The sequence below is a fragment of the Haemaphysalis longicornis genome, unplaced genomic scaffold, assembly GCF_048455015.1.
Source record: "Haemaphysalis longicornis isolate Haplotype H1 unplaced genomic scaffold, Haemaphysalis longicornis Haplotype H1 scaffold_6, whole genome shotgun sequence".
NCBI classification, from domain to species: domain Eukaryota; kingdom Metazoa; phylum Arthropoda; class Arachnida; order Ixodida; family Ixodidae; genus Haemaphysalis; species Haemaphysalis longicornis.
This window is the reverse complement of record NW_027526407.1, coordinates 62032321-62139689: the sequence shown is the minus strand read 5'-3', so window position 1 is coordinate 62139689 and position 107369 is coordinate 62032321. Positions and strand designations below refer to the sequence as shown.

Here is a 107369-nt window from a genome sequence, read left to right as displayed (position 1 = left end):
CACATGACTAGAACAGGCGCTCACATTGGAGAGCACTCATTTTCTTGAACCTGCCACGTGAATACCTTCCAGCCAGCCTTTCGGGGGGATTCTCGTTGAAAGACGACGGAATGAAAGGGAACAAAAAGATTAAAGCACGATGCCGTAATGGAGAAGTGTTTTATAGAAGTTAGCTTTCGCCTACACGTCACGTAAGTCGACTTAAGTGCCCCAGGAAAGTTTCCAGCCGAACGTTTTACCCGTGCCATTTCTTTCACCGTCTTAAGACTCCGTGAGTCGAAGCCGACTTTATCAACTTGTCTTCGTTGGACGAGGCTTCCCATAGAGGCTTTTATTAGGTATATGTTCAAAATAACATTATTGCAGGGAACCAGCATTTTTATGACAAGAGATCTTTTGCCAACGAATGGGATGTGTGCCAACTTATTCGCTTCGATCTAAGTAAAACTGTTCGCCTTGCACACGGTATCTGAGATGCCGAAAACAATCGCACTGCTTGTCCTCTGACCTCGAGGCACGCCGTTGTTTCTCTGTACTAAGTTGCCAAGCCTTTTAGATGTTGAGGGTGCTTGCCTACTTTCTTATAGATGGCTTGTAAGCGGAACTGTCCCGGGCGAACACATGACGGAAAGCTTAAAAAATCCTCATTTTGAATTTCCCTGGATTTGAACTCCTGGACCAGGGGAATAGAAAATTTCAACGCGCGCGACTTTACACTGCATGGCAAAGTGCTCCTGAAAGATTCTCCTCGCTGGACGAATTCCTCTGCTCCCCTCTCCAACCCAATTCCAGACCATATACACAAATTGACTTACAAAAAAAAATTTCTTTTTGCAACACCATTTCCTTCAAGCGTTTGTACTTCTGTTAATACTCCCTGTTACCTCAATTGCTGGACATCCACCTTCACAGGGTAGAACGGGACATGGTCACATCGTTCCTCTATAATTGTTTGCGTCACTTCTTGCTTGCTTTCAACGATGACAAAACACGATACCAATGCAGTTCTTGGCCGATAACGGTCCCATTTTTTAATACAGTTGTCAATTTTATAGTTCACCTGCTGCGGTGACTGGTTGCCCGAGGTGTTGTGCGGATGGACCTAAGAGCTTAACTTTGGTCCTGCCCACGGCGACCATATTTGTTTTAGAGGTCAAAAGCGAAAACGCAAGTGCGTCAACATTTCGGCAGAATTAACAATCTCAAGGCTGTTAAAGTAATCCGGAGCCTTTCTTTACTGCGCACCTTATAGCCTAGGTGTAGCTTCAACGCGATAAACCCCTAAATCTCTTTTTTTTTCAATATGAGAGCCTCCGATATCTCTCCTGTGAACCGCGTAAGGTACAAAACATTTTCAAGAAAAGAGCGCGAAACAAGAGACAAAGTAACAAAAAGACGGACACAATTGCTGACTAACAACTGTTTATTCGACTATAAGCAACGGAAGATATCGCCAAAATGTTCTCGAAGAGTGGTAGCGCGCATGAGCAGGGAACAACTTCAGTTATATAATAGAAACTCAACTGTTCCAAGGATGGAAAGTTGGGCTAGTTAGTTTGATGATACCGGGTGCGTAGTACTGGCGCAATGGCGGAACACAAGAGGAGGAAAACAATAGGACGAACAGGACAGGAGTTAAAGTCTAACTCGTCCTATGGTTTTCCTCCTCTTGTGTTCCGTCCTTGTTCTACTGCAGTGCACCCAGTTCTATCATTTCGTGCAGCAAAAAAAAAATATTTCAGGGAAGCGTCCACTCACGCGCAAAATTTGAATGGCGAAGCGGTTCTAGGTGATCATTGACGGACACAAAGTTAGGTTTTAGTATGGTTGTAGTGTCGTGGTTGGATTCTGCGGCATGGCATTTTAATGAGCTTATGTTCAGCAAAGCCAGAGTAAGCTGGTCGTTTGGGTCAATGGTTTTTTGTGCGTTACTCTGCAAGCGCGACATATCGTCCCCAGCGGATGCTTTGCACGCTGAGCCTCTCGAAGCGCGGCCTCTTCCTCGGCCATGCAAACTATCCTATCCGCTGCCGGGCAATGTGGGATTAACTATAACCTACAGCGGCTTCGACATTACAGACCGCATGCGCACGATGACAGGAGAACGAACGAGCGAGGGCTGTACGTTATGCTGCGTCTTGTTCCGAGAAAGTGTTACCGCGGTACAGCGAACGCTGGCGTGTTTTTGTGGCCAATACTAGCTAATCCCCCTAATTTGGTATGCTTAGCTTGACGAACGCGCGTTCGAGTCACGCGCGCACAAGCACTGGGCTTTTTCTTGGTATTCTTAACTGCGGGAACCACACTCAGACGATTTACTCTACAGTTTCGGGGTTAATATAGCTGGGATCTTGCCACACCGCCTCCAGAGAAGCTTGTCTCTCATTCAAATGTTCAGTTTAACTCACCGAAGCTGCACCTTCGCTAGGAGATGCGCCGGAGTGATGGTCTCCACGTTAATTTTGACCTTCGCTTGCTCGGGCTGAGCAGCACAAATCCTTTAGTCACTGAGTCGCCCCCGCGGATCAGATAAGCTTGTCTCGTCGTCGCCACTGTTCGTTCCTAAAACACTTCACTTCTTCCCCCATTTTATCAATAAACGGAAGCGAATAGGCGCCTCTCCTGGCCTTCCTGTTCATACATATTGGGAGCCCTGCTCAAGGAACATCGCTTTCCGACTCCAAAGCACACAGGTACTGAATCCGCCTTACAGCGCTTAGTACTCACGTAGGATCTCCTCAAGTTTCGTATTGCGGATATCCTTTTGCTACCCTTCCGAGATGTTTTTTTTTCATATTCAGGTGGCCTAATACTCCTTAGGCCTCTGGGGGCTCAGTAACCCTCCTATTCTCTATTAAAGTGGAGCTCTCCGCTGTGTGGACAGGGTCACGCTTGCAGCGTGTAATAAATGTGTACACGCTGCCAGTCTTCCTACACTTTTCACAGCAGGGACGTTATAGGCTAAGTCGTGACCAGAAATTTTGCGTCGACAGGAGTGACATCAACAAATTTTACACCAACCCCCTTTTTCTGGTAAATGCTCTGTAGCTCTCAATCCAATCTACTAATCATCAATAGACATACACTGAGATCACCCCTTGGACGCGTGCATCTAAACCGAGGTTCACTTGGTTTTCTGAATCGAATAGTTTACGTTGAAGTTGTAAGCGTAACGGAACTCCCGGGTGCTAGCAATGCATGACCATCAACGGAGACAGTTTGTTTGCAGGAAACAGCTGTAACGCTTGTTTCATGGACACTATCCCGAAACAATCTATACAATTAACCGCTAGGACGACTATAACGTTACACCAAGTTTTATTGACTTTTCCCAATTAGGTATCCCACGAAATTGTAAATATTGTGAAATTTCGGTTCATTGTTAATACAGGGGGTTCTATAAGAGAGAAAATGACAGTCCCGTGTTTGTGTGTTCAAATAAAACTTTTATTTTGGCAAGTTTTCAGTTCGCCCAATAAATAAAAAGTATGCTCAATATCAAATAACACACAAGCACGTTTCGTTTCGTGTACTCCTTTGACTGAGCGCGGGTCAACAGAGACACATATTGCTCCTCTGGTTATTTACCTTCACCGAGTAGAATGTAACTACTTTGTATCACCTTTTTTGCAACTAATTATTGCCCGGTCCCAAATGCATAGTAGGTCTTTCCTACCTTTTTGGTTTCAACAGTTTGCAGATCCTGTGCACTTGCTGAACTAGACAGCAGTGTCGAATATTTCATTTTGTGCAGAAGTGGGCCTTCTGTATTAGTGAACGAATGTACGTTATTTCACACAAAAATAATTGCAAGACGTATGATGACCTAATTAGGTAGGTAAGATTCGTGATGGTATCATTCTAAGGGCGGTCAGTGTAGTGTACTTGCAGATGAAGTTATGATAAGTGAGCTATTGGAAGGTGAGTTATTGTAAAGTATTTCGTGCAATTGTGAAGTGAGTCTCCGGATTTTGTACCTGGTTACTTCCTCAGTACATTTTTGTTATACTTTTCAACAAATACCTTTCCACCCGCCCTGCAGTTATAATTTGATTAATGCTGCCACTGTCCCAGATGCGGTCACATCGGCATCTACGGGCAAATGAAGGTGCAAAGTATATTCATTTCCATACCTAGTAAAGTTATTCCTTGTCTTTTGTGTGCAAACGATAAATTAGCAGTCCTGGCGCGAAGGTAACATTTGGAACCGTCAGTGTTTGCGGCACGTAACATCAATGAATCCCTGCTTTGTTAAAAATTCTCCGTTTCATTGGCCCTATAAACGCGAGCAGTTTTTTTCTGCTTGCGTATTACGGGAAGAATTCATGAGAGAAAAAAGAATTCCACATCAATAAAAAAAATTTACGGCAGTTGAGAGCGGGAATCGCAAGCCTGTGTTGTGTAAAAGAAACGGGAGAACTTCAGGCAAGTCCGGCACATGACTGTAACGTGTTCAGAGGGAGGACTAGGGTTTGTTTTGAACGTTATTAGTCCGTGGGCAATGACATCATCAGGAATAATACTGCATGCAGTACTGCGTTTTGTTGGTTTTCCACAGGTTGCAGTGCTGGTGCGACAGCAAAAAATGCTAAAATCTTGAGCTCTAGCTGCTCTATCGCAGCGAGGGTTCTCGCCATTAGCTGCTCTGTCTCCTCAGGTGACAGTACCCCCGCCACTGTGACAGCTTTCCGCTAACCCCATTCAGCAATAACTACCCTGAATCACGTGCACAGCAACTCCCACTTAATACACTCGGGTAGCAGTGGTACAGCAAACATGAAAGGCAAAGGGGACTGACTTTGCTGCCGCAGTGCGCACGCTGTTCGGAGACAATGCCGCTGCCCCGCTCTCGACGCTTGGTTTGGAGCCGTGCTTCCGGAGCCTCGCACCAAGCTGCCGCTCCGTGCGAGGATGCGCTCGCAGGCGGTCCTCGTTGTCGCCTCGCCAACGACTCCCGTTCACTCGGGCGCCCGAACGCCCGTCGCCGCTGGATCCCGGTACTGCCTCAGATACTGCAGCTCTCTCCAGGTCCCGACGTCGTCTCTCTGGTGTGGAGCGTCAGCTCCCTGGGGCATCGCACCAAGATGTCACCCCAGCCTCCGAAAATGGCTCGGACTCTCGAACGTCTGACTTCACTGACGCCGGGTGCTGCCGTCGAAAATGCAGCTCTCTCCCGTTGTCGGGTTGTCCTCACCGCTGCAGCCTGGAGCGTCTGCTTCCTGCAGCCTCTCACCAAGATGTCGCCCCAGCCTTAGAATTGCCTCCCCGCCGTCCGCCGAAAGCCATGTTGAGCGATCCTCGTCACTGCACCAGTTACTTTCGAAGATGGATCGGTCGCCAACGACGATGATTGAAGCGATGATCCTATAAAACGATGAAACGACGACTCGCTGGCTCCTTGGCCGACGGCACATAGCCGACGATGGTCTACTCCAAGCAAACTCAAAATGTACAATATGTACACTTTATTTACACTACGTATTGACAACTTTCAAGTCTCATGATTGCATACAAGAGGCCAAGCAACGCCCGCAGCGATCGGGGCTCGCTGCTCCTCTCCTGTCTGTTCTCCTCTGTTCTCCCCAAAACACCAAACTCCTCGGTTTCACCACTAAAAGGGACGTCCCCATTTGAGAGTGAGAATGGCTCACTGATTAGACCACACTTGGCCACTGATTGGCCGCAGTGGCAGACAAAGCTAGGTGGGTTCAAAGTAGTCCCGCGATCAACCTCTCTCTCTCATCCGAATCCCGGAGGTATTCCGCAACACACAAATATGAAACACTTGAAAAGTGCCCAACTAAAAGGAAACCTAGCGCCGGCCATCAGTTATCGGGCTGCCTGCCTTAAAGTATTGTCCATACCATGCTGCCTATGATTGCGTCGCGCGCCGCCAAAATTCCTTTCCTTCGTTAACACGTGGAGCGCCTAACAAAGCCTGGTCGCCCACTCATTGACGCATCCCAGCCACCAAGTCGCGAGGTTCAGACGTGTGACGAACTGAAACTCCGCCCAGTAAATTTGAGTAGAGAAACTGTCACACACTTCTCTGCTCAAAGTTATTTCCTATGTTTGACCCAAGGTTGGACCCCTTGACTGACCTTCAGCTCCCGTCCGCTTCGGGCCTTTTCATGGCGGCAATCGCAGTGGTTCAAATGTCAACCGCCCCCGCTCCGCCGGCTTCCCAAACGAACGCAAGGAAATCTCCTTTCGAAAGCTGACAACGCTTTCAACTATTATAGGGTGACCGACGCGTTTGTATGCGTGGTCTCCGGGCCCGCTCGTCGGGTGGACACAAAAGCGCGGCGAACAACAAAGAAACCTCCGCAGTTTCTCCTTACGCCCGTCGCGCCCAAGTCAGCTCAGCCGGCGTGAAAACAAACACCATACAGGTAAACAAGCTAACCCCTGCGAAAGATATCTAGTTGCTGGGCGGTTTTTAAATAATAAGTGAGGATACACGGCTCCAAATGTCAATCGTACTGTGGAAAAGTGGTATCGGAATGACCAAAGGCACTTTGTCGCATAATGTATTGTGCGCCCGACTAGCGAGCCTTACTGGCTCTGTCCTGACGGGCACGACATTCTATGATATTAAAAAGGTTAGCTGTTCACTATCTCTGCTTCGCTGCTTTCGAGATGCTCCTTATTGCGAATGTTGGCCGTGAGCTTCATGTACCCAGTCTATGTGCCCTGGATTCAACACGCTGTTCCGTAGAGAAATCATTTGATCAAGGTACACCGGAATACTTTCCACAGAAAACAGCCGCCAGAAGTTCTGTAACAAGCTAATAGGCACGTTCGCTACTGCAACTGGGGCGAGGCGGTGATATAAACCGTCCTTTCATTCAAATTTTAGGCAGCTTGGGGTAATTCTATTTCGTCGTTCAAGGGAATAAGCTAATGATGATGACAGCTATCATGCATAGCTAACGGCAATCCACCACTTCCCATTTGGCTGAGACATCCATTGATAACCTGTGCTTCTCTTTGATGAGTTCAGCTGTAAGTGGGTGATAGCCGATACAACAAGTACTATTGCCAGCGACGTCGGCGTGCGCACCCTCACATTTGGTTTCACCATTCAACAAGAAATGCTGTTCCGCATTAGCACAATGTTAGCGAAAGGCCAGGCGCCCTTCTAAATTTTTACTTGTGAGAATGGTGTTTCTTACAACGGTCCCTAACTCTAAAGGAGATGTGGCCACGGCTTATTTCCATCTTCCTCTCTGAGGCGAGACAGCCGAGGCAGTTTTCATTCGCCAAGTTGGAAACACGTAAAAAAGCCAATTACACCTCACCAAAATAACTTACTCAGTATACCGACCTTCAGTGTGGCAGGGGAACAATCCATGAAGTTCATGAAAACGCGCCCGATGCTTCACAGTACCATTACAGGAACCGCTGGCCACGGTGGCCTTGCAGGCACTGAAGCTGCACACGCTTCACCCACCGATATTCACATCTGGGAATTCTATAAGCACGGCCAGAATCGCTACCAGGTCCCGGTTCCTCCCGTCCAACCCTCTCCTCGGTTAAAGCAGAGTCCTTCAATGCTTTACTGGTCACGAAACTTCTCCGTAACTCAATGGGAGAGTTTCATATGCTGCGTTTGGCCACCGGGCGGTGGCGCCACCATTTCACTGAGGTCACACCTCGGGCGGCGTTACCCTGGCTCGAACGACGGAGACGCGGCGAGTGGTGTTGGTTTTGTGCGGGAAAAAAATGTAACATGCATCTCGCGCTGTTGTTTTGCGACTGCAGTAGTGCAACGACGATGCCGGACACGTGTTGTGTCTCGGGATGTCGTTCTTTGTACCACGATACAACAGAAAATGCTTCCTTGTTGTTTACCGAGCGACGGGGAGATGCGTGCGAAATGGAGGCGCGCCATTCCAAGGTAAAAAACGGAAGATTTCAGCTGCGATTATAAGTGTGTGACAGTGTGTGGGAATGCACTGTGTGTGAGAATGAAAAAGCAATGTGCCCTTTTGAGAGCATCCTGGACCTATAATTGTGCAATCAGTCAGGTAGTAGCGGTGCTGCATTACCTGTTAGCAAACTTCTATTACCTTGCGCTCACCTAGGCCCGCATGTAAAAAAAAGCTTTGGGGCGTCCTTGTGCTTTTACTCTTCATATTTCCGCGAATTATCCCTTAGGGTTCATTTTGTTTCTTTCGTAACAGTTCGTGGCCGCTTCCGGTTTTCTTATCTGGCGTTTCAACCGGAGCGCCCGTTTGCTCTTTTTGTCGTACGTCCCGTCGGGGAATATTGTTTGATATGGAAAGGGTTTCACCTAGTCGCTAAATTGATTTATTGTTTATTAGGCAATGTTCGCCATCCTATTTCCATGGATGTGAAATTAATAACGTTCCGAGAGTACTGCATGCATATTTTTAGCAAACATAGCGCAACTCACTTTATCGACGTTCATCTGTGCACGTCACACTGCGGACTGCTTATTCGACGTTTCTGTTTCATTCTCGTCTTTTGTAGAACAGAAGGTCGCTTTAATAAACTTCGTTCAGAAAAGCTTTGCGTCGTTCTTGGCTTCGTGGCTGTATTCTATATCCTCCGTGTGCTGTGCACATCACAGCGCAAAAAAAAAAAAACTTTTGTTCTCTGGATCACGCTCTTTTGTCTCCCTTCGTAATATTGAGCATGTTTTGTTGCGTGTGATAAAATAAGTTTTATTGCTCTTTTTTCGCTTCCTTTTTTGCAAGGATTGCAAAGCGTGGAAGCGGGAAGACGCACGGTGCAACATACATTTCTTCTTGTTTTGATCCTTCGCGTTTCTGCAGCGTTTTTAGATGTTCTCAAGTATGTACCAACTCACCGAAACGACAATACTATTGGGCTATCTCTTTTAGCGTTCTGCGCATTCCAGAGCAATCAACGGATTAATTTTTAGCGTAGTCTTAACGGCGCTTACTTGGTTTCTTTCAGTTTCTTTTTATTGTATTGTCCACAGGCCCGTAGCAGTCCGTGACTATGGACCTACCGTATGTGTGGTATTTACAACTTTTGCTTTAAGAAAAGATGCAATAGACATTTAACAATCCGTGAACACGACTGCGCAGCGCTTGTGCCAGAGGACGCAGAAGCAGTTGCTGTTCGCGGTAATTTATTTGGAAAAATAAATCTCTATTGAAGGCAGGTGATATACACAATGACTGGACGATTCATCGCTTACTACGAAAAAAAAACACACTTAGCACGCAGACACCAAAAGCAGCGAGCGTTTTCACGCTAAGAGCTGACAAATTGCCGCACGTACGCGCGGCGGCTGGATGCCCTTCGTGCAGCGGTGGCGCCAGTAGTGGTGCCTGCGGTCCCTGTATGAAACAAGCGCCGAAGTTTCGTGACCAGTAAAGCATTGAAGGACTCGGGTTAAACTCCCGTACAGGCTATTTATGCCGACGACCTGCTTACCAGAGGACGATGTCCTGCCATTAGCCCCTCACTCTCCCCCTAGGAGGCGTACATCTGGCGCAGACTGAACCAGCATCCACTAAAACCACAACCACCCTCCCCTACATGTATCCCTCCCTCTGCAAACCCCTGTGGTAGCACTGGAGCCATACTCTTACCATTGGCAATCTTAGTATACCTTTGCTTACAAAGTCAACACCCTATACCAAACTCCCGACTTGAGCTGTGGCAGACCACTCTGACCAGGTCATGGATGAAGCAACAAGCGTTAGTTGCTATAGACAGAAGCAGCACGCAATTGCGGCCTCCAGGACTGAAGCTGGCCACATTGCCCTACCGCAACCTTACGCTCAATAAATGTTCCCCCTCCCTCCCCCTCTGTCTCTATTTCTCTCTCTCTGTCTCTTTCTTGACAACTTTGATACACTATATAACTCCTTCACAACACAGTAAGGTAGGGGGCGTAAATTCTTCGAGGCTGATGGCCCTGCCCATCTCCGCGTTTAATTCTAATCCACGTCAGTCTTGAAAATGTCTCTTCTTCAAGGTAAAAGTAAATGTGTGGCCAAGCGCACCACAGATGTTTCTCGCCGTGCTTACAATTCGCATAAACCTTACCAAAACTAGTGGTGACTCCACCTTTTTACTGCGCAACATTTTTTTTTTCGTGTATCCCCACAGCCCCAGCGTTGTAACACCCTGCATTAGCGCAAAAATGCTTTATTTCCGCAGTTAATCATTTATTAGTTATATCAGTAAATAGAGGTAATTCGTCGGGCAGACTAAAAATCATAGACTAGAGAAGTATACACACGCGAAGGAAACTTACTAAATAAAACAAATGATCTTATCCATCTCTCCCGGATTACCAAGGTGAAGCAAAAGCTGAGGAAAAAACGATGGAAATGAAACGGGTTTTGAAAACGGATCAACCGTGTAACTTTCTGCATTTCCACAAAAGAATTTAATTGGAAGAGTTATGTATATAAATTTTAGAAGACAATATACTGAAAATTGTTCAACTGAAAAAGCACAAACGGAGATGTTGAACAACAAAAATAAACAAAATAGTTATAAATGTTACGAATGAGAAAGCAAGCGTTCTGTGTTTCATACCGGTATAACAAAAATAAGTATAATTAAGCCAGGTAAAGAACATTAGAAAAGCGAACAATATTCGGAAAACGGAAGAAGCGTTTAAGGCCCTTGAAGGAGTTAATGCACTTCATTGCTAAATTAGTGTAAATGTACAAAATCGGCGAAATGAAACGAGCAAATACCCTCGGTACCTAAAATAACCCTACGCAATGGGCTATGCATGGCGAAATATGGCTCCGAAAAATTCAAAATGAAGAAAAGCGGCGCAGGAATGTTGCGCATTACTAGACAATTATCCGAATTTCTGCGCATTTTTGCCACTTTTTTTGCGTCGCCGGAGCGTGTGCTGGCGTGCAATTTGCGCGAAAAGGGGCGGCGTAAAAAGAACTTATTATGCATCGCCAGCCCGCGACAAAATGGCTGAAAAGGAGGTGAGTATTGAGCGCAGTGACGATAGCGCCCTTCCGAAGAACCTCAGAATCGCATGCCGCTCGAGAAGCGGAACAAACGCCGCTGGGAACGAAATAAAAAAAGCACACATCCATTATCGCGTTATGCGCACGGCGCGCTGGCAAACACTCCCCTGCTGAAATGAGATAAGCGCACAGTTTCCCCGTAGGCCCTGCAAGATGGGTGACGAGAAGCAAGCAATGGTCCCTGGGTTCGTTCTTTTCATTTATTCGCTATGCTTCGCTTTCTACTGCCCCGGAGTAGTCAGTGGGTTTATAGTTCAAATAACTATGTGATTATTAGAGAGCTTTCGCGGCTTGGAACAGCGCGAAGTGATTGCAACATGCTTGTACTTTACATGGAGAGTGAGATACATAAACTGCATGTTTTCTTCGGTAAAACGCATTTGAATGTCGCAGCAGCAACTTTTTCATGGCATATGCTCCTGTGCAAAGTACGTCGAGCTCAAAGAGCACTGACGCATTATCAATGCTGACCTTGCGTTAATTCCTACTTTGGTTTGAAGACGAAGCTTTGTAATCACCTATGAGAAAATTTTGTTTTATAAGGAAGGGACCTAGTTTAGGCAAAAAGAAGCACCCAGGTTTCCCTTTCGCACGCAGATTTCCACGAGTGTTGGCATACTGGTGTTACTCTGAGCAGTATTGATGTGACGACCGCTTTGGGGCTTATGCAGGCGGTCTGGTTGCTAACAACTTTCCCTCGCTAAGTTGCATTTTTTTTTTTTTGCAATGAGCTACAGGAAGGAGCGACACTAGGCTTACGAGACTAGTTTGACTTACGGCAAAGGGTAAAGCATCAGCAGCCACATGAGACCGACAGATGTTGCCTGCTATATATATTATCTCGGAGTCAGTAATTGGGTGTGGGAGTCGTTTTGAGTGGTCGGTGATTTTGATAAACTGTTGAGTTGAAGAATGTCGCTTTTAGCGCGGCTATTTCGGCTACTTTAGGTGTGTAAACCACTTCAAAAGCGTAAAGTATCAACATCGGAAGGTTTTTGTTGCTGAACTCTGACGTGACAAATTCCAGTGTGACTGCAGCGAAGAAAAACATACACTGATTGTAGCGTATGCGATCCGTGCTCATTTATGCATTCAGTGTGAAAACCCACGATTCGCAAGCGAATGGTCTGAGAGCTCAAAATTCGGCCAATGCCCAACTGTGGTTACCACGGCGACCACACTGACGCGAGAGGTGATTGTAACTTCTTTCGGCGTAACCCCAGTTGGGTGGGCAGTGACGCTTCCGGTGGCACGTAAATTAGAGGCCTCATTTTGCGGTACCTGGCTTTATAAGGGAGACAGACTCCTGCACAACACTCAACTTGGCCCATTTTGCTCACTGCCTAGTTAGGAAGTCCCTGTGTTTAGTGAAACACACGGACTTCCTAACTAGGCAGTGAGCAAAATTTGGGTAGCTATCATCTTCATTTACGTTGTGTTGTAGATCACCTCGTATACAACAGTGATGTACTATATCTAAAGTCCTTACTTTACCCGTAATGCACCAAGAGAGAGGGAATACTATTAGCCCATTGCGGCGGTTTACTGTCACGTCCCACTGGTGTCCTCTATTTCTGCATAGCTATGCCTTTATTTGAAAAAGAAGGAGGAGGAAAAAACGTTTATTGGAGGCGATAATAAAGAAAAGAAAAGGAAGGAAATCTGCGTGCCATGTTTTCATTTCAGAAAGCCGCAGGCTACCGCCTGGGCTCGGTCCCGACCGCTAGCTGGTCAGTCCCAATTCTCGGGGGAAAGGGAAAGTACGGGATACGGATTGTGGTGTCATTTCCTTACGGGGTGGTATGTAGATCGCAGTACGTCGAATGCAGGGCAGTTTTAGGGGTATGTTGAGGGTATATGTGCCGGAGGACAGTTTTATTGGAATGCTGTAGGTTTGAAGACGTCCCCACTTGCGCGTTTCTGAGAGCCTGACCAGCATGTGGGCAGGGGGAACTTACGGTAATGGTAGGGAATTTAAGTGTATTGCAGTGGGAGTGGAGGGTACATCCGGAGTGGTGGAGAGCCCTCCTAGTATTCTAGTCTTAAAAGGAGACTAAGATTGGCTGGGCCGGTAATTTTGAAGATTTGCAACGAGTGGACCATCAGGGAAACAGGAAGGTCGCCGAGAGACGGCACTGGATGCAAGGGCAGACAGCAAGTCAATTGATAAGTGCAATAAACAATTGTGAGCCGGAATACATTCGCATACCCCAAAACGTCCGCGGTTCAAAGATTGGGGATGGGCCATTGTTTGATGAGGATTATGACGATTGTTTTTTTCAGTTCCCTCTTGCAATTCCGCCTTCCAACGGGGGGCATCACGACCCGGTTTTACCATCCAAACCCAGCCAGATTAGCAAAGTGTGTGAGCTGCGGTGTTTTCCCGGAGTCATTGCTCAAGCTTCAATGTTCTCACCATCTCTGCGAAGTCTGTGTCATGTCTACCAGGTCGTACACCTGTGACATCGACAGCACAACGACCGAAATACAACGGGTATTGTGTATTCTCTTCTTTGTAAACTACAGCAAAGACGTTGGATTTTGTTCAAAAAGGGCCTTCAATTTAAAATGAATATCCGCTTTTGTAGCAGCACGTATTGTCGGTCTGTCGAAGAGCGAAAACGCCCGTGCGTTCGAGATTTCGGCGCACGTTAAAGATGCCCAGGTGGTCAAAATGATTCCCGAGCCCTCCAGTACCCCGCGCCTCATCGCCTGTGCAGCGTCATCGCGTTAGAGGCCAACTGCGCTCAAATTTCACCTCGACCAAATTTACTGTGACCGTCCAGTACGTACCGCCAAAGCAACTGGGACATGACCGGAAGCCCCATGAAATGCATTCTAATTATTTAAAAGCGTTTAAAATAGCTCCATCTCAGGCGACGCAGCTCCTCCTTGCAGCTCCGCAGCTCCGACGCAGCTCCTCGCAAACAGCCATGAAGCGGAAGTCAAATTGGGGCCGGCCCAGTGCTTTTAACTAGAGTTCTATTCTAGAGTTCTATTCTAGTTCACTCTATTTTTACTACGACCAGTCAGGAGAACCGGTCAAGCTCCGCTGGGTGCGGTTCTACTAGGGCTGCGGCGAGGGAAAAGCGTTCCGCGTGCGGCCGCGCGGGCCGAGTGGAACGTCACTTCAGTTTTGGCGTCATGGCCGCGCTCTCCGCAATTTCGGTTTTGTTTTCGATGGTCGTTTGCGCCGCAGATTCGCATATTTCAATGGTCGTAATTTGTATCTTGCAGTCTTTGTAGGCAGAAATTACGGAAATGACATTTTCAAGAGGTTGAAATTTTGAGTGCAGTTGGCCTATTTGTTCACAATCAATCAATCAATCAATCAATCAATCAATCAATCAATCAATCAATCAATCAATCAATCAATCAATCAATCAATCAATCAATCAATCAATCAATCATTTTCGGTCTGTAAAGTAAATTACAACTGATATTTAGGGGCCAATGGTACACTGCATGTTGGTGTTCTCTGCCGAACAGCCTGAAAATTCTGAAATCCATGGTTTTATACCACTTTTATGTGAAGTGTAAGGCGTTGCTGTTAAAGGAGCCATGAAGAGAAAACACAAGTTTGGTTCATTCGAAAGATTGCCTCGTTAGAACCATAACGACACCACTTATAACGCAAACTTCGCTCAAATAAGCTACATAATTAGGAAAAAAGGAAATGACCATGCGACCCACCAGCTCATTTTCCGCAACAGAACCTGTGATGTCACTTGGGAATGCTCTGCGATTGGCGGAGGCCGGCAAAAGCAAACGCATGTTAGGCAGGGCTTACAGCTTGCATAGTGAGCTAAATGCCCGTGAAACACACTGCACATTCTTTTTATGACAAAGAACGGTGGAGTAAACGGTTGAAGTTCCGAACGAACACGCAAGCGTGTGCGCCAATGCGTACCAAAATACTGCCTGGCCGAGCTCGACATCTCGCCGTCGCGCAGACGAATTTTCGGGTTCGAGGCGCTCTGACCTTGGGGGAAAAAATGCCGTAAACACCGCGCATTGACGCTCGTATCTTTCTGGTCGAAGCAGCCCTAGCAAAAATTCTGATACAAATTCTAATACACGTATATGCTTATTGCCACTAATAGACCTATCAGTCTGTATTAGTCTATTAGGTCTATCAGTTTGTATCAGCCTATTAGTCCTATCAGTCTGTATTAGTCTATTAGGTCTATTAGTCTGTATTAGTCTATTAGGTCTATCAGTGTGTATTAGTCTGATAGGTCTGTCAGACTGTATTAGTCTGATAGGTCTACCAGAGTGTACTAGTTCTATGAGAACCAGTGCAAGTTCGAACAAAGCAATGGAACATGGCAACACATTTTATTATCAGGGTACACAGGCAAATTCCTCTGGCTGACAGAAATCTGGCTGAATAATTTAATGTTACATAAGTTCGTGACCTGATTAAGAACGAATGAATAAATTGCAATGCGAATCCACAAAATAGCTGCAGCATTCAATCAGAAAAGCTCGTCAAACCTGTACGGTCCAGCCTAGGTACATATCGAGCGCATTAATGGCCGATTGAACACCATTCCCATTTCGATTCAACTTCAAAACGGCATTCACCTTTCCGCAAAACGCGATTCGAATGGAGTCTCTTCTTCGTGAGGCATTCCGTTGAGAATGAACAAAGGAGTCCGAAGCGGCGAGGTGACGGGTCAAAGATGGGTCGGGCGGCGGCCCGGATCACATTTGTCAATGTTCGGCGGGCCCTAGACACATCGCCAACACTTCTGGATGACGTGATGCACACGCTTTCTTCGATGTCAGGCGTTCGTTAAACAGCATAGCAGACAGAGCAAAGATGTCCGGAGCCGCGAGGTGACGGGTCCATGATGGATCGCGCTGCGGCCTGGTTCATACTTGCCAAAGTTATACGGGCGTTAGACACATCTCCAACACTTCTAGATGACGCGATGCACACGCGTCTGATGTGAAATAACGCTAGAAGCCGCTTCCTTCTAGCCGTCTTCTTCCCGAACGTACACACACGCTAGCCGCAATTTGATACCGTCGCCATCTTGGCTACCTAACGAAGACCATTGGCTTGGCTTGGCTTGACTTCGTTGCAGTTTTCTCGGCTTCGTTAGATTTCTTGCTGCTCTTCTTGCAGCCTCGCAGGTACGGTCAGGTTAAAGTCCTATCATCTGCTTTAAACGCCGATCAAGGGCCTTTAGGTCAGGTTAGCGTCACTAAATAAAGGCGTAGCTTATTTAGTGACGCTAGGTTAGGTAAGGTGGCTTATTGCTGGCGCAGCACTCCCAGCTCCCATCAGCGCTCTTCATGTAGCGCATTTTTTAGGAGCGAAAATGAAAAAAAAAGTTGACCTATTTTGCATAAGAATTTGGTCAGAGATTTACGGAGATTTGTTAGTGAACAAAACGCTTTATAATAATATACCAAATAAACATTATTGCTCAAGGGCGATCATTTCAACCTTTTTTGGCTTGTGATTTTCCAGAAAAAATAAAAATTCAGGAAATCGCACTTTGCGGGTCCATTTGTATTAGTTTTTATTAAAACCAATACGTCTCTATTAGTATTTGTAAACTAATACAAACTAATAGGTGTATTTGTATTATACTAATACAACTTGTATATGAAACTTATAAAACTGATACAAGTTTGTATAAGACTAATACATGTCTTATACACCTAATACAAAAATGTATAAGACTAATACAAGTTTCTATCAGAATTTTTGCTAGGGAGAGAGCTCGCTCGAACGGCTTTCCATACACGACACCGGCCAACTGGCATAAGCGATACTGCTACTGAAGTTGAACTATTATTAACCGTAATACAAATACGGCACATACGTACCAGTCTGTATTCGTCCGTCGCGACGGGGCTGACGAGGCAGCGGTGCCGACGGCAGGGCGTTCGTCTGTTGTGGCTATCGCGAAATGGTCGCTTTCCCGTCCACCGCGTATCCCACAACTCTTGCCGCTCGTGCACTTAGAAGCATTGAGCGTTCAAGTGGTGTGAGGTTGTTAAATGCAAGCCCGAGCTCCTCGGCGAGAGTTTTGTTCTCCGGATCAGGCGATTCCATGACTAGGGCTGCGGGTGCACTAGGTTTTACTAGTATTTTTAAAATGGCCGCCGTCTCGGTCGACTCCCGCGTATGGGTGCTATATGGAGTCGGCATACTAAGTATCTGTTTCATGGACCGGCCCGTGTGACGCCATTGCTCACGTCACCAAATGTGCAATTTTAGCGGGAGATTTAAAATTTTGGCTTAAATTGCCTTATTTCTCAGTGAATAAAGCATCATTTGCTTCCGGGAAAGCGCTTGGGGTACTATGAAACACCTAATCTTTCGAATAAAACAAACTTTTGTTTTCTCTTCATGGCTCCTTTAAGTATTGTGGCAGTAAGTTTTTGATCTTTTTTTGTAATCGAGCTATACGTCATCCTTTTCTGTAAGCTTGTGGAACTATACGAGCTGCAAATCACTGCGATAATAGTTCTACAACTTAGTGATATGGAGGCTTTTAACCTCGCATCTATCGACGATGCTCGCCCACTGTGGTTCGCGCTGTAGGGATGAAGCCGTTCTTTGCCGACATTTTCCGGTTGTGTCAGGAAGTGAATTTTTTTGTAATAAATCGAAAAGTGACGGTAGAAATGTGTGTGGTGTAATTACGGGGTGTGGATATTTTTACTTAATGTGGGTGTGGTCGGAATACTGTGCTCACTGGGGATGCTGAGATAAGTAAGTGGTGTGCGTATTTGGTGGTGACGCTGATTTAATGCATATTTTGCGCCTGGTGGCTCATTCGCTCGCCGGTTTTTGTTTTCTTTTGTTTTTTAGCCACTGACTGTCCCCTTGACTCACAATGCTGCTATAAAGGATGCTGCTGTTCTTTGCCCAGGATGCAGTGCATTCATCCACTTCGGAAAAATTAAGGTGAAAATTTTCCACAGTGCATACTACCTATTTTTCCTTTCCTGTTGGCAATCCTTGGATAACCATTTTTTTTAGTAAAGGTGATGGTTAGGGAAGGTTTTTGTCTGCGTCAAATAACATCAACTCATCCCATATGTTTAAAATTCGTACTCTTCAAGGCGCAAAGCGAAATCTAAACTTTTTGTCGTCTTGTCACTATACCCAGCGGAATAAAAAAATAAATTCTTAACGAACAAAAATATTTTTAACCAGGGCTGAATATGAGAGGATTTTTAAAAAAGTGCAGAGGTGAGCATGCCATCATTTTTACGGGAAATTACACCCTCCACCACTACGATGGAAAACAGCGGTCTGATCGGCCGGCAAATCTCGCCGCAAACCGCTGTACGCCCCTGGACATAAAAATGGCTCAGGGTTAACCATTGTAATACAATTTATTAATCCCGAACGTGAACACCATGCGCACAGTGTGTCGGGAAAGCTTAGCCCATCCTCAGAATTAGCAGCCTGCTGCCTACCATATCTACGACATTATTAGACTCATCCTGTAGCTTGCCTACCATATCTACTACATTATTGGACTCACCTTGTAGCTTGCACTGAACGCCACGCACAGACAGGCCGGCCAACACGCCAGCAATTGCGAGACTGAGTTACCAAGCGCAGGCAAAGCAGCCGGCAACTCAGCCATGTCGTGCGCGTGCGCGCTGCGTTTTTTAGTCTTCGATCCTGTAACACCAGTCAGCGCAGTGTTCTCGTACATCAGTCTTTAACCTTCGCCTATTCACATGGTTTGTTTGCGCTGAACCGTAAGCACAGACAACGCAGCCGCTGCTGGGCCCTAAGGCGCTGTTGATGCAGCCGTTTCACCTGCGTAAGGTCACGTGGTAGCGTTTAAGGTCCAAACAAGCGAAGCGATAAGAAAGGCACATCTTGCGGGCCGGCGGCTGAAGGTCATTGCGACGCGATGAATGAACTTGAAAGTTGTAGCCTACTGGAGCTGTCGCTCTAAATACAATAGAGAGTTTCAGCTGACCGTTCCTGGCGCTCCGCTCTGCTCCGATAACTAGCGGGAGCGCCATTGCGCATGCGTGACGCGCAAAGGCGCTTGCGGCGATACCGGAGCGGGGCCCTGGTCCGCTAACCTGGGCCTCTTAGCGGACCGTCGCGGCAGCGTAAGTTACCGTGTGGAATATAAACAAGGTTGCCCCGCTATGCGAGCGCGCTCTCGCGAACTCTGTTTCTTTATTAGAATCGTGAGCGACGAAATCGCGAAAGCTCTTCCGAATATAGGCAAAGGTGCCACACTCCAACATGCTTTAGTACGTAAGCGAAAAACGCCGACCTTAGCGGGGCTGCTTCCATGCAGCGCCGAGGAAGACAGCCTTGTCTTGGCTATTCCAAAGTTTAGCGGCTTCTTTAAAATAATTTAGAATCATTATACCGTGTGAGCGACTGTGTTGCATATATTTTATAAGCCAACCTTCCCACACAATACTGAAATGTTATTTACACTTCTCAAAAATTACATAAGGACTCATCCTGTCTTTCCATCAAAGTTCAAAAGAAACTGAGTTTTCGTTGCCATGGTCTTGTGTTCTTCAATTTCTTTTTTTCTTCCTTGATACAAACGCGGTTGTCGGCGCGCGGTTTCACTTTGGCACGTGCATGCAGGTAATAGGCTCTATTTCTGACGGTTAGTGATCTCAGGATGCAAATGTCCGCCTAGAAACGCGAACTCCGCAGATAGTTTCCGGCTGAGAACAAGCACAATTACGAATTAACCGAATTTACACAATAGCGAAATCGAAATCAATAGCTTTAAAATGCATTGAAAACATAGCTGGTCAACTGAAGTTGTAAAACTTCTTTGAATTAATCGAAAGTATCTTTAACGTATCATTGTTTTTGTAGTTTGATTATATGTGGCGCGGTGTCTTGGCCGAATTTTAACAGCGGGCTTTGCGTTTTGCATATGGTGAAGACCAAAGTTGTGAAAATCTCCATATTGAATTTTTCGCGTGGATATACACACGCTCAAAAAATTGATTTTAAAAATAGGAACCCTGGCGAAATATTGAATACATCCATGACAATACCAGCTTACCTATTAAACGAAATAAACACACCTTTAAAACAGCCTACAAATTTTTTTATCGCAATACTACATATTGAGACAAAATCTTTTCTACTATTTGCTGAAAAACTGTTCTGTCGGATGACTGAATACCGCGGAATTCAAAACAATATTTTTCTCCCGGTAAACTGATGCCTACTACTAAAGTTTCGCTTAAGCCACAAAATGGCCAGCATAAAATGAAGGTCCATCGATTGGTGTCCGCAACAGACAATGTAGGTATTAGTTCCCTTTAGCAATTTTGGACCACTGCGCTAAGAAATTCCGCATTTTGGGAAGAATTTTAAATTTATATAGATTTTATTCCTAGGGGCACATCTACAAGGATCACCCCAAGCTGCTGCTACAAGCAAGTCCTCGTCCATTGGTTGATAACCAGGTGAGTAATATACCACGGTATCTCTATGTAACGGTTTACTAGAAGGCCTCGTTCCCTGAACATACCATAGGTATTTTCACCTTGTTGATATGGGATAGAAATGTTGCTATTAATGGTGTTGCTGACGCAAGAGTTACTTCTGCCGGATGCGGCGCCGAGTGACGAACAAAGTCGTTTCACCACAAAGAAGTATGTGAGTATTGCTTCTCCGGTGTATATAAGGTTGTTCATTGTTTTTTTAGGCTTTTACTTTTAGCAAGTTCTTGTTGCTGTTTTCGTAAACTAGATTGATAGTTGTGGTTACAATATGATGCACGCAAGCGTCGTAAATGCTTGTCAATAACGGCAAGGAGTTGCTTTGGCAATTAAGCATTCATTACGTAGTATTTAATTGCATTTTAAGAAAACATACCAACCCATGAATTTTTAATTTATGACTATGGTATGAGGAGGAGAAACTACTCCATCCAACTTCCCCTCAAGGAGCACCTTGAGTAATCTTGGTGACGGTATTGCCGACACCGTGGTCCCCGAGCCCCCACACTCGCGCTGTATCCTACCGTGGCCAGAAGTTTTAAGGTGAAGGGTAGAAACACAGACGGATGCCGTCGGAGCCGTGTTCAAGCTGCGGCTGATCGGTTCCCTGTCTTTTTACCAAGCAGGAAGGTCCGGAACCTCTCCGGCATCAGGGTAAACCGAGCGAAGGAAGTACCCTTGTTCCCTACTTTTTCCATGCTGCATGGTTCTTTCCAAATTTTCGAAACACACTGATCGGCCCCCCAAAGGGGCCGCACCGAGGCGAACTTTCCCCCATTGCCTGGCCTATCGTTCCAAATACCTGACAACTTCCCCCGTGTATTGATCATTGCATTCGAAGACAACCCAGCCGGAAAAAACCATTGGCCGACCTATTGGCGTTCCATTTGGTCGACCAATTGATCGGCCAATTGGTCGGCCAATAATGTTTTAGGCACCCATTGGCGTACCCATTGGCCCGCCAATTGGGCGACCCATTGGCCGTCCAATTAGGCGACCTATTGGCCGACCCATTGGAACACCAATAGGTCTTCCCATTGGCCGCCAACTTGTTGCACTTTTAGTTGGTTCATCCCACTGCCGCAGCCACTCCATCTGAGCTGCCGCTGCAGTGCGCTGGTTACCTGTATCACAAATACAAGAACTCTTGGAATGAATGAATATCTTTATTGCTCTGTTTGTATACACAGCATGCAGACAGTTCGTCGTTTAAGCAATTTTTCACAGGCCATTGTCCATGCCGCGCTCCGCTCGCCGCAGGCTGGCTGGACCTTCACAAAGTGAGTGACAAAAGCGAACAATGGGTTAACTTTATAATAAACCGCAGTTTCGCGCATTAAAACAAGGCACTGAAATGTTGCGTGGCGTGAGCTCACCTCTTCAACAACGTCCCGTGCATGGCGAACTGCATTGCGCGGCGACGCCGTGAACCCGTCAATCGTAACACGAACAGCCCTGAAATATATTTAGGCAGACAAATTAATTCTTAATAACACCGCTCACGCTATGAGGAGTGAAAATGGCAAGGAAAACTCGCATATAAACAGTATACTCACATAAACAGACACGCTTCCTTCGGTGCGAGGCTTAGCGGCGTTCAGCGTAAAGATGCATCTTGAAACACTGCTATGGGTGTGCGACATCATCATCGCCACTTCTCACACTCTTGCAGACCACCTTACATTTCCAATGCAGTCAGAGAAGACTGCGTGTGCAACCGACCAACACGCCTACGACCTACACCGCCAACACCACGTGCGTTGAATACAACTTGTCCACTGTCCGTCTATGGATTGGATTCGATTGGATTGGATCGGGGTTTTATTTCAAAACAATTTTGCTACTCGTGTCGGAAAGTTTTCATTAGTGTTTGTTTGTTATGTTTTTAAGGACTTTATCTTGAATTGCTGATTGTAATATCAAAGATAATTGCCTCATAAATATACATTTGTAAAGGTTGAAGTTCTGAACATTTCTGAAGGTTTCAAATTAAGAGTAAGAGAGAGAATTAAATTTCAGCCAATTGATGTCGTAATTGAATACTATCCAAATACTATCCAAAATGGCTCCCCGATTGGGTCATCATGTTGGAGCAGTCAGTAGTATTAACTTTATAGTTGGAGCCAATGGGTCCAATTGGGCCAACTGGCCATCCTAATCGAGCCAATGGGCCCAATTCGGATCGCTCCAATAGGGCCATTTGGACCAATTGGGTTTCCATTTGGACCAATTGGGATTCCATTTGGACCCATTGGGTGGCAAATTGAACCAATTGGTCGGCCAATGGTTTTTTTCAGCTGGGAATACAAAGCCAATGACATCTACATCCGTTTTCATAGGTAACTGCATTGAACGTGTTGTAGAGAAACACTAGAAAGCCTAGGAACTCACCTCTGGAGAAATCCTTGTAGAAGTAAGCAACCCGGCACAATCAAAAAATGTCCTGGAACAAACCCTGATTGGCGAACTGAAAATCAGTCACTCCTCACCGAGCGCTAAATACATCACAAGGTGTCATATCTGAATCTGATCTTTGCAATGAAACTGACTCTGACATCCTCGAGGGCCTGCGCGACCAGGGCGACATTGCAGTAAAGAAAATCACTATGCGTCAAGAACATCAGGAAATCAAAACCAAACATTTAGTCCTCATCTTTAATCGCAGTACCTTACCTGACTTTGCACCCGCCGCGGTGGCTCAGTGGCTAAGGCGTTGCGCTGCTGAGCACGAGGTCGCGGGTTCGATTCCCGGCCGCGGCGGCCGCTTTTCTGATGGAGGCGAAAAGCAAAAACGCCCGTGTGTACGAGATTTCGGCGCACGTTAAAGATCCCCAGGTGGTCAAAATTAATCCGGAGCCCTCCACTACGGCGCGCCTCATCGCCTGCGTTGCGTCGGCGCGTTAAACCCTACAATCAATCAAATTACCTGACTTTGTGAATGCAGGCTTTCTTTGATGTACCTTCCGACCATATGTTCCCAACCCACGTCGGTTCTTTAAGTGCCAACGTTATGGGCCCAGTAATAACAGCTGCCCTGGGCGTTTACCGTGTGCAAAGTGCCCAGAGCACGACCACACCACAGAGAATTACAACAGGAGTTTGATTAAATGTCCGAACTGCAGTGGCCCGCACCCAGCCTACTCAAGGACGTGGGAAACATTCGATCTTGAGAAGAAACTAATCAATCTTAAAGTCAACGAGAACATCTCTTACCCAGAGACGCGTAAAAGGCTCAGCGCCTTTGCTTCTGCGAAGTATGCCGACGCCGCTCGCGGGGGGCGGAGCGGCGTCTTGTCACTGCGTCCACCCAGTACTGCGAAGCAGACTTGGTGCCTCACAGCCCCCCACCCCCCCCCCCCCCCCCGTACGTCTAAGGTAGCCCAACCAGCTGACACTACACCTGTGGCACCCGCAAGTGTTGCGTCGGCCACGAACGCCATGAGTGGCGGCTCTGCCGTTGGTCCCCTTCTTCTGGCTGACAGACCTCAGGTGGCCATGGATGTAGATGTGGCGGGTCCTTCAACCGCCTCTGCGTCCAACACCCAACAAACAATGGTGGGAGCGATTCTTTCCTCCAATTCAAACATATTCCGTCTTCACTGTCACAGCACTCAGATGATCACATGGACATGACACCGTCTCGGCCCGAAAGAACTGCACTCCATGGCGGGGCGGGGAAAAAGCCAGCAGTCCCCCATGTCACTGGCCCAAATCATACCTGAGGGTGGTAGGTGATACATCCATCCATAGTTTTCCCCAGCCAAAATCTTCTATAAACACAGTCGAACTGGGGATTAATTTTAAAACCTAAATGTTATATATGAAATACTACAGGAAATTCAAACAACCGTCATGTGTTTACAAGAGCCTCACTTGAACTCTAAGCACACCAACTTCCTTGACCAATACTCAGTATTTGGAAGAGACAGAGATAGCTGCATGCACGGCTGTGGTGGCATGGCAATAGTTATGCAAAAAACCGTCCCTTGTCAATCTATTCATTTGCGCACTGGCCTAGAAGCGGTTGCTTTTTGGACACGTTAAAGGGACCCAAAAAAGCTTTGTGAAGGTGGCAATCAAATGCATTCAGGTGGTAGAACACATAACGGGGGATTTTTGAGCCAAGTGTGAGCCCCATACGTTGTGCGGATAATTTGTAAACAATTTTTGAACATCGCCTTTCTCAGCCGATGAGCGCGACGCCGCAGCGAGCCGACCGCGGCTGACGCAGCGGCGATCGCCGCTGACGCAACAGCGAGCCGCCCCCCCTGATTCGCCCAATCGCCGGTGAGGTCGGCCGCCAGCAACGCCACTACCAGTGGCTTCCGGCTGCTCTTCTTCCTTCCTGCGCGATCCCGAGGTATGGTGTCAGGCAAAGGCGGGTTCGAAGCGATTGACGCGTGCCTAGGCGCAGGAATGTAGCAAGCGCAGAACGGAAGTCGAGCGTCGCGATGTCACATGGATATTCCCAGTGTTTCCAGCTGCTTTTAAAGAAGCAGAGAGGGAGGAGGCATCAATCGGCATGGGGGAGAGGTGCACTTAATTGCTTCTCGCGCAGATAATACTGAACGTAGATCAATAATTCCAACGGCATTGCATCACAATATTGGTGCTACGCGACAATACAGGCCTTTTGTAACTTTTACAAAAGGCTTTTCAGGGTCCCTTTAACAACACTTTGCTCAATGTACATTCCCCCTGAATATCGTTTGTCCAGTTCCAAGTTTGAATCTCTTATAGATGAGCTGCAAGAAACGTTTTTCCTAGTTGGTGACGTTAATCCGCACAGTCCACAATGGGGATCGGAATGCACAGATAGATAGAAAAATTTCTCTTGTCATCGGGAGCTTGTCTCTTTAAGAAAATGCATTCCACGTACTACAATACAGCACACCACACATATTCACACATTGATCTGGCTATCGGCTCGCCCGTTCTTTTTCTATCCATCGAATGGGAAACGGATATGAATCCCTACGGAAGCGACCACTTCCCAGTCCCCCTCAGATATTTAGAAAAATGCCTTTACAGTTACACTTCACACAGAAAGTTCAAAGAAGCTGGTGCCGACTGGGCAACGTTTAAAAAGAAGTCTAAGCTTACACACCAATAACACAATTAGGTATTGATGAAGCGTGCTTCTTCATCACAGCACATATACTTGATGCTGCTAGCGTTTCTATTCCCCAGACCTCCGGTACCACACCTAATCTTCAGAGGCCCTGGTCGAATGACCATGGCAAGAAGGCCAGAAATGCTTATAATAAGGCCTGGGGGGTCCTCCGAATGTATCCTACTAAAGATACCTAATTTTCTTCAAGCGCGCGAAAGCCAAGGGACGGCGAATCCAACGTCAGGCAAACAATTACATCATCTTCCCGTAGGGGAACCCTGAGTAGTATTCGAAGCAGCTATGGGGTCGACTGAAGTTACCATTAGATTTCAGTTAGTCGTTTCCGTTGACGTTCAGCTCCGCGTGCTTGCGTTGTATCAGTAGCTTCTTGACGTAGTTTGAATGAGTGAAGGACATGTGGCGCGTTCGTAGCACATGCTCCCGTCTTGGTTTGTAGCGCAGTGGGAAGAGCGCCACGTACCTCTCGTTGCGGCCCGAGAGTCATGGGATCGAAACCGGGCGCCGCCTAAGTATTTCTTTTTATAGTGGGCTGCGCTGACGTCAGCCAAACGCTGACGAAGCTGAATAGACGCGCATGCGCAGTATAGTGCGTATGGCGGACAACAACGACAACGAGGGAGGGAGGAACACAGCCCCGAGCATGAGATGCTTCGCATCTAAAATAGATAGTTGTAGGTCTTTTTAATCATCAATAAATTTCTATACAGATGCACGCAAAGTTTGGACCAGGATACGTAAAGTGCAGGGGGAAAAAACCTATGACACCCCTCTTGTCAGCACCACTGGCTATACACTTGAAGACCAAGCAAACACCCTGGACCAACACTTTGAACATATTTACAGCTCCTCCCACTACACCTAGACATTCCTGCAATACAAAGAGTCTGTTCAAAAAAGCCTATCCGTGACAACAAGAAATCTAATGACGGGTATAACTCCTTTTTGGCTAAAGTAACTTATGGTAGCTCTCAGCACATGCCGTGCTTCAGCGCCAGGGGCCGATAAAATAACATACACAATCATTCTGCATGTCCACTTAGATACCCTCAATACTCTTCCCTTCTTGTGCAACACGATATGGCGTGCTGGGTACTTTCCTCACGCTTGGAAAGAGGCAATTGTGTTAGCTATATTGAAAGAGGGAAAAGATGCCTCTTCTGCGACAAGCTATCACGCTATAGCTTTCACAAGCTGCTTGAGCAAGCTCTTTGAAAAGATGATCAATACATGGCTTATCTATTTCTTTTAATATCATGGTGTCCTTGATAGCTGCCAGGCAGGCTTTAGTTTGGCAGATCAACATCTGACAATCTTATAGCTGCTGAATCTTATCTTAAAGATTCTTTTGCTCCTAAACAACACTGTATATCTGCATATTTTGACAGAAAAAGGCCTATGACACGCTTGGCAGTATGCCATCCTGCATGACCTCAAGACTTTGGGAATTTGGGGAAACATGTTAAACACACTGGAAAGCTACAGGTCAGTTAGAACATTAAGGGTACGAGTTGGTGCAGCGTTATTTAGGACGTATACACAAAATGGCATTTTCCAAGGTGGAGTGCTTAGCTGCACACTTTTCATTGTAAAAATGAATACATTAAGGAGAGCACTGCCACCAACCATTTCTTATTCAATCTACGTAGACGACGTTCACATCAGTTTCAGGTCATGCACCTCCAATATCTGTGAATGGCAGATCGAAGTTGCTGTGAGCCGACTAGCCAAATGGTCAGACAAGAATGATTTTAAACTAAATCTGCTGTTCTCTTTTCCCGGAAGCGCGGGATCCCTCTGCAAACGACCATACAACTTAAGGGAGTTAATATACCCGTAAAAAGAGAAAAAACTTTTTTTGGAGTTGTTTTAGATAACCATTCATTCATCTCACATATTAAACAACTTAAAATGAAATGCGTGAAGACTATGAACATCTTAAAAGTCCTTTCCCGCCAATTTTATGGTGCAGATACGACATGCCTTTTACGTGTTTTTAACGGTCTTCTGAGGTCCCATATCCGCCGATTTCATGGTGCAGATACGACATGCCTTTTACGTGTTTTTAACAGTCTTCTGAGGTCCCATATGGACTACGGCAGTGTAGTTTATGGGTCTGCCTTAAAAAACAGCTCTAAAATTGCTGGACGCAGTGCTGCACTTGGGGCTCCGCCTGGCGTCCGGGGCTTTCCGGACGAGTCCTATTGAAAGCCTCTATGTCGAAACTGATCGATGATGCTTGGAGCACCAGCGTACATACATGGCACTTTTGTACTGCGTAAGGGTGACATCCTTAAAAAGTCATCCGCCCAATGCTATTATTGAAAACACATCCTCCGAAAGGCTGTTTTTGAGCCGTCCATCGCTTCCTGTGCCTTTCTCTATCCGAGTGAAAGTGGAGGCAGAGGAATTTGGGGTGATCTTATCTGAATGTTATAAAATTGACTTCCCCGAGTTTTTCATGCCGCCTTGGCAACTGTGCGCTGTCACCTGTGAAATGTACTTCCAGAAAATTTACAAGAACATTCACCCACAGAATTCATCCGACAACACTTCCTGTACTTGCAAAACAAATTCCTATACACTGCTTTTTACAAAGATGCCTCCCAAACTGCCACTGCTGTGGCATGTGCTGCACATGGTCCCAACTTTGGCAGCACTAGGACACTAAATAGAAACACAATTATATTTATATTTACGTCTAAGGCACATGCTATATGAATTATGCTAGAACACATAATACGAAGAAAGACACAACAATCCATTATATACAGAGACTCATTGAGTGTTGTGACAGCATTGCATTACGGAAACCAAGTAGGAACATTGTGCAGAACAGGTTAATTAAACAGATAATGGCAGCCTACGCTTTAAAACAGGTTATAGTTGTGTGTTGGGTGCCTCGACACAGTGGCATTCCTGGTAATGAACTCGCAGACCAGAGCGCCGCTGTGACAGCACTTTGCTGTGGCGTCGACGTTCAGCAGCTTCCCTATCTTGACTGGAAACCATTCATCCGAAATACAATTCGACAACGCTTGCAGCAACACTGGGACACTCATACAGATAACAAACTCCACACTATAAAACCCTATTAGTCAGCTATTACACAGAAAAACACAACAGAACAACGGAAGTATACTTGTGCAGACTACGAATACGCCATACACATGCTACTGAGTCGCCCCTTCTGCAGGGAAAACCGCCGCCACAATTTGACAGGTATGGACATCGCCTATTAGCCACACATGTCTTAGTTGAGTGTGGGTACTTCCACAAGGCAAGGAAAAAGCACTTGCAGGAACTCTACACTCACACGATTCCTCTTCATCCCTCGATATTTTAGGTGATCAACCCTTCCGTTCAAGTAAACCCCTCTTTGCTTACCTTAGAGACATTGGCTCTGTAAACCGCATACTATACCAGTGTAACCTCAGGCCCCTCAGAGTGGGAGGAAGCTATGAGTGTATATTTATTCCTTACATTCTTACCCTGTCATCCCCATTTCCGCAATTGTATTGTTGTTTTAAATGAGCGGCTGTATACACCCCCACACTAACCTCACTTAATTTCATCACATTTACAGCCCCATTTTAATAAAACATCATTCAAAATGATCAACCATTCCATTGGCGCTGTTTGGCCATCGTTGCCTTTGCACCAAAAAAGAAACAGATACACATACTCCATCAAACTTTAGCACACTCAGAAATGTAAGCGTTCGGATGCGGGGATGACCGGCTGCAATTTTGCCATTTAAAATTTTAGATGCGACGCTGAGAGCATCTCTTCTCGGCGGCCCTGTCCTTCCTGCGTGCGTCCGTCGTCGTCGTCGGCGTCCGCACTCTCCTCCGCTCACCCCCTCTCCTCTCCGATAGCGAACACTCTCTCGCGAGGGGCATTGGATTGGATTCGATTGGGTTGGCTTGGCTTGTATTGGATTGGATTTGGATTAGATTGGATTGAAGTGGATTGGGTTGCGTCATAGCCGCGGCAGACGCACTGGCGCCGGCGCGTGCCCAGGTGAGAGCGAACACTCTCTCTCAACATCTGCGGGTGTGCGGCCCAGCGCACTCTCACTCCGCCGGTGGGCGGCGCTGCGTGCGGTGCTCGCATGTGCAGTACTCTCTCTTTCCGCGGTCTCCTCTCCTTCCGGCGCGCTGCGCATGTAACCGGTGTGCTGCTCTACGGCGGTCTTACGGGCGACGGTTGCTCTCCGCTTGCGCTTGAACCCCCCACAGCATCGCATCACACCAGGGTTCCCGCGAGGGGAGGTGGGCGTATTTTTTTTGTTCTGACGCAGCTTGAAAAGGCGATCTGTGGATCCCCTTTGTTTGTGAATTTTTTAACCCGGTACCTCCATGGTTTCCTTGGTAACGCATTGTGGCTGTGGATTTTTAAGAGTCTTTTAGCAACAAATGCCGTTGCCTATACGAGCAATTTCAGCATGTTTATGCAGCAGAAACTATTCCAAGCAGCAAAGTAGGTTCCCGATAACCTGTGCTGTGTTCGACAATGGCAACGATAATGTGTGCTGACTCGTCGCCATGGAGGGGCAGAATGGCACAAAGGGATACGATGAAGATGGCGATGAAGATACCATGTTGTGGACTCTGGCCTAAAAGAGTCTGTTGGAGACATATACTGATGTGGGGTATACATTTTTAATATGAACAAATGAGAGTGGGACTAATATTGATGATAAATAAATATAATGTAATGTTGAATGACCATACCGAAGGGGCCCTATTAAACAGATGTAACGGAACGGTAGAACAAGCAGACGATTAAAACAACCTCGGTCAGCTCATCTGTTTTTATCCCGAGCACGAGAAAGAAATCCGGCGCACAAATGGTATTAGTTGCTTGCGTTCGCAAACACTCCCAGATTAGGAAAAGTAAGATAGCTCTGTCATTCAAAAGTAGAATTTACAACCAATGCGCCCAGCCGGGTATGACATATCGAGCCGGAACTTGCCGCCTTAAAAACAATTTGAAAGCAAAGTTGGAGCGGCTCAACAGGAAACGGAACGGATAATGATCGGAGTAGCACTTGGAGACAGAAAACGTGCTACGTGAATTAGAGAACAAAGTAGAGTAGAAGACATCATAGCTCAAATAAAGAAGAAAATGGACTTAGGCTGGCCTCGTAGTTAGACCAAATTTCAAGGGATAGACTACAAGGGCGACAGAGTGGACACCGAGAGACCAGTCTAGAAAAAGAGCGAGAACCGTTACTGGACAGGGGGACGAGACAAGGGATTTCGGAAGCAAAGAATGGACTCGAGCGGCGCGGGAAGGGAGCGATTCAATGACGGTGGCATAAGCCTTCGTATTGCAGGGGACCTATTTCGTATTTGTATATGGTGGTGATTAGCGATAGATGTATCAATTAGGCGAGTCGCAAAGTACGTTCCCTCCAAACGTCCTCTTCGTTTGCTGATGTGAACGAAAGTATGTGCACCGTCAAAGTAACTGAAACACTACACACCAGAGGTAAAGGATGGTCATACTTATTAAGGAAGACGTTGAACCATCACACATGCTTTCCTAACCTGGGCATAACAAAGACTTAGGTGTCCCCGTTTTTTTTCAGCTTCATTATTTGGTTATGGTTATGAGCTATCATTACAAATGTAGGTCTCTAAAAGCGTTCTTTCGCCTATAAGTGTTTGACTCAATGAGAATTTTGTGTGCATCGATTGGTTGTTGGGCCACAATGCCAGATTTTTGCCCGCCGTGTTACCTGTTTTAGAGTTAATACCCTTCACCACAGCAAACAATGGTGGTAACACACGGGTCTTTTGGATCCGAAGGACCTCGGCACATGTACTGTGTGTGATTTCATGATTTCATTATTTATTTTGTAGGCAGCCGTCCCTCCGGGAGGACCATATGGAACCCCCTTAGGTGGTTCGCGGCAAGCTGCCGCGCTGCGACACCAAGGGAATGAAAGCCGTGGTGGTGCATCTGTGTGGGGGGTATGTATATTTTTTGTCCTGCTTGCTTAATGGTTCTCCAATGGAAAAGGAAGTGAAATTTCCTACATAGTGAATTTGTTAAGAAAGAAGGCCTAACAACGCGATCACTGTCCGAGAGCGGCAAATGTAATATTAGGGATCAAAGGTTTTCGAAAACTTCAGAACATCAACGCACTGCGTACGACGTACTGAATGAGAAACCGTCAGTGCGCAACCGTGGAACGGGTAGTGTGGTAATGTGTGTGCCACCATGTGTCAGAGCTGCATAAAACCGACAGGTTAGAGTCCATAGAAATGACGGTGTGCTCAAGGGGACGCTTTTCAAGTGGTAGGCATGTGTCCACTCACTATCATCGTCTTTTCCTTTTTCATCATTTACTTCCTCTTTCGCTTACTATGACGGGAACGCTTGTCCAAACTCTTTTGCTACATCTTGATACACTGTTAGCGGGAACATGCTTTGCCACTCCACAAAATGGTGCTTGTGTCAGTACCACGCTCGCATTTCTCCCGTTCTACTTAGTACCCATCAGACATACGCAATTCCACTTCGAAGGCGGCAACAATTCTTCAATTATTATCCACTTTTGTACTCAATAATTTGGTATGCTTATAGAAGCGTCCTACAGAAATCTGGCATGCCAGCATTCGTTGGCTCATTTTCAGCTTTTGCGCAGTTCCCATTTCGTGTGTAGTTATTCTGTCGGCAATATGTGCCGGATTTTCGCACAATGTAGTTAAAAATAGTTTACAAACGAAAATGCTGATGCTGATGCTTCGAAATATAATGCCAGCCCTCGCACTTGTCGGAACTTGTTTGCGCCCTGTCATTGTGCTTTTATTCGGTGATATGTTCCAAGAGTACCAACTGGCCCATGTTGAAAATGTTGCGGGTAAATAACTAGAAGAAGGAATGACAGAAATACTACACAACTGGATACCAAAGCCGTACCCTCCTTCTTCGAAAGAATATCGTTTACTGCACCATCTTTTTTTGTTATCGGTGGAGCAGACTGGATCTTCTTAATGCATGGCCTGAATGTGAAACAACGGTGTAAGAGGCAATTTAGAAAGGCATAGAAACATATTTTTGCTTTATACAACGAAGAAATGCCCGTTTGCAGAAGGGTATACCTGTTTTTGTTTCTGATTATGGCGGTTAGTAGTCAGCAAGCTAGGCCATACTAGGATTTGCCTTCTTGTTCTTCAAATTAAAGGAGCAAAAAGGGGACTTAACTTAAGGATAATGAAGCTTAAAGCAGTTCCACGCATTACGTTCCCCAAAGATTGAAAGAATATGCTTATGATAATTGTCGGTGTTGCGCCAGAGTGTTTATCCTTGCTCCTGCCATTAGTGTTTGCTGTCCTTATAGCGATGTATTGACACGACAAGTGACGATGGCCAATAGCACTGATTTCCAGCACACTTGGCTGTTGTAAGCATTCGTGAGCAACACCAGGAGCCAGAGGTCCTGGTAAAAGAAGATAACTGTAGTAACCCTGGATTATTTCGTAAATAAGAAAACCTTTCTAATGCCAGGCTTGTCTTCCAAAAAGAAGGTTATGAACTGAAGCCGCATCTAACAAATGTGGCAATATATAATGAAACCACCAATGCTGAAGCATTAAATACTGGCTCGAAAAAGGATGGGGTCGGTGTATTTACTATTTGTAGTTGAGTAAGAACTGACATGATCTACGCGACGTGGCATTTCTTTTTAAAAAGTATAACTACTACATGTACTGGCCCCTGTATAAAAATTATCATATTTGACCAAAGTATAAGTTGAGCAAGTAGTAAAGTAGGTACCGGATAATATCCTATTTACTTGCTGATGCCAATACGGATATACCCTGAGCAATAGCAACGAGGGTTGGAAAAATACACAGAGGGAACAAGATAATAGTTGACACAATACATACATTGCAGCTGTTTACATAAAAAAAATTTTATAGATATGTACTGAAGTGAGTTCTACATATTGTCAGCATAGTAATTATATCATTGGCAGAATATACTTATGTACCAAAGCACGGCCACTCCAAAGGCCCTCTTTGCTTGCCGATGCGACGGCGAGTATGGGCCGCATCAAAGTAACTGAAACAAAACAAACACATGACAGGTAAAGGAAGGTCATAATATTTAAGGCACACATTGCACCATCGAATACATGCTTTCATATCTGGACGTAAAAACGGCTTAGGTGTCCTGCATTTTTTTAGCGCCTATATTTTGGTACGTTTATGAGCTTTCATCACCAATTTGGTTGCTAGAAGTGTTCTTTCAATTGATAATATTTGAACCACAAGGAAATGTGTGTGCATCGATTCGCTGTTTGGCCACAATACCACATTTTGCAGCCGAGTTACTTGTTTTCGACTTGATACCCTTCCCAGCAGTAAACACTGATGGTAAAACATTGGTGACCTCTACAAAAAGGGGCTCGGCACATGTACTGTGTGTGATTTTATGATTTTATTTATTATGTTGCAGGCAGCCGTCTCTCCCGGAGGGCCATATGGAAACACAATGGATGGTTCGGGGCAAGCTCTAGCGCTGGAACACCAAGGGCACGAAAGCAATGGTGGTACATCTGCGTGGGGGGTATGTATATTTTTGTTCGACCTCAGTTGCCTAATGGTTCTCGTATCAAAAATGAATTAAAACCTGCTACATACTGATGGATACTTCAGCGAGTTACTTTATCAAACCTTAGCACACTCAGGTAAGGTCACCGCTCGCATGTGTGGATGCGCGCGTGCAGTTTTACCATTTAAAAGATTTGTTCTGACACAGGGTAAAAGACGATTTGTGAATCGACTTTGTTTGTGAATTTTTAAACCCGGTAGCTGCATAGTTGTCTTGGTGAAGGCATTGGGGCATTCAATTTTCAAGAGTTTTTTAGAGACAAATGCCGTTGACTGCATGAGAAATTTCAGCATGCTTATTCAAAAGGAACTATTCCAAGCAGCAAAGTAGATTCCCGATAACGTCTGCTGTGTTTGGCAATGGCAAGGATAATGTGGTCTGACTCGTCGCCCGAAGGAGCAGAATGGCACAAAGTGATACGATGAAGAAGGAAACATACACCATGCTGTGGACTCTGGCCTAAAATAGTGTGTTAGATACTTATACTGATGTGGTGTCTACATTATTATTATGGTCAAATGAGAGTGAGACTAATAATAATGATAAATAAATCTAATCTAATGTTGAATGACCATACCGAAGGTGCCCTATTAACCAGATGTAACGAAATGGTAGAACAAGTGAAGATCATAACCTCGGTCAGGTCGTCTGTTTTTATCTCAACCACGAGAAAGAAATCCGGCGCACGAATGGTACTGGCTGGTTGCCTTCGGCAAACACTCCCATATTAGGAAAGGTAATCCAGCTCTGTCATTCAAAAGGAGAATATACAACCAATGCACCCAGCCGGGGATGACATATGGAGCCAGAACTTGGCGCCTTAAAAACAATTTGAAAGCAAAGTTACAGCGGCTCAACAGGAATTGGAACAAATAATGATCGGAGCAGCACCGGGAGATAGGAAACGTGCTACCTGGATTAGAGAACAAAGAGTAGAAGACATCATAGTTCAACTAAAGAAAAAATGGACTTGGGCTGGCTACGTAGTTAGACGAAATGACAACGGATCGACTACCAAAGTTACAGAGTTGACACCGAGAGACCAGTCTAGAAAAAGAGGAAGAAGAATTACTGGACGGGGGGTCGAGATGAGGAATTCCGGAGGCAAAGAATGGACCCGAGCGGCGCGGGACAGGGGCGATTCAATGACGGTGGCATAGGCCTTCGTATTGCAGGGGACCTATTTCGCTTTTGTATATGGTGGTGATTAGCGATAGATGTATCAATTAGGCGAGTCGCAAAGTACGTTCCCTTTAAACGTCCTCTTTGTTTGCTGATGCGAACGCAAGTTGCGCAACGCGAAAGTAACTGAAACAAAATACATTCGAGGTAAAGCATGGTCATAATAATTAGGGACACGTTGAACCATCAAACACATGCTTTCCTAATCTGGGCATAACAACGACTTCGGTGTCCCAGTTTTTTTTCAACTTAATTATTTTGTTGTGGTTATGACCTATCATCACAAATGTAGGTCTCTAAAAGCGTTTTTTCGCCTGTAAATATTTGACTCAATGAGAATTTTGTGTGCATCGATTGATTGTTGGGCCACAATGCCAGATTTTTGCCCGCCGTGTTACCTGTTTTAGAGTTAATACCCTTCACCACATTAACCAAGGGTGGTAAAACACTGGTCTTTTGGATCCAAAGAACCTCGGCACATGTACTGTGTGTGATGTCATGATTTCAATATTTCTTTTGTAGGCACCCGTCCCTCCGGGAGGACCATATGGAACCCCCTTAGATCGTTCACGGCAAGCTGCCGCGCTGCGACACCAAGGGAACGAAAGCCGTGGTGATGCATCTGCGTGGGGGGTATGTATATCTTTTCACTGCTTGCTTAATGGTTATCGAATGGAAAACGAAGTGAAACTTGCTACATAGCAAATTTGTTAAGAAAGAAGGCCTACCAACGCAATCACTGTCCGAAAGCGGCGAACGTAATATTAGGTATCAAAGGTTTTCGAAAACTTCAGGACATCAACGCACTGCGTACAACGTACTGAATGAGAAAGCGTCAGTTCACAACCGTGGAACGGGTAGTGTGGTAATGTGTGCGCCGCCATGTGTCAGAGCTGCATAAAACCGACAGGTTAGAGTCCATCGCAATGACGGTGTGCTCAAGGGGACGCTTGTCAAGTGGTATGCATGTGTCCCCTCACTATCATCGTCTTTTCCTTTTTCATCATTAACTTCATCTTTCGCTTACTATGACGCGAACGCTTGTCCAATCGCTCTTGTTACATCTTGATACACTGTCAGCGGGAACATGCTTTGCCACTCCACAAAATGGTGCTTGTGTCAGTACCACGCTCGCATTTCTCCCGTTCTACTTAGTACCCATCAGAAATACACAATTCCACGTCAAAGGCGGCACGAATTATTCTATTATTATCCACTTTTGACTCAATAATTTGGTGTGCTTATAGAAGCGTCCTACAGAAATTTGGCATGCCAGCATTCGTTGGCTCATTTTCAGTATTTGCGCAGTTCCCATTTAGTGTGTAGTTATTCTGTTAGCAATATGTGCCGGATTTTCGCACAATGTAGTTAAACAGATAGTTTAAAAACGAAAATGCTGATCCTATTGCTTCGAAATATAATGCCAGCTCTCGCACTTGTCGGAACTTGTTTGCACCCTGTCATTGTGCTTTTATTTGGTGATATGTTCCAAGAGTACCAACTGGGCCGTGTTGAAAATGTTGCGGTTAAATAACTAGAAGAAGGAATGAAAGAAATATTACACAACTAGATACCAAATCGGTACCCTTCCTTTTTTGAAAGAATATCGTGTACTGCATCATCTTTGTAGTTATCGGTGGAGCAGACTCGATCTTCTTAGCGCATGGTCTGTAATGTGAAACAACGGTGTAAGCGGCAATATATAAAGGCACGGAAACCTATTTTAAGTGCTATGCACTTCTTAAGCGACCCTGAACCTGCGTCCACCGGCGATGTTCGCATAACATACCCACGTGGGGGATTGGCCAGTTAAGTGCGAATGCACTTCTTAAGCGACCCTGAACCTGCGTCCACCGGCGAGGTCCGCATAGCATACCCACGTGGGGGAATGGCCAGGAATCTCCTCGTCTTCCTTGGCAACGGGGGGAGATGGGCGCGCGCTGCCTGGCCGCTGACATGGCATATACCCACGTGGGGGATTGGCCAGGAATCGGGCGTGAGAAGGGCTAATGCACCCGCTTAAAGGAGTACTGACACGAAATTTCAAAGCTGAGATCCGCTCTAGCAATCAAGTACAACGACAACACAAATAGGTGTCTGTGAATAAATGCATCTTTCTTTCTTTGTAGTGGTGTGTGTGTGTGTGATCTCTCTTTCGCGAACATTACCGAACCGCGCAAATTCAACTCGTGCATTCGCACTTTCACATTCTTCCCCTCGGGGAAATGCGGGGAATCTTTTTGCTTTATATAACAAAGAAATGCACGTTTGCTCAAGGGTATAAATGCGTTTGTTTCTTATTATGGCGGTTAGGAGTCAGCAAGCTACGCCATACTAGAATTTGCCTTCTTCTTCTTCAAATTCAAGGAGCAAAAAGGGGACTTAACTTAATGATAATGAAGCGTGAAACCGTTCCACGCATTACGTTCCCCAAAGATTGAAAGAATATGCTTATGATAATTGTCGGTGTTGCGCCAGAGTGTTTATCCTTGCTCCCGCCATTAGTGTTTGCTGTCCTTATAGCGATGTATTGACACGACAAGTGACGATGGCCAATAGCACTGATTTCCAGCACACTTGGCTGTTGTAAGCATTCATGAGCAACACCAGGAGCCAGAGGTCCTGTTAAAATAAAGATCACTGAAGTAACCCTGAATTATTTCGTAAATAAGAAAACCTTTCTAATGCCAGGCTTGTCTTCCAAAAAGAAGGTTATGAACAGGTGCCGCATCTAACAATTGTGGCAATACAGTCTAGGCCACTTATAACAATATCCAAGTGCCAAGGAAATCACATCGTTATAACCGATAATTGTTATAAGCGGGTTGCGAAATAAAAAGACGGAACAGAGCTCAAAAGATTTTATTCGCATGCCAGCAAGGTCGTACTACTACTAATTTGCGGAAAAGAAGCCACTGTCGGTCACCTTAGTTTGCCGCGTGTGAAGCTAGCGCAAACGTTTTCCAAGAGCATCTATCTGTGCTTCACCTAGCTGAGGTAAATGTCCTTGGCGCAAACAAAGTCCCCGTGGGACTTTGTCACGCATTGGACCTCCTACGAAGACACTACCTGAGTAGGCTGCGCAACCGCGTCGTTAGCGTCGTCACTGCTGCACTTTTGGTGCACAATATAACCGGATTCAATCGTTATATTCGATATCGTGGAACTGGAGTATTGTAATAAGCGGTTTATTTTACCATAGAAAGAATAGAAAAGTGTACGGTGCCATACCTGTTCATCGGTATATCCGATATATTGTTATAAACGGTATCGTTATAATTGGACTCGACTGTATATAATGAAACCACCAATGCTGAAGCATTAAATACTGGCTCGAAAAAACGATGGGGTCGGTGTATTTACTATTTGTAGTTGAGTAAGAACTGACATGGTCAACGCGTCGTGGCATTTCTTTTTAAAAAGTATAACTATTACATGTACTGGCCCCTGTATAAAAATTATCATATTTGACCAAAGTACAAGTTGAGCAAGTAGTAAAGTAGGTACGGGATAATATCCTATTTACTTGCTGATGCCAATACGGATATACCCTGAGCAATAGCAACGGGGGTTGGAAAAATACACAGAGGGAACCAGATAATAATTGACGCAATAAATACGTTGCAGCTGTTTACATAAAAACTTTTTTGTAGATATGTACTGAAGGGAGTTCTACATATTGTCAGCATAGTAATTATATCATTGGCAGAATATACTTATGTACCAAAGCACGGCCACTCCAAAGGCCCCTCTTTGCTTGCCGATGCGACGGCGAGTATGGGCCGCATCAAAGTAACTGAAACAAAACAAACACATGACAGGTAAAGGATGGTCATAATATTTAAGGCACACATTGCCCCATCGGATACATGCTTTCATATCTGGACGTAAAAACGGCTTAGGTGTCCTGCATTTTTTTAGTTCCTATATTTTGGTACGTTTATGAGCTTTCATCACCAATTTGGTTGCTAGAAGTGTTCTTTCAATTGTAAATATTTGAACCACAAGGAAATGTGTGTGCATCGATTCGCTGTTTGGCCACAATACCACATTTTGCAGCCGAGTTACTTGTTTTCGAGTTGATACCCTTCCCAGCAGTAAACACTGATGGTAAAACATTGGTGACCTCTACGAAAAGGGGCTCGGCACATGTACTGTGTGTGATTTTATGATTTTATTTATTATGTTGCAGGCAGCCGTCTCTCCCAGAGAGCCATATGGAAACACAATAGATGGTTCGGGGCAAGCTCCAGCGCTGCAACACAAAGGGCACGAAAGCAATGGTGGCACATCTGCGTGGGGGGTATGTATATTTTTGTTCGCCCTCAGTTGCCTAGTGGTTCTCGTATCAAAAATGAATTAAAACCTGCTACATACTGACGGATCCTTCAGCGAGTTACTTGAAAAAACAAGCCTAACAACGCTATCGCTGTCCAACCATGCAAACATATTAGGCACGAAAGCTTTTAAAAACTCTAGGACCCCAAAGCTCTTCGTATGGGGTAGTGAATGAGAAAGCGACAGTGTGCAATGGTGGAACAGATACAGCGATAATGTGCGCGCCGCCATGTATCAGAGCTGCATAAGACAGACGGTACAGGTCCCGCCGGCATGACGTGCTGCTTCAGGATACGTGTTCCGAGTGGTACGCACGTGTCTTTTAACTGCAATCACTTTTGCCTTCTTTATTATTATGTTCCTCTTTCGGTTACTATGGCGGGGATGCTTATCTAATCACTGTTGATAGCATTACATATGCGTTGTCAGCAGGAAAATGATTTGTGACTCGCAAATGTGGTGCTTGTGTAAGTACCATCCACGCATTTCTCCAGTTCAAAACTGGTACCTATCATAAACACACAATTCTACGTCGAAGGCAACAATTCTTTCATTAGGTCCGCTTATAGTTAGGTATAACAATCAAGCTTGATTTTTCGTGGCTGGCACACTTCTTTTTTTTCTGCAACAATTATTTATACGGTTTTTGTATTCCGGAATTAGATATGTTTATAGAAGCGTCCTCCAGAAATGTGGCATACCAGCATTCATTGGCTCGTTTTCAGCTTTTGGGCAGTTACCCTTTGCATGTGCAATGCTTCGGCATTTTGTGGGTAATATGTGCCGGACTTTCGGACAACGTAGTTAAAAATTCATTCATTGATTGTGGGGTTTAACGCGCCGACGCAACGCAGGCGATGAGGCGCGCCGTAGTGGAGGGCTCCGGGTTAATTTTGACCACCTGGGGATCTTTATCGTGCGCCGAAATCTCGTACACACGGGCGTTTTTGCTTTTCGCCTCCAACGTAGTTAAAAAAGATGGTTTGCAAATGAAAATGAAAATACTGACCCACTGCTTCAAAAAATAATGCCAGCACTCATTTGCTGGGGCTTCCTTGCGCCCCAACATCATGCGTTTATTCCTTGATATGTTCCGAGAGTACCAACTCACCCGATTTGAAATTTTATTGCGGGTAAATAAATATACAAAGGGATGAAATAAATATTCCACATCTGGACACCAAATCGGCACCCTTCCTTCTTTGAAAGCTTATAGGGTAAGGCGTGTATCTTCGTTAATATAGGTGGAACCAACTGAGTCTTCTTTACGTATAGTATGTAATGTGAAATAACTGTTGCAGAGACAATTTAGAAAGCCATCAGAACTTTTTTTTTTGGTTTATAGAACCAATAAATGTGTGTTTTCTCAAGCGTACGCTGTATTTTTGTTTACTATTATCGCGGTTGGGAGGTCACAAGCGAGGCCGTATTAGAATTTGTATTCTTTTTCTTCAAATTCAAGGCGGAAATAGAAGAATTAGCTTTCAGGATAAACTAGCGTGAAGCCGTTCCGCACAGTACGTTCCCCAAAGATGAAAAGAATATGCTGAAGATTATTGTCACCGCAGCGCCAGAGTGCCTCTTCTTGCTTCCGCCAGTAGTATTTGCTGTCTTTATAGCGATGTATTGCCACAAAAAGTTACTTTCACGATGGACATTATCATTGTATTCCGGCACCCTTGGCTTGTGAAGCACCCATGAACCGAACCAGGAGCCAAATTTCCTGTTAAAAACAGATAACGCCTCAAGTTACCCAGAATTTCATTCCCTAAATAAGAAAATCTTTCTAACCCTAGGCCTGTCTGCCGAAAAGAAGGTCATCGATATCTATCCAAAAGAAAAATTATTGCCCGTTATAACACAACCACGAACGCTGAAGCGTTAAATACTAGCTCCAAAAACGGCAAGACCACCGCAGTTCGGTGTATTTAGGGAATATAGCTGAGTAAAAATAAACTTGGTTAACGTGCTGATGCATTCCTTTTCGGAAAGTGTAACTATTACATGTACTGGTCCTGCATAAAAATTGTTTTCATATTACCCTAAACTAGAAGTTGAGAAAGTAGTAAGGTAGGTACCAGATAATGTCCTATTGGCTTCCTGATGCCAACGCGGATATGCCCTGAGCAATAGCAACGGGGGTTAAAACAACATACAAAGGGAACAAGATAATGGTTGACAAAATAAATACATTGCAGCTGTTTACTTAAAGAAATTCTTTATAGATATGTGCTGAAGTGAGTTCTACATCTTCGGAGCATATTACTGATAATATTGACAGAAAACATATGTACCAAAACACAACCGCTCCAAACATCCTCTTTGCTTGTCGGAGCCAACGAAAGTATTCGCCATGGAAAAATAACTGAAACAGAACAAACTTGCCACAGGTAAAGAGCCCTCATTATTATTAAAGGACTCATTCCACCATCGGGCGCATGCTTTCCTAGTTTGGGCATAAGAATGGCATAGATTTCCAGGTTTATTTTTCAAATCAATTACTTTTGTTACGTTTATGAGCTTTCATCACAAATTTAGGTCTGTAAAAGCGTTCTTTCACCTGTTAATCTTTCACTCTTAGGGAATTTTGTGTGCATCCATTGGCTAGGGGCCACAATGCCTGATGCTTGCCCGTTGACATACCTGTTTTCCAGCAAATACCCTTCATAGCAGTAAACACTGGTAGTTTTACGCTGGATAAGACTGGATAAGAAGGTCCTCGGCATGTATACTGGGTGTGATGTCCTGATTTTATCAATTATGTTGCAGGCAGCTGTCCCTCCCGCAGGGCCATATGGAAAAACAATAGATGGTTCGCGGCAAGCTCCAGCGCTGAAACACCGAGGGCACGAAAGCCACGGTGGTACGTCTGCGTGGGGGGTATGTATATTTTTGTTCGCCCTGAATTGCTTATCGGTTCTCGTATCAGAAATGAATTAAAACCTGCTACATACTGACGGATCCTTCAGCGAGCTACTTAACAAAAAAAGCCTAACAACGCTATCGCTGTCCAACCATGCAAACATATTAGGCACGAAAGCTTTTAAAAACTCTAGGACACCAAAGCTCTTCGTATGGGGTAGTGAATGAGAAAGCGACAGTGTGCAATGGTGGAACAGATACAGCGATAATGTGCGCGCCGCCATGTATCAGAGCTGCATAAGACAGACGGTACAGGTCCCGCCGGCATGACGTGCTGCTTCAGGATACGTGTTCCGAGTGGTACGCACGTGTCTTTTAACTGCAATCACTTTTGCCTTCTTTATTATTATGTTCCTCTTTCGGTTACTATGGCGGGGATGCTTATCTAATCACTGTTGATAGCATTACATATGCGTTGTCAGCAGGAAAATGATTTGTGACTCGCAAATGTGGTGCTTGTGTAAGTACCATCCACGCATTTCTCCAGTTCAAAACTGGTACCTATCATAAACACACAATTCTACGTCGAAGGCAACAATTCTTTCATTAGGTCCGCTTATAGTTAGGTATAACAATCAAGCTTGATTTTTCGTGTCTGGCACACTTCTTTTTTTTCTGCAACAATTATTTATACGGTTTTTGTATTCCGGAATTAGATATGTTTATAGAAGCGTCCTCCAGAAATGTGGCATACCAGCATTCATTGGCTCGTTTTCAGCTTTTGGGCAGTTGCCCTTTGCATGTGCAATGCTTCGGCATTTTGTGGGTAATGTGTGCCGGACTTTCGGACAACATAGTTAAAAATTGATTGATTGATTGTGGGGTTTAACGCGCCGACGCAACGCAGGCGATGAGGCGCGCCGTAGTGGAGGGCTCCGGGTTAATTTTGACCACCTGGGGATCTTTATCGTGCGCCGAAATCTCGTACACACGGGCGTTTTTGCTTTTCGCCTCCAACGTAGTTAAAAAAGATGGTTTGCAAATGAAAATGAAAATACTGACCCACTGCTTCAAAAAATAATGCCAGCACTCATTTGCTGGGGCTTCCTTGCGCCCCAACATCATGCGTTTATTCCTTGATATGTTCCAAGAGTACCAACTCACCCGATTTGAAATTTTATTGTGGGTAAATAAATATACAAAGGGATGAAATAAATATTCCACATCTGGACACCAAATCGGCACCCTTCCTTCTTTGAAAGCTTATAGGGTAAGGCGCGTATCTTCGTTAATATAGGTGGAACCAACTGAGTCTTCTTTACGTATAGTATGTAATGTGAAATAACTGTTGCAGAGACAATTTAGAAAGCCATCAGAACTTTTTTTTTGGTTTATAGAACCAATAAATGTGTGTTTTCTCAAGCGTACGCTGTATTTTTGTTTACTATTATCGCGGTTGGGAGGTCACAAGCGAGGCCGTATTAGAATTTGTATTCTTTTTCTTCAAATTCAAGGCGGAAATAGAAGAATTAGCTTTCAGGATAAACTAGCGTGAAGCCGTTCCGCACAGTACGTTCCCCAAAGATGAAAAGAATATGCTGAAGATTATTGTCACCGCAGCGCCAGAGTGCCTCTTCTTGCTTCCGCCAGTAGTATTTGCTGTCTTTATAGCGATGTATTGCCACAAAAAGTTACTTTCACGATGGACATTATCATTGTATTCCGGCACCCTTGGCTTGTGAAGCACCCATGAACCGAACCAGGAGCCAAATTTCCTGTTAAAAACAGATAACGCCTCAAGTTACCCAGAATTTCATTCCCTAAATAAGAAAATCTTTCTAACCCTAGGCCTGTCTGCCGAAAAGAAGGTCATCGATATCTATCCAAAAGAAAAATTATTGCCCGTTATAACACAACCACGAACGCTGAAGCGTTAAATACTAGCTCCAAAAAACGGCAAGACCACCGCAGTTCGGTGTATTTAGGGAATATAGCTGAGTAAAAATAAACTTGGTTAACGTGCTGATGCATTCCTTTTCGGAAAGTGTGACTATTACACGTACTGGTCCTGCATAAAAATTGTTTTCATATTAACCTAAACTAGAAGTTAAGAAAGTAGTAAGGTCGGTACCAGATAATATCCTATTGGTTTGCTGATGCCAACACGGATATGCCCTGAGCAATAGCAACGGGGGTTAAAACAAGATACAAAGGGAACAAGATAATGGTTCACACAATAACTACATTGCAGCTGTTTACCAAAACAAATTCTTTATAAATATGTACTGAAGTCAGTTCTAAATCTTCTCAGCATATTAATGATAATATAGACAGAAAACATTTGTACCAAACCACAACCGCTCCAAACGTCCTCTTTGATTGTCGGAGCCAACGAAAGTATTCACCATGGCAAAATAAATGAAACAGAACAAACTTGCCACAGGTAAAGAGCCGTCATAATTATTAAAGGACTCGTTCCACCATCGGGCGCATGCTTACTTAGTCTGGGCATAAGAATGGCATATATTTCGAGGTTTATTTTTCAAATCAATTACTTTTGTTACGTTTATGAGCTTTCATCACAAATTTAGGTCTGTAAAAGTGTTCTTTCACCTGTTAATCTTTCACTCATAGGGAATTTTGTGTCCATCTATTGGCTGGGGGCCACAACGCCTGATGCTTGCCCGTCGAGATACTTGTTTTCCAGCAATTACCCTTCATAGCTGTAAACACTGGTAGTTTTACGCTGGATAAGACTGGATAAGAAGGTCCTCGGCATGTATACTGGGTGTGATGTCCTGATTTTATTAATTATGTTGCAGGCAGCCGTCCCTCCCGCAGGGCAATATGGAACCACCTCAGATGGTTCGCGGCTAGCTGCCGCGCTGCAACACCAAGGGCACGAAAGCCACGGTGGTACGTCTGCGTGGGGGGTATGTATATTTTTGTTCGCCCTGAATTCTTATCGGTTCTCGTATCAGAAATGAATTAAAACCTGCTACATACTGACGGATACTTCAGCGAGTTACTTAACAAAAAAAGCCTAACAACGCTATCGCTGTCCAACCATGCAAACATATTAGGCACGAAAGGTTTTAAAAACTCTAGGACACCAAAGCACTTCGTCTGGCGTAGTGAATGAGAAAGCGACAGTGTGCAATGGTGGAACAGATACAGCGATTATGTGTGTGCCGCCAGGTATCACAGCTGCATAAGACAGATGGGTTAGGTCCCGTCGGCATGACGTGCTGCTTCAGGATATGTGTTCCGAATGGTACGCACGTGTCTTCTAACTGATATCACGTTTGCCTTCTTTATACTATGTTCCTCTTTCGGTTACTATGGCAAGGATGCTTGTCAAATCACTGTTGATAGCATTACATATACGTTGTCAGCAGGAGCATGATTTGCCACAAACCAAAACGGTGCTTGTATATGTACATTGCACGCACTTCTCGCGTTGAAACTTACTGCTGTTGGAACCATGTCATCCCAGCGCTGACACCAATTGTTGCGACCGGGAGAGCCGAGCCGAGCCGAGCCGAGCTCTGTCACCTCCGTCATACGAGTGGTAGCGTGGTGTGACGAGCGGCCAGCCACTGTTGCAGCCGTGAAGAAGTCCAGAAGCCGTAGGCTAACGTAACTGTTTACTTCATAGCGAGAGGTGAGCCGAAGCCAAAGAACAATGCCCCGACGGGCGAGGTTACAATACAGGACTCGAGCAGAGTGACAGCATGGATTCGCTGCTCTAACAAGAATGGGTTACAGCGCTTGGGCAGCTCTATTTATACCCAAAAGCGGTAACGGTCAAAACGCCAACAAGCGGCAACACGCCACGAACGTCACACACACACAACGCTCTTTCCAGAGTTCGTGAGCACTCGATAGCATCGGCGCACGTTGAGTCCGAGAGCGGCAAGAGAGGAGGACTCCGCTGCGATCGCGGGGGCTCTGTGTCCTTGAAGAGCGTTGAGACGAGCCTCGCCGGCAGCCGCCGAAGTTTTGAAACGCGCCGAAAGCGAAGCGTCTGGCCCGGGCTTGTCGAGGCATGAAAACATGAATCACTGAAAAAAGGGGACCTGTTTTCAAAGGCGCACGTAGTGGCTTCGCCGCACAGCCGAGGAGTGATATGGGAAATTACGGCGGCGGGCAGATTCGTAACAGCTTCTCCGCCGGGGGTCCGAGATCCCGGTGGATAGGGGTCTTTAACCATTGTCCGGGGGTTGCTTTCGAAGTGAAGTGCTCGGCAGACGATCGACTCCAGGCCTGGGCTGTACGACACCGTGCTGGAGCTTCACCGAGCCGATCACTGGACGAGTAGTGGCTCCCCAAGAACGTCTCTGGCTTGGTCACGCAAGCAACAGAACAACACAGGAAGACACAACCGCATCGCCGGCAAGTGCGAAGACAAATCCACACTCAAGCTCTACCAGGCTTTTATTTGCGATACAATACGCGAATAACTAACTATTCTAGTTATATTTTAGCCCAGCAGTACTTTAGACAAGTGCACAAACTTGAAAGGTGACATTTAGCGTGATTGGAAATGTCCCACACAAAAAGAAACGTAATCGTAAAGGGCGAAACCTGCGTCAGGAAAAACAATGCAATTGAGAAAGTCAGGCGTGTACAGGCCACTTCTCGCGCTGAGAGCTGCAATTTGAGCTATCAACATTGCCCTGGGCTTTCCCCTTTTTGTACCGTACTTTAGGTGTCCACGCTCTCTGAAAGCGACCGCGACCGGTCTTGAGGACATCGGCCTTCTTCCGAGACGTGTCTCGAGCGCGCGGAGAAAACTGCCCTACTTTCCACCGCTCGAGCAAGGCGTACGCTTTCGTTCTCGGCCGCTCCGAGGTCCGCTGAGACCCGGCGCAAAGCGAGCATGTGGCTCGGGCACTTTGCAGGCGCGTATGAGAGCTCTGGCCGCATTTGTTTGCGACACTGTCGGCAAGCGAACACCGCAGGGTGTTTTCGCTCTCCTTCTTTCTGGCTGTCAACGCCAATTTAGGCACGGGTGGCCCGGTCTCAGAAGACGGCTCAACCCCAGGCGACACCGGAATGGCTACGTGTTCCGCTGGCCGTTGCCTGATATCGAGTATCTGAGTTTCAGGTGGAACGCTAGCGACTCGCTCCGTTGCGGCGCCGTCACTACGCTTAGCTGCACCGTGAACATCGTTCAGTGACTCGACTTCCGGCTCTGCCCCAGCGTTGCTAGGTTCTGAACTCGCGTCCGGAGAAACACCCTTTGTTTCAACGGACTCGTGTTGCCTCCTTCCGCTAACGTCCCGGTTTATGCTTTCCCGCGGAACGCCGTTAGCCCGCGAACTGCGCGTTCAGGTCGACAGCCGTTTTTAAGGCCTCCCGTTAACCTGCGCACTTCGAACATGGCGACTAAACATCTCCGCTCACCATGCCGCTCACAGTAGGGGCCTTACACACAGTGTGCTTACGCTGCCCTCTGTCATGAGCCTCCGGAAATGCCCCATGCTTGCTCTCTGTATGAGTCTTGCCATTCCTCACAGAGGTGGCGATATTATCGTTACATGAGCGCTTCGCAGCGAGCCCAGCTGGTTCTTTCCTCGGCAGTTTCTCGAAATTGTACCCCTTGTCGCGTAACAGCTGATCCGAACTGTTCGAGAATAGGTACCTGTACTCCGGAAGAAGTTGTGGGGACACTGCCGCCTGCGTGACAAGTTCACCAAACGGACCTCCGATGCTGACCTTAGCAATCGGCAGGAGCACGTTTCGTGCTGCCACCGCCGACTTCACCCAAACACACTGCCCCGTCAGCTGATCCGGTTCAATGTACGAAGGGTGGATCATGTCTACCGTCACCGCGGAGTCGCGAAGAACTCGGCACGGTTTACCGTTGACCACGAACTCACGTACGTACGGCTCTAGAAACTACCTTCTGTCGTCACTCTGATCTAGCACGTGAAAGACGAGTTTTCCCCTCTTGCAACTCGCAGCGAAATGTCCTGTCTCGCCACAGTTGTAACACGCAGCCTGCCTGTGTACTTCAAAAGCTTTCTTTCTGCGCTGCTCCTCAGCGTCTTCTGCTCTCTTTCCGTTATTGCGGCCAGTTTCCCTATCCACGACAACCACTTCCCTTGCTCCACCGTCTTACTGGGGCGCAATGCCTTTCGGCCCTGACTTATCAGGACTCGGCCTGAACTCTTTTTGGCCGTCTTTCGGACCCTGCGCTCCTCGACGTGCGACGAACTCGTCGGCTAGCTGAGCTGCCTGATCCACAGTATTTACCCCTGGCCTATCTTGCACCCAGAGTCTCGGGTTTTCTGGTAGACGGTGGTAAAACTGCTCAAGCCGGAAGCACTCAACTACCTTGTCGTGCTCTCCGAAAGCCTTTGCCTCTTTGAGCCACTCTTCCATGTTTGCCCTCAGCTTGTAGGTGAACTCTGAGTACGACTCGCCCTTAGCTTTCTCGGCTTCACAGAACTTATGACGAAACGCCTCTGCTGACAGCCTGTACTTACGCAGGAGGCTCGACTTGACTTTCTCGTAGTCCTCCGCCTCCTCCTTTGGCAAGCGGGCCATCACTTCGGATGCCTCACCTGGCAAAAGCGTAAGCAGCTTTTGCGGCCTTGAGTCTCGGCTAAACTGAGCCCTCTCAAACGTACGCTCGAAGTTGACCAAAAAACACCCATGTCTTCTTCTACCTTGTAGGGTCGCATTATGTCGCACATTCGTAGCGTAGGCCACTCAGTCGCCGCCGACTGCACGCTGCTACCACTCTGACGTCTAGGTCGAGACGCCTCGACGTCTCGACGCTTCATTTCCAGCTCATGCTGTCGCCCCCGTTCTCGTTCCGGTTTCTTCTCCTCGCGCGCTTTTTTTCGCTTTCTTTCTTCGCGTTCCTCACGCTGGCGCTCAGCCTCTGCCTCTGCGGCCTGACGTTTCGCGGTTTCCCTGCCATTGATCAGCTCAATGCATTTCAACAGCTCCTCATAGTCAGCCCCGACAGCGAGAGAGAGAGAGATGAAACTTTATTAGGCAGCTCAAGTCCGAGCCGCGGAGTTATCAGTCCACGGAGGAAGGGGGTGTTCCACGGTCCTCCGACGGTGGTGGGCTTGGCGGAGGTGCACAAAGAGTTTCAATGTGGGCAGCCAAGAGGGACCACAGGGCTGCCCGTAGGTTTTCAGGGGGAGCGGCCCAGCTAGACCACGAGTAGGGAATATCAGGGGGGAAGGGGTTGGTCGAAATAAATGTGGAAGACGAGGTCGCCCGTACACAGCGCCAATATGTATGTTCATTGTCCGGATAGCCACCGCATACCTGACAGTGCGGACGGCCTGGTGACTTTTGTATGTAGTGGAGGAACAGATCACAGGGGAGGGACAATGTCTGCGCCTGTCTAATATATGTAGCGTGTCTCCGTGACATGAATTTAGATGGGGAGGGAAGTACCATTCTTGCTTTGCGGAGGTTGCCGAGATGTTCGCGGCGCCTTTTATGGTGCATTGCTCTATCCTCTTTTGGATTGTATTCCTCAGGCCACGGCTGAGGGCTGCCCGGGAAATGAGCGTCGCGGGCCAGAGCGTGAGCTCGTTCATTACCCTCTATGCCTTGGTGGCCAGGGATCCATTCGAGGAAAACGTGTAGGTGGGGATGAGCGTGCATGTATGTTGTCAGGCTAGTGTGGACAGGGGATGGAATGTCATTCGAGGCGAAGCTTCGAAGTGCTCCCTGACTGTCCGTGCGGACTGTGATGTGGGCGGTCCGATGCTGGTGAAGTGTAATGGCTTCTGCGATGGCTTGAGTCTCTGCAGCTGTGGGCGAGGGGACGTTGACGTGATGCCGTACGTGAGCTGTGCAGGGGCCAACCGATGCCGTAGTCGCTGCATGGTCCACAAAACGGGCGTCCGTGTAGTAGGTGTCGACAGTGTAGCCTGTATCACCTCTGGCTTTCTCAGCGCGTCCGCAACATCCAAGCGCAACTCTTTTGCAAGCTCTAACAACTCCGGTATTTTCAACGCCTTCAAATTAATGGCCGGTCTACACTACTGCTTTCCCACTGCTCCAAAAATGTTTTGCGCGAAGAACCCACGCGACAAAAACACACGTCCTACAGCTATCCTCAGAAGCCTTGTAAAACTCAGTGAAGAAAAGTCCCGCACTTACCATTGACCGCCGTGAATTCTGCGAAATCCGAAGTCGCCTTGACGTTCGTGGTGTTGGATATCGCACCGCTGCCTCCAGGTGTTACGAAGTTGCCATCCGATCGCTGCCGACCAGTTGTTGCGACCGTGTCATCCCAGCGCTGACACCAGTTGTTGCGACCGGGAGGGCCGAGCCGAGCCGAGCTCTGTCCCCTCCGACATACGAATGGTAGCGTGCAGTGACGAGCGGCCAGTCGCCGTTGCAGCCGTGAAGATGTCCAGAAGCCGTAGGCCAACGTAACTGTTTACTTCATAGCGAGAGGTGAGCCGAAGCAAAAGAACAATGCCCCGACGGGCGAGGTTACAATACAGGACTCGAGCAGAGTGACAGCATGGATTCGCTGCTCTAACAAGAATGGATTACAGCGCTTGGGCAGCTCTATTTATACACAAAAGCGGTAACGGTCAAAACGCCAACAAGCGGCAACACGCCACGAACGTCACAGGCACACACAACGCTCTTTCCAGAGTTCGTGAGCACTCGATCACTCGATAGCATCGGCTGACGTTTAGTCCGAGAGAGGGTTGAGAGGAGGACTCCGCTGCGATCGCGGGGGCTCTGTGTCCTTGAAGAGCGTTGAGACGAGCCTCGCCGGCAGCCGCCGAAGTTTTGAAACGCGCCGAAAGCGAAGCGTCTGGCCCGGGCTTGTCGAGGCATGAAAACATGAATCACTGAAAAAAGGGGACCTGTTTTCAAAGGCGCACGTAGTGGCTTCGCCGCACAGCCGAGGAGTGATATGGGAAATTACGGCGGCGGGCAGATTCGTAACAGCTTCTCCGCCGGGGGTCCGAGATCCCGGTGGATAAGGGTCTTTAACCATTGTCCGGAGGGAGGCTTTCGAAGTGAAGTGCTCGGCAGATGATCGACTCCAGGCCTGGGCTGTACGACACCGTGCTGGAGCTTCACCGAGCCGATCACTGGACGAGTAGTGGCTCCCCAAGAACGTCTCTGGCTTGGTCACGCAAGCAACAGAACAACACAGGAAGACACAACCGCATCGCCGGCAAGTGCGAAGACAAATCCACACTCAAGCTCTACCAGGCTTTTATTTGCGATACAATACGCGAATAACTAACTATTCTAGTTATATTTTAGCCCAGCAGTACTTTAGACAAGTGCACAAACTTGAAAGGTGACATTTAGCGTGATTGGAAATGTCCCACACAAAAAGAAACGTAATCGTAAAGGGCGAAACCTGCGTCAGGAAAAACAATGCAATTGAGAAAGTCAGGCGTGTACAGGCCACTTCTCGCGCTGAGAGCTGCAATTTGAGCTATCAACATTGCCCTGGGCTTTCCCCTTTTTGTACCGTACTTTAGGTGTCCACGCTCTCTGAAAGCGACCGCGACCGGTCTTGAGGACATCGGCCTTCTTCCGAGACGTGTCTCGAGCGCGCGGAGAAAACTGCCCTACTTTCCACCGCTCGAGCAAGGCGTACGCTTTCGTTCTCGGCCGCTCCGAGGTCCGCTGAGACCCGGCGCAAAGCGAGCATGTGGCTCGGGCACTTTGCAGGCGCGTATGAGAGCTCTGGCCGCATTTGTTTGCGACACTGTCGGCAAGCGAACACCACAGGGTGTTTTCGCTCTCCTTCTTTCTGGCTGTCAACGCCAATTTAGGCACGGGTGGCCCGGTCTCAGAAGACGGCTCAACCCCAGGCGACACCGGAATGGCTACGTGTTCCGCTGGCCGTTGCCTGATATCGAGTATCTGAGTTTCAGGTGGAACGCTAGCGACTCGCTCCGTTGCGGCGCCGTCACTACGCTTAGCTGCACCGTGAACATCGTTCAGTGACTCGACTTCCGGCTCTGCCCCAGCGTTGCTAGGTTCTGAACTCGCGTCCGGAGAAACACCCTTTGTTTCAACGGACTCGTGTTGCCTCCTTCCGCTAACGTCCCGGTTTATGCTTTCCCGCGGAACGCCGTTAGCCCGCGAACTGCGCGTTCAGGTCGACAGCCGTTTTTAAGGCCTCCCGTTAACCTGCGCACTTCGAACATGGCGACTAAACATCTCCGCTCACCATGCCGCTCACAGTAGGGGCCTTACACACAGTGTGCTTACGCTGCCCTCTGTCATGAGCCTCCGGAAATGCCCCATGCTTGCTCTCTGTATGAGTCTTGCCATTCCTCACAGAGGTGGCGATATTATCGTTACATGAGCGCTTCGCAGCGAGCCCAGCTGGTTCTTTCCTCGGCAGTTTCTCGAAATTGTACCCCTTGTCGCGTAACAGCTGATCCGAACTGTTCGAGAATAGGTACCTGTACTCCGGAAGAAGTTGTGGGGACACTGCCGCCTGCGTGACAAGTTCACCAAACGGACCTCCGATGCTGACCTTAGCAATCGGCAGGAGCACGTTTCGTGCTGCCACCGCCGACTTCACCCAAACACACTGCCCCGTCAGCTGATCCGGTTCAATGTACGAAGGGTGGATCATGTCTACCGTCACCGCGGAGTCGCGAAGAACTCGGCACGGTTTACCGTTGACCACGAACTCACGTACGTACGGCTCTAGAAACTACCTTCTGTCGTCACTCTGATCTAGCACGTGAAAGACGAGTTTTCCCCTCTTGCAACTCGCAGCGAAATGTCCTGTCTCGCCACAGTTGTAACACGCAGCCTGCCTGTGTACTTCAAAAGCTTTCTTTCTGCGCTGCTCCTCAGCGTCTTCTGCTCTCTTTCCGTTATTGCGGCCAGTTTCCCTATCCACGACAACCACTTCCCTTGCTCCACCGTCTTACTGGGGCGCAATGCCTTTCGGCCCTGACTTATCAGGACTCGGCCTGAACTCTTTTTGGCCGTCTTTCGGACCCTGCGCTCCTCGACGTGCGACGAACTCGTCGGCTAGCTGAGCTGCCTGATCCACAGTATTTACCCCTGGCCTATCTTGCACCCAGAGTCTCGGGTTTTCTGGTAGACGGTGGTAAAACTGCTCAAGCCGGAAGCACTCAACTACCTTGTCGTGCTCTCCGAAAGCCTTTGCCTCTTTGAGCCACTCTTCCATGTTTGCCCTCAGCTTGTAGGTGAACTCTGAGTACGACTCGCCCTTAGCTTTCTCGGCTTCACAGAACTTATGACGAAACGCCTCTGCTGACAGCCTGTACTTACGCAGGAGGCTCGACTTGACTTTCTCGTAGTCCTCCGCCTCCTCCTTTGGCAAGCGGGCCATCACTTCGGATGCCTCACCTGGCAAAAGCGTAAGCAGCTTTTGCGGCCTTGAGTCTCGGCTAAACTGAGCCCTCTCAAACGTACGCTCGAAGTTGACCAAAAAACACCCATGTCTTCTTCTACCTTGTAGGGTCGCATTATGTCGCACATTCGTAGCGTAGGCCACTCAGTCGCCGCCGACTGCACGCTGCTACCACTCTGACGTCTAGGTCGAGACGCCTCGACGTCTCGACGCTTCATTTCCAGCTCATGCTGTCGCCCCCGTTCTCGTTCCGGTTTCTTCTCCTCGCGCGCTTTTTTTCGCTTTCTTTCTTCGCGTTCCTCACGCTGGCGCTCAGCCTCTGCCTCTGCGGCCTGACGTTTCGCGGTTTCCCTGCCATTGATCAGCTCAATGCATTTCAACAGCTCCTCATAGTCAGCCCCGACAGCGAGAGAGAGAGAGATGAAACTTTATTAGGCAGCTCAAGTCCGAGCCGCGGAGTTATCAGTCCAAGGAGGAAGGGGGTGTTCCACGGTCCTCCGACGGTGGTGGGCTTGGCGGAGGTGCACAAAGAGTTTCAATGTGGGCAGCCAAGAGGGACCACAGGGCTGCCCGTAGGTTTTCAGGGGGAGCGGCCCAGCTAGACCACGAGTAGGGAATATCAGGGGGGAAGGGGTTGGTCGAAATAAATGTGGAAGACGAGGTCGCCCGTACACAGCGCCAATATGTATGTTCATTGTCCGGATAGCCACCGCATACCTGACAGTGCGGACGGCCTGGTGACTTTTGTATGTAGTGGAGGAACAGATCACAGGGGAGGGACAATGTCTGCGCCTGTCTAATATATGTAGCGTGTCTCCGTGACATGAATTTAGATGGGGAGGGAAGTACCATTCTTGCTTTGCGGAGGTTGCCGAGATGTTCGCGGCGCCTTTTATGGTGCATTGCTCTATCCTCTTTTGGATTGTATTCCTCAGGCCACGGCTGAGGGCTGCCCGGGAAATGAGCGTCGCGGGCCAGAGCGTGAGCTCGTTCATTACCCTCTATGCCTTGGTGGCCAGGGATCCATTCGAGGAAAACGTGTAGGTGGGGATGAGCGTGCATGTATGTTGTCAGGCTAGTGTGGACAGGGGATGGAATGTCATTCGAGGCGAAGCTTCAAAGTGCTCCCTGACTGTCCGTGCGGACTGTGATGTGGGCGGTCCGATGCTGGTGAAGTGTAATGGCTTCTGCGATGGCTTGAGTCTCTGCAGCTGTGGGCGAGGGGACGTTGACGTGATGCCGTACGTGAGCTGTGCAGGGGCCAACCGATGCCGTAGTCGCTGCATGGTCCACAAAACGGGCGTCCGTGTAGTAGGTGTCGACAGTGTAGCCTGTATCACCTCTGGCTTTCTCAGCGCGTCCGCAACATCCAAGCGCAACTCTTTTGCAAGCTCTAACAACTCCGGTATTTTCAACGCCTTCAAATTAATGGCCGGTCTACACTACTGCTTTCCCACTGCTCCAAAAATGTTTTGCGCGAAGAACCCACGCGACAAAAACACACGTCCTACAGCTATCCTCAGAAGCCTTGTAAAACTCAGTGAAGAAAAGTCCCGCACTTACCATTGACCGCCGTGAATTCTGCGAAATCCGAAGTCGCCTTGACGTTCGTGGTGTTGGATATCGCACCGCTGCCTCCAGGTGTTACGAAGTTGCCATCCGATCGCTGCCGACCAGTTGTTGCGACCGTGTCATCCCAGCGCTGACACCAGTTGTTGCGACCGGGAGGGCCGAGCCGAGCCGAGCTCTGTCCCCTCCGACATACGAATGGTAGCGTGCAGTGAAGAGCGGCCAGTCGCCGTTGCAGCCGTGAAGATGTCCAGAAGCCGTAGGCCAACGTAACTGTTTACTTCATAGCGAGAGGTGAGCCGAAGCAAAAGAACAATGCCCCGACGGGCGAGGTTACAATACAGGACTCGAGCAGAGTGACAGCATGGATTCGCTGCTCTAACAAGAATGGATTACAGCGCTTGGGCAGCTCTATTTATACACAAAAGCGGTAACGGTCAAAACGCCAACAAGCGGCAACACGCCACGAACGTCACAGGCACACACAACGCTCTTTCCAGAGTTCGTGAGCACTCGATCACTCGATAGCATCGGCTGACGTTTAGTCCGAGAGAGGCAAGAGAGGAGGACTCCGCTGCAATCGCGGGGCCTCTGTGTCCTTGAAGAGCGCTGAGACGAGCCTCGCCGGCAGCCGCCGAAGTTTTGAAACGCGCCGAAAGCGAAGCGTCTGGCCCGGGCTTGTCGGGGCATGAAAACATGAATCACTGACAACAGGGGACCTTTTTTCAAAGGCGCACGTAGTGGCTTCGCCGCACAGCCGATGAGTGATGCGGGAAAGTACGGCGGCGGGCCGATTTGTAACACTACCAATCAGAAACACGCTATTCCATGTCGAAGGCAACAATTCGTTTATTCGGCCCCCATACAGTTAGCGATAATTATCAACCCAGGTTTTTATTTCGCGGGCTCGCTTCTTTGTACGAAACAATAATTTATCCGATTTTGCCTCCATATTTTGCCTTGTTTATAGAAGTTCCACAGAAATGTGGCATTGCAGCATTCATTGGCTCATTTTTATCTTTTCAGCTGTTGCCCGTTACGTACACATTACTTTGGAAATTTTGTTAACAACATTTGCCGCATTTTCGAACAGTTTTGTTAAAAAATTGGTTTACAAATGAAAACGCTGATACCATTGCTTCAAAAAATAATGCCAGACACGCGTTTGTCGGCGCATTCTTGCACCCTGTCATGCTGCTTTTATTCGTTGATATGTTTCACGAGTACCAACTCGCACTGGTTGAAAATGTAGTGTTGGTAAATAAACGGACGAGGGGAACAAATACTACACAACTAATCACCAGTTCGGTACTCTTCCTTCTTTGAAAGATTATCGTGTACTGCACCATCTTTGTTGTTTTCGGTGAAGCAGACTGGGTCTTCTCAACGCATGGTCTGTAATGTGAAACAGCAGTATAAGAGACAATTTAGAAAGCCATCGAAAGTAGTTTTGGTTTATAGAACGAAAAAATGCCCATTTGTTCCATGTTACACCTCGTTTTTGTTTCCTAATACCGCAGTTGGGAGTTTGCAAGCTAGGCCGTATTACAATTTGTATTCTAATTCTTCAAATTCAAATAGCAAATAGAAGAATTAGTTTAGAGGGTAATCTAGCGTGAAACTGCTCCACGCAGTACGTTACCCAAACATCAAAAAAATATGCTCAGGATAATTGTCAGCGTAGCTCCAGAGTGTCTCTCCCTGCTCCCACCAGTAGCGTTTGCTGTCATATAAATGTGTTGGCATTACAAGTTATTTTACAATAGACATTAGCATTGAATTCCAGAACACCGGGATAGGGTAAGCATCCAAGAGCCACACCAGGACCCAGAGGTCCTGTTAAAAACAGATAGCACCTGAAGTTACCCTGAAATATTTCGTAAATGAGAAAAACTTTCTAATGCCAGGCGTGTCTCCCAAAAAGAATGTCATGAACATATGCCCAATATAACAATTACTCCCCAGTATAACAAACCACGAACGCTGAAACATTAAATACTGGCTTCGAAAAATGGCAAAACCCACAGAGATCGGTGTATTTGGGAAATCTAGCTCGGTGAAAATTGACGTGGTGAATGCGCTGAGGCATTTCTTTTCAAAAAGTGTAACTACTATAGATACTAATAAATGGAGAAATATGCTATCATGTTTATTCAAAACGAGAAGTTCGCAAGTAGTAAAGTATGTTCCGGATAATTTACTATTACTTTGCTAATGCCAACACGGATATGCCTTGAGCAACAGCAAGGGGAGTTCAAAAGAGAGACAAAGGAAACAAAGTAACAGTTGACAAAATGAATACGTTGTAGCTGTTTACCTAAAGAAGTTCTTTATAGATATCTATTGAAGTGAGCTGTACATATACTCAGCACATTAATGATATAATTGGCAGAATAAATATCTACCGAAGCACTGCCCGTCCAAACGACCTCTCTGCCGCTGATACAAACGGGAGTACGTGCCACGTACAAGTTAGGAAACCCAAACAAACACACGAGAGGTAAAGGATGGTCATAATAATTAAGCGACCTTCGGACACATGCTTTCCTTATCTGCGACTAAAAACGGCTTATGTGTCATCGTTTTTTTTTTTTTCAAATCCATTGTTTTTCTACGTTTATGAGCTTTCATCACAAATGTAGGTCTCTAAATGCGTACTTTCTCCTGGTAATCTTTCGCCCATGGGGAATTTCGTGTGCATCCATTGGCTGTGAAGCACAATGCCAGATGTTTTCCCATCGAGTCACCTGTTTTCGAGTAATTACCATTCATAGCAGTAAACAGAGGTAGTAAAATACTGGTCCACTGGATCAGAAGGACCTCAGCACATCTACATTGTGATTGCCTTGTTTTGTTTATTTTTGTCTTATTGTTTATTGACAAAACAATGTTCAATAGCAGTCTGTATTGGTCCCAAGGCGAGAGGCGGCACTGAAAGCCACCTGACTTGGCCTTCGACACCAGACAGTACACGCAGCAGACAACATGAGCGCAACATACTTCAAACCACATTGCAAAATCTCAAACGCTCAAAACACACTATATATCAAATATTGCATCGAATAAAATATCAAATGTTCAAACGTATTGAAAATTATCAAGCGCATACAATAAAAGCACATACAGAGCATCAAACACGATAAGGCAATATAGGTGAAAATGACAGAATTTGTAGTTAACACATACATCACCAATATGACACATAACCTTTAATGCCAAAGGAAGAACATGTTCTTTGGGACTGAAAAAACAAAATGTTCAGAAAAATTACGATCGTTGGAGGAAATGCTTTTTACTTAGTTTTCTGAAGGTGAGCAAGGAGGTGATTTTATGATTGTATTAATATTTTGCAGGCAGCCGTCCCTCCAGGGGGGCCACATGGAAACACTTTAGATGGTTCGCGGCAAGCTCCCGCGCTGCAGCACCATGGGCACGAAAGCCACGGTGGTGCATCTGTGGGGGGGGTATGTATAATTTTGTTCGCCGCTGGTTCCCTAACAAAAATGAATTGAAACCTTCTACATAGTGACGAATACTTCAGTGAGTTTAACAAGAAAGCCTAACAACGCGATCAGTGTCGCACAGCTGCAAACCTCTTATTAGGCATCAGAGGTTTTAAAAAACTGTAGGACACCAAAGCACTCCGTATTGCATGGTGAATAAGAAATTGTTAGTGCGCAACCCTGGAACGGATATGGTGATAGTGTGTGTGGCGCCATGTTTCAGAACTGCTGAAGACAGACGAGTTACACCCCATCGCATTGACGGGGTGCCTACAGTGGTAGATGTCCAGTGTTGGCATATGTCTTTTTTTTTCTTTTTCATCATTATCTTCCTCTTTCGGTTACTATAAAGGGAATGCTAGTCTAATCCCCCCTGCTTGCCGTAGATACACGTTGTCAGCAGGAACCTGCTTTGCCACTCACCAAAAATTGTGCTTGTCTAATTACCATGCTCGGATTTCTCCCGTTCTACCTTGTACCCATCGAAAACACATTTTATGTGGAATGCCACAACTATTTCACTGAATCCGTTAATACTTAGCTAGTATTAAGCTTAGTTGTCTTGTTACGGGGATGCTGCTTTGTATGCAGCTATGATTTATCCCATATTTTTACTCCGTTATTTTCCATGTTTATATATTCGTCCTCCAGGAATGTAGCATGCCATATTTCGCTGGCTTTATTTTTTGAGCAGCTGCCCATTTTGTGCAATGTCCTTCGGTCATTTCGTTGGAAATAGGCGCCGGATTTCGGACAAAGTAGATGAAAATGCTTTACAATTGAAAATTTTGACCACATCGCTTCAAAAGATAATGGCAGTACTTGCATTTACGCTCCTTTCTTTGGCCCCGTCATCATCCTGTTATTTATTGATGTGTTCCAACACTACCAACACGCCCAAAATAAAAATTTAGGAAGGAGTAATAACTAGATGCAGCAATGAATCAACATTAAACGAGTATGTAGTTACCCTCCTGGTACCCCTCCTCTTTTTAAAGTTTACCGGGTGTGGTATTAGTTCCGTTATAGTTCCTTGGGTAGACCTGGTCTCTTTCACACAAGATCTTCAATGTGTAAATATTGGTAGTAGAGACGATATAGAAAGGCCTGGAAATGGATGTTTTGGTTGACGAAACGAAGAAATGCGTATCTGCTTATGGGTACGCCTGGTTTTTGTTTCTTAATATTGCTGTTGGGAGTTGGCGTGCTAGGCCATATTACAACTTTTTATTCTTCCCCTTCAAATTAAAAAAACAAAAAGTCGCTATTTTCTTACAGGACAATATCGCATGAAATACGTTCCATGTGGCAGGTTCATCAACAGAAAAAGAGAGCACTGCAGACAATTCTCACTGGAATGCCAGAGTGTCTCTCCTCACTACCGCCAGTAGCGTTTGTGGTGTTTGTAGCAATGTATTTGAACGAAAAGTTACGTTGACGATGCACATTAGCATGCAATGCGAACACACTGGGCTAGGGTAAGTTTTTATGACGCAAGCCAGAAGTTACAATTCTATGCAAAAAACGGCTAATGCATGAAACAACGAACAATTATTCGATAAACAAGAAAATCTTCGTGCTAGGCATGTAAGCATATAAAAGGTATTCGATATATGCCAGGACTTTAAATTTATTCTTGAAAAACGCAAAGGCACGAATGCTGTAGGATTTAAGAAATGACCTGCGTAGCGGTTCCATATCAACGGCAAGACTAACATAGCTCGGTGAACCTAGGCGAATATACCTGACTAAAATTTGACTTGGTGAACGCTATTCCTTTAAGAATAGCACATTAATTGCATTTGCTGAGGCCTCCGTGAATAAGTACATTCCGAATAATGTCCTCTTCGTATCCCAATACCGATACTTCCTGAGTCATAGCAACGTAGTTTCGAAAAAGTCATAAAGGGAAAAAGATAATGGTGCAAGAATAAATACGTTGTGGCTTTTGAGTGAAAGAGGATTGCTAGAGGCACGTACTAAGTAGATCTCAACATAAGATTTGCGTATTATTGAAATAAATCACAAATAGGTATGTACCGAAGTACGTTCGCTCGAAACGTCTTCTTTTCTTGCTAATCTGAACTTGATTGTGCAGCGCGTCAAAATAAACGAAGGAAGCCACATGAGGTGAAGGGTGCTCAGAAATATTCAAAGAAGACCTTCGGCCATAAGGCACTCTAGGTTGTCCAATGTTGTCATACGGACAGCTTAGGCTTCCTCCAAAGTTTCTTTTCAACTCAAGTATTTTATTCTGTTTTTGGAACCTTCCATCGGAAACTTGGGGAACTCCGCGGTTGCTTTCTCTTGTGGATATTTTAATCGTAGTGAATTCTGCATACATCCCTCGGCTCTTTTGTGTCTACCCCGGGGTCCACAACTCCGGATTTTAGACTTTTCAAGCTAACTATTGTTTTCGCATTAGTGGCCCTCACAACAGTACACATTGATAATACAAAAGTGGATTGGAAGTATTTTGACTGGAGTATTATAACTTGTGACAGGATGGTCGTTAAACCGATGCTTTAATAGGCTCTCGTTTCTGGTTATCAAGGAGGCTACAGTTACTGCTGCTTTGTGGCCCCGAGCGACCCTGGGTTTTATCTTAGACCAAACAACGGTGGCTTCCAAATACCCTGCTTGCGGGGCCTTGGAAGCGACTGGGTTGAGGGGTGTGGAACCCAATGAAGTTACACCTGATAACGGTCGAAACTGTGCACCGCACCTGCGTAGCCAGGACGCAACTGATGGCGTGAAGCCCCAGTTCCCGCGTGTATCACGTCATCTCCTTTGGAGCTGATTGCATCTAACCAGCCAGCGGGTGAGTTTTCGCTGTGCAAGCTCCGAATGTAATCTTGGCGGTACACGTGGACCACATTAGTGCGACCCCTCCGCGCGACGTTTCCGACGACGAGATGTCAGTCCATCGTAAACTTGCAGGTGGTGATATCATTGCACGAGCAGAAGAGTAAATATTCCTTATTTAGTTCGATTTCTTCGTGTGTGTGGGTTTCGCCAGTTTTATATTGTGCGCGTTACAGCCTCCATGACACACGGAGGGCAATATGAATGAACCTTTGATATTCCGCCGCATCATTCAGAACCTCAACCCCAAGTATACAATAACGACAGTGGTACCCTGGCATTAGGGCGAACTTTGTTGACGTTTGTTGTTGCCGAGGCAGGCATTCCTCGAATCGAAAGTGAAGTAAAACCTTTAACATCGTAAGGCAGAACAGAGCGCAACAGGGAACGAAAAATGGACATAAAAACGCGACCAGCGGTTAACAGCTCAACGTCTCCAATTAAGAATTATATTGAAATAATAAAGATAAAAGTGAAATAATAATCCTCGAGGTAAAGATAACGAATTCAGTTTAGTAAAACGTAAATGTTTTAATACACCTAAGCAGTCTTTATAATGTGACATGACGTCGCAATGGATGAATAATGAAACCGATACGCCGGTATTGTCTGCGCCGCCAATCTGCCACGGCTCCGCTTTCAGGCTTCTGACAACCCTGTGCACGCACGAGAGAGGATTGAGTTGGTCCAGCCGTCAGCAGAACAGCCTGCGTTGTACCTTGCCGAGCTTGTTGATGTGTTTTGTAGCGTTAGCTACACTGGCCGAGGTTGAGCAGTTTCGCGGAGCTCCAGGAGAGCCGTGCTGCGCATGCGGAGGGAGCAGTCACGTCACACGGCGCACAGAACGTTTATCGCTGCCCGGCGTCTCTCACACACATCATGCGCCCAGCGTCTTCGCCGACCTCCGTTCCGCACGTTGTGACCCAGTCCACTTGATGATCATGCGAGGGGTGGCCGGGCGTGGAACCGATGGCTCGTGCGTCGCAACAACACCGGCGTGCGCCTGTGGAACCAGTTTAGCTCTGGGGCGATTGGTGACGCTGCACCGGAGCCGCTTGATAAATATACATGTGTCGCATGACGCGCACACCATGTGTGTGTCATTGAAGCAGCAATAAGCACGATAATCAAGCAAATCCTAGACAACCAGGAAAGCTAAGAATAACCTGCTGAACTTTAGCTCACGCTACGTATATCCCGGCATAGCCGAGCTGAGCCACTGCTAATTTTTTCCACGCGCTTTTGTACGCGCCGCGGAGCGTGGATATAATATCGCGATAACGGCGGGCTTCGCACGCGACGGTCTGCTCTGGCACTCTGAATCGGAAGCACCTGATTAACGGTGGGTTTTTTCAAGGAAAGATTCCTTCGGCTGCCCTCCTGGTTTCCATGGCGGCTGCTGCTGCAGCTGCTTCGTGGAAGCGCACAGCACCGAGTTTATCTTACTCCAGACAACCCTGGCCTCCTCGTACCCTGGCGCCTTCAAAGCGACTAGGGACGTGCGTGTGCAGCCAGGGGAAGTTACACCAGAAAACTTTGGCCTCTGTTCATTGCTTCCACCATGTCGGGAAGCGACTGGCGGCGGGGAAGCCCCACTTCACGCGTGTATCAAGTTCTCTGAGCTTGGAGGGGGTGGCGCCCACTATTTTCATCTGCTTCTTCACCTCCTCGGCAGGGAATACAGGCAAAGCAATGAACTCCTCCTGCACCACCGGCACAACCGGCAAATCGAACGGCGCAGTTAAGGTGCCGCGGGCTGCACCACTGAAACGTACGGCGACGTGCTGCACCACCTGAACTTGTTCATGTTCTCCTTCTAGATCTCTATCATGAAACATATTAACAATTATGACAACAGGGCTTCCTCTCGAGAACTCTTCATTGTCGTGGCAATTGTACCACACCCCGTTGCGGCACACAAACACATTATACCTGCCAGCCACGTTAATTGCCCCCCAAAAATATCTTATGTGTGCCTTTGAAATTATTCCTCTCAATATTCCTGAGTAAAACATATGAACAGCTGTGCTCAAAGTTTACATCACGAATAATTGTAACGTTGGAGATCTCTAATTGATTTAGTGAGTCAATGATCTAAAGTCTATTCAAAACTTTCAATGATAAGTTTCTTTATTGGTGATTGATTGAGCGATAAAATGCTTCTTTGAACAAAAACATGCCGTATCTTGTTAGATGGCTTCGCAATCGTCAATTGGGAACCGATGACATACCACAAGTTTTCATTCAGGTGATTTATTTCGAGAGGGAACGGAAAACCGTAGCTGTTTTTTTCTAATGTTTAAACATTGTATTCATCGGGACAATGCCTCCTTCCTAGTTATGTGTTATTCCCTCGCTTTTTCTGAGTGTCACTAATCCTAGCAGGGGTGTCGGTTCGTAGCATCAAGGTACCAGTGGACATGATAGGGTTGAGAGCCCGCTTTGCGCTGCGAAGGAGCAGGTTGAACCAACAAAATTTCTTGTCACCAATTTTGTAGATATAGCCGTTTACAGCGTCACCTTTATTGGATACCAATATAGTCATCACTACACACCGGATTTTAGGAAAAAGCCCGTTTTTTTTTTCTTTCGCCTGTCTGATATATTATTAGAAGTGAGAGATCAAGAAGGGCTTTTATGGTGCTTTTATAGTGCCCACAAATGCCTGTTTGCAAAATAGGCGCCTATGTGAACATTACATAGCCACTAATTTCGCTTTCGAGTGCAGTTCAACATCGTTATTCATGTTACAGAACAGCTAGCGTTGACTGTTCGAAACTCTAGTGGGTAAACATTAGTCTTGCTTCAACCAACATTCGCAAAACAAAAGCAACCAGCAGTGGAATGGGCCGCAGCGACAAGAGGCATAAACTTTAACCCAAAAGTATGAAGATTGTGGTACTTGCCATTGTTTCCACAATTTTCACAGTGCTTCTAATACTACGTTCTGCATGCCTCCAAACATATTTCTTCAAACATGCGTATACACGCCTTCATTTCTTGGAGCATACTGAAATCTAGCTCTATTTTCAATGCAAAGGTTGAAAATTCGACAACGCATTTCTTAACAGATCAATCCTGCATTGAAAAATCTACAGCAAAACATCACTGCGCTGTTGCATCTCCTATGCCTCAAAATGTGCACCACCGACCGGCTCTAAGATATATGGCTTACAATAAAATAACTATTCTGTTGCAAAACACCTTTAAAATGCGATGTAAACGTGTGGGAGTGTCTGTAGTCATTCTGGGTCCTCTTGCCTCAACAATCTAGATAAAACCAATGTATAGAAATTGTACATAAAAGCCGTCATGTAAAAGCATCTTAATGTCTTGATAAATTGTGTTTTCGCCAAGTTATTACCCGTCTGTTTTTGTTGCGTCTAACCTAGAGCGCGTCCGGCAGACATAAAGTGGCGGTTTTCAATCAGTATATCCAGCGCTTATGTATTCATTTTTATGCCTGTTTCACTATATACGTGCCACTCGAGAAAGTTAAGGGGTCAGTTAAACCAGCATATAAGCTGTGCGCTTGTTCTTTTGGTCGAATGAATCGCCATTAGTCCAGCAGTTTTATGGGACAATTGAATAGTCATGTTCTACTGCTGGCGTCTTTCTGCCATCATAAAGAATAATAGTTTAGTGAAGTTATTGTAGCTACAGGTCGTGCAGGCCTTCTTGTAAGATTATTTGCATTTATCTAGCAATTTATGGTGCCTGTATTTACGATGTTGGAGGAATAAAACGTTGTTTTGCCGGCCTATCCTTGGCTCCTAGAACGTGTATTCTTAGTACCTAAACTTCGCCCTCTAGTCATCACCGCAATAAGCACAGCGGTTGGAAGGCCACAGTGCTGGATCGCCGCAGAAGGAGCTCCGCTCGTCTACTACTGCTGATGGCAAATGGGTTTTATTTTCTTGTGTAGAGGCGCCCATTCCTCCCTCATTACCACAAACACAAGGTTTTAATAGTTCGCAGCATATGCTCCAGCGCTGCCACATCAGGAAAATGCAAGACTCTTGTACAGCAGTGTTGAGGTTATGAATGTGTTTTCACCCTTCTTCGTTCTGTCTATGGCTCTTGTACCTAAAATGAAGCTAAGCCTGCAATATTGTGACAAATAACCGAGCGACGGTTGTAGACAAAATGGAAAGAAGGAAAGCGAGCACTGACTTTTTTCTCCCCGGTGTTCCCTATTTGTTCTCGTTGCTTCTGTAAAAAAAATTGTTGCTTAGCAGCATTTGTAAATGAATAAGTAATAAAATATCCTATTACTGGACAGGACAACATAAAGAAAACAATAGTAAGGATGTCACTTTAAAAAGGGCAAACGCTCGCTTTGTTTACTCCTTTTGTCGTTATGAATTTCAATCTGCTTTGCGTGAAAAACTTCACACAAAGCTCCCTAACCAGACGCTAAACATTACGGTGAATATTTATTACGTCGAAGCCGCGTGTCAGGATAGATAATCTTTTTTGTTGCCTTTAATATACTAAAATACATAAAATACATACATAAAAATACTTCGGTCCTTCATCGAAGATGTTGGGCCGCCTAAGGACATGGGAAACCAAACTCCGGGAAATTACGACATTGATTGATTCGCAAGTTCGAGCTGCACTTCGCGCAAATTTTGGTAATATCATCTCGCAACCAAAAATGACATCACGCAACATTTCGCGAACTGTAAAAGAAGCTTTTTGTGAATCCGTATATTCAAAACGTTATCACTGGAAATTTTTTCACGAGAAGAGCGCCAACTGCGACACTTGAAAATACGGTTCTGTCTGGGAAGCCAACATTACCCAAAAAATACCCACTAAAGGGGGCTTGCATAATAAAAACTCATTTTCGTTCGTAGGCATCGCTGATAAAAAAACGTCAAGCTAACACGAATGAGGAGGCAAAGTCTTCATTGCGGGACAATGCTTAAACATGTTATTCCTCACTCGGCCTTCTTCGCACCTTGCTGTGGGTCGCAGCAACAAGTGTCAATGCGCATCTGTATGCTGCGGGCCCACTGCAGGGTGACGTATGAGCGCCTAGCGTTTCTCTGAAGGTTACGTATACAAGCTTTGTGCAGAAAGCTAATACTTCAGTTACAAAAATGCACAGACCCGGCTCATCGGCAGTTATTCCTGTGGCAGAACTGCGTTCACCGAAGAGGGGAGCAGCAGTAGCGGCACAAGAAACTTGAATGTGCCTACCACGCCGCTGTAGAAAAGAGAAGAGCAGATACGCTCGCCAATTCCACGCTTAGCCTACCCCAATTCAGAGTTTCTCAATATTACCTAAAGTGAAACCTGTCGCTGAAATTGTATGCCGCCGCACCAGCAATTGTGGGTATACCGTGATGATTTTATTGGCAGCAAGTGGCTAGTGCAGTGTGCTATGGATTAGGCGTGTTGGCACTGAACTGTTTGCAAGTTCTGTTTGGGGCCCGCTTTTAAGCTTCCGGTATTCCTGGTATTCAATGGCTATCACAGATATGTCCAAATAACAGAGTGGTTAGCACTTAACTCATGTGATCGCGTTAGCGGGGAGTTTCTTAAGATGAAGGGGCGACCACATGCAGCGACGGCGACAAGCGACACGAAAAACGTAACGCAAAAGGTACAACAAATAGCTAGATAGTGTGCGTGACAGCGACAAGAGAAAAAAATTATTGCAATGTCTGAAACGTCCTCCGTCGTCGTCACTCGTCGCTGCCGCTCGCTTGTGGGCTGCTTCTGGCTGGCAAAAAACAAGAGGTGGCGACGGCCCCGGCGGCCTGCCTATAATTTTTTCACTCGTCGCTGTCGCCCACAATATGCGTTTGCTGTACCCATTGAGTTTGGTTTCGCGTTGCTTGACGCCGTCGCTGCATGTGCTTAACCCTTGAAGCATGCAATGCCTTAGACAGGCGCAATCAGGCAACATACATGGCGACTGATCAAGCCGGTATTTATTTGCTATCTAAAGCTATAATGCAATTACATAATGCTTTGTGTGCGTGTTTGAAGACGTATTTGCGGTAGTAGGCTTCGCCTCTAGGTTTATTTATATCTGCTTGGACAAAACAAATAAATAGAACGTGACATCACTTTTGCATTTCTAGCTGTTGCATCTGGTCAATGCCTGAAGCAGACGATAATAATTCAGTATTGAGAGGAAGCAAGAACACAGTTTAAAGCATTCTAATATATTTTCAGCTGAACATGACAAAAAACCAAGAGCACTGCATCTAGTTTGGAGTATGTAATAAGTTGTAAATATATGCGGGACAGCCCGCTGTGTCTGATGGCGTGATCAAAATGCCGGACTCCTGCTTTTCTTTTTTCTTTCTAACCCCCAAATTTAATTGTCAACCTACGCACACTAACACAGTATTTTATACAAAAAAAAATGCTTACCGGCGGCACTTGCGGCAGCAATTTTAAAGGAAGTGTTTATGTAGCCACAACAAAGTCGTTGCCGCACATGCCACGCCGAACTGCCGGCTGAACTACCGGGTATGGTGTTACCCGTGCAGACATAAAGCGCTTTCGCACAATCACGTTAACACTAGCCGCAGATTCCAGTCTAGGTAAGCTAGTGAGACACTCTATGAGCCTAACCCACTGGCAATCTTAGCCTTTTCACGGCCGTAATCAGCCATGCTAAGCCAGTAGCACGGATTGGCACATCTACAATAGTCAAAGTATCTCAGCATTCAGTGGTACAAAGGCTTTCAAATTTGGTGCTGTTCGACTATTTTCATTGATACGTGTGCCAGTAACCACCTTTAGCAGAACCCTAACGCTGCTAAACAGGAATAACCAAACAATAGGATAGCAGCGCCCTGTCCCGTGCTGATGGTGATTTTATTGTTGGATGCCTATTTTATTGTTCGATTTTGTTTTCACCACATGCAGGCTAGTCAAGATAAGGAAGCGCTGCGTGCTTCTTTCTTTCAGCATACTGGCAAGAATGACGAACCAGCGGCTCCGAAGGACTCTGCGGATGTGGATATGGTAAGCAAATCTTCAGATGCTTACGTAATATTTACTAGATGTGTTTTCGAGCTGGAAAATAAAAAAAAGTTGTGTTCCGTTATACAGCGCTTTTCACGGGCGGTTTCATTGTAAGTATGTCCTAAATCATGGTTCGAACTTCGATCAAAGAAGCTTTGGATTTCAAGCATTAGTGCTAGGTAAAGAAAGCTCCGCTTCCTTTAGTGAATCAGCATGGATTGACACTGCCACCCAATACAAAATTTGCTCAGACTAAGCACGAGATAATGTGGCCGTTACTTCTTTTTCTTTTTTGATTGATTTCACTTTGTGTGTTTTGAGCATGCTTAGTTGAAAGGTAAGGTCATTTTGTTGGTTTACTTGAATGTGTTTCTACGATCTGTCATCCCCGAGAGTGCAGAGTTTTGTGACACATTCATCGTGCCAGGAAGAATAAGGGGTTTATGAGGCCAGAAGGAAGACGACGGAGCTTTCTTATATAGGTACATAAGTAATACGTGTTCTATTTAACCTGCTTCATTCGGCATAACAATCGCAGGGGGCCCGCAGTTGCCGTGGGTTTCAGTATAATCAGTGGTTAACCCTTTATCAGGTAGAGTAACGTCCCTATCACCTCTGGTAGTCTGAGAAGTCACGCCATCGGTACGTTTTAGAAAGGGGGAACCAACAGCTAGGTGAAATTTCCTGTTCAGCCGCGTGAGGAAGCGTGTCGTGGTAACCGGTACCCCCCCCCCCCCCCCCTTAAGAATTGATGTTGATTGTGGGGTTTAACGCGCCGACGCAACGCAGGCGATGAGGCGCGCCGTAGTGGAGGGCTACGGATTAATTTTGACCACCTGGGGATCTTTATCGTGCGCCGCCCCCGTTAAGAATTCCCGCAGCTAACGTAAGTCCCGGCGTTTGCCCCGACAATGGCCTTCTTTTGCGCGCAATTTCAGATCTATGGTTTTCACACCTCACTGTATGCAGGCAATGAGTCTGCGCCGTACAAGGAGGAGTGCTGGCTGTTCCCATGACGTTACAGGTGGAAGCATCCTAGAATGATCGGCTTGACTGATAAACCCATTCAAAAGCTGAAACGCTTGTACGGGGAAAGACGTCATTTATTTGGAAGTTAGATCTCTTCTACGTGTGCAACCAATCATAGAAATGGAAGTGTTTGCTTCAAGGCGTCGTTGTAATTATGTTTCGGGTCGGTTGTAGCTCTCATTGTATCTTGATTCGTGGATATATTCTTTGGTGAATGTGTCAGCAGGTAAGCCAAACACAATTTATCGATTGCTTTTGCTTCAACAAGGGTGACGTTATGCGCGTTGAATAGAACCACCAAACTTGTGTTGAAGGTGGAGTTCATCGGCACGTTTTGAGAAAGGTGGATACCTATACCTTGACGCTGTTGCTACGAAATCCTCTGTTAACTTTGCCTACTACACAAAATTGAATACATGTTATTGTTGACGATTGTCGTGCAAGTTCCATCATTGGTACTGAAGCCCACATCTAGCTTGTGAGTTCAGACACTTTCGGACGCCAAGGCTCTCACGCTGGAAGTTCGTGTTGTCGTACATGTCGTCAATGCAGGGACATCTGCATTCTCCGAAATCTGTACCACACGGGTTACCTTCGCTGCCCACAGTACTTGCGTACTGTTCGCCGTCACAAATCGATCCCCTACCGACCCAATCCTCGGCCGTAATCTTCTGTCACACCGTTGCACCCTCATCCACGGTTGCGCGGGTGTCCATCCCTTTCACGTGCCATTTCTTAATCCAGCCATTCCAGTACCTGTTCAGATGCCTTCGTACGCTTTTGCCACTGAGGAACCTTTAGACCACTTTTTTTCTCTGCCGACCCTTTTCATTTACAGTTGCGAGCAGCGACCTACTTTCAGTAACACCAATTAAGCCCATTGGTGTGTAATTTCAAATACCTCCTCTCACCCATTGTGGACGTACTGCTGTCGCACGATGCAGCCCTTCCAAACACGCTTGTGACAGATATAGAAATATATGCCTTCCTTTCCCGAACTCTGGAGCATACGCTCAGGTTTAGCCACGACTATCCCTCCAATAACATTGTGCCCGTTAGGCACGGACCAAAGTGTGGCCTTGACGGTGGCGCTGTTACCAGATTCTCCTACCAAAACCGCCTAAAGACTTATTGAAAATGATTGCGTCAGATGTTCCTGAAGACCAAGCCACGGCTCTATGTCATTTTCAGCCTCCTACCCCGACATCTTCGACTTCGACCGTCCTGCTTTCGGCTAGACTTCTGCTGCTAATCAGCGTGTAGATACTGGCTTTGTCCACAGTTTTCCATACCCTGTTCCCCGTGCTCAACGACTCATCATTGATCGAGAGGTTGAAAGCAGGCTCCCCGAGGGCATTCTCGAACCTTCTTGAAGTCATTAGGCTTTGCCGGTTGTGTTAGTGCAAAAGAAGGGTGGAAACTGGTTATTCTGCATGAATTATCGGTCCCTCAATTGGATCCCAATGAGTGGCATTTATTCGTTGCCATGTATTGCAATGCCATCCACTGCCTAAATATTTAAGAATATTTCTCATGTATAAAACTCCCGTCATGCTATTGGCACTTTTAAGAAAAACATTCGAGAGCAAAACAACGGTGTTCATTACACCCGAGGGCCGTCACCAATTTAAGATAACGCTGTTTGGACAATGTAATACCCGTTCTACCTTTGTGAGGATAAGGGACTCTTTAGAGAACGCCTTCAAATGGTCGCCCTGACTGCGTAACCTGGATGATGTGGTTACTTCCACCTGCAGTTCCCATCCTTCTCCAGGGGCTTTCAGCAATTCGGGCAGTATTAGGTGATGCAGACTTTAAGTTAAACTCCCAATTATACCACTTCTATCACCGCTCAAGCTCCTTAACACTTTTAAGAGGGATCGAGCTTCGTTCCTCTTCGTTTCTATTTTTCATCTAATAGTCGCGAATTTCACCGTCATGGCCCCTCCCTGACAGACGTTTTTAAAACGAATACCCCTACATAATGGGCCGTGCACAAAACAAGGCGTTGTTACGATACCCTTCATTGTTAAGTCCCCTCCCATTTTAAGCGATTTTGACCTATCGACGGCAACCGAAGTAAGCAGAGACGCTAGCGGCAACGCTATAAGGGCAGTTCTGGCCCAACAAAAAGCCAGCCACAACCCTATCTTCCTCTATGCAAGCGGTGTCTTGCCACCAGCATTATGCAATTAATAAAAGCCGAAAGGAGGTCTTCTGTAAGCTTTCGCGAAATTACACCCTCAAATGTGCAGTCTGCTCTTCAGTGATACCACCGATCATTAGGCTCGCTGCGACTTCCATCTTTAAAAGATATTACTGGTCCGCATTGTCCGTCGGATTTCGTCCTTTATAGTATGATTTTACGTACACTTACTTCGTGGATCCGGGCAGCCTCTCGCCAACTCAGTAGACCCTCCAAACGTGTTCGGTGTCAATTCCAATGCCGACGTCCTTTCTTTTTCTGACCTTCTCAACATCTGAGACGAACACGCCATCCCGACTCGCGTGATCTTGGATTTCTATGTGAGATTGTCTCTGATCCTAACACGTAACATTTTACTTCGCTTCTACGTGATTCTGGATGGCGTTCTCTATCATCACAGTTTCCGTCAAACTGGTTCGGACCTTATCCTTCTCATACCCAAATACAAGCTTCTTGGTATACCAACAGGTGACCTTGGAATTGTTCGCCGATCCGGCCGCGCGCGTCATCGCGTCTTCTTGCTTTGCTTATACCGATTCGTACGACGTTCAATGACTGCTTACGATCTGTGCTAACGGAAAAAACACCCCACGTGTTCCTTCTCGGTGAAGTTCAGCCGACCGAGTTTCCCCTCCAGCCATTTTCCTGCCTTCGTTTGGATTTACTGAATTGTTTTCCTCCATCAAACTCAAAGTTTCCTTTGACACAACCTCATCCTCTAATAAATCTGCAGTTACTCCTTCGTCTCCGGTGACCCCTTCACTCCTTGCCTTTATCTTCCATTTCATTGCACTTTCACTTACTATGGCACCTTGAGAACATGCCTAGCTCATGCCTCAACTTCGCCATCAAGACAAACTACACGTCTGTTTCATTAAACGGGCTTATTTCTCCCATTAACCATGATATTATGGGTATCACAAAATTCAAACAAATAGCGGAGCTGATACACGAAACCCTACAAAGCTGGCGCAGCTCTCCAGATACTTTACGGTGATCTGTATTTGCCGTCACCGAACATTCTATGTGCACTTCTAAGCACCACCAATAAACATGACTAGGCGATTTAGTTCTGCATGATTTATCACTGGAATGCTAATGTTCAGCTAGCGCACTGGTCAAAACATCTTTAAGGATAGTCTGTACTATGTCACTCCTTCCCATGTCACACCACTGTAGGGCAATACGTTTTTAAGGATAGTCTGTACTATGTCACTCCTTCCCATGTCACACCACTGTAGGGCAAAATTTGGACGTTTTTCAGTACGAATTGCGTTTTTTAGGTTAAAATCGCTTTTCACGGCTGAAATGAAGCTGCCAGTTAGCCAGCCATAGAACTTAAGACTTTCAAAGTTGTATTTTTCTTCATGGCCCGTTTAACATTTGCATATATCTCAACTTCTCAAAAGAGTCAAGTTCTCAATAGCTACTTTTATATTTTGACTGCTTAAATATGGTTTTGCTCTGGTGCACAGATGTACGTGTGGTGTTCTCTTTTTTCATCTTCGTCTAGGAGGATGCTGACAGTTGCGCTCAACTGCCAACCAGAACATTCATTGCGGACCATCAAGAACAAAGTACCAACGTTTCAAACACTCTGGCTTGCAAATATTGCTTGAAGGCATACCAGGTTGGAAAACATGAGGTAAAGATTACCGCATGAACCCTGTACTTTTGAAACACTTACGAAAGTATTTCCCGTGATTCCCACAATAATTCGAGCCATCATCTCTTTAAATGCTTGGTCCTTGCTGGTGGGAATTAAAACAACAAAATGGAATCACCATATTTTTGTCTGTGCTTTAGAAAACTCAAAACTTCTCCTCGTGTAATAGCTGTCTTGTTGTGTGAACCGGGTGAAAACCTGCAATGAACACTTCAGAAGATGTGCTAAGAAAGCTTGGTCATGAGGTTCAAATAAACTTCACAGCGACCAGCCCTTGAGGGATAACAACAAATACATCAGGTCATTTGTCAGAATCTAAATACAGCGCTTGTACTGAAACTTCACAGAGGCACATACCGGTGTGCGGCAACGATTTTTTAATTGACTAGGTTTATGTCGGCATAGCGAGAGCTCAAAGCAACAGTTATTTATAGTGAGAAGTCCGGAGAAACTTTGTACTGCAGAATAATAAAGCTCATAACCGCATTATTCGCTCAGTATGCACAATTTTGGAGGAATAAACCACCTCTCATATTTAATTGCCCGGCAGGCGAGGAAAGTGCAACCTATGATCAAGACACTAGGATAAGAGACTCAAAATTATGTGTTGAATTTATTGTCTTCACGCACTTTCCCGGGCCAAATTAGAAAACTGTCCGCGGTCGTGGTCAGACAGGTTATGGTGCAATGTCTGATGCCACCACTTGTCTTATTTAAAATCGGAAATAGAGCATTTTTGAAGGAAGCATTAAGAAGTTGCTCCACATTTTTCTGTTAAATATTAGAGGAGTGAATCTTTCAAGTGTTCGTGGTGGCTTGTATTTAGTTCGGCGTCGTATGAGTAATCAAGAATTAAAGAGAGTGTCAACCCCCATGCTAACGCAACCGAATATGCACACATGCATATGCATACACACAAAATCCCAGATGGACATGCACATTGTACGTTGTGTAAAACAGATAACATTTGCGCCTTGTTTTGAGATAATTTATTCTTGTGAAGTCTAGAAGGCGGTCTTACTGTGTTAAAGCAGAGAAAAGTATGCACAATGGTGAGCACATCTTTAGGATGGAGGCTGTAACTTCGCCGGTATTTTTAAATTCATGCTGCTGCCCAGTATCTCTATTGTTCCTTCAGGTGCTCATTTGCGTCCTCATTTATTTTAAGCATATGCTTGCTACCATCATGGCTGCCCAGCTTATGAAACTTTCGTTTTAATTGGCGTTATCGTGGACATTTCCGTTCTGCTGATCAGTTCCTGTTGACAAAGGGTGTGCACTGGTAAAGATAGCTGTGTGTATAGTTCTGATATACATGCTTAGCAGAAGGCTCGATTCCCGTAATGGGTAGAAAGCAGCCGGTGCAATTCCGGCCATGGCGGTTGTTTCTTTTGGTGCAGGCGGGAATTCATAATTACAGTATCCCCATATATAAGGCGTGTTAGGATCTGCAGGTGGTGCAAATAAATTTGCGATATTTCACCACCACACTCATCGCTGCTCAAGTGCAATGTTGGCGTGTGCATTGCTCATATTTTTTAAATCAAATTGTTGTTATGTGATAATGTCAAGGGTGTGCGAAATAAATTATATTTGGGGTCGACATAAACGAAACTAAAAACGGTATGAACAAACATTCAAAATACTTGTGCGTATGCATTATTTCCACATTGCAAAACGCAGGAGCACCAGAACACGTGCCTCGTGTTGTTCGCCAGAGGCTGGAAATTCTTCTCGTCTGAGATATTCAAGCAATATTATCAACATGTCAGCGGTGTAACCCAAGGGTCCAAGCAAAACATCAAGACCATTGAGGTAAGCTAGCGAGATTACTTTCTTATTGGCTGGGGTGCAGGATTAGTATTTTTCCGTGACTGCGTTCTTGTGTTTGAACACGCTCACATTTCTACAAGTTCTGTGGTCGCTTTCTCAGCAAAGTCAAGTTATAACTGGTGTTCTTTTTTTAATTCATGACGTCAAAGCTTAAATAATGCGTCGTGAAAGGTGCTCGTGGTAGATATCAGACAAGTGTTTTGCATTCCATGCATGTGGCGGTAGTGTGCATTTGAGCCACTCTCGATGCAAAAGCTCACCGTTCCACATTTATGCCGTGGGAAAGGCGTAACAGCGACAATTTGGCAACCCAGAAACTTGGCAAGTTGCCAAGCTTTCAGTATAACTTTATATAAGTATGATATGCACTGGAGGCTAAGCACGAGGTTGGTACACGGGGAGCTGTTCTGATTTTAACCGCGGAATAGTCACTCATAACTACAGGTGCCTTAGATTTGGCTGCACTCACTACTCATTCAGGCAGTGCAGCGCTCATTTTCTAGATTTTCAAGCCCATCGCGCGGCATCTCCAACTTTGAGTTCGTTTTGTCGAGGGTACAGAAAGTGCAGGATAAATTCGGGGCTTTCCCTCTTTATCGTAAACGGCGGTTGAGAAGCAGACAAAAAGTGCTCGGCTAGTTCTGCACAGGTGGCACTGACCCTGAACTACGCGGGAAATGGTCCAGAAAGTTTAGGCCAAATCAAGGGCACCTTATGACTGTCTCTCAAAACCAGGTTAGCGCGGTGGCGTGACACGAACTGTCCTGCTTGACCCGCCGCTGGTGCTGCCTAGTGCTCATCGCGTTGAGTAAGGTGTTTTCTGGGGCCATTTTCCAAAAAAATAAACAACCGTCATTTCAAAGTTTGCGAGTCTGTGTAAAAGCAAGGCACAGAAATTGGCCGCGAAACTTCGTGTGCATAGAAATGACCACACAGGAATGTTGCTGCGATCGCCCGTGACCTTGAAACTGTAATTGGAAATGGGGCTGGCAATCGCTCTGAAAACTCGTTGCAGCATTTTCTACAAACTGCATCCCTTGCCCTATCACAAATATGTTGGACCGCGTAATAAGTTTTATTCGGTTTATACCATTTTCGAAGCACACATTCTAATTCCGATGAGCACTAAAGGGGAAAGATGAATGCATCCCTTTACTTTTGCGAGGGTTATATTATATCAAAACTTTGGTCATTGGGTTTTGCTTTGTAGGTGGGGGCTTATTATCTGTGAATATTTGTATAACACTCGATACACTGAAAGTTGTGGATAAAATTTCTCTAAAAGCGTTTACTAAAGGGTTTTTATCGATATTTTTGTAAATCACTTTTACGAAACTGCGGGAACCCAATACCTACAAATAATGTTCCTTTCACGATATATAAGGATTCTCCCCACTGGTCTGCCTCCACACACGTAGTCGGATTGGGCCTCAATAAAAGTTTATTCCTCCTCCTCACGATATCCTGTGTGAACCGTTATTACAATCCACATAAACAGCTTGATCACGTTTGCATATATACCTGCATTAAGCGAACATTTGGTGCCTACCACAAATCAAACCTGTGATGTTAGAAAGAGCAGCTGAAGTGTTCATCTTCTAAAAGGCCTATCAAATAAGCAACTGCAATCGAAACATTATCATTTTAAACAGGTATAATGCAATTTGTACAAAAAGAAGTCAGCAAATCTGTACTCCGTTTGCTTTCCGCCATCGTAATGCCGACATCGCTGATCACAGCATAGAATTGCGACGTTCAACGTGGTGTTCGGCACTCGCAACGTACTCTTGATGTGGTTATTGGTAAAAAAAATTTATTAAAGTAAAAGTGCTACCTTACTGTATCCTCCAAAACTGGATTACCAGTGGTAATTACACACTTTGTACACGTTAGGCAAGATAAACAGCAGTCAATGGCCTTTTCAATAACTCTCAGAGGTACGTTGCAAAGCCGTTCAGAATCACTTATCAGTACATATAACGGGCGAAACGACGAGACTGCTTGAGAGATGCAAATCTGCGCATTACAAGCCTTTCTATTTCCTGTTCACTTCTCGTGGTGCATCTTCTGCTGCGTTCGGGGCGGCGTTGTTTGTGTACTAGGTGACTACAGGTGCACATAGCCGTAGCTTGGCCTTCAGTGTTGTGTATTGCAGGTGTACACGCGGTGTTCTCCCGTCAGGCCAATAGGAAAAGCCTTTTTTCCCTGCAACAACACATGAGCAGCTTTGCTAAATTCGCTTTCTCAGCTTTCTAAAGCGTGGAATGCCGAGGTACAAAAAGTCGTTTCAAAGCTTACACAAAACTGTCTAAAAATATTAAATTTGGTCGGGGGAGGGACCATCACACGGGTATCACTGGCCAGGAAAGGGCGTGAGCGCATCAGCAGTAAAGCACATCAACAGTAGGTACAACAAGACTTTAGCCTTTGCAGTTTTAGAAATTTTTAAACATCCCCGTGATCTTCCGTTTCTCTTAGTCACCTTCAACACGCCGGCTACTGTACCGCTGTTGTTCTTTTCGTTTCCGCCTTCCTTTTACACCCAGGGGACTCGAACAAACAGCACCAATTACAACCTCACACTTCTGCTGTAGTATCTACAACTGCGAACAGAGAATATGCGAAAACGCCACCCAGTATGTTACAGAAAGGCTGATGATGATAGCTGACCCCACCGTTTTCTTGCACAGCTAATAAACCCTTCACACTGAATCCGAACTCGTAGGAGCGGCCAAATGAAACCTGATTCCAAGACCAAAGCTTAATTTTGATGTGTTTTTTTATCCAACAGGACCACATGAAAGATGGCCTATTTAGGTCTCAAGAGTTCATGATGTTGCTAAGATTTCTGGTCACCGAATGCTTCGAGAAACATCTGAACAAGCATTGCCAAGGTGAACCCGATGTTCCCACAGACATTGAGGTAAGGAGAGCCGTTCCTAATATAGACCACGGCAAAAACATTTGACTCTTTTAAAGATGGATTGTATCCTTACAAAACCTTCACGCCGAGTTGAGTAAAACAAATACTTTAATAATGAAGACAACATGCCGCTTTCACGCCTATGCCATTAAATTGTACCGAACGGTAGGAGTACATTGAAAAAGCCATCCACAATGCTATATTTACCATAAAATAAATATGGTAAATACACAATTCCAGGAAGTTGAACAATTGAGTTTGCATTTCTGATAGCGGATAAACTGCTTGCTTAGTTCCCATGAAAAAGCCAGTGTAATGCTCCTCCATAGCCAACATCAAAGCAGCCGGTTTGGGTACACCACACTAAAATACCCGCTCTCATGTTAATCCAAGCATTCCGATACCCTAGTGCACTATTTTCCGCCTAATGTTTAGTCCGTTTATCAAGTTATTGGAATTAAATTTTATTTCCGTCTCTTGGTAGCAACTTCGTTGCAGTGGTTGTTCACGGCTGGTCAGTGGTCCAAATTACGTTTTCAGCCGAAGTAACTTCGTAGTATTGCACCTTCATTGTGACAATTTTATTTTGTAATACGATATAGAATGCACGTTTCCTATCCATAGATGTTGCTCCTTTACGACTTCCGCTCAATACTCGACACTAAACTTTGTGGGACACCTCGTCGACCCATCTAAGCTACGTGTAGGAGCGTACTAGGATAGCCCTCGCGTTTTTAGCAATTTTCTCTCCAAACTTGCTTTGGACTGAAAACACCTTTAAAGATATTCATCTTCAATTCACGCTGTCACGTCATTACTTTAAAGCTGGACAATTGATTGAGGTAGAGAAAATCGATAAAGCTGGAAAATCGTCATGCAATGAAATATGTTTGAGTGCTGCTTGGCGATACAAATATGAAACCACACCGGATGATCATAAGCCTACACTTGAGAATGTCTTTGTGACATGATATACGACAATTGATTTATACAAGAAAAGGGACAGTTTCAATACCCAGTAAGGCAACACTTCGGTCATTCGTAAAACGCATGTTGAATCGTTGTAAATATCTCACCATTAAACTGGGTTTCATTGGCTCCCTTGTCCCTTATTTGATGGCAAAAATGTCTCTTAACCCTCCGCGAGGCTCGGCTTTATGTAAATGCATGTACTGCGTAAGGGACGTAGAAAAAATTTAAAGACACTTAAGACTGCTTACGCATGGAAAAACCGAAGCATCACATTTCCTTTCAAGCGATGTCATTCTGTTTGTATAATGACTCGTATATCAGAATTTTGCCGAAATTTGTTTCAGCAGTGTCATCGTCATCGCACCGCTATATGTCTGCGTCGTCTTATCGTCGTAACAATTGCAAAGGCATCTGCTGTTGGTGCGTTTGCCGCGCGGCATTTAATGTACGGTATCTCCTCAGCTGCACTTCCGTGGGCGACCGCGTATCACAGGTGCCACTGAGGTGCGCGCTTTAGAGTTTATCAAGGTAGAGATGGATCCGATATCAAAAACTCAGAGGGACTGCTTACTTGTAAGAATGCGCAAAGTTTACGTTTTATTCCAACCTATGAAATCTTCTTTGAATAATGGCAGGTCTGTCGCCATGTCGCGACCATCTCTGTCCCTAGAAGGAGATATATATGGCGCGGAATCCTTGTTGCATAACGGTTGTGGTATTTTTTAGCTGCTGCAAGCACCTCCCTTTTCGCTCACCGAGCAAGGTGTTTGCATTCCCTTGAATCGTCTTTTGAGGCATACATTCGTGGGCGTCTCACACATGCCACTGAAGTAGACGATTTGGAGTAAATCGCCGCAGCGACAGCACAGACATACAGAAATGAGTCAAGTAGTGCAAATATGAACTCTCGTTAACATTGTCATTATCCTTTGGAGGTTGTATCATTTTTTATCTGTGTTATCGATTATTATAAAGCTTGGCCAACTTCCCTTCTTAGCACTGCATATACATAATTACTGGAAGTTACCTTGGCTACTTTAATAACTATTACGCCCAAATTCTACCTGTTGTTTTTCAGAGGTCGACGGTTTGCTGTTATTGCAATCACGATTATTTTTTTAATTACACCTTTTCATATATTGTACTACGACTGAGCGGCATGGTAAATTTTTCTTGTTAGCATTGAATATACAATATTACTTACACATTTTCGGCTTCTTTTGTAATTTGAATTCCCACAACACTTTATGTACGCCACCGCGGTACTGTTGTGTGCGCAGATTATATTATCACTACATCTTTCCTAATGCGTCGTTTTCTTTTTAATTCTTACTATGACTACAAAGCTTGTCCAATTGACTCTGCTAGCGTTCCTTATACACTTCAAAATAATATTACTTGGCCACTTTTGTACCTGACATGACGAAATGCCTCCTCTGGGCCTCCATAATTGCGATTATGTTTTGTCATTACCATCGTGGTTATTCATTTCCCACTGCAACATTGTTTTCTGTTACTTTGTCTGGTGTATTCCCCATTACCCTTAAAAGGACATCTAGACAACCGAAAGTTGTCTAAATGTCTAAAAATTAGACATTTAGACAACCGAAGGTGGTCTAATCCAGTAACTCTGGTCAAAACGGGTGGATTGGCCACCCAAGAAACCAAATATACCAGTCTCTTGGGCAGTACCTTTAAAATAATCTCGTAAATAATTTGAAGTGAGGCTCTCAGTCGCCAAACAGAGGTGACGTACACAGGGACTGACCGGATGTACCAAGAGTCACGTGATCAACTACCGACCAAGAAGCGCGCACACAAGCTCTTGAAAACAAGTAAAATCTTTCTTTACACGTAAACTTTCATGTGGTAAAAGGAACGTAAATGTCCAGGTATAATTCAAGCCATGCCGACGTTCGCCAGCTGCCAAGTAGCTGCGCCGCTGCCGCTTGCGATGATTATCGCAGTTTCGCCGTAGTCACACGCCTGTTACCTCCAATTGTACGTATTCCAATTAAGGTTGCGCTGTGTAAGCCCATCGGTCATGCCGTAAATTCGAATGCATTTCAGAGTTTTCTGATGAACGTGCACCCGCACGCCTGCATGGTCATTATCATCATTAACACCATCTGCTTGTCTACGCCCACTGCAGGGCAAAGGCCTCTCCCATAAATCTGCAATTATCCCGGTCCTGTGCTAACTGCGACCTATTTATCCCTGCATAGTAATAGCACGCAAATGCACGCGTAGTGCCATTAGGTGCTCGTACCCCTGAGTACCTAGACGCTCGCATTACGGGCGAATCCCCTTAGGGGCTTGGGCTGTCGGCGCCTCGTGTCATCGTCGTCCTATGTCGTAGCATCATGTTTTCAAGGTACTAAAACACCGGGACACCCATGTTCAAACGCCTCGCGATAGAACGTTTTGTGCTTCAACGACACGAGACTTAAAGCAAAGCTGTATACCTCTACCCAAAACAGTTTCTTCTCCGTGGGCAAAGACTCGAAGGCGCCAAAAATACCACTATGCACTGCATGATTCGCGCCTTCCCAGGTTTCACCTTAGTGGAGATGGCCCCGAAGTTTTTATTGACGTCACAACTTGTAGTTTTGCGGCCAGAGCAGTGTGACGTAGTACCTTCCGGCGTGGGCCGAAACAGCCATCTGCGCTGCCGGTGACCGAAACTGAAGCTGGATGAAAGAAATGCTTAGAATTGGGATCTGTGACACGTTAAACTAACAGATGCTGCCACGTAGTAACCCGACTAAGGCCCCTTATAACTAGTGCATAAACAACAGGTTAACCCGCGTTGTAAAAGCCGCAACCGTGGAACAAAGCCACCAGCTCCCCTTACGGCGTGCGGTCGGCGACGCAGACGACGCATCGGGTTTCGTCCGCTGCCCTGCCGCCACTTTGCCCGGACTTCTATCCTTCAGTAATGCAGCTGCTTTTACTCACTTCATCTGTCTAAGCTTTATTAAACCCAGTATAACCAAAGTCCAGCGTTCTTATTCCGAAGACACAACAAAACAGCCGCTACATTGGTCGATGTCCACCCAGGAAGTATAATGGGCAGCCTGGAAACAGGGGAAAGAGGTGAACGTAGAAGCTCTACCGAAATAGAATATCTGGGACGAAAACAGTTCGGGCACACCATTCTGAGCTTCCGAAATTGGACTGCAAAGCGTAAGAGTTGCCATGACGTCGTTCTCGCCGTGGTTGCGGTGTCCGCCAGACGTGTCGTAAGTAAAGTGAACAGCCGCGCGGCACATTCGCATTGCGTAACTACCATCGCACTTTGCGTACGGCACCGAGATTGGCGACACAACGGATGTGCTGGGTGCGAAATTTTTTTTGTCGTATGCAACTAGAGCGCGACCAGTGGCTCCTGCGGCCGCGATGGTTCGCTAGGTAGGCTTTTACGTCTCCTTCTTCACCACAATGCCGTCTCACTCACTTTCGGTCGCTCTTTGCGTCACGCGGAACGTCAGGAAATGGAACGAGGCATGAAATGCGCTTGTCAGTTGCTAATGGCTCCCTATTTAAATCATCTTCGGCAAAATTTCTGCATTTTTAATGGACCTTGCGGCCAACAGGTCGTTAATGACTTAGCTTCGTCGGCGTATCAACGCCGAAATTACTTGTGTTCTACTACAGGCCATTGAAGATTCTGTTCTCTTCACTCTGTTCTGACATTATTTTGTTCAATACTTTTCATGTGCAGGAGCATACTCGTACCTGCCCGACTTTTAACTCAAAGTGTATAGACTTTTGGACCCAAGTTTTGTTTGGCTATGAGAAACCGGAAGACAATATCGGGTGTCCAACAAAAGAGCAAGATGGTGAAAGTTTTCAGGTAACCGCTTCATACTTTCATGCTCAAATATATGTTCCTCTAAAACACCATTTCTATGACGATTTATTATAGCGCAACATTCTGTTAATTTTTTACATCTAATGCGTGCGGGCTTGCTTATTCAAGCACAGTATAGACATCTGCTTAGCTTGCGGTGGCACAGAAGTATGCTTTAAATGCTCCCCAATTACGTGTTTAGAATAAATTATTGAAAGATGTTGTTTTTGTTTTGAGTTTTCGAAGTTGCTTAGGACCACTTCTTGAAGCAAAAGTTTGTTCAGATGCACCACTCCCTCATGCAATCCTCCCCGTCGATTTCCACGCGTCGTTTGTGACGGTAAACTGATAATTCCACTGGAATAAAATTAGCATATTTCTGTTCTTGTTAGAATGAGAAAGACAAAATCAACAACAAAAATGTGGAGCACAGACAACATTTAACACACTACCAGAGTGATGTTGACGTTATTGTGAGTGATGTCCTTATGGGGTCATTGGGCAGGCTGCATAAAAACAGGCCATAAGAAAAACCAAATCATTCTTGTATTTAACACATTTAGCATAATCAGGTTCAGCAGCAAAAAGAAATGAAAAGCTTCGCACTGTTTTATTGTGCGTAATTGTACTTTCTTACAAAACGAACCAACTTCTGCTACAGTAAATGGCAGAGAAATCGTTGTTTGTTTGTATATTTGCTTCTACAGAAGAAAGCGGTTGGAGGCTCCTCCCAATACATGGATGACGAAGAACGTCGGGGAGGAAACGAGAAACGCTCGAACTCTGAAGAGTGTCCGTATTGCTCTGAAGCGTGGAATCCTGAAGAATTTTTTGTAAGAATATTACTAGCCCTTTCCTTCTTACGATTATTTTGTATATAAGTTGTTTTTGACATTACTAATCAGGAAAAGCAGGCAAGAAATGCAACCTGAGTACAACTTTACATCGGAGGTGTATTAGACAACGTTTACTCCAGGTTTTTTATTCCGTGCCAGCACCAAGCCCATGCCGTTTTTCACACCCACAAAGCAGTGCATACCCACAGTGCTGCATAGACCAACGCTTTTAGTAGGATGTCCTGTTTTGTATGAGTTCCAACACTCCTACAATGCAACTGACAGGGCACTAAGCGCATATACTCGGTGGTGCTGGAGCCAGACATCCCTGCCACAGACAGCGCTGATGTCAGAAGTGCGAAGATCTGTGACGGGGTACTAATCTTCACTGCCTACATAAGACGTGTAAAGTCAAGAACAGGCAACGCCATCTGTGTATAGGCATCTCGCAGGTTCAAGTCCAGAACACACAAAGCATAATGCTGCATTCAATACCACAATTTAAGCTATTGGTTTTGCAACAGCCGTGGGAGTTTCCACATCACACCTTAAGGGAAAGCAACATTCTGTTCCTCTGTGGACCCAATCCCGTCACTTCCATTACGTATCCCGGTCCGCCTAGTGGTTTGCTCAGAATTCTTCTCCTATTCTTTGAAGTTACTGCTAAACCACCTCAGATGTGCTTTTCTATCATGAGGATAAACTGTGGGGTTTTTACGCAGTCGCTGTGGGTTCGAGACCTGGCAATGCGAACTGTTTGGCCAAGACTCCTTATGTTCTACAGAAACACATTCTTTTAGGTCACTTTTACACGCTTTTTAATAATGGGGATTGGTTTGGGGGCGGGGCAGAGCATATTAACACGTTCAAATGTTTTACTACTTCAGACAGTAAGCGCAAGGTTGTACCGAGGGATTAACGAAATTTCGGAAAAGGGAATTGGCGAGTAGCTGTGAGGCTTCGACGACCGTTGTAATCATTACTGGCCAATCCACCTCAGCTGGTATATTGTTGCCCCTACATTCAGCATCATCGTTTCGTATAGTTATAATTGCGGTGACCGACGTTCCAGACCTCAAGCTGCGGGTCCTGGTTGATAAATTTGTGCCCAAAATCTTAAAGGGACACTGAAGTGATATGTAAACATTGCGGGATTACTAGCGCAAATTGTAGTCCGGAGTCCCCAGGCCATGTTTCGACCACTCTAGGCGCGTTTACGCGATTTTATTTAGTAGAAAAACTAATTCGAAAACGCTGTGCTCCTCTCTTTACGCTCGCCCATTTTCTGTGGCGTTTTCGTGTGACGTCAGGAGGGGATGAGCTGGCAATTGGCTGCGCCACGGCTGCGCTACTGCACGGCTCCCCGGCCGACAGAGTCAGTCGGCCCAGCGTTTCGTCCGCCGGCCGCCGGCGGGTCGTCGCAATCAAGGAGGTTAAAAAAAAAATTGCTTGGTCGCAATTCGTTCGCTTAGTTGAAACGAAGCCAGGACACGTTTGTGAATGGAAGAATGTGCCTTTCTTTACTTGGTTTGTTTGTACACTGTATCTAGCTCCAAGTCAAGGTCGCTTCACACAAGCGCTGCACATGCGACGCTTCGCTGACTGGTACGCCAGTAGGAAAATATAAGGCCTCTTGAAGGCGGGAGAAGAGTCAGCGAAGTCAATATAGGTACTAAGCAAATAAAATCAACTGATATTTTTACCGTACAGCGTAAAACTAGGGCGCGGGAAGCACTTTTTTTGCGCTGGGCGAACAAGCACAGCGGTCAGCAGCACGACTACGCATCTGCGAACGCTTTTCCGTCTACGAAATGCAATTGCTAGACGTGAGCTACTGTGGAAACTCGGGCGACGCTTACTGCACGATCGCAGTACAACAAATAGTCACCTAAGCGGCTTGAAATGCCAAAACTAAATAAAAGTGTAAACCGGTTGTACAATATATACCCTATATTAGCAAGGCCTTCGTCGCCCGCTTCGTGGCTCAGTGGTCTGGTGTGCTAGGTATGTCACCGCAAGTGTTTTGCGAGTCGCGAGTTCAAATCCCCGCGGGTACGTGCTTTTTTTTTTGTAACTCAACTTTTTTGTTTTCCGCCGATGTTTTCTATATTGAGTTCACCTTTTTTTGGGCCGCAACGTTCATGGCTACACGAACTAGTTCACAAAACGCGCGCAGGCTGGCACTGGCGCGCTAGCGAGTTCTCGTTGGCGTGCTGTTGCCATAAGCACCGACTGCTTGCAGGCAGTGGGCACAGGCCAGAATGAACAGACCCTTGGCCTGGTGCGAACACGCTTTTTACGATACACGCATGAGGGAGGCAAGCTCCAAATATGGGGGAAAAGCGCATGACATTTGGGCGTCTGCGGGTACGCGGAGGGCGTTCATGCACTGCGTAGGTCTCGGCTAGTGAATGCTACGACTACAAGCCGTCCTGGGAGGCTTATCTTGTGCATTTTACAGCCGACAACATGGCAGAAGCGCGGTACGATGATTACTGAGATATTGAGAATGCCCATCCAACAAAGCCATTGGTTATGTTTTACAGAACCGAAACCGAAACCGAAACTTGTGTGATTGCTAACCTTGGGCATCGTCCAATCACGGCGCCCCTCCTCTCAACGTCACAGCCTTAGTTGGTGCGGCCGCCGCAAACCGCGCATGGTAGTTTTTCTTCTTTCGCGCTTTGTAAAATAATTACCGATTTGTCAACCGGATAAACGATGAAAAGTGTGCTAATTTGAGCCAGTCGACGCAGTGGAAGCAAAAACGGGAGCTTGACAAATTCACTTCAGTGTCCCTTTAACGCTGGGGTAATGTCAGACCGTCGGAAACACGTTTGCAGCCACATATTTTCGTTCATAGCCAGGCGCGATTTAAAGCCGGCACATATCTACCGTATAATGCGGAATATATATGTCGAGATTTTTTACAGAAAAATTTGCCGAGAAGTCACCCCTCGACCTATATTGCAGTCATTTGGCAGTTGTCATCTGGCGACCGGGCAGCCCGGACGTCCTTAGACAATCGGGAATTTTGATCAGAGATTTCTGGCTGCGTACAGCAAATGGGAATGCTGAGCACAGGATGTGGTTTCGCAGGTTTGGGGGCGCCGCTTTTTTCAGCAGCTGAAACAACGCGATCATGCGTGATGCGCACGCAATATCAGTCCTGTTAATTGCCATTACGCGTCTTCAAAAACTCCATACAAGAGTTTATTCTGGAGTAGTTTTGCCTAGTCGTCAATTGCAGCACGAAGAACGCAAAAAATTGGGCCACTGGAGTAATTACTAGCTTACTGGCCGGAGTTCTTTATGTGTTCTCCCTGCGACAGTTGTTGTAAAAAACAGGTCACACCTGGCGCGTACCCTGCTTCACACCTACGGGGAGTGCGTGAACATGAATGAACAACCATAGCCGCCACGATCGTGGAGAAACGTTCGACCTGTCGGAGCTGTTCCGCAAGAGAACCCAGGACGTTATAACAAATGGGTCGTGTCTCGTCCCAGCTGCCTTCACCTTGGTTAGATTACCTGGTAACAGAGTTGCGACACGGGGTGTGGCACATCGCATTTACACAGCACTGCTGCCCAATGATGAAATCTGCTGCAACGCAGGTTGCTTTTTCTGGGTTCGCAGGTTAGGCCGACCAGCGTAGAGGAAGCGAGGCCTATTGGCGTCGCACATGGACGAAGTATAGTCACGAGACAATATTATATATTAAAATACTGTAATACAAATCAGTCAACCTAATTGGTAAAATCCTATGAAAGGGCTTATGCACTAATGTTCGGGCTCACCTGTGGTGGTAGAGCTTCGCAGCGGTCCGATGACGTCATTGAGCTTGACGTTGGCGCCATCGCGGTTTGCTGATGACGGGATGTTTTTTCTCGTATGCTTGCTGGTCTAGGAAAGCCACTGCGTTGTCGACGCGCACATACCGTCCGCAGTAGTGCAGGCCAGAAGAAATATGTGGCTAGGCATTGAGGTCCAAGAACTCGCCGAGCACCTTGTGCCTCCTGCCTCCTACTAGCCACATATCTCCGCTTTCTCCCTTTTCTACTTCCTTTCCTATTCCACGTGCTTTTGGTTGACATAAACTCGCGCGCATCTTCATAATGTTTGAACGCCCCGGCAAGCTCTTTCTGACACCTGGGGTGCATTTACATCACTGTGTTAAGCACGATTCCTCGAGCACTTTTTCTTGTTCAGGTGACTGCAGTATCGGCCATCTCGTGCACCGTCATTCGACGGTCCTACGCAGCAAGGACCTTGTGCTTGTCGTTACATCCAGAGTGGGGAGCACAAATTGGCTTCAGAGCTTGCTTTATTATGATTTGATGGGTTTCCATGTTTAAATTTGTTCGTGTATAATAAACTATCTTAATCAATGGCTACTGTCCAGGTGTACTCTAGGTTACTCAGATTTTCAACGCGCAGTTGTCAGTTTATTTGTACAATTTGCTTATCACTGCACGAAACTCCTGTCACTTTATTTTCCTCTCAAGTGGTGGCAGTTTCGCTTTAAACGACACGTGTTAACCACAGCGCAGTTATCGCGAATGTCTTGACTGAGCTAGATTTAAACGGCAGACTGAACCTTGCCCGACCTTACGTTCCCATAAAAATTCTAGTGCCATCTCGCTGGCATTTATATAAATTTTCAACCGGCAATGGTAAACGTCGGTGGAATGACGCGTACCTTCTCTTCGGACATCGCAGATAATGCGGCAACCTTACAAACTATCGTGCTTATTTTCAGGACCACTTAAGAAGCTGCGAGGAGCAGTTCATCAACTGCCCCGAATGTGAACTAAGGGTGCACAAAGATAGCTATAAAGAACACCTGAACCAGAAGTGCCTTAGAAAAGACCGAGTTGACAACCACGCTGAGGTGAGTGCCTTGGGCTGCCACCGTGCTGCATAGAGAAGTTGCTCAGTGAGTATCGAGCACGATATTCCACCACCGGCTCGCGCCCGTCCCTTACGCCTTGCGCTGCCATTTATAGTACCATTGCTTGTAGGGATCTGATGACTTCAAGTTTTTCCCTCAGTCGGCGCTTGTTCATGCTGTCTAATCCCGCAGAAGCCATATCACTGCATTCAGAAAGGGAAGTGTGCATGGCTGCACTGAAGCGTCGCTGCTGCAAGCATATATTTCTTGCGTCGGCCTCAACGCCATCATTAGGGGTATTGGTATGGGCTACGTTTCTCGTGATTGCGCTGGCGTTTGGTAGGTACCGCTTGCAACGCGATACGCATTGCGTCATGAGATGTGACACATGTCGTTCCGCAAGTTACTTGTTTTTCTAGCAGTGGGATATCCCCGATGTGTCAGCGGCGTCATGTTCGGTTGCGCGGGTCACTTTTTTTGTAATGTTATCGTCGAGAGTTAACGTCGGTGCGATAATGCAAACGCCCAAGCGACCTTGATAGCCTGGCCTAAACCTGGCGAGCCTGTGCATTCTTGTTAGGAACACTTATGCGTTGGGAGCATAGCTAGGACATTTAGTATTCAATGTTTAAACTTCTTTTTTTTAAATACCTGAAGAGGCACTGCTGCTGGTTGGCAGCACGTGGAAAGACTTTGGTCTGCACAAAAAAAAATGGGGAATTTTGTGGAGGTAGGTGTCCTGGCAAAAGAGCAAAAGTAGTCCGACCATGTAGTTCAACTAGGTATACACCGTCCGTGCAGTTCAAGAGGAGACAAACTGCACATAAATGCAGCGACAGAGCAGCTGTCGCAGGACATGAGACAGCAAACTTAAATAATTACATCATGTACAGTGACAGGGAAAACCAAGGATGCATGGATTTGAAATATTTACCGTAAAACGAGGTGACCACAAAAACTGCGTGTGATGACTTATGGTGATGTGCAGAGTGACAAGGTTTATTAGATCAAATATTTCAGTCGGCTAAAACATCTTCGGCTACTGGGAAAAATCGCATGCTTGACCATTGGAACTTTTGCTTCATTTATGTTTCCTTTACAAAATGTTCCGACAACGGCTGCCTCGTTTTTGTATGCCTACAGTGGGCCTTTGGCATAATATACTGCCTAGAGGCAGCAGTATTCATTTGGGGCAAAGAGTCTTGCGTCAAGTTTACTTAGCATGCCTGAGTACTTCGTACACGCTAAGTTCTGGTTGAACCCAGTACTGCATATAGACAGCTTCAGTACCTTTACTTGAGTTCACGACAATACTGCGCAAAAAAAAACGCTTGGTGTGGGTTATGCCTGTGCGATAAAAGTTCAGTTGTGTCGAAACGACTAGCGCTGTGGGTAAGGCCTCGTGATATAAACGCTTACCGTTGTTCATGGCAAATTTTAGGAGGAGGACCACTTGAGTTAACTTACTAATTTTTTGTGGAGCTGACATTCCGGAAAATTCATTTGGATATATATACAGCACCGAACTCAACGCATATATTTGAATGGAAAAAAAACAATGAGGGCTCATTTTACGAGGAAGATGGCTGCCTACGTATTCTGGGGCGGATATTATCAGGGATTCTGTAGTTAGTTATTGCTGCGGGAATTCTTTGTAGTGAGATGGAGGGCACTTTATCTCGTCCCAACTTACATGTGGGAGAGAATAAACGTCCACAGGAGCATCAAAATATGCGCTGCTGCCTCTAGTTCAGAACTCCACTAGACTCCATTTGCAACGGCCATTTCACCAGGTGAAGCTAGAGGCCAAGACGGGAGACGGACGGTACTTAAAAGAAGGCAACACCTATTAGGCAAAGTCAGCTGGCGTTAAAACAATTTTTACCTCTGTTTTTGGCGGCTTTTACAACTGGATGTACGGTGGAGTTGAACTATCTGCGTAAACTATCTCGAAAAACACAACTGAGAAGCTTCCTGCGAGTCCATTATAACAATGTCCGCATGCGTCAGGGAGATTGCCAGTGTAAAGGCTGCCTCCCCGTCCTTAGTCATCGTTTTGGTGGTCATCGTTGAATGAAGAATAGTGTCCGTAGTTGCCCTGCTACCGCAGTCGGGGTCGCCGTGCATGACGTCCCAATCTTCTTTGTCGAGAGCACGCGGTCTCGCCTCTCTTCTTCCTGGGTGGTGATTAGAGTACCGAATGCGAGGTGTGAGGGCAATGTCAATGTCAGTTCTTACCCGTAGCACTTTCTCAGGGGTTGCCATTCTCGTACTTGTTGGGAGGTACTTGTTACAACTCTCCTCTTGGTGGCATCGCACCAGTCGCTGTCTGCTACGCGACGTGGGCCTAAACACCCTGGGTGGGAGTGGCGTGCGAGGCGAATTTCGATAAATTTCTTTTTAGATGTACGTGTGGGGGAACCTGAGATAACGTTTGTTAGCTATTCGAATCAGGGCGTTGAAATTGGCCAGGTTGTGGCGTAGGAAACTGTATAGGTCAGGTGCGAAGTAACAAAAACGTGTACAAAAAAGTGCGTTATCACTAAAGTCCAGGAATAAAACAACATGTTTTTTATGTGATCTCTTGGATTGAGTGACCACTCCCACATCACTGGGCTCAAATTAGGGAGGTTTTTCTCCGCCACTATCATCCCCGTTATTTGTCGTAATGCGGGTGATTTTTGCCGTGGTGTGTATTAGCCGCTTGATAAGAATGGTATTCAAAAAGTCCTCCTGGAATGTTATTCAGATAATATTGAGGTGGAGGAACGGCAACGGGATATAGCCGGCAATTCAATCACAAAGAGCCAGTGTTCTTCTTGCAGTGCTCCGTTGTAAACTGAGGGGAACTAAGGAAACTGTTCATGGTGCCTTCAATGACGTACATAGTGCGCAAACGGCACAGACGTGCGTGAAGGCATAGATTTTCAATATCTGGATTAGTCTACAAGCATTAAATATTGGCAGACTTCTCTGGTGGGCGAGCCGTAATTACCACAGAAGTAAATAGGGCAGCCTCCATTGCTCTCGCCGTAGATAGAGAGACGGGAAGTGAATGGCGTGATATGTGCGTAAACGGGAAAGGAAAATGCTGTTACAACTCGTGTCTTGTGGCACGATCTGCAGTATAGCAACCATATGAGTGGCCGATTCTCGCCGGATGACTTCCCAAACATAACTGCTTCGCGTGGTTGGGTTAATCACCTCGCAGGAAACGTCATTTTAGTGGTCCTCCGCCACGCAATATCCTGAAACCGGAAGCAATGCACGTGCATTCTTGTTGAGCTGAAGCTGTAAAGACGTGCTTATGTAATACAGATGAGCACTAGTGCCTAGGACCTTCCCGTCAGCTTTTAGTTTGGCTGATGAGCTGTTCATGGCAGCACTAAAAACTTAACAAATTTGAAAGTTTAAATGTCGTGTGCGTTAAAATTACCCATTTATTTTTTTTTTCACTTGGAAAGGCAGAATCCGCGAGGACTTTTGCTTAAGCGCTGAACTTCCGTGAAATGGCAAGGCATCTCTTTTTTCTGCTTCGGACCTCTCGTTGTTGAGCACTGTTATGATTTGCTAAAGTGGATAATGCATATGCCAGACATTGCCACATTCGATGTTCCTTCCCAAGCCATAGCTATCCGCGATAATTGAAAGTCCATGCATAACAGGACATACACTATCGGAGTACCATCCGGTGATTGTATTCAGGGAGCATGTCACTAAAAAGCAATCGACTCCTTGTTTTGACACTGTTTTCTATTTTCCGAATAATAATTGCAGACGATGCTCCCTAGGCCCTTCAGTGATGAACTGGTTTTAAAATTTGCTGATTTCGTCATTATATTACAATTTTAATTATACCTGGCATCGTTCAATGCGTTAAAATGGGCGCGTCAACGCAACTGTGATGCGTTAAAATATGCTTAAAACTCCCTACAATGAGGGGGAATGGCAGAGAGTAGAATTAATAAACTGCTCTTACGGTTGTCCTTTCTGGGGCACTCATTGTGTCTGAAACTGTTGAAATGCTTTGATATGTTCCACAATCGCGAAGTAATGCCAACAGCTCGAGGCATGCTATCCATATCTGTGTTCACGTTTGGTTATACCAATCCTCATATCGCTTTCAGACAGCACCAAAAAGCAACGGCAAAGAAGCGGGAAAACAAGATGGCGTTGAAGACCTCAAGGAGAAAGTAAAGGTGAGCTTTTGTAGTATCCTCGTGGCTTGTCACACTACAACGCCTCGTAAGGTACAGTGTACTAGGGTTTTATAGCCTCTTTTTATAGAACACTCCGAGTGCACACATTTCAAGCAGTATTAGTGCTGCTGAAGACTGATGTGGAAGACTTCGCTGGGGATGTTAATGAGACCATGAAAACAACATACAACATTGCGTCATTCAAACGAACTAGCCTTTGTTAACACGACACTTATATCAAATGTCGTTCTTTTCGCACGCAAAAACTGAACTAAAAAGTTCTCAATCGTAGTCTAAACAACGCAGCATGTGACATAATATAGGAACTAAAAATTTATTTGTTTCTGAGTTCATTACTTCCCAGGAGAAGAGTGTTACATACTTCTTTTAGAATTCAAGTGTTTGATCGAGTAGTACTACCGGCACCACCAAATCTCAAAACCATGTTTCTTGTTGCTGGGTTTGCTTGGCGGCCGCCAGTCATAAGACTTGTACTCTCTAGAAGGGCACAATGTCTTGGCAAGAAAGTGTCTGGTGAACCGTCACTACGCCATGTCTTTTTCATGATACCTTGACGAATCTTTTTCAGTTGACGTTGAAATTGCACCACCTTTATGGAGAAAACACTGAATATTGCACGAAGCAAACTTGCACTTTGATATTGGCCTCTTTGAACTAAAATTTATTTTGCGCAAATCGTAATAATTTACCATACGAAACCGGTGTGGAACGCTGTTTAATCGAACCGGAACTCACCATGAACAAAACTGAAGTCCCCCGAACCAGCACTGTAACTGAACAGATATGCTTTTCTGTTCCACACACTGATGCGTTCTTGCGTGCGTGATCGCGTGCGTGAATGTGTGTGTACACATTGCTTGAACCACAACAGGCTAACAAATTAGGCGCTCGGTAAATTATTGCCGAAAGGAAACCTCGCAGTATATAAACAGCAGCGGCGCACGTCACGCCCTGGTCGTACTATACACCGCCGCACACTGGTTGAGTAAAAAACAGTACATTGGGGATGGTCACCTGTTTCATGACTGCACATCAGTGAGTCGGGCAGGGTGAAACTGGAGCGGGAAGGGATTGGCGACAACAGAGTATGGTCTTCGTTTGCTGGGATCGGTTGAGGGATTTTACGGACTGTCAGTGGCCCTGCAATCGTAATATATGAATTATTGCAGCTTCGGAGTTCTTTACAGATTTCCGAGAAGCATGTACACCATCCTTAAAGCAAACGAAACATGCTTCAATTAGAGATAATTTAGATCTTCATATCTCTTTCAGGATCTAGAAAAGAGGATTAAAGCACTCGAGGATCCTCTGATACGGCTCATCCGAAAACTGAAAGAAGAGGAGAAAAAGTAGATGAGTGGTACTATGATGTAGGGCGACGTCCTGCTATTTTGCCCTGCCGTGGTGTTTTTTTTTTGTTTGTTGGTTTGTTTGGGTTTTCTTACAAATTGCAAACTTTTTTTATAGCACGTGCGATGACAATGTACGTTTTATTAAGCAATTAAGCAATCATGACGGAAATCATCGGCACCGTCTCTTTTGTTTGTACTTGAAATAAAACTATCCATTTCGCATCTATTGCATAGGAATTTTATATCAAGACTTGGTCTTGTGATGTCGCTTTTGAACAAGAATAAGAATTTGATATCTCACCATATCCTTCCTTCCGAAATTATTTCCCTGAGCCAGCGCTTGAGAAACTGTCAACAATCTCATGACAAAATATAACGGTTCGAGCAGAAGAATGCTCAGGTAAGTTCAGAGCAAGCATGAGTGCTATGTCTTTTTCAACGATTCATAATGTAGCAAGAGGACGATGATTGCCGTGGACGACATGAATAACTCAAAACCTTGCATACACTTTCTTCTGAGTCCTGAAGACGATAGCCACGCGCAAGTTTATGTCGCAGCGGCGATGAGTAGGTAATATGGGCTGTTCGAGGCGGACAGCAAGGGAGGGGTTGGTTGGGGCACAACAAATCGACGGCACTCCCAAAGCGGGGCTGAGGTCTGTAATCCCAAATGGGGAGTCTTGTAAACAAGTTCTTCCTTCTTTTGCTTTCTGGCTATTTTGTGGCGCCTATGCTGTCCGCCACGCATGCTGCCACCCCCTTCAGAGTTGTAAACATATAATTCCATTGAAGAACGAGGACCTTACGGCTTGCAATCCTCAGTGGCTTGAGTGTATTGCAAAGATTTGGAGAGTTACAGATTGGCGTGAAAGAGAAGAGGACCTTTGTGATCCGAGTAGGAAAGCTCCAGGGAAAGCGCTCCTGCTGATGTCGTGCCGTTTGTTTAATTTATTGTTTTAGGAACATTTTCTCTTAGGAACACTCGTGTATTGTTTTAGGAACACCTTCTTGTGCACAGCTCCTGCCCAAGGTGTTGACCCAGTACAACTCTTACGAACGCGCCTTCATTGGAAGATTTAGGAACTGGCACCTTAGAACGAAGGGTCTCCATCCTAGAAAACCCCCGACCTCCACCAGTAGAATCGAAACCCCAGTACCGCTCCTTTCTTGCATTTCTGTGCGAGGCGATGGTCATCGTATACCTGTAATACACGTTTTTAAGCAAAGCTTTCTACCTCTATTGGCCAATGGTTTCGTCGTGTGCTACCCAAGAAACGCCCAACCAAGCTAAGTAAAACCTATGGCAGCGCCACTGATCGAACCTGGGCACGAAGAGAAGTGGAGCGGGAGCCCGTCGTCTTAGCGACTAAGTTACGCCCACACGTAAGGACTGGGTAGACAGACGCTGGTTTTGATTCAGCGGCTCAGGAGGAGAAGGGTGCTTTTTGGTGCGTATCCCAGGAAACGGCTTAGAATCTTTGGTTTCATTCTTTGTAGAGCCACGTGTGTAAATCCAAGCGACGTCGCATCGGCAATTGTTGTGGGGGTCGTTTATACATAGTATGCACTGCCGTTTGGCCGCACGGGACCGCTGCGGTGCTGCAAGGCCGATCTCCACGTTTGTGGTGTTTGTGGTGTAGCGCGCGCATTCACGATGGTGAACTGCGCCGTGTACGGTTGCTCTAACCATTCGAAAAATGGTTAGAGCGACGTTTTTTCATCGCCCATGATACTATATTCATCTGGGCTATCGGGCGGCAGTCTAAACTGACTAGGTGAGGTGGCAGCCACGCATTTTCCCCGTCCGTGCAGGAGCTATTGTCTCTACGGGTCACGACGGCCTCCAAGTAAAACAACGCTGCCCCAACATGAGAGCAGACTTCTCCACATCCAGCCATGCAAGTGCAGTGTGCGTAGACGACTTCGCCGTCCGGCTTCTGCAACAGCCAAGCCGTCAGCAACTTTTCACGGAATGACTGTGAATGCCGGACCTGGGTTTAAAAGAAACAGAAAGAGAGGAGCGGCATGCCCAGTTATTCTCGAGCTTTTAATTAACCTAAATTATAAGCACATGCGGTGCTTACATGCATTTTCTCACCTTTGTGGCAACGACAACGTTGCTATCGCCGATAACTTTCACCTTCGGCGGATGAACAAAGCCACTCGTCAGGTAGTTATGCGACTCTAACGATTTGTAGCTTTTTAGTTGCTCCCGCGTAATGAAACTTGTCCAGTAGATTAAGTAGTCACTGATGTCAGCGCGGTCGACGCTTGGAAACTTCCACACATCATCAGTCAGCTCACCGTCACGTAGAGCCAGGGGGTCCACGCCACCGCAACGACGGACTTTAGTAAAGTACGTGTCCCGGTCGACGCCCGAAAGGCACTGAGCGTATTCGCTTAGCCTCATCGTTTGCTGCACATGCAGAAACACTCACAAAGTAACTTGCGGTAACTACAAACAAACCACGGCATATGCTTCTCCAACGCGTAGGTACTGCATCGCACGCGCAACCGGCTCCCCAGGAAACCAACACCACAAACGTGGAGATCGGACTCGCAGCACCGCAGCGGCCCCGTGCGGCCAAACGGCAGTGCATACTATGTATAGCTTTGCTTTCCAACCACCTTCACAGCGTGTATTCAAGCGAATTTGTATGCCATAAGGCATAATATCCCATCACAAAGAACGCCTTCTCTCGCGCTAAATTCTAAAACAGAATCACTCGCTCAAAAGGACGAATTTGTGCGCCAGCCCAGTCTCACCCCCACAAAGTGCGCACTACTCCAAGTCGAATGTATGCATGCAAGTCAGCACGTCCAGAAAACAGCCTCTGGAAAAACAGCTGTGGTGGCGGGAAATCGGTTCCGCGACTGAGGGAAACATTGATCAAATCATTAGCCCCTTAGTACACCGTGTCGGCGTAAAAAGATCGGCCATAAAAATCATGCACCCCTCCGTCTAACGACCACGATGGTAAGGTAAAGCTTTGTCGTCTGAGTTTGCAGTTTGACTCGCTGACGGCGTCTTCGACTTGACTCGCACGGCATTGACTTTGACTCGCACGCAGTTTTGTCCTTTGATCGCAGCAGCTTTGAATTTGGCCCTTGAACTTTTTTATTTCGCACAAAGAAAGATTCGCGTTCAAACATCGTCGTCGTTGGACGGAAGAATGCATGATTTCTCTGCCCCATTTTGCACGTCCATGCAGTCCATGCACCCCTCTCCAAATTGAAACAACTCCGACTGTGCTGATTGGCGCCATTAGATATACGCTTGCTTCATTATGCGAGGGGCCCACGTTGGATTCCGACCACTGGAAGCGCTTTTTTTTATTTACCGGCGGTCATCGTTATCGTCACTGAAAGTTCGCTTTCCTGCAATGAATTTTTGTCATGGCATACAATGTTTGTGAGACATAGAAAGCTCCTGTTTAAAGGAGCCATGAAGAGAAAATTCAAGTTTGTTTTATTCGAAAGATTTCGTGTTTTATAGTGTCCCCAGCACCTGCGTGGCATCAAATGATGCCGTATTCACTGAGAAACTAATCAATTCAGATTAAAATTTTCATTCTCCCGTCAAATAGTGTGTTTTGGTGACGTCTACATTGAAGTCATAACGGCCGTATACAAAAAGGAACTTTCACTGCGCCATTCGGCTCTGCAGCCTTGCTTGCCGTCAAAACTTCCCAGATGGCGCTAGCATACTCAGCACTCCGCCGTTGCTTCGTTTTAAACGCAAAAAAGCATCTCTTGCTCGGGGCTATGTCCGTCGGCGTCCGCCCGCACCTCTCCCTCTCTGCCCACCAGCTGTGCGATAACGCCGCTTTCCTCCTCTCCCTCTCTCCACGCAAGCTGTGCGAAAGCGCCCGCGCTGCCCCCCCTCTCCCCCTCTCCCCACCAGCTGTGCGACAGCGCGCGCGCTGCTCCTACTCCCCGCGTGTCGCTCCCTCAGTTGTTGCTTGTCCGATTAACTGAATGGACGCCAACAATTCTGTCAGCGAACTGGCTGGCACGCCTTCAACCAGCGCCAGCCAGCTCACTCCCAGAACCGCAAGCACCTCTGAAGACAAGGCTGCCCAGAGGAGAGCTCGAGATGCAGAATGCAAACGTCGACGTTGAGCACCGGACCCAGATGGCCTTCGGCACCGCGACGCCGCTTCGAAACGTCGACGTCGAGCAGCGGATGCCAAACTTCGAGAAAGTGAAGCCGCTTCGAAACGACAGCGTCGAGTAGCGGATCCCAAACTGCGAGAAAGCGAAGCCGCTTCGGCACGCCAACGTCGCCAAGCGGATCCGGATGCCGCTCGTCCTGTTGTCCCCTTTCTCTGTCCGTGTCTAATTCGCAATTTCAGTTCCAATTACGCTCGTCAACGAATGATTTGCATCACAACATAGTTGCCTTCAGGGAGATGGTGTAATTTTTTGACGGTTTATACACCTGGCTTGTTTTTGTTACGGTAGAAAGTAATCGCTTTGTGAAACAGGGGGTATACTTGACAAACAGGGTCACGTAAGGCAACGTCGCTTACGCTAATCGGCCAGCGTCGTATAAGACAACTCCAAAGCATTGGACTGCTGTGCAGCTAAAACAAGCATAGTGCGCCCAGTACCAACAGCACTGCACATCGGTACTTCTACGTCTACGTGTATTTTCTTAACTTTTGCTGTTTACCGCACCATTCTTGCTGCTGTAAAATGGATATGCATTACATTTAGGCGCAAATAGCTCGTTCGGCAATCGTATAGCTCTGTCTAATTAGCGTTTGCTTTTACCGGCCTCCGCCTATCACAGAGCAGTCTGGTATGACATCATATGTTCTGTTGCGGGAAGTGAGCCAGTGGGTCACATGGCGATTCCTTTTTTTCCCAATTATGTATTACATGCGACTGCATCTCATTCACTCGCCTTGTCCCTCCATACGGCGTTGTTGTTGTCCGTCCACACCCCTCCCCCATTCTCCTCGCCGCGCGAGCTGCGCTCTCCGCCGCTCACCCCATCTCCTCTCCGATAGCGAACACTCTCTCGCGAGGGGCATTGGATTGGATTCGATTGGGTTGGCTTGGCTTGGATTGGATTGGATTTGGATTAAAGTGGATTGTGTTGGATTGTGTTGCGTCATAGCCGCGCCACGTTGCGTCATAGCCGCGGTCGTTCCAGCACCGGCGTTTCGATTTCCAACGATGCGTTGAATGGAGCCTAACAATTCTGCTATCGCCCGCGCAACCGTAACAAGCACCGATCACTGTGATAACAGGAATGCTAGCACCACTGAAGACAAGGCTGCGAAGCGGCTTGAACGTGATGCTGAACGCAAACGATTGAAGCGAGCAGCCGATTCCGAACTTCGTAAACGTGATACCGAACGCAAACGGTTGAAGCGAGCAGCCGGTGCTCGCTGTGGCGTCGCATCTCCACAGGGTTCCCCTCGCGGGAAGGTGGGGTGCTTTTTTATTTGAGCAAGGTTTACATTAAAAGTGGTGTCAGTATGATTCTCAAGAGGCGATCTTTTGAATTAACCAAAATTATGTTTTGTCTTCACGGCTCCTTTAAAACCTTTGCCTTCAACTATGCACAGCAATATTTTATTGCATTCGAAATGCGTGTGTGTAAAATAGTACAGAAGTCCCAGACTGATGCTTGGAGGGGTCGGCTAAGAGAAGCGTTTACCTATGTATATATATAAGAGAGAGTAAATCATGCACCCGACGTGAGATTCCCGAACAACGACAGCTCAATAGCTCAAGTGCCTTTTAAAGGCTTGTTTAATGGGCTGAACAATGCCGATGAATAATTCGGAACTCGCCGGTGGTTGAAGAAATGCGTCCCCAAAGTAAGCCGCCAAATATATTAGCATCACATCTCCTATAGCACAAGTGGTAGCAAGTGAGAGTGTCCTGGTCAGCCGATGCTGAAGAAACAATGTTCGCTTCTCCGACTGATAAACTCCCTCCCCCTCCTCCTGCCCACGCATCTAACTCGCGACCTCCGTGTTAGACAGCGTTTGCTGGCTACAAAATATAAAACTAGCTATCAGTGGTCACCCCCTTTCTAAGGTAAGAAAAGGAGTGTTTTAACGACCATTTCAGTGGGAAAACGCTGGATCCGTTCTTCGAAAAGTTACGATTTTGATGTCTCCTGAGTGAAGTAATGCCCTAGTAAGGAATTCTGAGCCGGCAAGGCCAAGGAGGGCCCGTTGAACTCCGTTGCTAGGCAACGTGCAGGGCAGCTGAGCATGCGCACAGTCCCTTCCCTCATGCCAACAGGCAGGCGCCGTCCTGTTTCTTCTTGATCTTTTCACTTTGGTATTCCGCACTTTCATTAACCTGGTTCCACTGTCTCAGCTCGCTGCTGCCAGACGCTTCCACCCTATTGTGTATCTGATCCTTGTTGCGTCACCACCGCAATCACCGATTGATCGGTGTAATTTTTTTCAGATTTCACTGCTTCTGTTTAACCACCTGGACGAAGAAAAAAAGTAAACTTCTGGAGCTTCTCTCAGGTGTCGCTGACGGGGATTGGCCGAAGAAACCAAAGCGAGGAGAATTGAACCAATGTTCGGTTTCTCACGAGTCATCTCGCTTCCGGATTTAGAAAATGGGGAAGAAGGATTTCTGTTCCAGGATTGCATTGTTTTGAAGCTTACGGTCCACCGCAGCAAAAAAAGTTTGTCCAGTTTGCGGCCTTTCCGAAAAATATCCAATATGCTTACCTCTATTCTGCGTAACAGACAACCCTATTCAAACTATTCTGCCATTATCAGATACACCAATATATACTCTTTGCATAGACCAACTACAAACACTATTCTGAAACAACTACACATATCATTAAGCTGCAACGACTTATTCTGGCTGGTAGCGTGCGTCAATCCGTAACTGTTGTGGACGACAGTAATTGAGCTTCCTGTTTTCTATTGAACGACCTGAACTGAAGCAGGCTTCAATAAACCGACACAATAGTAAATAGAAGTTCACGCGATAAAACATTCCACCAGCACCCATACACATAAATTTTAATTGTCCAGTGTTACACGCGAGAAGGTGTCGCTGAACCAGGCTCCGTCGCCTCAGCCACGTGAGGTGCGTAGTGAAGAGCGGTCCGCAAAAGTTGCTGCCTTGGTGATAAGGACAAGAAGCGGAAGGCAAACTTGACTGGATTACTGCATGGCGCTTGACTGCACTTGACTGGTTTACTGCATGCCGAAAGATGAGCCGAAACAACACGGGAACAATACACTTCCGGGCAAGGTGGGCAAGGTTACAGTATAGGACTCCAGCAGAGCGACAGCATAAATTCGCTGTTAAAACGAATGCATTGTGCGCTCGGAGGCAGCGCGTAGTTATGGCCGAAAGGCTTACGGTCAAACTGTTCCCCTAGTGCTTTTTCACACGACCAGAACACAGTACACACACATGTAACACTCCATCCAAGTTCGTGTGGTGCCGGAAGAAGCGTCGCTCGTTGAGCCTGAGAGATGGGGGAAAAGATATCTCGGCTGCGGCGTGTGCCTCCACGGGGCAAGTTGCTAATGTAGATTCGTATGCAGCCCCGAAGTTTTAGTCACCGACAGCGAGGCGCCTATGCTTCGGCCGTTTTCCAGCAAGCTGTAACTGATCTTAGGCAGCTTTCTTAAACATCTGGCCACTCCGTAACTTGCAGAACGCGCAAAGAATAGTAAGACCAGTGTCCAAACCGACTTTCCGACAACGTAAATTCGTTTTCCTCCGCGGGCAAGAGGAGTTGTTCGTTTTGTTCGTTTAGGTTCTGAAGCACGAAGCCTTAGGCTGGTGGAAAGTGACACAGTACATGACACTCCACGGAATCATAAATGGACTCATTCCCAGCAGAACGTAAAGCCATTCTACTGGCCACCGCCGCCCTCTGCTAAGGAGGGATCTCCCTTCCATCGAGAGAAAGCACAATTCCTCTAAAGTTGTCAGATATACTGACATTACAGGGGCGATCAGCACAAGGCACTCTACAGACCCTCATGACTACATTTCCAATGCAATTAGACGAACCATCGACCTCACTGAAATAAATGACCACAATTTTTATAGAAGGGACCCCCGGCCACCAGTCTAACTAACCGAACGAGACGGCCCACTGCATGCCATATGTGTCACTTCGGACCTCCCAGAACTTTCATGCGACGCCCGCCCTGCTTCTCGAACTTGGCCTGAGCAACCCAGTCATTGAGCGCCGTAAAAAAAAAAAAAAAAAACGAAAGCCGTTCTATACTATGTGAAAGCTGTTGGAAGTGCAGAGAAGTGTTTCCACATAATAAGATGCATCGCCGTTATCCGGTCCCTGGTGCATTTAAAATTTCCAGCCTTCGCAGTGCTCGCCCGCCCCCTGCGTGAAACTGCGCAGCGGTAGTTCTGTTCCTTTTGCTCTTGCTTTATTTTCGTATGCTGAAGCTCTTTCGCGTCGTTTCGAACGCGTAATTTTTTTCTTGTGCGGTTCGAGCCTTTCTGCGGCGTTTCAAACGAGCCATTCTTTTTTTTTTTTTTTGCGCGTGGCCGCTTTTTTTTTGCTTACTATCGTAACGAGCTTACCTAACTAAATGAACGCGGGGGCTGCTGGTTATATGCACAGATTTTGCCTGAAATGTACCTGCAATTATTTTTTTGCGCTAAATAACGGGGAAATGTATGCCTAACGCAGGCGGTTCACGAGGTTTGAACAGTTATGACTATTTAAACCTCGTGGTTTTCGCGGCCTCAGCGTAACTCCCTGACCCCGGCACAGAAGGCTCTACTTGGGTCCGTTATCTCGCTGCGCCTCCTGCTTCCGACAGTCGCATCGACCGTTAGCAAGCTAAGACCACAAGACGAGCCCATAAAGTGCTCTAACCTTAAAATGAAACAAGAAAACAACCCCAAAGCCAGTACCACCAGTGCCCGAAGGCGTCCCGCGAGGCCTCCAGGTCCTTCTACACGAAGCCCGCTCCAGCACAGCAGCCACTTCTGACGTGCGCGTACGATGCACTTGGTACCGGCGTTTCGGCAGAAAGAGACCAGACGGCTCCATACCCGTTCCTCCTCCTACCCTTATCTGCCCCCTGTTCCGTGCCGACCGACCCACCATACACCACCTTCTCTGGGACTGTGCCGTACTCTCCGAGGAACGCCGAAGGTGTCAACCTCCTCCCGTCACGTCCCTTTAAGAATCGATAACGCCTTCGAGCGGAAGGACCCTGCTACGACCCATTATTCGCTGCTCCAAATCAGCTAAGTTATCCCCTTTTTAAAGGGAAGCTTTCAGCCTCTAACTGATGCTGTGTGTAGTCCATGGAAAATGCACTTAAGGAAAGCGAACTTTTTCTGGCGACGATGATTATCGTAGGTAAAGCCAAGAGAAATTAAAATGCTTCCCGTGGTTGCAATCAAACCTGGGTCCCTAGCACCCCTCTCCACCCATTCCTTTCCTGAGCTGTGGGAGACACTGTTTACCAGCTGTCAACCGGAGGACCAGACTCTCCTGGTTACACGGGCCAAGACGGATAGGGAAACGCATGGGTTACCGGACAAGGGTTCCACTCTCACATTTGAGCTCAATAAAAAGTTTCTCTCTCTCTCTCTCTCTCTCTCTCTCTCTCTCTCTCTCTCTCTCTCTCTCTCTCTCTCTCTCTCCCTTGCGTTAGGGAGGTGACGTCTATCCGATTGCGCTATTCCGGTACTTTTTTATTTATAGCATACTTTAGCGACAACCCACTTAACAAAATAACCTTTGGGGCTGACGAGAAACCTCTGCCAACCTTTTAGCTGTTTCCACACTTTCAACGCACTCAGCTCATTCAACAAACTCAAACATTTTTGGTCACAATCATCCCTGTTCACCGCTTCTCGAAGACTATAAACGTATTCAGCAAAAACATATTGGCCGCGTATCCGCTCCTTTCGTTTGCAAATGTCGACAAAAGACGATAGTCTTTGCCGACATTTGCCAAGTAAATGCCTCTCTTTGCAGTCACGTTAACCTCTGGTGCTGTTCCTCACCCGTCGCGCTCCTCCCAAGGCAAACACACTAAAGGTTTGCTGAGGTATATTTACATTTACCGCTTTCCACTGCTACAGGCCGGGTTCCTAGATACCAGCGCTGCAGTACGGCGGAGACGCGCATGAATCGAGGCGCCCCACTTCAACGTTTATAGAACCGCGTTGCTCTAGTCCACGTGCGTTCCAAGCAGAACGTGGAACCTATCTAGTGGAACCTTTCGTAACTGCGGCCGCTTGATTTCTTAAAATGTCACCAGAAAATGTAGTGGCGCGGCCGACAGCAGGAGACGGAGTGAATTTTTTTTCTGCAGTGGATGTAGTATTTCATTTCGCAGAAATCAAGCATCCATGATTTTTTATAAAGGAATACTGTAAATATCACTTATGTATTAATTTTCTGCCCTATACTTGCGTAATGTCTTCTTCATGTGTATTTCATTTATTTTATTTATTACATCTGCAGGCCCATTTAAGGGCCCGAGCAGGAGGGGCATAACATCAAAGTGTACATGAAAACACCTATCAGCAAACAGTTTGTTCGATGGCATCAAGGTTTTCAACGTTTGAGGGTGAAAGCTGCTTCCACTCTGTTATGGTTCCAGGGAAAAACGAGTATTTGAAGATATTAGTTCTGCCGTAGTTGGGGTTAAGTGATTGGAGGTGCCTATTTCTTGACAACCGGGCTGTTTATGGCTTGATGTAAGAGTGAGGTTGCAGGGATAATTTGTTGTTTTTTAGTAGAAACAGGAATTTTAGCCGTAACATTTTTCTTCGAATTTGCAGCGTAGGAATTCCATGTTTCTTCAACAAGTGGGTAGGAGAGTCAATTGAACATAGACTTGGAGAATATAAATCGGGCAGCTTCACGTTGGATCATTTCAAGGGCATCGAGGTTAATTTTTGTGTAAGGGTCCAATGCCGAACATGCATACTCTAATTTTGGCCTTATTATGGAAGTATAAGCGAATAGCTTAACGTTAGCAGGGGCATGGCGCACTTTATGTTTCAAAACACGGAATATACGAAAGGAGGATGAGCAAATATTTTTAACGTGTTTATTCCAACAAAGGTTAGTAGTTAAAGTTACACCGAAGTATTTCTTTCATTAACTTCTGCAAGTGGACGAGCAGGAAGATGGTATGGGAAGGAAAGGCTATTTCTTTTGTTAGTAATTTTCATGAAAGCAGTTTTATCTGGATTAAGCCTAATGCCCCATTCATTACACCAGGCAATATTGTTATGCAAGGAGGAGTTAAGTAGCCGTTGGTCATCATGGTTAGAATTTTCCTTAAAAAACGCAGTCACCAGCAATAGCCTAATTTTTACAGTGTCCGGGATAATATTAGGAAGGTCATTTATATAAATTAAAAAAAGTAAAGGACCTAAGACGCTTTCATGGGGAACGCCGGATGTGACAGGGAGTTCATCAGAATTATGACCATCAATGCCCACAAATTGAACGCGGTTGGACAAATATGCACAAACCCACTTTATAATGAAAGGTGGAAGGCCAATAGATTCGAGCTTATGCAGTAGTTTGCCGTGTGGGACGGCATCAAAGGCTTTACAAAAATCAGTGAAAATAACCTAAATTTGACCCTATTTAAAGACAATGTTAACAAGTATAAACATTGAAACCGGACTTCGACGTTTAGATTTGGCTGTGAGTATATATATGGCGCAGACCTTCTTTCATTTTGGCCGGGTGGCTGAATCGAGTCACAGACAGACACACAGAAAAACAGACAGACCGAAATTTCTGGGTTTAAGTAGCCAAAGAAAGACTATCGTCTTTAAAAACACGGCCATTGGGTAACGCCTCGCGCTAGAGAGCTTCGTGCTTCAAATACAAGATACTTTTACACCAAAGAACGGTTTCATCTCCGTTAGCAAAAACGCAGAGAATACACTTATACACTGCATGCTTCGCCCCTCACCAGGTTTTAGATTAGTGGAGATGGCCCGGGATTTTTAGCTGACCGTTTCTGACGGCTCCCTCCGCCGCGATAGAGAGCGCAAGCGCCTCTGCGCAGGCGTGGCGTACTATGGCGCTAGCGGCGATACCGGAGCGGGGCCCCGCTCCACTAGCCGGGGGCCTCTTAGCAGGCCGTCGCGGAATCTCACGCTACCGCGCGGAATTTTACGATAGCTGCCCCCTGTGAGGTGAGCACAGTACAGCGAACTCCATTTCTTCAGTTGAAACACGAGCGACGAAACCGCGAAAGTGCTTCCTTATAGGGAAATGTGCCACACAAGTCAACGACGTTTAGAACGCAAACGAATAACGTCGACCAAAGCGCGGGCCTACTTTTATGCACCTCTGAGAAAGACAACCTTGCGTTGGCTATACGAAAGTTGAACGGCTTCTTTTAATAAATATTTAAGGCCATTATATCCTGTCAGCGACTAAATTATATAAAAAAATGTGCAGTAAGGTAATAAACACGGCACTTGCCTTTATTTTCTTGCCCAAAATACCAATGCTTATATTTTACCTTGGATGACGTTTTTGTTCACACGCGCACAGGGCACGAGCAGTGACGCGGATGATTCCCAGCCGAGGAAGATGCGGTTATCGTTTAGCTACAAGTGTTCCTGCTGCTGGCGATCCGGTTGCGCTGAGCGGGCCGCCGCCCAGCGGAGCGGACCGCCAGAAA

At 46.2% G+C, this 107369-nt stretch overlaps 1 protein-coding gene across 2 annotated transcripts; it reads left to right on the top strand.

The window, feature by feature from the left end:
- The first annotated feature begins 11139 nt into the window (after positions 1-11139).
- LOC144142804 (uncharacterized) lies at positions 11140-94955 on the top strand. 2 transcript variants are annotated; one of them, XM_077674561.1, is made up of 20 exons: positions 11140-11191; positions 13290-13500; positions 17842-17937; positions 20385-20453; positions 31491-31601; positions 34096-34206; positions 35956-36066; positions 39626-39736; positions 42541-42651; positions 45456-45566; positions 58918-59028; positions 68869-68925; positions 73674-73805; positions 75510-75641; positions 78451-78582; positions 83279-83410; positions 84115-84240; positions 89004-89135; positions 93263-93334; positions 94628-94955. In XM_077674561.1, the coding sequence occupies exons 1-20, from the start codon at positions 11160-11162 to the stop codon at positions 94706-94708; spliced, it is 2181 nt and encodes a 726-aa protein (XP_077530687.1). In that variant the 5' UTR covers positions 11140-11159; the 3' UTR covers positions 94709-94955. The 2 variants fall into 2 exon arrangements, with proteins under 2 accessions (XP_077530687.1, XP_077530686.1); XM_077674560.1 differs by having other exon boundaries at positions 68827-68925.
- The last annotated feature ends 12414 nt before the right edge of the window (positions 94956-107369 follow it).

Bases quoted from the DNA above. Each gene is read 5' to 3' on its own strand.
- LOC144142804 (XM_077674560.1), top strand. From the start codon at position 11,160: ATGGGTGACGAGAAGCAAGCAATGGTCCCTGG. The intron at 45,567-58,917 runs GTATGTATATTT...AATATTTTGCAG, and splicing joins GTGGTACGTCTGCGTGGGGG to GCAGCCGTCCCTCCAGGGGG. The intron at 78,583-83,278 runs GTAAGGAGAGCC...TTTCATGTGCAG, and splicing joins ATGTTCCCACAGACATTGAG to GAGCATACTCGTACCTGCCC.